Here is a 144,179-nt window from a genome sequence, read left to right on the forward strand (position 1 = left end):
TAGTCAATATTACGAGACTTATGTGAGTTATGACTTACTGAGTCAAAGTTATGAGTTACTAAAGTCAAAATTACAATTTAAATGTTAAAATTATGACTTTAAAACGTTGACAACATTATTTAATATTACAAGATAAAATGTCAAAATTATGACTTACTAAGTCCATTTTACAGCGATAAAACCACTAAATTATGACTTAAATTTTGAAATTGAAATTTACTGTCTAAAAATGAGTTCCTAAGTCAAAATTACAAGTTAAAAAGTCAAAAAGATGAATTAAATGTCAAAATTATGACTTAAAAAAAAATCAAAATTATGATGTAATTCCAAATAAATAACTCGTAAAATCGTCATTCTGATTTACTAAGTCAAAATTATTAGATAAAAAGTTGAATATAATTAAATGTTGAAATTATGACTTTAAAACATTGAAAATATTAGTCAATACTATGAGATAAAAAGTCGAAACTATAAGTCGTTTTTACAGAGATAAAAAGAAAATTATGACTTAATGTTGAAATTATGACATTAAAACGTTGAAAATATTATATTATGACTAAGTCAATTTTACAGAGATAAAAAGACTAAATTATGATTTAAATTTTGAAATTATGACTTACCATGTAAAAATGATAAGTTACTAAGTCAATATTACAAGATAAAAAGTCAAAATGATGAATTAAATGTCAAAATTATGACTTCAAAAAGTTATATTATGATGTAATTTGTAATTAAATTACTCGTAAACTTGACTTAACAAGTCAAAATTAAACAGTAAAGTAAAATTTCATGTTTTTGTATTTTTTATAAATCTATGCTGTTTACAATTGTTTGTTCTCAATTGGATTTTTTAGCAAAATATCTAAAGATTAAACGAAGACTCTTTTCAAAGCTTTCTGTGGACCCTCGGGGGAGCTCTGAAAATTATTCAAATATGAACACACTTTTTAAACTATAACTTTATTGTGAGCTATCGTCATTGGAAAAAGAAAAAAGGCAATTTATTCCATAGCAAAACAGAGCTTTCATAAGACAATGACATGCCATCTTTGTCACATTGAGTCTTGCTTTCTGAGAATGCAATCTGTGTGATCATCAATGTAAATAATTGGTCTTATGAAGTGTCACACACACACACACACACACACAGCACAGAAATGTGTTGGACAGCGCCTGTGGCAGGACTGTATGAATACACAACTCCACCTTGTGGCTGTTTGGCCCATAGACTGACATAGTCTTACATTTCAAAAACAACATTAAAAAGTCTTTAATTCACTGAAATATTGTCTTGTGCGTCTTAAATCATTTTAAACACCATTTTATTAGTGCCATTGACATTTTCTTGCCAAATCATTCCGAACTTATTGCTGCTGTTTTTATAAAATCCTACCTTTAAATAAATAGCCATCAGCACTTAAAGGGATAGTCTTGTGGGTCTTAAATCATTTTAAATGGGTCTTAATTTTACTTTGTTTATGTAAAGCTACTTAATCGATCCAACACACATACAAAAACCAACAACACATCTCAATAAAACAAAACTATTCCTAACTAATATCATGACAGCCTGTTGTACATACATGTAGTTTTTTTTAAGTTATGTTGGGGAAAAATGTATGTATACAACTAAGATCTGCATGTTTTAACATTATTTAAAATATGTGGCTAAGAAACAACTAATTAGATTTTTATTATGCTGGGCTATTTAAAAAAAAACCTTAGCGTTTCACTCTATGTCTGAAATTTAATTCTTCAGGCTCTTAAAAGTTCTTACATAAACCTGCCGAAACCCTGGACTGAGATCCTGCGTGGCACTTGTTGCTGCCAACGATACAGTTCACTGTTGCTTTAATTGATCTGGACATAAAATTACATTTCCTGTGTGACAGGTGGTGCCTTTGGTCGATTTTGTCTAGACTTTCTATCTTTATCTGGCAAACAAGTCATTTATTTGAGAGATAAATACACCAGGGGGCGCTAAACAGACTTTACTTATAAGAGGATTAAGAGAACTGCGAACTATGGAAGAGTAGATCGTTTTGCTTTTTCTTGCAAGATATACTTTTCAGCACAATAACATATGAACATGTATTATATCTTTAGTTTATATATTTTTTAATTTTGGAGGTTAAAAATAAATGTCTCAAAGATGAAAAGTGGTCTTTCAGCAAAAAAAAAATACAGCGATACCTTTTATACATCTTTCAGAGCTAAAAACAGAAACTTCACCATTTCAATAAGCTGAAAATTAGTAATGCTAACAAACATTTTTAAAACAATAATAAATTAATTACAGATTAAAATACTTTCTTATCTATCTATCTATCTATCTATCTATCTATCTATATATATATATACACATATATATATATACACACACATATACACACATATACACACATACACACACACACACACACACACATACACACACACGCACACACACACACACACACACACACACACACATATACATATATATATATATATATATATATACACACACATATATATATATATATATATATATATATATATATATATATATATATATATATATATATATATATATATATATTATATATATATATGTATATATATATATACAGATACATAAACTAAATTCTAAATTCTAACAAAGTTTAGCATCGTCACATATTATTTGATCAATTTTAATAAGTTAGAATAAATGCATCATTTCAGTTCAACATAACATATATCTGTTGTGTTGAATGATAGTGGATCATTACTGAAACATTCTCCTCTTTACTAGATGTTATAATATTTTTGGTAAATTTAATCTGACGTCAAATGGGACATCGTTTTAAGAGGTAATTATGGTAATTTTTCTATTTACATTTATCCTTCCTACAAAAATCATTAAAAATCATTATCATTAAATCATTAATCATTAAAATCATTAAAAATGACTGACACAGATGAAAGGCTCATATTGTTTATTCTGCTATCAACTATGATATTGTGTCAATATAAAGGCATAAAATGCAAAATGAAAATGTGTATAAATGTACATATTATATACACATTAATATCATAAAACTCAATTTAGAAAATCAAAACATTTTCCACAAGAAAGAACGCTTTAGTTACAGTTCCAGTTAAACATACTTTACCTTATAAACAGTTCTTACACTTTACAAAATACTGTATTAAAAAATAAAGTTAACAAATTCATATTTTATCAAAATAAAATAGGCATGAAAAATATATGACATTAATAATAAACATCCTTCATTATATCTTAATTAAAAACAATATATAATTGTTATATTTAATATTTTCTTATACAAACACACTCACACACAGACACACGCATATATATATATATATATATATATATATATATATATATATATATATATATATATATATATATATATATATATATATATATATATATATGTGTGTGTATATGTATATGTGTGTATATATATATCATATGCATATATATATATATATATATATATATATATATATATATATATATATATATATATATATATATATATATATATATATATATATATATATATATATATATATATATATATATATATATATATATATATATACATATGATATATATATATATATATACACACATATTTACATATATACACATATTTACATACATATATAAAATCACATATATAGTGAGTGTATACAGTGAACTGCCATCTTTAATACTATAAGATCAGTGCAATCATCTGTCAATGATGGGTGTTTACATAACATTGTTTTCAATCAAAAATGGAAAACATTTTTATGCATCTTGGCTGTTGTTTAACACTGACATTTATCTTGCAAATGTGTTTCAAAGTGCAAGTTTTCGTAAACGATACCATAAAGTTCTTTGTGAACACGATTATGTCGCCATCTACTGGCCTTTTTTTTAGCTGCATTCGCTGATCTGTGTAACAGGGATCATTTTGCTAACATTGTCATCGGTGTGCAAAACTTGTCAAAATACCAAAAGCAAAAACGTCCATTTTTACTACATTGTTGTTATTCCCCAAAACAATGAAAATGACTTCATGAACAATTATTTGTTCGTCTTCTCCCTCGATGGCTGAGGTTTCACTCGTCTCAGGTACTGCTTAGAAACTCTCACCGATTTTTTTGTGGGACTCCAACGTTTGCTCCCTGAGAACAACAAGCGGTGAAATTAAGATAAAGTTTTTTAGATGTTAGTAGGAATATTGATTATTTTAATGATATCTACAAGTGAGTGTACTCAAAAACAGACAAAATTCAAGTTTAGAAGATATAAAACTGGTATAAGAATCCAAATCTTGTGGTTTGTCAGTTCCGCCTAAATGGATCAACAAATTTTTTCATGTCACCTTATACTTCTGTTTCTCATCAAACTTCTGAGCAATCAAATGCTTTCTATTATCTGCCATGCCCCGCCCCCTTCGAGACGTTTCTTCTTTGATCTAAACCACTCTCACCAGCAGAGCTATGCGAAAAACCAAACGCTTGTGGGTGTTTTTTAAAAAGGAGGAGGAGCTACTATGTCCCACCCTCTCTTCATGTTTCAGTTGAGATTACGTCAAACATCGAATATAGATGCACATTTCAAAGCACTTCATGAGACTTTAAAACCCTGAAAATAATGCTGCTACCTTTACATCAGGGGTGTCCACACTCGGTCCTGGAGGGCCGGTGTCCTGGAGAGTTTAGCTCCAACCCTAATCAAACACACCTGAACCAGCTAATCAAGCTCTTACTAGATATACTAGAAACTACCTGGCAGGTGTGTTGAAGCAAGTTTGAAATAAACTCAGCAGGATACCGGCTCTCCAGGACCGAGTTTGGACACCCCTGCTTTACATGCTATTAAAACAAATCCAAAGTGAACAAAAGTAGCATTTTTACCACAAACATCGACGCAGCTTTGCTTGGAGATGAAGTTATTGTTGCTTCCTCCGCATCCGCTGTATAAGAACTCCTCGCATGTCTTTGTAGCTGAGTTGTAATAATACCTTGGTATGGATGCTGAACACCTTCCTTTATCCAAAGTATCAAGGCAAATCACAGGGATCGCTGAAATATTAAATGAAAACCACAAAAATCATTAGTTTTGATCATTTAAAGGAACTTCAAAAATGTTTTAGGTAAAGCCAGGGTCCATTAAAGGGATAGTTCACCCAAATATTTAATTCTGTTATTGAAAACGTATGTAAGTGCCAGTATTTCAAAACAAATGCTGGTAGCTGGCACCCATTGACCTCCATAGTAATTTTTGTTCTACTATGTAAGTCAATGTATGCCTTCAGCATTCTTCAAAATATCTTCTTTTGTGTTTAACTGAAGAAAGAAACTCAAAAAGGTTTAAAACCCTGTGAAGGAGAATAAATGAGACAATTTCATTTTTTTGGGTGAACTGTTTCTTTAAGTCAACAAACTGGAAAACATTTCAGCATGACGGCCGTAAAACAAGCTTATTGAAAAACAGATGAAAATAAAAATATCTTAATGTGTTCCAATGAAGACCATTAAGGTCACAACAGGCACACAGGTGCCGTAATGTGCTGCTCTATGTTCCGCTCATCCATTTTATTAATGCCATTGACATTTTCTCACCAAATCATTATCTACATTCTGAACTTTATTGCTGCCATTTCATCTTGAGTTTAAATAAATACATTTTATAACCTCTTCAGTCTGTACAAGCTTACAAAAATTAAAGGGATAGTTCACCTAAAAATGAAATTACAGTCATTATTTAAGCTCCCCATTTGTTCCAAACTTGTTTGAGTTTCTTTCTTTTGTTGAGCACAAAAAGAAGATATTTCGAAGAATGTTGGCGACTTTCAACAATAGTTCTATTACACTCTAAAACGTTATTTATTTAACCCAATGTTTGAGTTAAAGATATTTGGGGCTTTGTTGGTTTATTTTAACCTTTATTGGGTTATTTATTAATAACTCAACCAGTTGGGTTAAAATTTTTGAATATCAATGGTCAACTGATTTAACTGACACATAACAGCTGTATTAATATGATTGTGTAATCTTGTTTTTGCGTCATAAAGTTCATTTAAGCTCTAATGCAATAATATTGTTTTTTTTTTTTTATCAAATTACCTCTTCCTGCCATGACTTTTATAACCGTTTGACCAGCACTCTTAATTATTGATGATACAAACGCCTTCTCCACTTCATAGCCGATCTATATTAAGCAGATAAAACGCTTTCTCTACCTCCCGTGTTCATCTCTACGTTTTTTTGGAGGAAGTAATATTTATTAATGTTTATTATAATAATTATTATTTATTAATATTATTATGCATTAGGTTAAAATAACCCAAAGTTGGGGATTGGCGCTATAACAATTTATAGTTAGGTTATATAGGGTATTTTTAACCCAACTATTTTAACAGAGTATAGTTTGTATAGATGTAGTATAGTATAGATGTCCAAGGCTTCTAGTTTCCACAATCTAAAAGTTATTTGAATGCTGGGTCAAATATGCACAAAAAGTGTCATTTAAATCAAAAAATTGATAAAAGGTGTCTTTTAAATCTAAGTTAAAAATTTTGATTGGATTTTTCCATTTTTGACCCAACATTGGGTTACAACAACCCAGTATTTTTTTAGAGTGCAGCATTCTTCAAAACATCTTCTTTTGTGTTAAAAAGAAACGCATTAACGTTTGGAACCACTTGAGACAGAGCAAATAGTGAGTACATTTAAATTTTGGGGTTGAACTGTGTCTTTAAATGAGAAACATGCCTACTTTTCGGAGGTTTGCAATATTCTATGCATTCCTGTGGGTTTCGAAAATTGTTCTCATTCCCTTGGCAGCCACCATAAGTGAAGGGTTCACACTGCATGGAGGTCATATTGAAGAAATAACGGCTGAAGAGGCCACGGCAGGGCCCCTCTTTCTTTTGAAAACGACAGATCTGGGGGATTTCTGGAACAAAACACAAGTCAGAGTGAGCATTTCAGAAGATTACTCACGAGCTCAAGAGTGAACAAAATGACTATGACCATATTTTTGTAAACCGCAAACCTCGTAAAAATAAAGGTTTAATGGTGATACGACATTTACTGTTCTTTCAATTTAATTAAAAACTTTTCTAGATGTCATTTAAGCCAATAAAAAGGTTCTTTGAGGAAACCAATGGACCCAAAAAACGTGTCAATTTTTTTTATATATATAGTATATCTAGAGTCTGAGAGTTCAGAAAAATCTAAATATTGAGAATATCACCTCTGAAATTCAAATTAAATTCAAATTAAGAAAAAAATGATATATAATTAATGTATAAATTTTAAAAATCAAGTCCAAATTAAGTTCTTAGCAATGCACATCACTAATCAATAATTAAATTGACATATTTATTTACTTACTCCCAGGGCCATTTATATCGAAGTTGATATTTAGTATCACATAATTGGTGTTTCGTAAAAATCTAGTTTTTATGAGGTGAGTTGTTAGCCCAACGCTCAACCCACAATCTGAAGGACATACACACACACTAGGGACAATTTAGCTTTCCTAATTCATCTACAGCACATGTCTTTGGACTGTGGGGGAAACCGGAGCACCCAGTGGAAACCCACACCAACACGGGGGGAGCATGCAAACTCCACACAGAAATGCCAACTGAGCCAGCCAGGACTCGAACCAGCGACTTTCTTGCTATGAGGCGACAGTGCTACCCACTGCGCCACCATGCCACCCTGATATATCTATTTACTTACTTTATTTATATAGCACTATACAAGTCATTGATCATTGTGCTGTACACAAATTGTACAATTAGAATTGAAAAAGGAAGATAAAATAACAAACGAATGATATGAGAAAATAACATACAATACATAAACCATAGAACATACAGGGAAAAAATCATGCTCTGGTGTTATAGGCCTTAAATACGTAAAATATGGTAGGAAAGTTACAACATTCCTTCAAAGAACATGACCTTTAATTAATATTTTAATGATTTTTGTCATTATTTTTGTCAAAATAAAAAAAAAAATTCTATGTTTTTATATGTTTTGACTATTCCCACAAATATAGCACAAGACTGCTGCCTGTCCAGGGTCACAAATGTGTATTGTTTACTGTGCATTTTGGTGAACTGACAGCATGTGCACCTAAAAATGAACGTACTTGGTATCCTGAAGCAAGTTTTCTGACATTCCAAGAAAGACCTGAAGTTGTTTTGGTTTCCTCCACAGCCGCTGTAGCTGAACTCTTCACACTGCTGGCTGATTGTATTGTAGTAAAAGCGCTGAATGTCGTCATTACACGTCCCTTCTTCAATTTGCAACAGACAAACTTCTGTGAGGGAATAAAGAATTTCGTATAAAAATATTAAAAGCTGAATTCACGTATCAGCATTGAACAGAACGCTCGTGTCGCCCAGTTTCAAAACTTTTTTTTCCGCGGGAGCCATTAAAAGAGCTCGATATTATCTTTACCTTTAGGTTGTAACGTCAGTCCGACGCCGCTTTCCAGCACAGAAATGATAAGCAACAGACCTCCGAGTAAATCACTCGCCATTGTGGTGGATTTGGAGTCGTGAGATCGCGTGTAAGTCTGATATGTTAATGTTATGTTGCTCGCCTGATATGACTTGACTTCTCACAATCGTGGGCTTATAAATGGAGATTCTGTCAGGGGTGGAATTGAAAGGGCGGGCTGAACTTAGTCATTTCCATCACAATTACACGCAGAACTACAGCGAACTACGTCTATTCCCATTCCCAAAGGAGGAAATAAATAATGACTGCATATTTCACAACATTAGAGTTGTTTCAATGCCAGATTTATATTAGTCTTTTATATATTAATATTAAAATATACATTATTTTTATGTGAATACAATACAATATATAAAAGTACAATATTTTATAAAAATTGTATTATAAAATATTAGTATTATTATAGTTAATATCATTTTATTATTTTGGTGTGTGTGTATATGTATATATATATATATATATATGTATATATATATATATATATATATATATATATATATATATATATGTATGTGTGTATGTGTGTGTGTGTATGTATGTATATGTATGTATGTATGTCTGTATGTATGTATATATATATATATATATATATATATATATATATATATATATATATATATATATATATATATATATATATATATGTACCAACATAATAAAATAAAATTATATATTATTATGTATAAAATTTACTATAATAGCATAACATATAACCAACAAAATAAAAATGTAATTATCATAATCATTATTATCAATATTAACAACGACAAATAAAACAATATATACCATAAAAATACTACATTATATCTAACTAATAAGAAAAATAGAATAATAGAATAAATATAAATATAGCAAAATATAATTATTATTATATAAATATCTTATATAAATGTTAAAACCATAATAGTATAGAATAAAAAATTATTATTATTTTACAATAAAAATGATAAGATGATACATAATATTGTCTACTCACAACAATCTAGTTGGTGTACTGAAACTAAATTAATAACCAGTATATAAAAAACTAAGAGTAAATAATTTTTAGTTTAAAAATTGGTTTAAAATTTATTCATGTGAAAACAAACTACTAAAATTAAATAAAACCTTTTTTAAAATAAAAGAAACCTATTTTAAGTTGATGCACTTCTTTTTTTTTTACATTATTTAACAATATAATTAAATGTATTACAGAAATTAAATGAATAAATAATTACATAAATATTGTTATAATATAATATAATATAATTTAATATAATATAATATAATATAATATAATATAATATAATATAATATAATATAATTAATATTATATAAAATAATATTATATTATATTATATTAGATTAGATAATAAATATAATTAATTTAATATAATATAATATAATATTTTAATATATTGCATAATATAACATTTTGTGAGAGAATGCATGTCATATCTTGTATGATCATGTATTATCTAATGTGACAGGTTAAGGGTAACATGGATTATCATGTTCATTACAGTAGCCTGTAATACTTTCTATGTCCCCTTGACCTACATCGCAATCCATCGCTCATTAGCAGAAAACCTTACATACCAATTTGATTATCTTTAGCACATAATTAAATTGTATAAATATGCGTTTCCTTTGCAGAATGTCTGTTAATCCACAATAATAGATAATCTCAAATAAAAAAGAAGACCATGGAAAGATAAAATAAGAGTACTTGTTTTAATGAGATTAAGAGATTGCAATGTTTATGCAGATTACTTTATAAACCGGATTGAGAGAGATGTGCAGAATCTCTGTCCATTTTCCAGAGTGGAGGAGACCTCACCGTAAGCAGCAGTAAGTTTGCTCATCACCAATATATTGAATATCATATATAATTCATTCATTATACATAACATGTAAATAATATGATTGTTTGATTTCACGCAGAAAATGCCGGTCATAGATGTAGAAAATATGACGGACCTGGATAAGGCAAAAATGGAAGTAACCCAGCTCAAAACTGAGGTGAAGCTTGAAAGGGCGAAGGTAAGCGATTGTGTTGTTGGCAGAGTTGGATAAATTACTTAAAATAATTAATCTATTTCTAATTACATCATTCCAGTTGCATTTAAATTACTTTTCTAATTAGTTTGTGTAAAAAGTTACTCAGTAAGTAATTCAATTAATTCATGCAATACTAACAAATCCACCTAAATCTCACATACAATAGAAATTAAACTCTTAATTCTTTAAATTGGAGTCAAACCGGACCTTTTAGTTTTATTTAAAGAAACTTTAAACAATATGTAAATAAAAACACACATTATTTTACATTAATGACACCATGATTAATACATATCATATATCGACATACATTAATTGAAAAATTATACACTGGATTTATAATAATTAGACTTAATATGCATAATATCTGAATAATTAATATATATATATTTTTAAATTATATATCTTATAATTTAATAAGGAATTAATAACTGATAACTAAAAGGTTCTTTGGAGAATCAAAAGGCTGATAAACCAAATGTGAGCATGGACCCCCCCCCCCCCTCCTCAGAAAAAAGAGTTTTTATTAAAATATCTGGAATCTCAGAGGGAAAAAACGAAATACTGTAAAAAAATAAATGCTGAAAAATCAAATTAAATTCAAATTACGAGAAATAAAGATAAAATAATTAATATATACATTTTAAAAATCAAGTAAAGTCCAAATTAATACATACATTTAATAAGGTATTATTTATAATACCTTATTAAGTAAGGTATTATTCCTTATGTCATGAAGTAATTCTCAATATTTTTTTTCTTAAGCACATGCAATTGTCTTGATAAATGATAAATGTTCTTCTTTAGTTAAAAAAATTAATCTGCAAAATATATATAACTGTACTTCTCTGAATAGATTTGTACAGAATGGTAGAATTTAAGGCAAGTATATTATATGTAGCTGTAATCAAATTACCTTAAAACTAAATAGTAATCCCTTAAAATACTTTTTCAGTGGAAAAGTCATTTAATTACACTAATTAGTTATTTTGTTAATAAACTGAACAAATAATACAGTTATTTATATACACCCAACACTGATTATTCCTTGTAAAAAATGCTGGGTTCCACACAATACCTTCATGTTGTCTCAGCTCAAATCAATTAAGTTAATTTAATTGTTTTTACAAATTGAAGTGGATTGAACATAAAACAATTAAGTTGTCCCCAAAAAACCTTAGGAATCAAGTTGTTTCAACTCATTTTAAATAAGTAGTTTGAACAAGCAGCTTTTTTTAGTGTTGACATACTGTTGGAATGCTCTGTGTTTGGTTTGATTGCCACTTAAATGCAAATATATATATATATATATATATATATATATATATATATATATATATATATATATATATATATATATATATATATATATATATATATATATATATATATATATATAAATCTACATTACATTACATGACAATGACTTCTTTCGATCAGGTGTCTAAATGCTGTGAAGAGATCACAGAGTATATTCAAGGAGGAGCAGATGAAGACCCTCTGGTCAAAGGCATTCCAGAGGAGAAGAACCCGTTCAAGGAGAAAGGCGGATGTGTCATTTGCTAAAGTGGACAGAAAATCCCCTAACATTCGCAGTTTAGTGTTCACTGCTGCCCATGGACACCTGCTAAAACATAATCCTAGCTGGAATTCGTTGCCCGAAAAAGGACATTCTCAAACACGGATAGACGTTGGTTAACTCTAAATGGCTTTTTTCCCTCCATTGTTAATGAATATTCGGGATTTGGACCCACATATGTTGTGTATTCCCCTTTGAAGTGTTGTAATAAATCAGACTACCGTTGTGCACTGATTACCAGAGATTTACTTGATGGTTGATTTGGGTTTCTTTTATAGGCAGCCAGCCAAAGGGTGACATCTGTGTGATAAAATAGGGCGAATGTGAAATATCTGAGTAATTAGGATGATAAATCAAGGCTTAAATGGTGGAGTAATTTAGCTGTTCAATAAAATCACAGTTTTGTGGAAAAGGGCCATAAAACTGTGTCTGTGTGGAGTTTTTGTCACCTCAGTATCCTCCAGAGCCCAAAAGGTTCATGGTTAGAAGTGTTGTGATGCCATTTCAAATAAAAACATGTGAAAATAAGCAAAGTTTTTAGTTTAAAACAGAAGCAAAAAAATTATCTGCTTTGGTAAACACCTTTGAATTTTCATTGGTCGATGGTGATGATGCAATAGGTGGGGGTGTGGCTCTAAATCTCTGCCCTGTTTGACTACTGTGTAAAGCGCTATACACTATAAATAAATTATGTGATGTGACCGAATTGCAAAAATCCTCATCGTTACGATAAGATGCTTTCTTAACAGGAGTTTTCTCAACTCTCCGAGATAAGATTTGCTTGTTATTGAGAGGAAAATATTCTGCATATATTTAAATATTGATATAAATATCAATCTTGGTATAGTGTGAATGGTGTCAGGATATCTACAGGTCTCATGTATTTCAGAATTATTCTTTATTTTGTCTAGTATCATAGTAGCTACACATTTATTATTATAACAGTAGGAAAATCAGTTTTTTTCATTAAAGACATTAATATCATAATTTAAAATTATAATATTAATAAATAACTGTTATTAATTAAATAAATATATATGCAATTCTAAATAATAAAACACTTCTTAATGCTAAATATAAAAAACAATAATCACAAATTAATATCAAGGAAACAACAAATAATTGGATTAAAATGATCTAATAATTTTAAAATAATACAAAATATAATAAAGATTTAGAGCTTTTATTAAATTTTTATTAAGCTAAACAGAGGAACACATTGCTGTTAAAAAGATATTAAAATATTGTAGTAATTAAAACAATTATAACCTTATTCATTTATTAATTTTCCTTAGGTTTAGTCCCTTATTTATCAGGGCTCGCCACAGTGGAATGAACCACCAATTCATAATTAACATAATTAATACAAAAATAGGAGTAAGCTTTCAGATAAACAAGTTATCCAAATTTTGGTTTAAAATAAATAAATAATTGAATAAAAAGAAATAAATACAAATTAAATGCATATGAATGAACAAAGAACGACAGTGGGATCCATGGAAATGTTGGAAAATGTTGATATAAAAATAATCTAAAGATAATAAAGATAAAATGATTTATACATAATGATTAAGATTCAAATGAATTACTAAATTTTGATACAAACAAACAAAAAAATGAACAAATAAATAGACTGCACATCTATAATAATGTAATTACCTAACTTACCTAACAGAAGCTACACATTTTCCAAATAATTATCATTTTCACGCAGTTTATCCGCATATAAATGCATTTTACATTTTTGGATGGGGGTCCTGAAATGGGGGTGATCATTTTTAGGGGACTTTAAACGCCTGTGCTAGAAAACTGCACATTCGACTTTGCGTTCAGCGAGGGGTGTCTAATGCGCATGCGCAAGTCAACACTTTTGTGTACAGTTTGCAAGAATGGCTCTTCGCGCAAAGATCTTGAGGCTCAGTTTGACTGCGAATCGTAATTTATTCAAAACAAGTGTTGTCTGCAACAAACGGCAGCTTTCAGAAAAAGCCTCTTCCAATCCGAAAGCATCAGTTTCGGCCGAAAACACTGACCATATTCTCTACACAGAGGAACATTTTGCATTAAAGGCGTCTTTGAGAAAGGTAGATATGCCCGTGTGCTGTACATTAGTTAATTAACATGTAATTATCCGTCGACAATTACGATGGATAATAGCACGTTATCCGTGGTTGTTTGTTGAGTGAATATATCTCACACGAATGTGCAGGTCGTGTCTTTCAGCGAGTGAATGTGGGTAAGAGGTCATTTACTGTGTCTGCACAGCTAGTAGCTTCTAAGGCGGTTATATTGATGCATTTATTCAGATTTTATGGTCAATGTCGGTCAAATTTCAAGTATTTTATGCAGGTGTTTGATATAAAGACTCAAATCTACGAACTGTAAAGGTTTTCCGCTTTGTTTTGATGCTTTCAGGAAGCTCAGATTGTCACGTGACGCGTAAACCGGCCTGTCAGCTCTGGAATAACTTTACACTGTTTTCACATTTTTATCTGTTCGGAACTGAACACTTTGTATTTTATTAAAGATAAAGTTAATAGCTGAATATTTATTAACTAAAACCATGTTTTTCTGATGATCAACGTCTTATTAATTAGAAGTGAATGTAAAAATATAAACATTTTCAATGTGACTTGTAATTACTGCATATGACCATGTTATAACTGCATCACCCATTTTTTTATTTAGCAAACACTGTAAAACATTGAAATTTCAAAATACAAAACAAAAAATATATAGATATATAGAATATATCTGTTAAATATATGTCTTAGATTGGTCAGATTTTATAATCTGCGAATTAGCAGTGTAACCCTATTTATATTAATGGAATTTAATGTTATTGTTTTTTTACTTTTGCAAAACATGGACACTTATAAACGACCTAAATTAAAGAAACATGCATATTTATTAAAGAAAAGAAAAAAACAAGTATGTCAACATTACAAAAAGTTTTATTTTATTTGCAAAAAACATTCGCATTATATAAGTTAATAAAGTGGTTTGTTATAAATGCAAACATCATTATTAACAAAATTGAGTCCTAAAATTGTATTAGATATGGGGAAAAGACTAATTATATCTTACGCATAGTTTTTTGACATTAATTTAATTGAATAGATTATTCAGCATGTATTTGTATTTGACACCTAAAGGTTGTTCTTATATACCTAGCTAAAATCTTATATACCTAGCTAATACCTATACCAAGCTAATATATATATATATATAAAAAAATTATAATATATATATATATATATATATATATATATATATATATATATATATATATATAAGGTTACTATAGACACAAAGACACATTATTATCAATAACACTTATTAATATAATAATAGATGTATTATTGTAAAAAGTAATACATGTATTATATTAATAAGTGCTATTAATAATAATGTGTCTATTTTAGGTATACAAATAAATTGAGCATAAATTACATATTAAGATCTGCACAAGTGTTATGAGATGTTATTACCAGTCCTGTCTTCTCCTCCTCAATGTAATGTACCAATAGCTAATCTTTTGTGTTAGCCAGTTCAAGGTGTTTCTTTACAAAGTGACAAAGTTAATTTCCACTAAACATCTTTACAATCTCTACGGCATGTGATAAACGTTTCATCATGAAATATATTCGATTTAATAAGACTGGATGAGTGAAAGTCTGTATAATTATACTTCTCTATCTGCCGTCTAGACTAGGAAGGGTTGCAGGGCTTGGGAAGGAAGTTTCTTTCTCTAATTCCCGGCGGCTTGAAGAGAATCGGAATAGGCTGGTGTGAGAAAGGATATAAGTGGAAAACAGAAAAAGCAACGGATAATGAGAACAATGCCGTAGCGTAAAGCTCAGGGACAGAGTTTATTAAAAGAACTCACCAGAGACAGAGGAACATTAAAACACTTTATAAAAGTCCTTGACTTAGAAGTGTGTAAACTGATTGATACGCTGACAGTCAGTTTAGAAACGTTGATTAAAAAAAAGGTTTTGTAAGAAGTCTTTTCCGTTCACCAAGGCTGTTGATTTGATCAGTAATATTTAAAAGCAATAATGAACTGTAATATTGTGGAATAATTTTTAACAATACATATTTAAATAAATTTATTTTAAAATAAGTGTTTTGTATTAAAACTGAATAAAACTAAGTTTATTTTTATGATTTAAAGCCCATTTAACTCTCATTATTTCAGTCTTTCTTCAGTCACTGACAAACCATTGTAATTTTAAGGTGCAGTTGGTGATCTGACAAAATGCTAACTGTTAGCATAATAGCTTTGAAAACACTATTCAAAGCCTGAAACATGAACATGCACCTTATAGATGACAGTAGACAACCAGATCATGTCATTCACCAGTTAGAAAAATGTATAATACTTTATAATACTACAAATCCCAACGAAAAACTATATTATATCTAGCACGTTTTCAGTTGTGTAGCAAGCAAAACTTGTCATAATGTGCAATATTTCATGCATGCAAGGATCGCTGGTCTCACTCTCTCACAAGCTTTGTCCAATGCAACTACTGTATGCTTAGTGATTGGCCGGCGGGGTGCAGGAATTACACTTATTACTAAGCCATACTTCTATGCTATTTCAGACTGAATATTCAAAGTAGCATGAAAAAAATATAGGGAGCGCGTCACAGGGTGTCATTGTTTAAAAATGAATCAATGTGAATATAAAACCAACTTCAGCTCAGTAAAGCAGGCTAGGCGGAATAACGCTATTTACTGATGTTTTGTTGTTAAACTAAATAAAAATCTACATTATCGATGCTGTAAAAGGTACTTTATGAAACTGAAAACAGTCACATTAATCGTTCTCCGGAAGATTTCAGTGGCTGAAAAACAATTCAGTGCATATAACCCATTCGCAAAACAACAGTATCTACATCAGCTTTGCATTACTAAAACACTTTTAAAACATAACATTACCTGTCTAAAAGAAATACTTCAGCCATGGTGTCATCTTTCCTCCAGCTTGCAAAAGTAACTCTGGATTCAGGATTTTAAAAAGTTTTCATTCAGCTTTTTTTTTTACTGCTGTTACTCTCTTGTGTACATGTGAACAAACGTGGATGTGCAAATGGTGGATCCGTCTGCGTGAACAGGGGTGCGCAGATGTACAAATCTCTTGACAGTTTGGGCTACTTATCAGAATTTTGGGAATTAACGGCCTGACAAATTTTAATTAGATGAACTTTTTTAGTCTTCTGACTTACCCAGAATATCAAAATACATATAAATACATTTAGATCATTTACTTTAATCATTATTATTAGAATGTAAAGAGACTTTCAACTAGCAGAACAAAAAAATGTTTCTGAAGACAATCGCCTACTGCACCTTCATTTGAACATTCGAAACATTTGATAATTCTTAATGATAAGACAGTTGTGCTGTTTTACATTTTTCATATTTCAAAAACATACACTGTAAAAAATATCCGTAAATTAGCAGTTTTACGTATTCATGTTTTTATTTTTCCCCGTTTATTTATGCTTTTGAATTGCATTATGGGACCTTGATCTTTCTCCCAAAAACTTTTAATCTTAAAAAGTTGGAAAAAAGTGACTTTTACTAATATTTTTTATAGTTTACAGTGATATATTGTCAGGGTTTGTGTTTTAGATTATGCTACAAAACCTTGTAATAAACTGCCTGTACATTTCTGTTCTTTTACAGACTTATTTCTCTCTATATTATTTCTCATACATTTTATTATTTTACACTACTAAAATGTCAATAAAAGTCACTTTGTTAAACTGTAAGTTTAAATTTTCGCAATTTGTGAATCACAAAATATGAAAATTGTTAATTAACAGATATATTTTACAGTGTATAATAAACTTAATCATAATAAACTTGACATTTTAAAATAAATATTATTTAACATTTATTATTTAGTTATTACTATTTAATACAAATTAAATAGGCAAAAACTGACAATGAATAATAACATATAATATTACAAAAGTATTTATTTAAAATAAATGCTGTTGTTTTCATGAAGAGGAGTCCTGAAAGGTAAATTGTACAAAAAAATGCAACTAATAAGAACCATGATTAATGATTGGGAACAAATAATAATTGAACACAGTAGAGCATCAGAATGAGGTAAAGATCTTGAAATTCCAGCTTTATTAAAAGCAAGTAATATTTTAATATTTAATACGTATTGACATATTAGATTTAAATAACTTTTTTGTAATGATTAATCACAACATTACTATTTTAATTGTAATTTTAAGCCATGGTGGGGTAGAGCTGAATAGAGAAGTGTGAGTTCAGTTTGCCACTTTGTTTTTAAATTTTACTCAGTATTGCGGCTTTTTTCCCCCTGAAGGTCAGTTTATGACTCAAGGTGAAATTCTTCACATTATTATTCTTAAGTAACACTAACATTATGTCCAGATAAGTTTGGATTAATAATAGTATGATTAAAACATCTAAAATGTTCACAATCAAATTCCGGTTAGCACTTCCCGGAAGCATCACCCTGCCGTGTTATTCACATTAATTCAATAGTCATGTCTTCTGGGTGCATGAAGTGTTGACAAACACTATTGGTCCGATTTCTGAGCTCTGAGAATTGAGGAATGTTTCCAACCTTGATTCAGAATTAAAAACCTTGTACTGTAGGTTCTGACAGGGCGGACCACCCTTCCTTTCTGCCCGTATTATCCAGTCACAGTCTTCTGGGGGTTTTGAATCAAGCTATACACACTATGACACTTCCAGTAAATGTTCTCTGCCAGTTTTTAAGGTTTTTCTTCATGCTGAGATTGTTATAGCTCACTATTGACCTCTTGCTTCCTTTCGTTTTTTAAGCGCTGTTTGTTTTGCGTACAGATTTCGAGTCGGGACGTTTTGGTTGGCTCGAAAAGCTGCACGTCTGTGTGTTTTCAGGGGAAATGTGCTGCTCATCCCTCTGCAGTATTTTTCTAACTTTTCACAGCTCATACTGATACTGTTTCGCTCAATCTGAACCCATTAAACGTACAAGCATGACAGAGAGCAGTCATTTCCACAGATGGAGAGCTTTATTGCCTTAATTGAATTAAAATGATTGGCTCATCACGCTTGAATCAACTTAGTTTTATTGTCCACACAATGCATTATTGGGGGGAGAAAAGCATTTAGCTCTTTTTGTTTCTGCTTCATTTGTGTAAGTAGATTTTAATGAATTGCTTTGCTTTACATTGACTCCTAGGTTACAGCATCATAGTGTTCTTGTAATCAGACACTGAACGGTACAGACAATGAGTATTACAAGGTCTGATGACTTTTAATTGGCTGGCTTCTGCTATATCTGTTTTTAATTTAAAAGTTCAACCAAACATATAAACCTTTATGTTATGTGTAGCCTGGATGACTGGGAACATACACAGTTAATTTCCTGTAGAATCTACAGTAACTTACTGGCAGCAATTCGGCAGTAACTTACTGTAAATCAGTTACAGCAAAACTGTACTGTATTTACTTGTACAGCACCATTTATCTTGCTGTATACACTCACCGGCCACTTTATTAGGTACACTTTACTAGTACCGGATTGGACCTAGTTTTGCCTTCAGAGCTGCCTTAATCCATCGTGGCATAGATTCAACAAGGTACTGGAAATATTCCTCAGATATTTTGGTCCTCATTGATATGATAGCATCACACAGTTGCTGCAGATTTGTTGGCTGCACATCCATCATGTGAACCTCCCATTCCACCACATCCCAAAGGTGCTCTATTGGATTGGGATCTGGTGACTGTAGAGGTCATTTGAGTACAGTAAACTCATTGTCATGTTCAAGAAATCACTCTGAGATGATTCACACTTTATGACATGGCGTGTTATCCTGCTGGAAGTAGCCATCAGAAGATGGGTACACTGTGGTCATAAAGAAATGGACATGGTCAGCAACAGTACTCTGGTAGGCTGTGGCGTTGACACGATGCTCAATTGGTACTAATTGGTCAAAAGTGTGCCAAGAAAATATCCCTCACACCATTACACCACAACCACCAGCCTGAACCATTGATACAAGGCAGGATGGATCCATGCTTTCATGTTGTTTACGCCAAATTCTAACCCTACCATCCGAATGTCACAGCAGAAATTGAGACTCATCAGACCAGGCAACATTTTTCTAACCTTCTATTGTCCAATTTTGGTGAACCTGTGTGAATTGAAGCCTCAGTTTCCTGTTCTTAGCTGTCAGGAGTGGCACCCGGTGTGGTCTTCTGCTGCTGTAGCCCATCTGCCTCAAGGTTAGACGTGTTGTGAATTCAGAGATGCTCTTCTGCAGACCCCGGTTGTAACGAGTGGTTATTTGAGTTACTTTTGCCTTTTTATCAGATGGAACCAGTCTGGCCATTTTCCTCTGACCTCTGGCATCACAAGGCATTTGCGTCCACAGAACTGCCGCTCACTGGATATTTCCTCTTTTTCTGACCATTCTCTGTAAACCCTAGAGATGGTTGTGTGTAAAAATCCCAGTAGATCAGCAGCTTCTGAAATTCACAGACCAGCCTGTCTGACACCAACAACCATGCTACATTCAAAGTCACTTAAATCACCTTTCTTCCCCATTCTGATGCTCAGTTTGAACTGCAGTAAATTGTCTTGACCATGAGATGCTGCCATGTGATTGGCTGATTAGAAGTTTACCCTAATTTTTGGAAATTGTCTGTCTCTAATCTCTTTTATTCTACAGAAAACAGTGTCTTACAGGAAAAAACACGAGCTTCACATGTGTAATCATGTTAGAATTACACAAAGCATGTGGTTTTGGAATGTTTGTGTTAAAAAAAATTGTTTTAAATCAGAAAGCAAAGGTCTAGATACCATAAGAAGAAGAATTTTATTAGCTTAAATTATGAGTGCACTGATAAGCAAAGATAAGGATTTTTCTTTTCTTTTTTTGACATAATTGTGCTAAAAGAATCTAATATTATGATTATTGTTATTATAATTTCATAAAAATCCAAAATCAACTTGTTAAAGATTGATTTTTTTACCTTTATTAGATAGGACAGTATTTAGACAGGAAGCGAAGTTGGAGAGAGAGAGAGAGAGGGGTAAGGTAGGGAAATGTCCTCGAGCCAGGACTCGAACTCAGGACGCCCTGACATGCTACTGCACCATATGTCGACGTGCTAACCACTAAGCTATTGCGCCGACCAAAATCAACATGTTAACCGACAGAATCATTAATTATTTACGAATTATATACTACCATTCAAACGTTTGGGTTTAAGATTTTTAAAAGTTTTATGTACACCAAGGTCACATTTTTATTTGGGTTTCCTCCGGATGCTCTGGTTTCCCCCACAGTCTAAAGACATACATTGTAGGTGAATTGAATAAGCTAAATTGGCTGTAGTGAATGAGCGTGAATGTGAGAGTGTATGTGTTAGTCCCCAGTACTGGGGTGCGGCTGGCAGGGCATCCACTGCCTTAAACATATGGCAGAATAGTTGGCGGTTCATTCCGCTATGGCAACCCCTGATAAATCAGGGACTAAGCCAAAGGAAAATGAATGAATGTATAAAATTATAATTTGATTTATCATGCGGTCTCTCTTATTCAGTTTCTGGATAAAGACGTTGACTCATTCAGCTTACCAACTAAACTTGAAAATGATAATGGATGTTTAGTTTGTCTCTGTGCAGTCAGGAGTATATTTCAGGCCGTGTCTGTAGGGTTCAGATGTCGGCTACATTGCAGATTCTCATTATATTTCACAATGATGGGTTATTGCAGCATACAGGCGTCTTGAAGTGACTCAGAAGGAAGTCTAGCGGCTCGGTCCCACTTTCAAGGAAGCATCCTATTGTGATGGTGTTGTACTCTTTACGGCACTTGAAGTCTTTTAATAATTTTGGGCTTTTTGCCACTTTTATATATGTATATATATATATAGAGGGCGGGAAGTGATGAGTAATTACCCAGTGTTGGGTTGCAGCTGGAAGGGAATCGGCTGCGTAAAACATATGCTGGATAAGTTGGAGGTTTATTCCGCTGTGGCGACCCCTGATTAATAAAGGGACTAAGATGAAAAGAAATGTATGAATGAATGAAAGTGATGAGTAAATGACTCATTGAAAAAAATCATTCATTGGATTTACTAATTAGTTAAGTGGTTACAAATAATTTATATGGGCTGAATTTAAACAAACAAATTAAATGTAGTAATGTTCAACCTAATTTGTTTGTAATATAAATTGTTTGCAATCATTTACCTTAAAAAATTAAATGAACCAATAAATCAAATGAACCAATTTTTCAGGGTGGTTATGGATCAGAAAGTGGTGCAAACTGGATTCAAATGACACTGCTAATTGCTTGGGCACATGTCTTTCAGAAATTTAATGTGACTTCTTTGACAATTAGCTTGGTAAGACTTATGGATCATCAAATATTACAATTTGTTCTCTTTAATCATTTTTTTCTGTACAAAAAAAATATTTATATTACTAGGATTTACAAAACTGCCTGTAGAGCAGACGCTAAAAATATAATTTAGTATAACAATAGTTTATAGCGTACAAAAATGATGCCACTATGTTTGCTACTATCCTACTAGTTTTATTTCATTTTTTTTTCTTCAATTTATTTATTAGCATTTAAAATATGCAAATAAATTATTGTGATCACATTCTTTAATACATTTTAAAAATACAGTAACACTTTACAATAACGGTTAAGTTCATGTATTTACTAATATTAAATAATCTTATTAAGCATTTAATAATAGTTCAACATTAACTAAAGCATAATTAAAATTCAAAGTTGTGCTTGTTAACATTAGTTAATGAAAAATGATTTAACATTACCTAACATGAACTTAAATAACATTAACAAAGATGAATAAATCCCATAATAAATGTATTACTAATTGTTTGTTCATGTTACTAAATACATTAACTAATGGACCATTATTTTAAAGTGTTACTATAAATACAGTTTATGCTAAAAGGAATAATGGGTGACCATGTATCTCGATGGTTAGCACTGTCACCTCACAGCAAGAAGGTCGCTGGTTCGCGTCCCAGCTGGATCAGTTGGCATTTCTGTGTGGAGTTTGCCAAGACATGCACTATAGGTGAATTGAATAAACTAAATTGGCTGTAGTGTATGTGTGTGGATGTTTCCCAATACTGGGTTGCATCTGGAAGGGCATCCGCTCTGTAAAACGTATGCTGGAATAGTTGGCAGTTCATTTCACTGTGGCAAGCCCTGATAAATAAAGGGAATATAAATAAATAAAATAAATGTTATTTTCACAAAGGCTGTTTGAAACATTAGACACTTTGCTTTTACTTAATATGCTTTAACTTGATGTGGACATCAAAATGGGATATCCTGTACACATTTAAAACCATCCGATGTGTTTAATTTAACTTTATTACAGTAATCGAGCATTCTGACTATATTTTGAATGTTTTACAGATTATCGATCAAGAGATCAACCCTCATGTGGACAAATGGGAGGAGGAAGGACTGTTTCCTGCTCATAAGATCTTCAAAATCCTGGGCAGTGCAGGATTTCTGGGAGTCAACAAACCTGTGGGTAAGTGGATGTTCGCTACTTTAGATTTACCTTAATTTGTGACCCAATATAGGCTACATGTAGAATTAGAAACGTGCAATATTTAGATGCATATTTAAATATACTAATTCCTCTGAATGACATAGCAAATGCAACAAAAATAAAGCATGTCATTGATATTAACTCAAGTCAGCAAATTAAGTGATTATAGAGGCACCAATATGATAGTTTGATTTGACTGTAAAGTACATTTAAAACCATATACAGTACTGTAGATCCAACTATGGGAGGCTAAAGTTTGATTTAATCCTTTTCTGTACACTTGCATTATAGAACAGAACAGCTTCATAAGCATTATGAAAAGCATTGTAAGCATTTGTTTAACATGTCAAAGAATGGAAGAGAGGTGTTTGGTATGTAAACATACTTTAGATTTTCACTACTAAAATGTCCCAAATTCTTTAATAAAAATCTAAAAGTCTATAGGCTTTTATAACCAATTAAGCTGGAGAAAGTCCCTTGTTTTTTTTTTAAGTTTAGTTACAAGTATATTACATATTGGCAACAAAAAATGCAATTAAAGGGATAGTTCACCCCCCCAAAATTTTTTTATTCATCATTTACTCTTCCTCAAGTGGTTCCATACCTTTATGGATTTCTTTCTTCTGTTAAACACAAAAATACTGAGGAGCCTAAAAGCCTGTAACCATTGACTTTCATAGTAGAAAAAAACAGATACTATGGAAGTCAATGGTCACAGGTTCCCAACGTTTTTCAAAATATCTTCTTTTGTGTTTAACAGAAGAAAGAAATTAATAAAGGTTTTAAACAAGTAAAGAGTCCGTAAATGATGACAGAATTTTCATTTTTGGGTGAGTTGTCCTTTAAAGGAGTAGTTTCAGACTGAGGTCACCATTGACTTCCAGAATATTTTTTCCCTTAAAGTCAATATTAGAAAAAAAAAGAGAAAAAAAACTCAGGGGAGATCAAGAGGAGGTCTTACATGAAGTGAACTACTCCTTCATTCATTCCTTCAATCATTTTCCTTCGGCTTAGTCTTTGATTTATCAGAAATCGACACAGGGGAATGAACCGCCAACTATTCCGGCATATGTTTTACCAAGCGGATGCCCTTCCGGCCGCAACCCAGTGCTGGGAAACACCCATACACACACAAATTCATACACTACAGCCAATTTTGTTTACCCAATTCACCTATAGTGCATGTGTTTGGACTGTGGGGGAAACCGGAGCACCCAAAGGAAACCCACATGAACTTGGGGAGAACATGCAAACTCCACACAGCCAACTGGCCCAGTCAGGACTCGAACCAGTGACCTTCTTGCTGTGAGGCAACAGTGCTAACCACTGAGCTACTGTGCTGTCCAAATACTCCTTTAGTGCATGAAAAGTCTTACATTTAGGCCCTCTAAAATGTCATCTCTCTCAAAACTGCGATCCATCTGAAAGTTGCTGTATGCAGAGCTGTAGGTGCCGTTTAGGCAGTTTGAGGTGTCATATATTTCAGATTTTTTATATATTTCTAGAACAAGCAGTTTATGAAGCTTAAAATATGTTTTCATCTATCACAAGATCAAGAATAAGTTGATTCATCACAATGAATCCACCGTGAATACAGACTGCATAAGACTTTTGTTAAAGAAAAAGTGCTGTTTCACAGGAAAATGTGCGATTCAAGCACAAACAGGAACATTTTGACTAATTCAGTAATGACAGAATTGCAGTTGTAAGTATTGAGAGAAGCAGAGGAAAAGCTCAGTTGAGTTTTTATGTGAGCGCAGATGGATTCATGAGAAAGTGACAACATGGCTGCAAAGAGCAATTACAAAAACAGTGGAAAACACCCTGTAACACGAAATAGATTTCCACTAATATCAATATGTCAATGCACAACATGGTTCAAATGTTTGTGCATGAGAAGAAGAGTAGGAGAACCAAATACTGTTCATGTTTTTGCAAAAAACATGTGTAAAAGAAATCTTTGGATAATTAGCTGACTTGAATGCATCTTTGCTATTGACCAAAATACATCGAATGAGTCAGTTATGAATTTTTCTTTATGCCAAAATATCACTAGAATAAAGTAAAGATTTAGTTATATGAAGATATTTAGTAAATCCTACTATAAATAGTGTAGTGTAAATATATCAAAACTCAACGTTTGTAATAGTAATGTGCATTCCTGAACACTTTTAAAGGGGTGGACAAATTTAAAGGGGATTTTCTTCAATATTTAGATATTTATGAACCCTCAGATTCCAGATATTCAAATAGTTTTATCCCAGACAAATATTGTCCTATCAAAACAAACTATACATCAATGGAATGCTTATTTATTCGGCTTTCATGGATAAATCTAAGGTCTCGCTTTATATTAGGTGGCCTTAACTACTATGTAATTGCGCCAAAAAATAAATACAAATGTACTTACTGTGTTCATAAGTAATTGTAGAACACTTGTGGTGCTCTTGAGGTGGGATACATGTAGTGTTAGGGACAGGGTTGATGGTATGGGTAGTTTTAAGAGTGGGTTAAGGTGTAAGGGATGGTCAACAGTGTAAATACAAAAATTAATTACAGATGTAATTATGTGCCGCTATTTAATTTATCATAAGTACAAAAAACATGTATTTAAACAAAAAGAAAGTATATTGTAACTAGGGGTGTAACGGATCACGGTTTATCTGGGATTAGTACGAATCACAACCTATGGTTCGGAACACACGTGACACGCAGATTAATAATTTTTTATTACTTGTAGATTAATCCTGTAACGATCACAGAGAGATCGCCTCTTATGTCATTCAAATCACATGTATGAAAGCATTTAGACTTTCCTGTAAAATATAATGATGACGGAAGAAGTTGAGGTAGGTTATTCGGGATGTGATGGGTTTCTTAGAAGGTGTGGTAATTAATTTGTGAGTTATTAAGTGAGTTTTCTGTCACTATTGTTTAGCCTGCATTATTGCTTTCAGTGTAAGCTGCACGATTAATCATGAAAAGATCAGGATCTCAACACCCACACAACATAAATTATAAATGATGGTGATTTGCTAATGTTTATTAATCTTTTTGAAAAACACAAAAATAAGAAAGATTTTCAGTCTTTAGTGTTTTGAGTTAGTTATGAAGTTACAAACAGTCATATAACACAGAAGTTCTGGCATAAGAGTTTATAGCTTAGAAAAAAATCACTGATGTTTATGGTAAAGACTAAAATCACCGTCATATGCGTTTAGCGACGCTTAAAAATGAAAGTTGTAGGCAGCAATTACATTAGTTAACTAATAGGTGGCGACAACCAGCCATCAAAAATATGCCACCGAATAGTTCTTCAAAAATGATCATCTACCAATGAAACGAGAAGTTTTATGAGGGAATAATCATTTATTGAAAATGAGACTAAAAATAAATATGGGTTGGTCAAATTACAGTCAGATTTCTACATTTAGTGTTATCAGCAACAGTAATAGTAACAGTGAATTTTTGACAGTACTGTATATTTTACAATTTATTTTTATTCAATTGATTATTTCTTCATTTTATTTGTAATATTTTTAATATGTTTTTGTAATGAATGGAACGCAAATTACATTTGTCTCTTCCCCTTTTTGGCTGATCCGAAAATTGGTCCGATACATGACTGAAAAATCATAATGTGATCCGAACTATGAGATTTGTAATCCGTTACTCCACTAATTATAGCAAATGATTAATTTCAGTGCATGTACATATTAGTTAAGGACACCTAATATAAAGTGGGACCAAATCAAAATAAAAAAATTAAAAAACCTTTAGATTTGTGGTTCATTTATGTAACAGATTATCAAGACTTCCAAATCTAAGATCTTGAATATTTATCCAGTAGCTGGTTTAATGTATAAATGACATGCAGATAACACCCTGATCATGTTATGATTCATCTATTATAGTAAAAGTTTTAGTAATTAACTTCTAAGTATTATTGCTCGATGGCTGGAGGCTCTGGGGGAATCTTAAAGCGGGCTTTATAAATGTGCGGGTCAGAGGAGAGCAGTACTTGCATTAAGAACTGCTGACACTTGTGCATTAGGATTTACAGCATCTTCTTAGAGAGAAGATTATTACTCGGAGCGTAGCCTCACCTCATTTGATACACGCAGCACAGATACACCAGCAAATCTCTAAACAATAAGGCTCAATCTGTTCAGGTGAATTGCGACTCAACCGCTGAAGGCTTTCTCTATTTTTCTTTTTTCTCTCGCTCGCTCGCTCTCCAGATTCAGGAGGTTTTTTGCAAAGCTATTTTTATATTCAGAATCCGACATCATTAGTGACTACAAATTTTACATTTCACATTTAGAGAAAGCGGCACATTTTTAGGGTGAAAGGTAGTATATATAATTTTAGAGATATCAAGATGTAGGGTGACTGTTTCATAGGTTTATTATGGAAGTTGATTTCTGTACAGACATATCTATTGTATTCTTGGCAACAGAAAAGGTGCTGAATATTTTTTCATGGTTACTGCACATGAAAACATTGATGTAGATTAATAAACAACAAGTAGGGCTTGTTTTGCAGATCCACACATTAAAAGCTTCAAAACAAATAATAAAAATTGGTTAAAACTGGCAAAATATATAATTTTATGTGTTTTGGCCATTCATTCAAACTTGACAATGCAAAGGATTTTAGGTTTATTAATTTATTTAATGGTTTTTATTTTTTTGCCAATGATGCCATTATTTTCCTAAATATATCTTGAGAAAATGGTGACCTCATGCAGATATAATGTTGTTTTTAAAACAGAAAGAACAATGATTTTCATCATTTTAAGCAGTTTTTATCACATTCTGTTCTTTGCTGCCTGTTTTAGGGCCTGAAAATGTGTTTCCCCCAATGCAGAATGACAACTTTTCCAAACTTCTTCATATCACTTGGTTTTCTCATTAAACTTAAGCATGTTTAAAACAGAAAGAATGATGATTTTCCTGGTTTAAAGTAATCGCTTTCTGTTCTTTCCTCCTTTTGGCCTGAAAAAGCTGTTTTAGGGCCTGAAAAGTGGTTTCCCGCAACGCAGAATGACAACCTTTTCAAAAGTCTTCAGATCACTTGGTTTTCACTTTAAACTTGCTAAACATGTTTAAAACTGCATGTAATCTTTTTTTAAAAACAGAAATAATGATGTTTTTATGGTCTAAAGCAGTTATCACTTTCTGTTCTTTGCTACTTTTTGCCTGAAAATGCTGTTTTAGAGCTGTTTAGAGCTGTTTTCTTACAACGCAGACTGACAACTTTTCCAAACTTTTTTAGATAACTTGTTTTTCGCTTTAAACTTAAGCATGTTCAAAAAGTGTGTATAATATTTTTTTTTAAAACAGAAATAATGATGATTTTCATGGTTTAAAGCAGTTATCACTTTTTCTTCTCTGCTACTTTTTGGCCTGAAAAGTTGTTTCCCGCAACGCAGGATGACAACTTTTCCAGACTTCTTCATATCACTTGGTTTTCTCATTAAACTTAAGCATGTTTAAAACAGAAAGAATTATGATTTTCTTGGTTTAAAGTAATCGCTTTCTGTTCTTTGCTCCTTTTGGCCTGAAAAAGCTGTTTTAGGGCCTGAAAAGTGGTTTCCCGCTACGCAGAATGACAACCTTTTCAAAAGTCTTCAGATCACTTGGTTTTCACTTTAAACTTAAACATGTTTAAAAAGTGTGTATAATCTTTTATTAAAACAGAAAGAAAGATGATTTTCATGGCTTAAAACAGTTATCATCACTTTCTGTCCTTTGCTATTTTTAAAAAGCTGTTTTAGGGCCTGAAAAGCTGTTTCCCACAACCCTGAATGACTTCTTTTTCAAATTTCATCAGATCACTTGGTTTTCAGTAAACCTGACATCCAAAATAAGATTAAGAATTGTTGTTGTTTTTTTTTCCTTCCCAATGCAATTGCTGTTTATGAATCACCAGTTGACTGGATTGTACCAAAATCAGACTTATATTATGAGTCTAAAACCTTCTGCTATTGAACATTCAAAACCTTAGTTACTTAAAATATAGATACCCATATTTCATCAAATCTAGCCCCATGTCTCCCTGATATCATCATATGCCTTCAGCGCTGTTATGTGCATACACACACACACACCACATAATGTTAGGTTTGCATTTTTAGAGCTTTAGAAGAAAGAGCTTTTTTTTTGCATGATTGAAAGTATTTTGAGTCCTCATTTGAAAGTTTTGCTGGTTCCCATAACAACGGCTCTCTCATCGAATCTCAGCTTTCACAACGTGGCTGAAACAAATCCATCTTGCAGAACACTGGCGTAAATCCAGATCGTCTGTTTTTCCAACCCTGGCAACCTCTGATAAGGCACTAACACTCCATTCTTATCCGCAACGTCCAGTGTTCTGACATTTACTCCAGTCTCAAAATATGTGGGGGTGCATGGCCTCTTGTGTCTCTTGAAACACTGCTCATTTCACATCTATGCGGTGATTAAATGTACTGCGCAAGGTTACGGCATTAAACAGAAGAATCACAGTAAACAGAAGTGCAGCTTTAATCCTAGGTGTTATAATATGATATTAAACACCCTTTCTTTTTTGCTCCAACTGCATGTCCTAAACTCACATAAGCTTATTATATTGCTTTGCGATGTGAAAATATGTAATGGAGTTTATGTAACTGGAGTTCTTAATCATCTCACGTTGTCAAAGACTTGCACAATAAGAGCAAAATTTGACAATATCTTTTTCTGTTGTGACAGTCCGATTATTTGACTACTGAATTCTCATTGTGGACAAGTATGATGTCAGACTATGCAACGCTTTCTGATCAATCATTGGCTGACGTCTTTAAATAAACCAGTGACTGACTTAAAGGTCTACTGAGCAATTTTTTAGTGAAACGCTTAGTTATAAATGATCTTATTCTGCATTCCTAATCCAATACCTAAACCCAATCACAACCTAATAAGCAGCTTATTAGTATTTTTTTGAGCTAAAAGTCATAGTTAAGCCCCCAATTGTTAAGCAGCATGCCTGATTTTTTTTTTTAGCAAATCATTGAATTTATTTACTTATGGTACATGTGTGTACATATATATTCAATCAGTTTTTATTCCCATTTTCGTAATATTATAAAAAATGCAAATGTTTATTATGATTTAATTATTTTCAATCATTGGCTGACATCTTTAATGGCATTCATGATGTCATTGAGAAGGGGGAACACTTTTTTTTTTCTTTAAGACGCCAGTCGAATCACTTTTTCCGAATTTTTTTTGTCAATCTTACCCAATCGTAATGGTTTGTTTTGGGTCAACTTTGAATTTCCACAGTTTTGGAATGTCCTCCCAGATCCAGCCAATATAAAACACTTTTAGCCAATCAACAGTAAGGGGCGTGTCTACTAACATGATTTAAACACAGAGGAGTCAACAATGTATTCGGAGGCCACATTTTAAGGATACTTCTATTTGGCCCTGTTTACACCTGGAATGTACTTTATGCATGGCTATCTGATTGGTGAAAACGTTTCCATTTATATTAGTCCACATATATGCTAAGCGGATTTAAATCTGATCTTCAAATCCTTTGCTATATGCTAATTAACTAGGTTACATTGACTAAAGAATCAGATACACCTTGATTTAATTTTAGTTTTTATAAAAACGAAAGCTACGCATGTATTTCGGAATAGAAATGATATTCATATGTAGGTCACAGGAAGCTTAGTACTTTAAGCATTTTCTAGTAAAACATTATCACAATGCAGGGTCCACTGTTATAGGTTAAAATTATACACTGTCGCCTCACAGCAAGAAGGTCGCTGGTTCGAGTCCCGACTGGGCTGGGCCAGCTGGCATTTCTGTGTGAAGTTTGCATGTTTTCCCCCTGTTGGTGTGAGTTTCCTCCAGGTGCTCCGGTTTCCCCCACAGTCCAAAAACATGCGCTTTAGGTGAATTGGGTAAACTTAATTGGCCATAGCATACAGTATGAGTGCGTGTGTGAATGAGAGAGTGTATGGGTGTTTCCTAGTACTGTGTTGCAGCTGGAAGGGCATCCGCTGCATTAAGCAGTAGTTGGCAGTTCATTCTGCTGTGGCGACCCCTGATAAATAAAGGACTAAGCCAAAGGAAAATTAATGAATGAATGAATATACAAGCAAGACATCATTCGTCATTTGTGTATAACAAACTGTACCCAAAAAAAACTTGTGCCTTTGTAAACTAAATAAACGCTATATTTTTCTGTAAGTTTTCCTCTCCATTCGCACAGGTGTCTGATTTTAATTTGATGATAATTTAACATCGTATCACTTAACAGTTAATGGTCGGTCAAACATAAAATGAAACAATAATAATAATAAAATGAAACAAACATCCCAAAATGTCATCTGTGGCGTTGTCGTTGTGTAAATGATCGATTCTCACATCCAAACAACCATTGTCATTAATTAATCACCATAACAATCTACGTCAAATGGATTGTGCTAAAACTGGGTTGAAATCATATTGACCTTATTCTGCGATCGTTTTTTGTGATTGTTTTAGGGTGTTTTCACACCTGTCATATTTAGTTCGGCCCTCTTAATGCGGTTCATTTGGGCCGGTGTGAATGTAGCAATCGCACTCGAGTGTGCACCAAAAACGGCCCAAAAAAGCGTACTGATGCCTGCTTGAAGAGGTGGTCTCGGTACACTTTCAAAGAGAGAGAGGGAAAAACGTTACCTGATGGATCGTTGGTAACATTTCCAGAAGATGACCATCTTCCAGTTTAGCTAAATTAATTCACGCCTCCTCCTGAAGTGACTTGCCATGTGGCTTCTCCATGCAATGCTTCTCCAAAAATGGTAAAAAGCCTTGGAGAAACAACTGATGACCAACTGAACTTCTCTGACACATTTCTAGAACTGCTCGATCTTGCAGATTCGCACTGCTACACATCAGAAGGTCCCGACACTTCCTATCTGAACATACAGCTCAACTCATTGTTTCCAAGCTCTTGTTCTCTCCAAACTGGACTATTGCAACTCTCTGCTAGCCGGGCTACCAGCTAGTTCTATCAAACCTCTTCAGCTGCTTTAGAACGCTGCAGCACGAGTGGTCTTTGATGAACCCAAAAGAGCACATGTCACTCCGCTACTCACCCGTTTGCACTGGCTGCCAGTTGCTGCCCGCATCAAATTCAAAGCTCTGATGTTTGCTTACAAAGCGACCTCTGGCTTTGCTCCTTCTTATCTGCTCTCACTTCTGCAGATTTATGTGCCCTCCAGAAACTTGCGTTCTGTGAATGAACGTCGCCTCGTTGTTCCATCCCAAAGAGGGAAGAAATCACTTTCCCGAACATATTAAATCTGACCAATTGAAAAGCAGTTAAGGAAATGCGTTCAATAACATCTGGCCAATGAGTGATGTGGATTTTGTCACATGACAGCATTTTGGTTCTTTTCAACCGGTTCAGACCAAAGCAATCAGTGTGACGTGAAAAGGACCCAAAACAGCAGAAAATGCTACAATGTATTGTTTGTTGCCCTTGGTCTGGACCAAATGAACCACAGATGTGAAAGCACCCTTAGAACTTCAATTCAGTTTCCTATGGAGAAATGACTAGGAATAATGGCAGAAAACGGTCAAACTACTCGCTCTACAAACAAGTGTGTTCATGACTATACATAAACAGTAGAATAACTTCAGAAGAAAATGTCCGTTTGCAACAGCAAGCAGCATAACGAGCTGTTTTTAACGTCTAAAAATCAATGGATGTGAATGAGGCTGGAAGTCTCAAGCCAAAAGATTCCAATGGCTAGTATGTGAAGAATAAGGTAGCCTGCGCTAAGCTAGCTTGTGTACAAAATCAACAAAGCATCCATTCTGATTCGCTGAAAGCGAACAATTTATCTGTTTGGATAGTGAATTGTTGGGCTACGCTTGTTCCTGTGCAGCTGTATCTCTTTCCTCTGCTCTCTGGCTTCTCTTTTCCTTATTTTATTTCCACAGAGAATATTATGCACAAGCATTGGCAGACTACAGCGGCCTGTAATGTACTGCAGAAAATAAGCATTCACAACAGACATTAATGGACCTGCTTTTCAACATTATTGTTGCCTTTATTGCTTGCACAGGATAAAATCGTTTCCTTAATGTCGTAATATTTGTTTCCTGAAGGAAACCGCTAAATGAAACGAAACATGAAATGACATGAATAAATGCAAGACGAGGAAAGTAACGTGGGAAACTAATGATTTCATTGCGTCACATGCAATATCTTAAAAGCCGTTTGCTTTGCGCAAGCCGGTGTAGTAAGTTATAATGATGACTAGATAAAGCGCAGGGGTGTAAAAAAGGGCACGGCAAGTTTTAGATTACTGCATGGCAAAAGTATGTAGGCAAATCTTGCTGATATTCAGCAGTGAAATTAAGAAGTACGGCTTAGTGCCATCCAAGAACAAGGAGAGCTGATAGAAATGGTCTAAATTACACCTGAATTTGCTTTAAGCTCTCATTTCAAGTTCCTACATGCTCATTACCAAAAGACTAAAAACCTCAGGTAATCTGCATGGATGATGCAGCTATCTTGCATAGTAAATCAGTGGCTAATTCATACATTTGTTTGTAAATTTAAAAAACATATATCGGTAACTATAAAATATGACTTTAGCAATTAAATAAAGCGTTAAGTTGCCAATAACTTTGTAATGCAAATTGAAATGGTTTAAAATTATTTTAGTTTTTTTTAATTATTCAATGACTCTCACTGATGCGAGTGGCTGGAGTGGCTCAAGTCAAACTTTTTTGGTATACACAAATACCACTTCCCACTATTAACTACTAGCTTACTACCTGCCTATTTATATTGGATGTTTATTACTAGTTGTAAAGTATGATCTTATTCTGCATCCCTAATCCTACCCAATAACCTAAACCCTAACTACGAACTAACTAACTTTTAATAAGCAGCTATTAGTATTTTATTGAGCTAAAAGTCAAGGCCCACATGGAATTTGTGCATGCAGAAATCCACTGATTCTTTAGCAAATCATTGAATCTGTTCATTTAGTTATGTGTATATACTGTATATATATATATATACATATATGTGTGTGTGTAAATATTTCTATTCATTCAGTTTTTTCTATATATTTCAGTAATATTAGTAACTAATATGCAAATGTTTATATGATTTATTACAATACCATTTAGGTAATATTTTCTGTCTTTTAGTAGTTAAATTATATGAGATACTTGCTTTGTTTACTAAACAAGGGGATCTATTTGGATTTCCATTGTACACCATAAATAAATAAAATTTAAATGTATATGTTTAAGTTTAAGTTTTTAGTTACTATAATCCCAATCGGCAACCTTCCGCTCTCCCTCGTGAAGCAAATACGGAAGTAACTGATACTGCAATTCATCGAAAATACTGCTAGGCCTGGCTTCATAATAGAGCTGAATTCTATTGAGCCCAATGTTAAAATGGCCCACTTTACAGCAGGAAAAACAAGGTGTTTAAAGCCTGGTACAAAAAAACTATTTTGGCTCTGATACTGTAGCTAATATTACCCTTCATGACAACTGTGAGGGGGTGAATTTTTCGTTTATATTAGGTCTGCATAATTAAGGGCGTGGCCCCTTGAGTGACAGCTAGGTCTCGCTGGTCGCAGTCACTTCACCTCAGCTGATTCCGGCTGATTAGCCACTGAGCTCGGCATATACATTGTATTTCATAAATAGCCTTGCGTTTACTAACACAGACTATATTTGAAGTGTTTGGAAGTAATTTTCCTCCTGTAGAAAAGTATCATAAAAACAATGTTTAGTGGCTCAATATATTACAATAGTGTTTTTAAAAGACTAAACACCTTATTGATATAGTATACAACCAAGCACATGGTCAGAACACAAACAAGTCGAGGTAATAAAGAATTCAAAATCAAAGATTTTGCTCAAAATTCTGCACAAAAATATATGAAAAAAAATATCAGCTGATTCTGTTTGGCCCTGATCATAGTTAATTAATAAGTTAATAAATTGTTAAAGGGGACCTAATATGGACCTTTTTATGAGATGTAAAATAAGTCCCTAGAGTGTGTATGTGAAGTTTCCAGCCTGATCTCACGAGAAAGCGTACGTATTTTCCGTTTTGTCAGTTTAGTTACTAATTCGTACGAATTCATACGAGTTCAGTCGTACAAAATTGTACAATTTTAAAAAGGAGGCGTGGCACCTAACCCCACCACTAACCCCAACGGTCATTGGGGGATAAGCAAATCATACAAAATTGTACGAATTATATTGTACGAATTCATACAAATTAGCCACTAAATCAAAAAGTTACGAATTGCTGTGAGATTGTGTTGGAATTGTGTTCATCTTCTTTTCAGCTTCTTTTTAATTACTATTTGAAACTGCCACTTTTAGATTTTGACCCAAATTGTGCCGTTTGGGTGACTGTCACTTTAAATTATTAACATTAATGGCAGATTCAAAACAGAAGTAAGGTTATCTCTGTGTGAAACCGAACATGTCAAAAGACGTGGCTCTGAAGAATGTAATCTATGGAGACTAGCGTTCGTTCGTGCATCCTAAAACTCCACATTTATAATCCTCTTAGTCACTGACATCATCTTCAGCAGGTATGGTGAAAAGTTAAATGACGGACGGCTGCTTCTCACTCTCACAGGGCTGTTTATTCTATGGTGGGAGAGATCATCACTAATAGGCGGAGCTTTTCCTCTCTGATGACTTGTACAGAAGCAGAATGTTAATCAAAGTGTTTCTGGAGACTTAATTTATAAATTAAGAGAGAGAAGCTGGCTATATTCACACACTGTTGCCACACAACTGTGTTTAAACCTCTTATAAAAGTGATTTGTGCATGAAAAGCTCTTTAACACCATGAATTGAACCTTAAACTCTAAACCTTAAATTCACTGGGTATGACTAAACATTCATTGTACGAGCAGATCATACATAAACATACACATGACAAGATGGGTCTGAGATTGTGCTTTGATTGTTTTGGCTGTAGAGTATGGAGGTCTGGGGCTGGACTTCAGCTATAGTTTGGCGGTTGCTGAAGAACTGGGGAACATCAACTGTGGAGGGATTCCCATGGCCATCGGCGTCCAGAGCGACATGGCTACACCTGCACTGGCCAGGTAACGTCACCTGCTAGTAGAATTAATCTGTTTGTTGCTTTAAATGTATGGTTTACCCAAAAATCAGTTAAAGTAAGAATTATTAGCCCTCCTGAATTTTTAGCCCCCAGTATAGCCCCTGTATAGATTTCCTCCCAATTTCTGTTTAATAGAGAGAAGATATTTTTCAACACATGTCTAAACATAATAGTATTAATAACTCATTTCTAATAACTGATTTATTTTATCTTTGCCATGATGACAGAATAAAATATTTTACTAGATATTTTTCATAACACTAGTATTCAGCTTAAAGTGACATTTAAAGGCTTAACTAGGTTAATTAGGTTAACTAGGCAGGTTAGGGTAATTAGGCAAGTTATTGTATAATGATGGTTTGTTCTGTAGACAATTGAAAAGAAACATTGCTTAAAGAAGCTAATAATATTGATTTAAAATGTTTATTAAAAAATTAAAAACTGCTTTTATTCCAGCCGAAATAAAACAAATAAGACTCTCTAGAAGAAAAAATATTATCAGAAATACTATGTAAAATTCCTTGCTCTGTTAAACATCATTTGGGAAATATTTGAAAAAGAAATAAAGGAGGGCTAATAATTTTGACTAATTTTGCACTGTGTATATAAAACAATAATTATGTGTAGTCTGTGTGTCAGTAAGCCGCGACTACCAATATACAAAATGATGAATTCTGCGATTCACACATTGCACAAGCTAGTGGTTTGAAACTGTCCAGACATCGATGCTAATATAGGCATTGAGGCATTATTAAGGCAGTTGGTAAGCATAAAGCTGTTTGAGTAAATTTCTTTAGGCGACTATTAAACTCCTAAACATTTGAACTGATAAAACGACAAAATTCAACATGTGTGGCCAAGTATGAAGTATTCATTCATTCATTCATTTTCTTTATGGCTTAGGCCCCCTTATTCATCAGGGGTCGCCACAGCGGAATGAACCGCCAACTTATCCAGCATTTGTTTTACGCAGCGGATGCCCTTCCAGCTGCAACCCATCACGGAACACTCATTCACACACGTACACTACAGACAATTTTAGCTTACCCAATTCACCTATAGCACATGTCTACTCTGGGGGAAACTGGAGCACGGAGGAAACCCATGCAAACACGGGGAGAACATGCAAACTCCACACAGAAATTCCAACTGACCCAGCCGAGGCTCGAACCAGCAACATTCTAGCTGAGAGGCAATCATGCTACCCACTGCGCCCAAAATATTTATGTAGTTAAAAAGAGTTCTTTCTTATTTTCAGGACATGAAAAATCTCTTGAATTAGAGCTACTCAAGCCTTAACATACTTATGTAAAGTGATTTAGATCAGTTTGTTTGTATTTTTACTTTGTTATAAATATATGGCTGTATTTACCCTTAAAATTTCTCTAGTTGGTCTTCAAAAAGGCCTTTAAAAAGTCTGAAATCTTAATCTGGTTTTGTGTTCAACAGAAGAAATAAATTCATAAAAGTTCAGAATCATTTCAGTATGAATAAATGTTGAGAAAAATTAAATTTTGGGGGTGAACAATTCCTTTAATTCATTGTTTTTCCTTTTTAATTGTATTAGTTTGATTAAAATAATGTAAAATATAAGTTAACACTTTACAATTACATTTAAAAAAAACAAAGATTTTTAACACAAATTTATTATTTTATTTTTATAAATCAAATTCCATTTTATTCCTGTTAAAATTTAAACATGAAAGAATTCAAATAGTTTTAAATAGTTGATAATAATTGTGCCTATTTAGTGACTGTCGCTTTAAATTCAAATTTCAAAAGAGGGCGGGGCTACAAATGCCCGTGTGTCAGCATAGTGGCAGATTCAAAAACAAGACATACAAAGCTAATAAGGGAGAGATGGTCACTAATGGGCGGGGCTTTCTCCCTCTGATGACACGTAGAAAGACAGAATGTCAATCAAAGTGTTTCTGCAGACTGTTATCATCAAGTGTGATTATAAATAAAAAGAATTAATACATTTCTACCATTAGACCATGGCTGGTTATATTCACACACTTTTGCAACACAACTGTGTATAAACGCCTTATGAAAGTGATTTTTGCATAATAGGCTTTTAATAGAAAGCATAATAATATCTAAAGCCATTTATCAGCAGACTCCGTATATATCCGATACCCTCACCATATGCTTATGTGCTGTCATAACAATGTAAATCATGTGTTATGTCAACTGAAAACAGTAATTATGAGGACGGCCCCTGTTCTTCTTTAGTATCTGACTACAGCAGGTCTCAGACTGTCACGGAGCAGATATTATTATACAGCAGTTATATTACTGTACTGTGCTTACTCTCGGGAAACAGCCATTCTCCGTCGCATTTTCATTTTGGGCTGTTTGGATTTTGATTACTGTGCTTTGTGATTCTGCCCTATGGAAGCTTTTCTGAAATTGCATTTGCTGCTAGGAAATGTAAATCTCCGTAATGCATGCTGTCTTACAAGCTTTCAGTGACTAAGGCTGTGATTTGTGTGCTGTTGTAGGTTTGGATCCGCAGAGCTCAAGAAAGAGTTTCTGCAGCCCACCATAATGGGAGACGTGGTGGTCTGCCTCGGGGTGAGCGAAACCGGTGCTGGATCTGATGTAGCCAGTAAGTGTTTTATTAGAGGATTTGTATAAGATGCTCGTTTGGTCATTTTAAACAAGATGTAAACATAACACTATATGCAAATCAAAAATGACCTTTTTAAATGAAGGCCGGGGAGATTAAAAGATTTGTCTGGGGGAAAACCAGGACGGGTGTGTGTGTGCAGATCTATTTTTCATGAATTCAATTTTGTATGTGAAGTAAAAACCAGGGCTGGTCGCAAATTATTAATAAGGTTATTAAAGAAAGCTAAAGTTGTTTTGAGGTGGAATTAAAATCTAGTTGATGTACTAAAACTAAAATATTAACCAAGCTATAAAAAATTTAAACTACTAAAAAAAATATAAACAAAAATGTAACAATAAAGAATTTTATGTTTAAAATGAGTCAAAAATACACACTAATATATATATATATATATATATATATATATATATATATATATATATATATATATATATATATATATATATATATATTTAAATGTCAAAACAGCTATTTTAAGTTGAAGCACTACAACTATGAACTAGAGGTTAAATAAATAATAAAGCAATGGTATATAGAATTCATATTAATACTGGAAATTTTCTTTTTAAAGTAATTTGAAATATTAATGAATGAGAAAGGCCAGGGCTGGTCACAGATTATTGATGAGATTATTTTAAAAAATCTCAAATAGTTTTGAGGTAAAATAAAAACTATACAAAAAAGCAGTAAAATTAAGTTGACGTATAACTGAAATAAAAACATTTAACCATATAGAATAGCTACTGTATAAAGAATTAAAAACTGTTAAAACAAATCTAAAAACAAAAGTACTAAAGAAATAATGTATTTAAGTACTAAAAAAATAATGTATAAATAAACAATAAACGTCATAAAAATATGATGCAAATAAAAATGTAAATAAAAACAAATTACATTTAATAATACATATAATATAATTTAATATAATATAATTAATATAATATAATATAATAAATATAATATAATATAATATTATATAATTTAATATAATATAATATAGTTTAATATAATATAATATAGTTTAATATAATATAATATATTATTAATATAATATAATATAATATAATATAATATAATAAATATAATATAATATTATATAATTTAATATAATATAATATAGTTTAATATAATATAATATAGTTTTATATAATTTAATATAATTTAATATAATACAATATAATATAATATTATATAATTTAATATAATATAATATAGTTTAATATAATATAATATATTATTAATATAATATAATATAATATAATATAATAAATATAATATAATATTATATAATTTAATATAATATAATATAGTTTAATATAATATAATATAGTTTTATATAATTTAATATAATTTAATATAATACAATATAATATAATATTATATAATTTAATATAATATAATATAGTTTAATATAATATAATATATTATTAATATAATATAATATAATATAATATAATATAATATAATATAATATAATATAATTTAATATAATATAGTTTAATATAATATAATGTAATATAATATAGTTTAATATAATATAATATAATATAATATAATTTAATATAATATAATATAATATAATATAATATAATTTAATATAATATAATATAATATAATATAATATAATATAATTTAATATAATATAATATAATATAATATAATATAATATAATATAATATAATATAATTTAATATAATATAGTATAATATAATATAATATAATATCATTTAATATAATATAATATAATCTAATATAATATAATTTAATATAATATAATATAATATAATATAATATAATATAATATAATATAATATAATATAATATAATTTAATATAATATAATATAATATAATATAATATAATATAATATAGTATAATTTAATATAATATAATATAATTTAATATAATATAGTATAATATAATATAATATAATATAATTTAATATAATATAATATAATATAATATAATTTAATATAATATAATATAGTATAATTTAATATAATATAGTATAATTTAATATAATATGATATAATATAATTTAATATAATATAATATAATATAATATAATATAATATAATATAATATAATATAATATAATATAATATAATATAATATAATTTAATATAATATAATATAATATAATATAATATAATATAATATAATATAATATAATTTAATATAATATAATATAATATAATATAATATATTTAAATTGAAGTATTACAATTACAAACTGGAGGAATATATATTGAAATAAACTAAAAGTAATAAAAAATAACTAATACAAAAACAAATCCTGAAAATATATATTTTTTAAAAATAGTAATTTGAAATATTAATTATTACGATTATTACATAAACAATAAAATAACATTCCCAACATAGAAAAGAGTACTTTATTCAATAAAACAAATAATATTTGGTGTGGCGAGGGGGGGGGGGTTATCTTAATGGTATTTCATTAAGTTGATATAATTCATATTTTATTATTATTATTATTATTATTACCCACCTGAACCAACTTAAATGACCACATATGCCCTCTGTAGATGGGTAAATAATTATTTTCTCTATTTTTTAAAATTGCAATTGTTATTTATTCATGTTGTTATGTCTCTATTATTTTTTGTACTCTCTGTACTGAAAGTTCCTATCACCAAGACAAATTCCTTGTGTGTGCAATCACAATTGGCAATAAAGCTCTTTCTATTATCATATCAAATATTTTTGAAGTGATTTTGTGCTGCCCTTTAAAATTTTGCTGATGACTCTTGCTGGGCCCTGGACCCCAGACCGAGATCCACTAGTTTATGAATAAATCTCCATCTCCTCCAGGCATCAAGACTAAAGCTGTGCGCAAAGGAGATGAGTATGTGATTAACGGAGGGAAGATGTGGACCACAAACGGCACTCAAGCAGACTGGATGTGCCTGCTGGCCAACACCAGTGACGGCCCTCCACACAAGAACAAATCCCTGATCTGCCTGCCCATGAAATCACCCGGTAAAACACACAAATATTACAACAAAACATGTGTCTGCCAAAAAAAACCCAACAACGTGTTAATGTTTAGCACACATCCGCAGGCGTTCACATCGCTCGCAAGATCAATAAAATCGGCATGCACTCATCGGACACAGCAGAGGTGTTTTTCGATGACGTTCGAGTGCCCTGCTCAAACGTGATTGGTCAGGAGGGAATGGGCTTCACCTATCAGATGCTGCAGTTTCAGGAGGAGCGACTCTGGGGGGTCGCAAACAGTAAGTAAACTTTACCACTCCCACATGGGTTGTTGATGTGACGTTGCATTTTTAATGACACATGATAAAAATGAATATAATCAGTATTGTTGTCAATTAGACTGCAGTAAATGGTTAAATAATTATTGGTCTTTCATATACCATTCTGTTGTTACATTTTTTAGCCAAATCTCAAAACTGACCTATGCTGTGACTTTCTCAATCATAGTTTAATAAATTACAGCTCTTATGAATTAAAAAGAAAATCCTAAAATCATTAAAATAGGATGTCCTTAAAAAGTCCATAGTATTAAAATAAGGCCTTAATTGGTCTTTAAAATGTCTTAAAGCCTCGAACCAATTCCATTAAGAAGATTTTGTTTCCGTTTTGAAATCTAATCAGGGGTTGCCACAGCGGAATGAACCACCAACTTATTCAGCATTTGTTTTAGGCAGCGAATGCACTTCCAGCTGCAACCCATCTCTGGGAAACATCCACACACACTCATTGACGCTCATACACTACGGACAATTTAGCTTACCCAATTCACCTGTACCGCATGTCTTTGGACTGTGGGGGAAACCGGAGTACCAGGAGGAAACGCCACTGCGTCGCCTTGAAATGTACTTAAATCTCTTTATCTATCATCATGCAGAACAACACAGGCAGAACAAAAGTCAATTGATAGTTTTAAACAGAACCCAATAAAATACACAATTTTGTTTACATAATTAGCTTTCGCTGGGATTTTGCTGATTTTTGGAGTTTGCAGTACCAGTGTTGTCATAAAGACGCCACAGACACTCACAGCCACATAAAGGAACGTGACATTGGTGCTGAACTTATTCCACAGTGTGAATGTGGCACCATGTTATTAATACAGTCAGTTAAATGCCTTTAAATGTAATTTAAGCCTTAACTGTTTAAAGCAGGGATGCCCAAACTTTTTCGTATAAAGGGCCAAAAACCAAATATTGAGAGCCGTGGGCCGAATAGAAATATACTAAACTATTTTACATTAGTTGTAAAAATACCCAAGCATTACCCAAGTTGTCATGGGTAATTTCATTCATTCATTCATTCATTTTCTTTTCGGCTTACTCCCTTTATTAATCCGGGGTCGCCACAGCAGAATGAACCGCCAACTTATCCAGCACGTTTTACGCAGCGGATGCCCTTCCAGCTGCAACCCATCTCTGGGAAACATCCATACACACTGATACACTATGGACAATTTAGCCAACCCAATTCACCTGTACCGCATGTCTTTGTACTGTGGGGGAAACCGGAGCACCCGGAGGAAACCCACGCGAACGCAGGGAGAACATGCAAACTCCACACAGAAACGCCAACTGACCCAGCCGAGGCTCGAACCAGCGACCTTCTTGCTATGAGGCGACAGCACTATCTATTATGTTTAGAAATGTGTTGAGAAAATCCTCCCTCCATTAAACAGAAGTTGGGGAAAAAATAGACGGGGGGGCTAATAACTCTGACTTCAACTGTACATAAATTTTAACCCTAAATAGATTGTTGCGTGTTTTACAAGATGCCGTAATAAATTTCAACATGCATTGTTGTTTTTTTTACCACACATATGTAGACATCGCATGAAACATTGGGTCAAGAAAATTTACTCGAAAGTCTTGAAAAAAATCATGGAAAAGTCATGGAATTTTAGTAGTTAAATTTGTTTGATCCCTGCTTATATTTTCTCAAACATCAGATTTTAAACTACATAAATAAAACACTTCTTTCTTCAAAAATGGATTCTCACACTATTTGTCCACTACCCACATATCAAACATGACGTCAAACATTCTGATGATGTTTAGGATTGGCACAAACATGATGTCAGTAGTGCCTGTGCGTGCGTGTGTGTGTGCGTGTGTGTGTGCGTGTGTGTGCGTGTGTGTAATGAATCCAGATCACTCTCGTTCAAGACTGACGAGTGTTTAGCGATGAGTCAGCGCACAGGAGAACTTGTTTTCTTTGATTTTAAACATCAAGGAAGTAAAAAAATCTGACATTTGAGATCATCGGCAAATATGTCTGGCTACTTCCCGTCTAGCTGTTGTGCTCCTCCATCTATTTCATTTGTTATCAGAACTTTTTGCTGACATCAATCGAAATTTTTCTCTGATACAGTCATGCTTGTTTTGTGTTTTCCCCAAGTTCTGACAGTGATGGAGAAAGTTGTCCAGGAGACTATTCAGTACACCAGGCAGAGGAAGATCTTCAATCAGCCCATTTTACACCATCAGGTGGTTCACTTCAGGCTGGCGGAGCTGCAGACGGAGCTCGAGCTCCTGCGCTCTCTTCTGCATCGCGCCACTGGTCAGTTTTACACCTTCTCCCAAATTATTTCAGGATTCATAGGCCAGTTTCAATATGCAATTTCATGGGTTTGGGTCCGGCGGGTCTACAGGCTGACGACTTTGAAATTAATAATGGAAAGTAATAGTGTGAACGCTGGGTAGCAATTACTTTTTTCATCCCTTAGGTTGTGATGTTAAAAACTGGAGTTAAAAGCATACATTCACTGACCACTTTATTAGGTACACCGGTTCATCTGTTTGTTAACGAATCAGCCAATTTCACGGCAGATACACAGTGCACTTAATTTTGTGGATGTGGTCAAGACGATCTACTGAAGTTCGAACCGAGTATCGCAAAGGAGATTTAAAGGGATAGTTCACCCAGAAATTTTAATTCTTTCATTTATTCAGCCTTTATATTGTATTTTGAGCTAATAAATTGAACTAAGAGCCAAACGTTTGTGCTGGTCATTTATTTTACACCCATCAGTTCAAACCTGTTTGAGTTTGTTCTGAAAAGAAGATATATTGAAGAATGTTGGAAACTTTTAATGACTTATTTCTAAAGTAAACAATATTTAACAATAAAACTTCCAATGGTTTGGAGTAAGCGTGATTAAATGATGATTTTTGGCTGAACTATCCCTTTAAGTGACTTTGCACGTGGTGTGGTTGTTTTTGCAAGAAGGGCTGATCGGAGTATTTCAGAAACGACTAATTTACAGGGATTTTTACTCAAAAATGTTTCTAGTGTTTACAGAAAATAGTCTGAAAGAGACTAAATATACAGTCAAAAATGCCTTGTTGATGTCATGCATCAGAGGAGAATAGATAGACTGCTTCAGCTCATATAAGGCAGCAGTAACTCAAACTCGTTACTACCAAAGTCTGCATTACTGCATCTCTGAACACACAACAAGTCAAACCTTAAAGAAGAGCACAACAAAACAGACTCTTAGAACAATCTAAGATTAAAAAATGGCCATTCTGATGAGTCTCACTGTGACATTCAAATGGTACGGTGTAAGGCTATACAATAAATATCACAAATTTATTATTAATAAAAATGTATTTCATGCATTTGTAACCCACCGATCCTACTGCACCCAACCCGCTCTGAGCTGGGATCAAACCGCTGATTCTTTACATGGGAGTTGGTTGCTCAAACAAGGAGGTTAAAGACCACGGCCACTAGAATCTGTCACTAGAGCACCTTTAGAGGTCAGAGGAGTGAGGTTTACCTGCATAGCACTTGACGAGCTGGCCTCAATTACACATTGGTCATCTAAATTTGTCCAATCATCAGATAATTGAAATAAATTCAAGTGGCCCGCCATGACCCAGATTTTAAACCTGGAACTATGGATAATAGATTTAAACAATGGGTATATTTAGGAATCTCTTCATTTTGTACAATTATAAAAGATGGCAGAATGGAATGCTTCTAAACTTTAAAAGATAAGTTTGGTCTTCTAAACCAAGATCTATTTAGATATTTACAGTTGCGGGACTATTATACAAAAGAAATACAGGATGAGGATTGGAACAATCAGCCTGTTCAGATTTTAATTCAGACATACAAGAAAAGTATAACTAAAACAATTTCTAAATTATTTAGAGCAATAAGTAATTCTAGAGGACTCTCAAAAGAAGTTTAAAATGGGAAAAGTAAGCATTATTCTGAATCAAGACCAATGGGTTAAAATATGTGCCGTCCCACACACCTCAACAAGCTCAAGAATGTGGCGTGAGTTTTGTTGGAACAACTTGACTAGATTTTTTTATTACAGCAAAAATGAAATCATTACAATCGGGGACTACTCATCCTTGTTGGAGGAACTGTGGGGTAAAAGAGACACATCATGCGCATGTATTCTGGCAGTGCTCAAGAATGAACAGTTTCATCAATTATATTTTTGATCTTCATCATTCCTAGATCATTCGAAGTACTTTACCTAGAAGATATTCCTATTAAACTTGAAAAGGAGGATAGATATCTAAAATATATTTTTGGCAACCTGGAAATGGAATAAAGAAGACCCACCAACTAAAGATGAATGGTTCAAAATTATAGCAGAAGTTGAGGAAATGGAAAACAATGACACATGCACTTCGATTACAATTTGAGATCTTTGAAAAGAAATGGAGTAAATGGCTGGCTTTCTCCACAACAACAGTATAGTTATCTATAATTGAACATTTACATAATTCTAGAGGTTATGCATCATTGTGAGAATATGTTTGGCAACCTTTTATTATATTTTATTTATTTATTTATTTTGATGAGGTTAATTTAATATTTTTATATATGCATACAGATATACATGTGTGGAATGGATGTATTTCTGTATATATATGTATATTTATGTGTATATTTATATGTATATGCATATTATTATTTTTTTATTTGTTTGTTTGTTTGTTTGTTCCCTCTGGTTATATGTTCCTAAAAAAATCTATAAAAAACTAGTTAAAAAAATAATTCAAGCAGCCCGAATAGAAAATAGATCATTTACCAAATAAAAAGCAATACATGCATTGCTAAACAAAAACACATATTGATAGTCTTTCTGCATGAAAATGGCATACAACATATTTACCTGATTGGTGAAAGAGTTAAAGAATTAAAGAATTAAAATTGGCTATGTTTATCCTCCCATTAAGATAGATTCAGGTGGATTAATTTTTGGTGTCCCAACTGGAAAACATAATAGCCCCGTGACATTAGGCTAACAGTTGCGAGCCCTGATGCTGAACACTAACACTGTGTTTTCTGCATTTTGACCAGCTCTGTACATTAAGGGAAATGATGTGACAAAGTTGGCATCGATGGCTAAGCTGAAGGCGGGACGATTGGCGCGTGAGCTGGCTGACAGCTGCCTGCAGTACTGGGGTGGCATGGGATACACCAGTGACGTCCTAGTCAGCAGGTTCTACAGGTCAGTTCCTCACAGCTCAACTGAGCTGCACTGACATCTAGTGACAGTTCACAGCAACAGGTTTGGATTACATGTTTTTACACTGGACTCTATGGTGGACAGCGGGATTTCACCAAGTAGGACATGTTCCTGAATAAACAATCAAGTTGATCCTAGAACAACATTCGAATCGGCCAATCAAATTTAAGGGATGAGTTTAATTCAATTCAATTCACCTTTATTTCTATAGCGCTTTATCAATGTAGATTGTGTCAAAGCAGCTTCACATAGAAGAGTATAGTGAATTGAAACAGTGTCAGTCCAGTTTTCAGTGTTTAAGTTCAGTTTAGCTCAGTTCAGTGTGGTTTAATAATCACTGCTGAGAGTCCAAACACTGAAGAGCAAATCCATCGATGTGCAGCTCTACAGATCCCGAACCATGCAAGCCAGTGGCGAAAACGGCGAGGAAAAAACGTCACCAATTAACGAAAGTGAAGAGTTATAAAAACCTCGAGAGAAACCAAGCTCAGTTAGGCACGACCATTTCTTATGCAGAGCTGCAGCCACAGTTTACTGTTCAAGCTTATGGTTAGGGTTATGTGCTTTCACATCACACTGTAAAAAATATATATTTTTAGTTTGAATCAAATGAAAAGGTTGACTAAAAATATATAATTAAACTTTATATAACTTAAAAAACGTAGTTGAGACCTGATTAACTTAAACTTAGATTAACTTAAAATAATAAGTAACAAATAAAAATATTTGTTGACATTAATTTATTAGTCACACGATTTCTACAGTGCATTATTATCCAATTACTAGGGCCTTTTGATTTTGGGAATTATTGACCGAGAGGATTAGGTTTAGGGTTTGGTGTTCCAGGATCAACATGAAAGTGATTACAAATAACAGAATGCCCGACGAATCATATGATGTTTTGTACAGGGTTCCCACACTTTTTGAAAGTACCTGAATTTCATACATATGGATTTAAAGGGCACCTATGATGAAAATCCTCTTTTGAGACCTGTACGAACAGAACTGTGTGTAGGTATAGTGTGTCCACAGAGAGGTGATATAAAGACAATAAGTCTCTTTATTTAATTTCCTGATGTTAAAATAGGATCCATATCCCTCCCATTTTGAGGCCAACCCAACTTGACGTAGGAGTGTGGTTTTCCCACCCACCCGATTGATCGACAGCCGCGTATTAACGGGTCTCTGTAGTAACACATATAATCAAATCAACAAGACAGGACATACGCAAAGCAACCAGGAATAAATGATGTGTTGAGCTCGCTGTGATCATCAATCATCATTAAATGTGATCATGAATGGGTTTTACAAGTTTCAAACGTTTTTAAAACAGTGCATGTTTGTAACAAAGACAGTAAAATCGCTGTAATTCATCACCACAGTCAATTATAAAAGAGGACGATTCAATCCCGGTTTGTGGACGTTAAAACAGGTTTATTTTGTACATTAACATAACAGATGTCCATACAGCAGTGAATATTAATGTGTATCCTGTCACATTTGTGTGCAAAAACAGTGCAAAGCTAACATGTATGTGTGTGTGTGTGTGTGTGTGTGTGTGTGTGTGTGTGTGTGTGCTCGCATGCGAGAGAACTTTATAACGACATTGTGTGCGACTCATCGCTTCAGAAAGGCTTAAATTAACTTCACAACAAATATATCAAACAACCGTTGGGAAAGTTCTTACAGTAGTGAGGGAGATCTGCTTGATTCATGAGCGGGGAGAACCAGCTGATTAGCATTAATGTAGTATAAGTACGATTATATGTAGCATTTTAAAATCGGTGCACTTTAAGGCCTGGAAAGTACTTAAAAACAAACATAGGTCCTTGAAAGTGCTTGAATTAAATTTGAAACAAAAATAGTTTGCTGTTATTTCAACAATTGTGGTGTTCTGCTGTCAAAAACAGAATTAAAAAAAGAGAAATTCTTCATTTATAAATAGTACATTTAAATCCTGTGCAAGAACATGAACAAATAATGCAAATTTTATCAAAATTTCAGAAAGCGCATTTGAATATTACTAGTATTAAATTCATCAAATTTTATCAAAGTTCTATGAACATGAATGTTCAAAAAAAATGTAGTTAAATTCCAATTTTTTATTGTAAATGACACGTTTATGTTCATTTTGTGTGAAAGTGAGCAAAATGAGTAAGTGTAAGTGAAATGTTAAGTACAGTAAGGACTTTATTGGTGCTACAGAGTGGGAACGCTGTTGTTTCCCATTTCTTTCAGTGTGTAATTAATCAGTCTCTGCAAGTATACAAGTTATAGTTCACAAATTCTATCTAATGGAAAACTTCCCTAAAACTGATGTCATTATCCGCTATTGTGTTTACAACTGATTTAGCAGCCTTAAAGGCTCAAACCATCTAGTATTATAACAATTACATTTAAACATGCTTGAAGTGTTTGGCCAATCAAAATGAACAGGTTCAGTAAGCCAATCAGTGCATTGTGAGCTTTTCAGCAGGAGATTTATAGAAACCAAAACTTGTTTATAGGATTTCAGACTAACTTGAAATGAAGGCTCTGTAATAATGTGCATGATGTAAAAATGGTGCATTTTCTAAACATGAAAGCTCCTATTTTAATACTTCTAGTACATAAAATGACCTTTTCATTTGGCATCATATGACCTCTTTATAAGTGTAAATTAATGGTGATCCAAAGCCTCATCAGTCAAGTCACAAGTATATCTGCTCTTTCTGTTTAAACAGGGACTCCAGGTTAATGTCCATTGGTGCGGGAGCTGATGAAGTGATGCTGTCAATCATATGCAAGTACATGGACACTCTACCCAGGAAGTGATGTCACTGAAATGAATTCAGTTCAACGGAAACAAAGTGCTCTTAAAAGGAGAATCCAACACCAATTGTAATGATATCTAGCTGTACTGTATGAATTAGATATATCAGTTAAAAAAAATTAATATAGATGAATTGCAGTAAACAAATTGGTGCCTTAATAAAGACTTGGATGATGAAAACCTTATAAAAGGTACATGTAACATATGTAAATTGTGATTATAGTTGTACACCGTGTTTAATATGCATAAAAAAATAAAGATTTCCTAATTCTATGAAAATTGTTGGATTTTTTGAGAACAAAAAATAAAGATTTCTCAAACGTTTGACAACATAAAGGAAATGTTTATGTAATAATTCTCCAAAACACTACATTTATTTACAAATCACTTTCTTAAACTGAATTAAACCATGCATCATGTTAACCACAGAGGAGGAGAAATTTGGCTAAAATGTCTGAAGCATGTAGAATTCTGGGATTAATCCTCAATTGGTTATTTTACAGAAGTGAATTGCACATTATCTCACATATCTCAGTATGGTTTCACAGTCTCAGATCAGCCCTTTAAAGACTATATTATACTGTACTGTATAACACTACCAAACACACTTCACATCACAAAGCCAAAACAAGGGTTTATGGCAACTCTTTCACATTATGTTGCGAGGAGTAAAAAATAAAGATTGATTAGGTTTGTGTGATCAAGTTTCACTTCTGGCCTTTTATCATAACCTGAAAAAAACGAACCGCTTAAACATATTCAGAGAAAGTGAGAATTTGAGTAAAACTTGAATACTTGTTTTATTTTATAAAGGTCTGATAACATTTATTTCAAATTTTTATATAATAATCCTATCATTTAGTAAAAACAATAATACTAATTTTGTCATTTGTTTTTATTCCACTAAACATTGCTTTGTTAACTCTGCTGAAGCTAAAACATTGATGTTTTGAAGTGTCACGAAACACCAACACATTTTGAGATGTTGACAGTGATATGTGCGTCCCACATTGCTATAAACACTTTTAGGATACGTATATTTAGCTAACAAGTGAAAATTGGTTGTTTTTGCGTTATTTCGAGCAAATCCGATCAAGTTTTGAAGCTACGTCACGGCCATGAGAGCACTGTGTAAATTCCAGCATGGAGATTAGCTGTCTGTAGCGGCCGGTACAAAGTGACGTCATTGAGTTTTCAGCACATCTGTTCATTAATTCATGAGAAAGACTTGGTTTGAAGCAATAAGCGCGCTATATTGTGAATAGATGCAACTTCATTAATATGTATGATATAGCTTTGAAGACTCCATTTACCTGTTACAGTGTTCAGAGAGACGCCACGTTGTGTTGCCAACCATAATTCAAACAAGTAGTAGAAGAATTGTTCAGAGACATGGGTCTTTAGTGTTACGTTTATAAATGTGCCGCAATGAACGTTTTGTTTCCATTTCCCCGCGATGAGAGCACAGCTCACGTGTGGGCCCTCATGTGTGGATTACAGTGGTCTGCTAACATGCGACAAAAATATGTTTGTAAGGAACATTTTTTACCCCTTTTTTGAATCTGGAAATGGTGAAATTCAGATTTGCCGCTCGTCTCCTTTTAAAAAAAAACGCGTTTCCAGTTGGTGCTGATTGTCCTGTCTCTACAGGTTTGGTAAGTGTGTGATCAATGTTCTTCGTTTATGTTTATTCAGATGGCAAAGTTAGTATTGTCAGCAGTACTCTTAGTTTTTGACATACCTTAGTAAAAATGATTTAGTTACTAAGTTTAAGACTGATTTATACTTCTGTGTGAAGCGCACGCGTATGGTGCAGCACAGCCGACGCAACGACGCGTATTGCAAGCTCTGTGATTGGTCAACTTGCTAGCGATGACAAGTGTGGGCGGTGCTGAGAGCCGCAAGCCTGCTGGAACCAATGTTTACAAGTGTGGAGTCCCGTGAAAGAGCTCCAGATGGAAACTGTTGTTTTGAGTTTATCTTATGATGAAAGTTGTTGCTCGTCCGCCAGTTCCCGCCTCAGAATCAGCGAGCTTTAGCTACTTGTACATTAAAGGTAGTGTTCAGTAAAAACAAAACACCTGCAAAGAAACTCGACACAGAGGAACATAAAAACCTACTGCCAGCTAGCGTTTCAGAAGTGTTATTACAGAGCAACACAAACAGCACAGATGTATAAATGCACAACGACGCACAAGACATGAGCCATGGGTCACGCCAATCACTCAACGCAGAAGTATAAACCAGGCTTTACAGTAATATCACTACAATTTTATGGACTGAAAATCTTCCACTTCCAAACATTCCAGTTCATGATTTTCTTTTCATCTGTCGAACACAAACGAAGATCTTTTGAACAAAACCTGCAACTGTTGACTTGCATAGTATTTGTTTTCCCTGCTATGAAAGTCAATGGTTACAGGTTTCCGGTTTTGTTTGAAATATTTTCGTTTTTGTTCGACAGATGTAAAGAAAATCATAAAGTTGTGTGTTTGAATAATATAACATTTTTTTTTCTTATTCTGTAAACTATTAAGGTCATTTCTTCTGAATTTGAAAATAAAAAAAATATCCTACAATGACAGTTGAGGACTTATTAAAGGGACCATGAACCCCTCCCCGTCTCAGAAATGCAGCAGATCTAAGAGCTGTGTGGAAGTGGATTTTCAGTCCATAAAATTGTAGTGAAATTACTGTAAAGCCTGGTTTATACTTCTGCGTCGAGTGATTGGCGCATGTCGTCTTGCATTTATACTTCTGCGATGTGTGTTGCTCTGCAATAACACTTTGAAACGCTAGCTGGCAGTAGGTTATGTCTTTTTTTGTGAAAAAAAATTATATAAATTATATAAAAATAGACTGGTAAATCCAGATGAATTGAGAATTTCCATTTTTTCCATAGCTGAATACTCTAATAAAAGGACTGCTGCACTGCTTTAAAAGCATTCATCAGAATTTATAAATTATAGCACACTTATAGCAATTAAGGTCTCTTAAAGGAATCACACAATTATGAACGTTTAATTATTACTGGATGAAATATCCATGTTTTTTCCAGTATAAGTAGCATTCATCCACTGAAGAGACAGTAATTTTGGGACAGTTGTGTTTTTTTTTCTCTCATATTCCACACTGTGACTTAATGGTTCAATATCTAATCCGCTGGCCAGAAAGCACATTTGCTTTCTTTAATTCATCCTGTGTGAGGATTTTGCTCATCTAGCCCAAATGAGCATGGCACGTAATAAAGTCCTGGATCTCAGGAGTTGTGCGGTCACCTGAGTTTGATGACCCAGTACAGGACGAGGAACACAAACAGAGCAAACAGCAGCATGTAGCAGTACACCTTGGTCTGGCTTCCCCTGGAGAGGAGCTTCAGTCGGCCCATGGTGGCTCCCAGCAGACCTCCAGTCGAGTCAAAGTCTGAGTCCTTGAGGAGAAACACGAGCCAGATGTTAAAGCTATTCACAATAATACTATCTTAGCCCTCCTGAATTCCTGTATTTTTTTCGCCCCCAATTTCTGTTAAATGGAAAGATTTTCTCAACACATTTCTAAACATAATAGTTTTAATAACTCATTTCTAATAACTGATTTATTTTATCTTTGCCAAGGTTACATGCTAACTGACTGACTGACAGGGCTGCATGATGCATGAGGCCAATAAACATGAGCGCACAAGAAAATCTGTGCTTAAGCAGTGTATATTTGAGGGCGTGCAAGAAGTTTTGTGAATAAACAGAGGAAATCGGCACGCAAGCAAAGAGATTTACATGCTCGTAATATATGAATGCGATCTCGACATTTGTCATTGAAATAACACCATAGCTAGTTCGAAGATCTGTGTAAAAGGCCTGCCGCCAAAGCTGGAAAAATCCTAGAGGAAACATTAAGAGGGCGAATAATTCTGACTTCAACAGTGTATATAGTGTAAATTAGTCCATTTGGTATGCCTGAATATCAAAGAATAACAGTGTTGTTTTAACCACAGCATGTTTAGAACTTGGAGCTTTAGAATGTACTAATTTAAATGCATGAATGTTCATTCTTAAATCCCTATGTCAATATTTTGGTTTCTTTACAACAGAAAAGTATTCAGATTAAGGCCCAATTCCTTAGTTTAGCCATAATACAGCCATAAGTTTAGCCATAATACATTGAAATATTTTCATTTGGATGCTGTTAAGAAAAACTCTCGAAAAAAAAACTCTAGAAAAATGGTCTTAAACTCAATTGCTGAAGGGCCACAGCTCTGCACAGTTTAGCTCCAACTCACACCTGCTTAATAGTCTCTAGTAGTCCTAAACACCTTGATTATTTGGATCAGCTGTGTTTGATTAGGGTTGGAGCAAAACTGCAGAGCTGCGGTCCTCCAGGAATTGAGTTTGAGACTTAAGGTGCGGTCACACTTGACTTTTCTTCCCATAGACTTCCATTCATATGCACACGAATACGTCAGACCGGAAACGCGGGGTCATGCGTCAAGTTTCGCAGGTTGCTGCGGTGCAAAGTTCAAGCTTGGTGAACTCTAACCTGCTAAATCGCATCACTTGACTGCATAAGACCAATCGAGGATCAAAACAGCACCTCTCTGGGCAGAAATTTAAAACATGGAGCAATCTCTGGCTTTTTTTAATGTCTAATCATCTTGTTTAATCCCGCCCCTTTTCGCAGCGCCGCACGACAGAATTTCGCACACACAAAGCCCAGTGTGACCGTAGCTTTATGCTCAATGAAACTTGTGCAATTCTGAGTGTGCTTTACACAGGTGACTGAGCTTGACAAACCACCAGTAGAAACACTGTTCTCTTTAAACGCCCTTACAAGGACTCAATAAGGAAAATGCATACATTTGTGATAGGAATCTTCTAAAAATATATTAACATCGCAATTTATGGCAGAAAAACTAAATATTATAATGTACTTTTTTCCAATATCGTACAGCCTTATTTAGATGATGCATGAATAAAAGCTTTGTGTTTTTTTTTACTTTGAAATTCAAACAATAAATGCTTTTTTATACATTGTTCGAGGCAGATTTAATATTCAATTCCTTTATAACAGATTTATTTAAACTTGAATTGTAATCCCAATTGGTCTTATGTTTGCATTTAGAATCTCTTTTTGAATTATTTTAGCATTGATTCAAATATCTAAAATCAAATTGCCCCTGAATTTAATTAAAGTCTGTTGGTAAATGCACAATTTAATATAGAAATGCCTATGTAGAACCTATATAGCTTTTTATCCTTTAGTATCAATTGTAATTTTAACTCGATTTATTTAAATAGCGAGAATTTTAGTAAAAACAATGAATTTTTCACCTGTTGAACAGAAACCACCACACTTCAAAATAAAAGTCATTTTAGTGTAGCATTAAACAATGAACAACTTCACACATACCATTTCTCCCAACATCTTATTGTGGATCTTGACTTCATTTCCAATGTCAATAGACAGCTGCAATAGGCATAATAAAAGCATAGTTATGCAGAGTAGTTAATCAAAATAGAGCATCGGATTTGTTGAAGGCCACTCACATGTTTAAGTGCGTGTACTTTATCTCTCAATCCTTCCTGTAGGTGTTCATTCTCCTCCTCATACACACTGTATCCACTCGCAACGTAATTGCCTTGAGGGCCACCTTCACCTATACAAGAAACACTCAGGTCAGGTCAAATCCAATAGAGTTTTATAAAAGTATTTTAATTAATAAATCTTAATACAGTAAACTGAAATGCTGCCTTATAGAAATAGTTTACCCTTGAATTAAATCTCTCATCATTTACTCTGCCTTTAAATGTTTCAAACCTTTATAACAGTTGTTTCTTCTGTCGAACACCAAAGATGATATTTTAAATCGAAACCTGAAACTAGGGTTGTCGCGATACTGGAATTCGATACCAATCGCTACTGAAATTTTTAAAGCATCCATTTCCCGTGAACATTTGAGCGCTGTGGAGCACGTTCTTAAACACCTAATGATTGGCCATTGTGTTCATGTGCTCAACAGAAATGACTGTGATTGGCTGTGAAGGTCATCATTTCACCGAACTCACCACTGTTTACTGAGAGTAAGCAAAGATACAGGGACCCTGGAGCATTTTAAACCTGCGATTCATCAGCGGATCACTCATATGTCAGCTTATAGACAAACTAGCTGATTGACGTGACTTTGAAATGTGACTGTTTAAGAACACGCTCAACTGCGCTCAAATGCAAGCGGTGAACTATCCGTTTAAGAGTAATTGACAAGTATGAATTGATTTGATTGGTCAAATGTTCTCTAAAGTGGGAAGTGAATTTGAAAAACCTGACCAAATGGTCATAAATTGTAAATGTGACTTCAAATAAGGTTGAAATATTCATCAGAAACTACTTAAGATCGAAAAGTAAGAACTATGGATAAACAATATTATATCGAATCGCGATCAAATTTCTGTCAATAACAATTATAAGCTCTGGACTTTTTTACTCTATATTGATCTAGGAGCCAATCACATAGCAGAAATGTGCAACAATGGGAACCTAAAAGGGTATTGACATTAGAGATGTATCGAATTTTTAGCCACTGAAAATTCATCAGCTGAAAATGTTATGCCATTTAATAGACCCTCTCATTTTTGTGGTGTGAAGTGAACTTGGAAAAACCTGACCAAATGGCCATAAATCGTGTTTGTGGCTTCAAACAAGATTGAAATATTCATCAGAAACTACTGAAAATCAAAAAGTAAGAACTATGGATAAAATCTTGATTGTCTACATATGACAAAATGCTAAATAATTTACGTTATTTAATGAAAAGGTGGTATAGTTGCTTGGTGCCTCATTTTATCAAGTTACCCCATTAAAATTTGTTTTATTTGCTGTTTCTATTATTCTTTACTGTTTGAATGAGGGCTGGGCCGATAAACACTATTACATCGAATCGCAATCAAATTTCTGTCAATAACAATGATAATCTCTGGACTTTTTTTTTACTCTATATTGATCTAGGAGCCAATCACACAGCAGAAATGTGCAACAATGGGAATCTTAAAAGGGTATTGATATAAAGATGCACCGAATTATCAGCCACCAAAAATTTATCAGCTGAAAATGTTATGCCATTAAATGGACCCTCTCATTTTTGTGGTGTGAAATGAATTTGAAAAACTTGACCAAATGGCCATAAATTGTGATTGTGGTTTCAAATAGGATTGAAATATAAATCAGAAACCACTTATGATCGAAAAGTAAGAACTATGGATAAAATCTTGATTGTTTACCTATGACAAAAAGCTGAAATTTGCTAAATAATTAATGTTATTAAATGAAAAGGTAGTTTACTTGCTTGGTGCCTCATTTTATCAAGTTACCCCTTAAAATGAGTTTTATTTACTGTTTTAATCATTCTTTCCTGTTCGAATTAGGGCTGGGCCGATAAACAAAATTATATCGAATCGCAATAAAAAAATTTCAATAACAGGAGCTTTAATAAGCTTTGGACTTTTTTTTACTCTATATTGATCTAGGAGCCAATCACACAGCAGAAATGTGCAACAATGGGAATCTTAAAGGGTATTGATATTAGAGATGTACCGAATTTTCAGCCACCGAAAATTTATCAGCTGAAAATGTTATGCCATTTAATGGACCCTCTCATTTTTGTGGCTTCAGTCATTTTTGAGGAATTCATTTAAAGCTGGAAGCATTAACAACTTATATCAAAATATATATGATGTTAACATTCAATATGGAAAATAATGATGGAGATTGCATTTTGGCCATATCACCCAGCACTAGTTCGAATACTATGGAAGGTTTTTGAATTTCAGCATCGATGTGTAATATTTATGCTGTTACAGAACCTCATGTTCATACATAAAGAAACACTAATCAAACACTTTTATGTATGATATAAATATCTATGTAATCATGATTATTAAACAACATTACTGAGGTAAAGCTGATTTTAGTAGCCAATGACTTTCAAAAGTACAACATTGTTCAGTCAAATAAATAGTGTCAATGATGTATTACAGTCATATTTACATGTGGTTTCAGTCCGAATATTCAAAGTACCATGGTAAACAATATAGGGAGCTGTCACTGAACAAATGAGCGAATATAAAAACAACTTTACCTCAATAACGATGGTGAACTAGAGAAATAAGAGTTGCTAGTTACTGTCAGAACCGTTTTATCTCATACAATTATTATTTGTCTATATAACGCTAACGTTAATTCTCTAGACCTGGACATAATGTGTTAGTGATGATTTAGTCATTCAGAGTTTGTTTACTATCGTAAACTGTGACTAATAACGTTATCTAATTGAGTTGATATTTTAGCTTAGCATAAGCTTCAAACATTAGGATACAGAAAAACAATAGCTTACCCAAACCAGCACGCCTCATAGTCAGCCAAGAAGTCTTTGAGATGTGAAAACGACCACAGCTGTCTGAAAATAATGTGATAAATATTCGCTAATGTTGTTATTTGGAGAATCTGTACTTTCCCCTTCCAACTTCACAAGCGCCACGACACCTCATACGGAAGCCGCAGAGGATTAAACGATACGCGCTTAAATTAAAAAGGGCTTCTGGGTACTGAAGTTTTTACAGCGAGTATTGCGTTTTTCTTGTCTTTATTTGCCATAATTCTGACATTTTCTTCTCCAAAGTGTGACTTAATTTCTAAAAAGTCTAATATAAGTTGACACGACTTGCTGGGTGAATTTAATTGAAAAATTGCAAACAGCTGTGCTGTAGACTTTCTCACAATTCAGACTTTCAAAAATTTGTGACACTATTATTATTTATTTTATTGGAAATGTATAGGCTTTCTCTCAATTCTGAATTTATCAGCCAGTTCTGATGTTCTTTTAAAGACTGTTTTTCTTTTTTTAATTAATAGTACAAAGTCATATGGGAGTGACACAGTGGCTCAATGCCTCACAGCAAGAAGGTAGTTGGTTTGAGTCCGGGCTGGGCCAGTTGGCATTTTTGTGGGGAGTTTGCATGTTCTCCCCATGTTGGCGTGGGTTTCCTCTGGGTGCTCCGGTTTCCCCCACAGTCCAAAGAATTCTGAATTCTAAGACATTCACATCCAAAGCACTATAGGTGACTAAATTGGCCGTAAAGTATGAATATGTGTGTGTGTGTGTGTGTGTGTGCGTGCGTGCGTGCGTGCGTGCGTGTGTGTGCATGGATGTTTCCCAGTACTGGGTTGCAGCTGGAAGGGCATCCACTGCGTAAAACAGATGAATAAAGGGACTAAGCCTTAAAGCATGTGATGAAGAAGCCTTAAATGAATAAATGAAGCCTTATACTGCACTGTAAACCCTAATGCTGTAACTAATTAATTGAACTGAGTTGTATTAACTTAAATCATTAAAATTCGTTAATCTTAATTAACCTAGATGAGTATGTAGAACTTTTCTTATTTTTGAGTTTGTAAAAATTAAATCTTTCAAGTAAGGTGAACGATTTAGCTGTGTTTAATTTATACAAAATGTCTCTTTAAAGTTTCATTAACTCAAAATCTTTCAGCCCAGTGATTTTGCGTGTGACGTCATCCAGGTTCACGTACGTTCTCGTGCTTCATTCGTTTTTTCAAGATGGCGGATCGGCCTCGCTTCACGCTACAGTAAGTAAACTATTTACAAATCCAAGAAATATTAAATGTATGTTTTAATCAATATAATCACAGTAACAGTTCAATGTAATGTAGAGTTTGTCTGAATGCGTTTACATGTCGTGCATTTCAAAAAACGTGTTTAGCCCCACTTGTTGCTAACTAACGTTAACATTACTGTTTAAAAAAAAAATTGAATCAGTGCAACGTTAGCGTTAGTTGTAATGTGTTAACTATGAATTTTAACAGTGTTATAAGGACAAAAACAGTTGAAATCGGCAGATTCAATTTTTAACATATTTTTAAAACTTGGCGCGAGCATGCGTTTAGGTTGTCATGGTGACGCGCGCTCACACAACCGCACGTCATGGCGCTGCGCTGAACTCTGTCCAGACTGTGAATGTGGTATTATCTTCGCGATCTGTAGGCACTACGGAAACGAAAGGCGCATAATCATAACTCAAATAATCTCCGCCTAAATACTGAACGGTATTTTCTGATGACGGGCAAAAACTACCTCAAAACGTAGCTGTCTGTCACACACAGCTTGTTGCATGCTGATCCATACACGAGAGCCTAACGGAGAACATTTAAGCTGTGCTCCTCACCTGAGCAGGTACAGAGCAGAGCTTCATCTCACACTAGCACATTGAGGTAAAGTTGGTTTTATATTCATACATTCGTCCAGTAACAACTTGTGACTCTCTCCATATGTCGTTTACCATGGTACTACCATGTGTGTTCGGTCTGAAATCATATACAAGTATGACGTGAAAACAACATTAACGTTACACTTAATGCACAATTTTTTTGACTGAACAATGTTGTACTTTGAAAGTCATTGGCTGCTAATATGATTTTACGGTTTAGAATATGCAAAAACTACTTTTCTGAAATTATATTATATTATTAAGGAGAAAGTCTGAATGTGTAAATATAAAACTAACTTTACCTCAATCACCAGTACTGATCAACACTGATTATTTCCCTGCGATCGAGAAGACATCTCTGCATATCAATGATTACCTGATCAATGCGATCAGTTAAATGATTTTAAATGTCATTTAAGTCAAACATATGTTAAAGGTATGGTAAACGTTTTTTTTCCAATCTATTTTTTTAAAATATTTACTCTGGAGAGAATATATATAGCCTAAAAACAAAGTATGCCTATCTATAACACAGTAATACAAAGTAATTAAAATTAATAAATAAAATAATAACAAAACAAATATTCTAATCATCCAGACGTGGTAAATAAGAAATAGTTTTTCTGATGTGCAAATTTTGCAGCTTAAAATATATTTATATCTTAAATATATATTTTTTTAGGCTATATATTTTTACATCATTAGACAATAAGGTAAGTTTTGTTATTTCTAGCTTTTAAAAACAGGCCTTAAATTTATTTGTCGTTCTATTCAGTTTTCAAAATTTCAATACTGTTTAAGTCAAATCCGTGTTCATCGAATCAAAGCAACTAACATGATGATCAGCTCTATTGCTAACCGTTTTGGGGGTTGACGTTAGACATCATGCAATTGTACTACTTCCACTCTCAGCTGAATGACACTGTGACTTTGTGTACATACAGAATTGAAGGTCGGTTGTTGCTGACTACAGAAAGATTCTTATATGGAGGCATGTAAAAGGTGGGTAAAATATTCATTTTGTACTACTATGCCTGGCATATCCAGTTAAAATAAATATTACAGTGTATTTGCAATGATACTTTTGCAGCAAGGAAAGTGAAACTTCAGCTAGACCTTGAGTTCAGTTTACAATATGAAGATCCTGATATCAACATCTGATCTGATCAACACCTGATTTTCATCTGAGGTAAAAAAATAAATAAGTAAATGAAACATAATAATAATATTAATATATTTTTTCTAGCATTATATATTTTGTAGTGTGGGTTTGTTTTATGAAATTTTCTCTTGTTTTTTTTAGCTGCAGAGGACCAACATGTTACAAATGAGAATTTTCCCCACAAATTCTTTGGACAACCGCACCACCACCTATTTCATTTGATGACAATTTTAAGGCAAACAGCATCCAAAACTGACAAGACAGCAGATACCCTGGCTAATCTTTTGAAGGTTTATGATGAGCAGGTATGTTTAGGGTCATGTATTAAAGTATTAATTAAAATATGAATATATATTTTATTTAGATTTTTTTTTTTCTTAATTTTTGTCTTTGCAGGAACTGCATGATGTCAGTTCATGATGGACTACTGTTATCAGAGGTCTTTTGGTCTTGCTGCGTGAGCGTGACTGGGGATTCTTTAGGACCACCCTGGTAAGACTTCATTCATTCTTTTCACAATTAGGCATGTTCTATTGAAAAAATGAAAGTTGAGGAGCAACTTTTACTTAACATATTTGTAATCATGACTTGTTGATGAATCATGTAAAATTGGCTCAGTCATATTGATATTGTCCTAACATTAATATCCTTGAATTATATTTTAGATTAATAATCCTGAAGCGCTGACTGAAGATGCTTTATTGGCCCTGCAGTCACTGAGGGTCTCTGCTGTCCTGAAGAATGAATTGGACACCACCCACAGCACACTTCCAGACCTTTTTTGTCTTGTTTGAATTAATGTATGCTCTTCACTCAGTATATAGTAAAGGACTTTGAACTTGTACAAAAAGTTTCGCTTGGCATGGATGATAGAAAATAGAAAGTCGATTAGCATAGAATCCTTAAAGAATGAGTTGATGTAGAGCCTTTTTTGTACTCAATAAAGACTGTCACTGGGGTAGTAACTTCAAAACATGTGTGAACCTTTAATTGGTAATGGTGCATTTTATTATATATATATATATATACATATATATATATATATATATATATATATATATATATATATATATATATATATATATATATATAGGGATAGATTGTCCAAAACGTAAAATTCTGTCATTTACTTACTCTTCACTTGTTCCAAACCTGTTTGAATTTCTTGCTTCTGTTGAACACAAAAGTTATTTTGAGGCATTGACTTTCTAATAGGAAAACAAATACTGTGGAAATCAGTGGTTCCAGGTTTCAGCTTTTTTGTCAAAAATAACCTTTTAAGTGTTTAACAGAAGAAAGAAACTCAAACAGGTTTGGTTTGGAATAAGTTAGAGTAAATGACAGAATCATAGTTCAACCAAGACTGAATATTTATATTTATATATATATATATATATATATATATATATATATATATATATATATATATATATATATATATATATATATATATATATATATATATATATATATATATAAAACATTTGATAGTTACTGTGCCAATGACTTTTTTTCTTCTAAACAAGAGTCACTTCACAGAATATGCACTTATTCTTTATTAACGAATGCTTTAAGACTAAGTTTTGTAGTTCTTATTAATCTTATTATTTAATTTTGTCAAACTTATAGTGTTTTTTTTTTTCTTGAAGCTCTTGTTTGATATATTTGCATTTTGGGAAATTCTTATTAATTTCAGAATAGTGTTTATTTTAAATCTCCTAATGTCTAACTGTTTTTATTGTTTCATGACATTTGTAATTGCACAGGAGGCACATTTGTACTGTTTGACATTTTTTCTTTAAAAATAAATGTCTAAAATGGTATTGTCTGTGTGTTTAAAATTACAGATGTATTTTGATAGATTTATGGGGTTTAAAGATTAAAATTATGGCTAATTTCATTTGTGAAACTGAGATGGAGAAGTTAATTTAATAAAAATGCTATCAAAATGTATGAGCTGGGTGACTTGAGTATTTAAAGTTGAAGGAAATTAAAACAATTAGATTAATTACTATTAAAATGTATGAGCTAGGTGACTTGAGGATTTAAAGTTTGGAGAAATTAAAACAATTAAGTTAATTGCTATTAAAATGTATGAGCTGAGTAACTTGGGTATTTTAAGTTAGGAGAAGTGTCTTGCATGAGTACAACAAACTCAAAACTTGATGTTTCTGTTTACTTAAAATAGAAAATTTCATAACTTAAAAAATTTGACGTAACTGATTACCTCAAATTTTTTGAGTTTTGTCAACTTATTCGGGATTACAGTGTGTATGTTATTCTGAGTTTATATTTCACAATCCTGACCTTAATTCTTCTCACAATTCTGTTTTTACACAATTCCAACAGGTTAACTAACAATAAAGTCTGTTAAAAAAAATTCTTGCTGCCCTAAATTTTTCTAGTCATCTTAACTTACATCAAACTGACTGAAAAAGGTTTAACTTTGCATAACTTAAAAAAATGTAGTTGAAACCTGATTAACTTCTTAAGACAAGTCAAATAAGCAACATAAAATATTTGTTCTCTTGTCCTAAAATTTTTAGTGTGACATAAACAGTCACAATCACCGTTTTTATTTGCTATATTGTGTGGCGAAAACAAGTTTCCACTTAGTCATTAATTGATAACGTGGATTTGCTTCATTTTTCAGCATCAAAGTTCAAATTTATTTCAGCATTTTAAGGTGCTGTAAATCATAATTTTCTCTTAGCATTTGTACTAAACAAATGTAGTGCCAAGTTGTAGCCTACTGAGCCATGTTTTAAATTAAAAATAAATAAAAAATTGGCCTTTTTCAGAGACAATAAAACTTATAAATATTGGTCAAAGCAACTGAATGCAGATTTCATTTGGCAATTGAAGAAATAATTTTTTTGATTCCATTTTTTAATGAGTCCATTTTTAATATACACTATTTTATGTTACTTACTTACTCCCAGGGTCATTTTTTATCGAAGTTGATATTTAGCCGCTCCATATTGGAGTTTCATAACATGTAGTTTTTTTATGATGTGTGTTGTCAACCCAACGCTCAACCCCAACTCAGAGGGCCAGGACATACACACATACACTACAGACTATTTAGCTTACCAAATTCACCTATAGCACATGTCTTTGGACTATGGGGAAAACCGGAGAAAACCCACGCCAACACGGAGAGAACATGCAAACTCCACACAGAAATTCCAACTGACCCAACCGGGGCTCAAACCAGCGAGCTTCTTGCTGAGAGCCGACAGCGCTTCCCACTGCGCCACCCATTTTATGTGTTAGATAACTTTTTTTTAGGTTAACGCCATCAGTGTGTGTCTGTCCAGTGTTTTCATGTGCATCAACCTGCAATTTCACAGAGCACTCAACAAAACAAGCTTCAGACAAAAACCCCTCAAAGAGCAATCTCCGTCTTTCTGATGATCGGCCGCTAATGCACATCCATAGTGCAGAGTTCAGAGTTCATGTGTTGCGCAGCTCCTCGTCTGGTCCATTGTCCAGCAAAATACACTTCTGATTCTGACATCTGTGCACATAACATAAATAACACACACATTGCTTGAAAAGGAACAAGTTACAAATTTAAGTGGATTGAACATAAAACAATGAAGTGACAACTTCAAATGATATGAGTGATCTGTTAGGTTTGTATTCAGTGAGCATATATTTAATGTATTGAGGTTCTCGGCTATTTAGTGAATTATAAACAAGTAATAGTGCTTTTAAATCTATTCTGAATGTAACTGGGAGCCAGTGTAAAGACCTGAGGACAGGTTTGATCTGCTCTGATTTTTTGGTTCTGCTCAGAATCCTGGCAAGAGGGGTCTTGATGCAGACCTGGTGAAGTTCAATCTGTGCTGCATCCAATACTTTTTAATGGGCTCAACTAACCCCACCCCTAACCCTACCCCTTACAGTGACGTCACTCACTCCATTGAGTGCATTGTGTCTGAAATTGAATCGCTGAGTGATGTAATCTCAGCTTGCATCATAAAGGCTGCATCCAGATACTATTGATCCTGGCCGCAGCGTTCTGGATGAGCTGCAACTGTCTGACTATCTTTTTGGGAAGGCCAAAGAGGAGTCCATTACAGTAATCCACCCTGCTGGTCATAAAAGCTTGAACAAGTTTCTCAAAGTCCTCACTGGAAACAAAGCATCTAATTCTTGCAATGTTTTTGAGATGATAGTATGCTGATTTAGTTACTGATTTGACTACTAACACTCAGATCTGACTCCAGAATCACACCAAGATTCTTGATCTTATTTTTTGTTGTCTGACCCCTAGAGCCAAGGTATGCATTCACCTTGAGTGAATGTGCATTTTCATTTCAACACCTATGTATTATACACTGCTGACACTTTATTTTCACAAAAGTTATTCGTTCATCTAAACATTAATGCATCTATTTTACTATCATTTTACATGCTTTCTATGCATATAAAATCCCTTGTTGAACATACATTAAAGCATGCATCAAAATATGTTGGCTAGAAATCCCCCAAATCCACTTCATTTCCTTTTATTTTCTTTTTACAGCCATCCTGGCCATCCTGAATAAAAAAATAATAATAATACATAACACTTTGAAAAGCTCATAATTCTGATATGTCTCTGTGGAAAAGTGTGACAGACAGAAGTGAAGCCGAACACATGCACTGAGCCGCGGATCTGTTTAAGTCCTGACAGTCATCCTGACATGTTTCCAGATGTATCGGTGACTCGCTGCTAAACACAACGTCTTATTAGCATTCCCCATCACAATCTTTAATCCATTATTTCACAATGCTTAAGTCAGGTAAACACTCGCAGAACAATGCTCGTCTCTTCTTGGGCCTTTCGTGTCACACAGCTAAAACTCTATTATGTGAGGATTATCCTTTTATCCACAGGACATATTGCTTGCCTTATACTGACACAAAACGTGACAGTTGTGGAACTGTAAACTATTTTATGCCGCATATTTTATTAGTGACCCTAGCGGACAACAAAGACGCAATTAAATATGCTTGTGTATGAGAGAAATAGCCTTTGTTTTATCCGTGCACAGATCATTTTGCTTCATAATTTGAGTCCCTTATTCATCAGGGGTCGCCAGAGCAGAATGATCCACCAGTATTTATGTGTTTTTAACCTAAATCATAGCAGTGCCCATTTATAAAGGATGTATGGGCTGTAAACATACATGTTGAGATTATATTGGTGCCGCACATCTATCCTTTTGAAATTTAGAAAATGCTTTAAGTATGCAATCAAAACTAACTATATTGACTTTGTTAGCTCCCATTGCTATTTTTGTGGTGAATAATTGATCTGACATGGTGGCTCAGTGGTTAGCACAGTCACCTCACAGCAAGAAGGTCGCTGTTTCGAGTCCCGGCTGGGTCAGTAGGCATTTCTGTGTGGAGTCTGTATGTTCTCCCTGTGTTTGCGTGGGTTTCCTCCAGGTTCTCCGGTTTCCTCCACAGTCCAAAGACATGCGGTAAAGGTGAATTTAATAAACTAAATTGGCTTTAGTGTATAATTGTGAATGAGTGTGTATGAATGTTTCCCAGTACTGGGTTGCAGCTGGAAGGGCATCCGCTGTGTGAAACATATGCTGGATAAGTCGGCAGTTCATTTCGCTGTGGCAAACCCTGATGAATAAAGGGACTAAGCAGAAGGAAAAGGAATGAATGGATGAATTCATCTGTGCATGTCATTAAGAAAAAATAGTTTGTCCTTGTAACCTTTAATTAAAATCTATAAATGCACTTCCTGTTTGTTTTCGGTTAAATTCTCACATTATATCTGTCTGAGATATTGGGCGTGGCTAACATACTTAACCACGCCCCTGCAATGCTCACATCATCGCGCAAAAAGCATGAACGTGCTTTTTCCTGGCAATCTGGCAATTCACCGGTAATGTTAGAACTTCTCTTTCCGGAAAAATTGTCGGAACGAAATTACCGGTATTTTCAAAAGGGGCCTGTTCACACATACAGACCTTTAATATCTGTGTTTGTGAAAGGGGCTATTGAAACACAGCAAATTAATTGTTTTATTTTTTTATATTTCTAGGAACTAAGTCACAATACGAAAAGAAAAAAAAAAAGAAAAAAAAAGAAAAAAAATGGTCACAGCTTCTGGTTCATGCAGACTTTAAATTGTGTTTAATAGTCAAGTTTTAACACTACGTTACACATGATGCTGTGCAAAAATTCCACCAATCACAGAGATCAAAGTGTGTCAGAAGAGATCGTTAGCTCCGCCTACTCCAATAAAACAATACCAATTAAATTACAAATTAAATTACAAATTAATTATTTATATATATATATATATATATATATATATATATATATATATATATATATATATATATATATATATATATATATATATATATATATATATATATTTATATTTCTAGGAACTGTGTCACAATATGAAAAAAAGGGTGCAGCTTCCAGTTCATGTGGACTATAAAAATGCTAACTGTTAGCCTAACATTGAAGTGGCCATTTACTTCAAAATCTACAATCTTCCTTTTCAAACAATGTTTTATTAGTCTATTTATTTCAGTGACTATTATTTCAAACTGATGATGTTTTGTTGGCAAATCTGGATAAAATAATAAGTGTAAGAAACTTTCATGTCCAAATATTCTGTTGTTGAACATAGTTATACTAGATGCTTCGAAAATACACATTAGTTTCCAACGGCATTTGAACATATTAATCGAGTCTTTTGTCTTTGTATCTGGCTTGATTCATTAATTTTAGAGCATTAGGGAAAGATCCATTGATTATCTCAGATGGGTGCTAAAAAGGCTCTTTTAACCGCAGGGTCTCTGAAGCTGTCAGATAAGAGCACAGTATTAATCGCCACACTAATGGACTGTGGCTGATTGGATGCTCACGTTCCAGTGGTCTGATGTGACAGTATGATCTGACAGTAATGCTGCTGTCCTGAATTAATAATAGCTAATAGACACAATGCACCTGTTGGTTATTTAACAACTTGTCTGAAAGGTCCGTTTTCTTGCGCTCTGCATGTGAATAAAGTTTACATATGAAACAAATTGCCATGGGAGAACAAAGCAAGACTTGCATTGTTGTTTAATTTGATGACATTTGATGATTTACCTAAAATCAGGATTTAAAAAATGGGTACCAATTCTCATTGTTAACTAGTGATACCTGCCTATTATGAAGATATTGGCGCTTTATTAGTACTTATAAAGTCTATATTCTGCATGATACTATTCTACATATCTAATCATACCAAGTACCTAAACCTAACAACAACCTAAACTATTAACAGTGGTGTAAAGAAACAAATTACAAATACTCAAATTACTGTAATTGAGTAGATTTTCTCAGGAAATGTAAATCACTAAGTAGTTTTCAAAATGTGTACTTTTACTTTCCCTTGAGTACATTTTTAATGCTCTTTCGGTACTTGGTAATCGGTTCCTGTCCACCATCAAATCACACATAGAGGGTAAATCGCCTCATAATGAACTACCTCAAGACATGAGGGATTTATAATTGCAGCAAACAATTTGGAAGCATTAAAAGTGTCCAACAGGATGTCAAAAATCTTTACACACAATGACCCAGAGACTGTTTAGAATCTAAACAGTCTCTGAGTCATTGTGTGTAAAGATTGTGTATAAAAACTTTAGGTGCATATCACCGATGAGAAGATGACGGATGTTTACTGTATGATGACCAAAATGGCCTTAAACACCCAGCAGGCACAGGACGTCAACATGATGTCAGATTGACGTTGTACTCCAACGTCGTGGGACGTTGCATTATGTTTGTAAATGAAAATCGGGTTGACGTCAAAACTTAAGTCAGGCCGATGTCAATGTTTAACATCCAACCTAAAATCAACCAAATGTGAAATCTAATGATGTTACAGCTTGACGTTGTGTGGACGTTTTACGACTAGGACATCTATCAGAGGTTGGATTTTGGTTGTCATACCTGAAGAATAAATATCAGTATTTGACATCAATATGACGTTGGATTAAGATGTTAAAAATCAACCAAATATCAGCATCATTTGACGTTGTTATTGGATATCAAAATAACGTTGTCCTTAGACGCTACCTAGACATTGAATTTTGGTCATCTGACGTCACAACCTAAATCTAACCTAATATTAGCGTCTTATGACGTTGTGTGCCTGCTGAACAATAATTAAAAGCACTACAGAATGATACGTTTACACACATCCACAAATTACATGTAAATGGATCCACTTTTTACAGCGTAATACTCATTACTCACTACTCTTACTTTAGTACCTCTGAAAGGGCTACTTTTTCCCTCATACTTTGAGTAATATATACAACAGATACTTTTACTCTACTTGCTTTACATTTTAAGGAAAGTACTGTAATAGTACATTTACTTGAGTATGATTTTTCAGTACTCTTTCCACCACTGATGATTATCCATTCATTTGTTTCTTTTCGGCTTAGTCCCTTTATTAATCCGGGGTCACCACAGCAGAATGAATCACCAACTTTTCCAGAACATGTTTTACACAGCCGATGCCCTTCCAGCTGCATCTCTGGGAAACATCCATTCACACTCATACACTACGGACAATTTAGCCTACCCAATTCACCTGTACCGCATGTCTATGGACTGTGGGGGAAACTGGAGCACCCGGAGGAAACCCACGTGAACGCAGAGAGAACATGCAAACTCCACACAGAAACGCCAACTGACCCAGCGACCTTCTTGCTGTGAGGCAACAGCACTACCTACTGCGCCACTGCGTTTCCCTACTGATCATTAATAAGCAGCAAATTAAGTTTATTGATGTAAAATAAATAGTAAATGGCTTGTTAAAAGTGAGAATTGTACCTTAAAATAAAGGTCTTGAAATAAATAAACATTAATTGAAACGTAAAATGTATTTTATCTCAGCAAGTTGCCATTTTACATGTTGATTTTACTTGCTGAATTAATAAAATAAGTTAATCTAAATAAACTGAAAATAAAACTTACTCAAAATTACTGTATATAGACATTTTTTTTTAACAAATGTACCAAAATTGTAAACTATAAGACTTTTTGCTTTGCGTTATACTAACTAGGACTTGTTTTACAAGTAATTACATATTATTACATATATTTTTTTTGCCTAGATTACTTCTGCTATCCTCATGGACAGTAAGTGGCTCCCAAATGATTAAATGTAAATGTAAATTAACAACAATACAAAAACAACTGACAGTATAGGTTTGTATTTAATAAGCGGTAATTTAACATTTCTCTGAATAATCAGGATTATTAAAAAGCAATTATATTCTGCATTGTGTGGAAAATACAAAAAAATATTGATTTGTAAGCTTTTTTAATTTGTGGATCCACTGACAGGGACCTGGAACAGGATAGAAAAGGGCTAATTGATCATTTACAACATATTAAAATAAATCCAATTTGGAAGAATGATTATATAAATAGCTTTAAATGTAAAATAAAAAAGTATAATTTGAAGGTCACCTGGAACAGCAAACTAATTATGTGCTCCATTGATGTCCAGAAATTTCCATTACTGTGCAATTCGGCAGCTTTCATTTGAACTAATCTCATATTGTGTTACAGTCAACACTGACCAAAGATATCACTAATGGTTTTCTGCATATAGATAAGCAAGGTTGACATTTTAAAGCCTATATTTATCTTCTCTTCAAAATTGTGAACTATTCATTAGAGACAGCGAAAAAGCTGAGGTAAAACAGTTATTACTGCACCATTACTGATTGTGTAACTATAGTTCTTATGAATACTTAGAAATTCTCTCATGTATATAACTCAGAAAGTGGGACGCCAGAGGAAGAAAGTGCTCTGTCACTCAGATTTCAGGTTATGGGATGTCATTTCAGCCTGACATCACTTTCAACTGCAGATAAGGAAAGAAATCTCTTGACTTCATGCTCTAATATTCACATCTGCTGCTATTTTAATTACGAATGAATCTGGGCCATGGGATATTCAGAGTTCTTGGTTCTATTATAACTTTCAGATAGTTCTGAAAAGTGCACTCATTTTTCTTTCTAACAAAGGAGGAAAGACATATTTATGGTCAGCATGAATGTTGTGGTCAGCATGAATATGGTCAGCATTTTGATGCACTTACACTTGATGCATCTCAACTCTACTGTTTCCACCAAAATTGTTCGTCAGGAACCCCACAGCTTCAAACAGCAAACGTCAGTTTCAGTGGTGCCAGAAGCAAAAATCTTGCCCTGTGGACAATGTGAAACATGTTTTGTTCTCTGATGAATTCACCTTTACTGTCTTTACCTCATCCAGGAGAGTTATGGTGTGGAGAAGCCCCAAAGAAGCATATCACCCAGACTGTTGCATGCCCAGAAAGAAACACGTGGGTTGATCAGTAATGGTCAGTAATCAGTGATGAATCAGTGATACCATGGCATTCCTTAGCCCCAATACTTGGGCTAGATAGGCACGTCTCTGCCAAAGACTACGAAACCATTCTGAAGGACCATGTGCACCCAGTGGTTTAAACATTGTATCCTGAAGGCGGTGCTGTGTATCAGGATGATAATGCACTAATACACACAGTAAAACTGGTGACAGAATGGTTTGATGAAGATGAAAGTAAAGTTGAACATCTCCCATGGCCTACATAGTCACCAGATCCAAATATTATTAAGTCACTTTGGGGTGTTTTGGAAGAGCCAGGGAACGTTTTCCTCCACCAGCAACACGAAGTGACTTGGCCACTATTCTGCAAAAAGAATGGCTCAAAATCCCTCTGGTGACTGTATAGGACTTGTATCTGTCAATCCTAAGATGAATTGATGCTGTATTGGTCGCAAAAGGGTGCCCTACATCATACCAATGAATTATTGTGGTCTAAAACCAGGCGTTTTAGGTTTCATTGTCCAACCTCTGTATATCGAGAGAGATCAAATTGTTCAAAAACTATGATAAAAATATTGAAAGGGACTAAGTCGAAAAGAAAATGAATGAATGAAGCTCATCAAGTTTAATTTCAAAATGTCATCAAAGTATTGGCAATTCTGCAAATTGGCAGTTTTGTCAAATGTGTTTGAATTATTTATAAGGATACTGTTGCAAAAAATCAGCTGAGACAATTTTTGTAGGAGATCAAATTTCTCAAAATCTCAAAATGATTTGTCTTGAATGAAGAAATTAAGTGTAAGAAAATTTTCAGGGGAATTCGAAAGTTATAACATTTACATTTAGTTATTTAGCTGATGCTTTTGTCCAAAACAATTTACAATTGAGGAGGCATACAGTGATTCAACAAGAAAAGGCAATACACACACGTAGTGCTAATTATACAAATGATCTGTTAGCACTCAGAGACTTAAATGCCAGAGTAAGGAAGGGGGAGTGTTATAGAAAGAAGAGTGTTTCTATGAGTGGTTTGTCAAGCCCACTCACTTAGTAAAACTGGTGGTGGCGCTACAGAGTTGGTTAAAGAGACCCCAAAATTGGTCATATTGCTGTTCATTACCATCACTGTAAGTGCACCAATTTTCATAATTTTCCCATGTATAATTCATAGGATGGCCATTGATTCCAATTCAGAAACAAAATGTTTTTTAAAAATGCTTGTAATTGATTTGAGCTCCTGATGTTGAGAATAAACAGTCAGTGTATAATCCTTATATTTAATCTGAATATTTCAGTGTATTTTGAAATGCTGAATTAATGAAAACTGGAAACTGTTACTTGCGAAACATCCCACACCAACAAGAACACAAGTCCATTAAATAATTAAACTCTCAGCTAATTATCTATAGAATAACACTGTAGTCAAACAATCCACATACAAACACACTTTCATAACTTTGTTCCTTTCATTTGTTCAGCTGTGTTACACTTCAGTCATTCTAATCCCTGCATGTTTAAACACTGTGTGATTTTGCTTCCATTAATAAACACAATTTAAAATGTCCCTGGACACATTTTGTGCACAGGCTCACAATAGTAAAACACTTTGGGAGCTACGATAGATAAGTATCAGCAAAATATATCAGCTTTTGCCCTAAAGGTGTTTATCATCAACTCATCAAACATGCCTTCCTATCTGTTTCTAAAAATCTTTCCCACTTATATTTTTGACTTGCGCATGAGATTATGATCTAAGGGTGATTGTAGTACAGTAGATGAACCCTGTCCTCCAGATAACACCGAAAAGGAGACATCACTATCAACTTCTTGATGTTTTTAGAAAACAAATATAAGCTCAAAGATGACATTGGCTGTTTGTTCAGCACTCTTTTTTTTAAATGAGCTGAAACAACAGATTTTTTGAGGTATTTGAGGGGGACAACTTAATTGTTTTATGCTCAATCAACTTAAATTTGTAAAAACTAATAAGTTAACCTAATTCCTTCATGTTGTCCCAACACAAATCGATTGTGTGAACCCAGCATGTTTAGCAAAGTACATTTAAACAATAACACTTGCTGTTCGTTCAAACAAAATTCTTGATTTTTTGGGACAACTTAATTGTTTTATGTTCAATCCACATAAATTTGTAAAAACTAACTTAATTACTTCATGTTGTCCAAACACAAATCGATTGTGTGGAACCCAGCATTTTTTTTACAGTGTAGCAAGTGAAAATAAAAAATTCAAGCAGTGATAAAGACACAACAGGCTCATTCTGAAAACGTACAGCTATATACATTTCTGGAGAGCACCAAATACATTCCAGGAGCTACGTTTTTTTTGCAGTTTTTGCTTTCGCAAATCCACCAGAGGCCGCTGTGTGCGCTTTTTGGAATCTCAAATTTCTCTCGCAAGTGCCATTCACGACTGCTGTTCTGGTGTAAATCAACCAGAGGCTGCTGTCAACTGACGGATCGACTGAGCCACCATCCTATTCCCTAAACCCAACCAATACTGTTTAAAAGGCACCGATTTGACCCGCCCACCCACTTTCCTAAACCCAACCAACAGTTTTAATAAGCAATCCTGAAAAAGAAAAGTTCTTGCCTGAATTTTACCACGTTTTCAGATTTTACCATATTCTCACCCTGTTATTTACTTGTTTATTTTATTCTTTGGCACTGGACTCGAACCCCTTGGTCGTTGTCACCTCGACAACTCCTCTCTGTGTCTCAAATCCACTGACATACATGGCGAGCTAACTGGACAAACTGGTAACAGTGTGAAAGCCATCCACATGAGGGTAAGCGGTCAGCTGATAAGTGCGGAAAGGAGCAGCGTCATATCGCCCTGTAGCGTTCGTTTTAAAGACGAAATGCGGCCATACGTTCCTTTGCCTACATAATTCACGATCTACAGAAATGTATACAAGGCTACATTTTCAGAATGAACCTTTGTTGATAATCTTCTTGGCCATAATTTACAAACTCTGAATAATTTTTATTAAATTCTTCATTTATTCATTTTCTTTTCAGCTTAGTCCCTTTATTAATCTGGGGTCGCCACAGTGGAATGAACCGCCAACTTATCCAGCACATGTTTCACGCAGCGGATGTCCTTCCAGCCATAACCCATCCCTGGGACATCCCTTCACACTCACTCACTCTCATACACTACATACAACTTAGCTTTTCACCTTTTCACCAGACATGCGGTATGTCTTTGGACTGTGAGAGAAACCGGAGCACTCAGAGGAAGCCCACACGAACGCAGGGAGAACATGCAAACTCCACACAGAAACGCCAACTGACCCAGCCGAGGCTCGAACCAGCAACCTTCTTGCTATGAGGCAACAGCACTACCTACTGCGCCACTGCGTCACCATTAAATTCTCCTTCATGTGTAATTGTTTTCTTGCATAGAATAACAGCAACTAAAACTGTTTTCAGATGTAAGAGTAAATTACTGCAATCTCCTTATGTCTTTGCCAAAAATAAGCAAAGATGGGTGAAGATTTGAAAGAGCAGTTTTTAATTAATAGTGGATAGATTGTCCTCAATGGTGATTAATCTGATTGAGGTAAACGTGACATGAACTAATTAGATTTTCAGGACGGTTCTGAACTGCTTCATGTCACGCCAGCACAGCGTAGCATGAATGATAAGGTGAAGCTAATTATTCATCGAATTAGAACGCATAACAAGTGAACTCATTAATAACATCATCCCTGAAGATGAACAGAAGACCACTCAAATGGCAGACATCAGAAACAATCAACCAAAGGGGCTCTTATCAACACAGCAAATACAGAATAGCTTGAAGTCCAAATTAAATAGCTGAACTGGCATTTTAAAGCTTGTAATGAAAACAAGACCCTGACTTCATGTAGACTGTTTCTGCAACATAGGCTCATTCAGAAAACATAGCCCTATATATATATATATATATATATATATATATATATATATATATATATATATATATATATATATATATATATATATATATATATATATACACATTTCTGGATATTGCAAATTATGTAGCCAGGGGCTTTCCCACTATTACCAGTTTGTCCCATTAGCTCGCCATGTACGTTGGCAGACTTGAAGAACCGATGAAGAACGGTTCCAGAAAGCAGGTAAGACAAAAACAGAAGCCAAAAAATAAAATAAACAAGTAAATTACAGGGTGAGAATGTGGTAAAATCTGAAAACATGGTAAAAATCAGGCGAGGGCTTTTCTTTTTCTGGATTGATTTTAAAACTGTCGGTTGAGTTTAGAGAAGTGGGTGGGCGGGTCAATCTTTGCTTTTGAAAACATTATTGCTTGGGTTTAGGGAAGGAGGATGGTGGGTCAGTCGATCGGTCAGTCAGTCATTCAGTCAGTCAATCAGTCAGTCAACAGCGGCCTCTGGTAAATTTACGTTAGAACAGCAGACGCGAATGGCACTCGCCAGAGAAATTTGAGCTCTGAAAAAGTGTACACAAAAAAAGGAGCTCCTGGGACGTATTTGGAGCTCTCCAGAAATGTATATAGTGGTACGTTTTCAAAAATCCAAACAGTTATAGAAAATACCAAGCAGGCACACAGCATCATATGATAATGGTCTTTAGTTATATTTTGGTTGCAATGTCAGGTGACCAAAATTTAACGTCAGTTTGCTGTCTAAGGCCGACGTCATCTGATGTTGATATTTGGTTGGTTTTAACTAAAGTCCAACATCTTTTTAACATCATGATATGACATCTATACAATTTAACATCAGTAGACGTATATCATGCTGTGGAATTACCTAACTAAAATTCAACATCACTTTAATGTCAAAATGTGATGTCCATACAATGTCAAAATCTAACATCATTAGTCGTTGATCTTTGGTTGATTTTATGTTGTGTCGTGAACGAACTAATATTCATCTTGACATTGAAATCTGACCTCAAACTGATGCTGAGTTCTGATGTCAACCCGATTTTTGTATACAACCAAAATTCAAAGTTAGTCTTGGTGTCTAATGTCAATTGTACATCGGTGTGACGTCCGGTGCCTGCTGGGTAGCCTACCATGATTCATTGTGACAAAATTGGTAAAATTGCTGGATAAGTTGTCTCCACCATCGTCTGTTAGCACGAATAGAACAAATTAACTGCAGCTGAGGAGTTGAAATTTTCTGGTACCAGAAATTACTAAGTCAGGCTCATTCTAAAAACGTACCGCAATATACATTTCTGGAGAGCGGCAAATATGTCCCAGGAGCTACGTTTTTTTTTTTTTTTTGTTTTTTTTTGTTTTGAATCCACCAGAGGCCGTTGTGTACGCTTCTCAGATTTTTCTCGCGAGTGCCATTTGCACCTGCTATTCTTGCGTAAATCCAGCAGAGGCCACTGTCAACTGGCCAATTTTTAAAACACTTTTAGGTTTTACCACACCCTGTTATTTACTTGTTTATTTTATTTTTTGGCTTTTGTTTTTGTCTTACCTGCTTTCTGGAACCATTCTTTGCCAGACTCTAATCCCATCATCATGGTCAACTCCTCTCTGCGTGTCAAGTCAGTCAACGTACATGGTGAGCTACTGGACAAACTGGTAACAGTGGGAAAGCCGTCCATATGGAGGTAAATGGTCAGCTGGTGAGCGCGAAAAGGAACGCCATCATATAGTGTTTTTTTTAAAGACGAAATGCAGCCATACGTACTTCTGGCTACATAATTCACGATCTCCAGAAACATATATAGGGCTACGTTTCCAGAATGAGCCTATGTTGGAAATTAGATATAGTACCATTGCGAACATAAACTGTTGATGCATGAAATTCCCTAGATCGTTGGGTAGTATGGTGGTGAAGCATGGTGATGACGTCATCACACCAATCCATCTATGTATACTATAACATGTAAAATGGGAACCTTCTAAAAGCAACCATGTAAACACAATCATATTATTGTCTTAATCAGATTAAAGAGATAGTTCACACTAAAATAAAATTTACTCACTATTTACTCTCCAAACCCTTATAAGTTTCTTTCTGTTAAACACTAAAAAAATATATTTTGAAGAAAGCTTAAAACCTGTAACCATTGACTTCCCTAAAACAAATACTATGGACATCAATGGCTAGCCTACAGGTTTTCAGCTTTCTTTAAAATATTTTCTTTTGTGTTTAACAGAAGAAAGAAACTCAAACAGGTTTGGAACAAGTAAAGGTTGAGTAAATAATGTCAGAATTCTCAGTTTTGGGTGAACTATCCCTTCAACTAAAGTTTCCCAAACTAATTTTGAGAGGAGCATGTAATATGATTGATCACGGCTGGTCTCTCATCTGCAATCAATTAAGCCAATTGGATTATTTCAAACTCACTATAAATATCCAGTCTAGCATTACACACTTATCTTTGTTTTTGAAGAATACCCCCACCCAACCTTTTTCCTCCTGAGCTCTCAAGAACTACCTGATCTCGGACCCCCCCCCCCCCCCCCCCCCCCACACACACTCATTGACCAGGTGGGAGCCCTGGCCTTAAGTATCTCCGAGCTCAAGATTCTCTTCAGGGACAGCATGCCAAACCTGCTATTATTATCAAGCAATATCTAAGTGTGAACTCTTGAAAGTAATTAATTGATGTCAATAAAAACTTACAATTGGCTAACTTCTGTTTGTCTTGGTCCAAAATCCTCTGAGCAAATTTTGGTAGTAACTTGACAAATTTTAAAGGCTTCTTTGATTGGTGTAATAACGAATGTGATTGCAAACTCAAGAGAAATCAAATTTCTTAACTAATCCAATCCATATGAAAAGTTTATTTTGAACTAGTGGTGGCGCTACAGAGTTGGTCCTAGAGACCTAGAAGTTGGACAGATTACTATTCAGTACCATCACTGTAAGTGCACCAATTTTCATCCTTTTTTTATCTTGTACAGTTCCTATGTAGGTTGACCAAATGTTATAAAAGGATGTGGTGTTTATAACAAATTCCATGACATTCTGCCTTGCAATAAAATCAATGCAATTATGTTTCAATTCAGTCTCAGTGTTTCCACTTTGTTCCTTTAAACCTTAAAGGTCTTTTTCATTTCATTCTACTAACTAACAGAAGATCTGCTGTGATTCAAACATCATTGTTTGCCGAACAAAGAAAATTGCTTTTGCAAATCCCGTCTGTATGAAGTGGCCTGTCCGGTCAAACATTTCTCACAAGAACAAGCTCTTTATCATTCCTAAGACAACACAGTGATGCTGTAAGTGCTTGCTTTATTAAAACAAAAGCACAGATAGGCAAACTCCTCGATCACTGGATGAATTTCCCCAGAGGCCCTGTTTGCTGAAAACACTTCCACAGGGGATTCAACCATCTGCTCAGCACAACAGAACCTGCTTGAAGCTTTCAGAAGACTTCTGTTATGATGAAACTGCAACAAATGATGCCTCTCATTTTTTTTATAACTGGAACGAGTGTTTCTTAAATATATGGGAGGGGATGAGTATAACCTCCAGATTCCTGTGCATCATTCATGTTATGAAAGAGCTGAATGCCTCATTAAGAGAGGGAGGAGAAAGAGAAAGGGCAAAAATGATAATTAAATCTCTTAATGAGTTTTCACAGCGCCTTCAAAGTTGTTTGTAGCTCTCAAAACCTTCTTAACATTCAAGATGTTTCTTTATGTCCTTGTTATTATTCAGTACAAACTCATTGCAAACAATATGAAAACACACTGCTTTACTGAATATACTTATATGGCATATATTAACACAAATGAATGGCATCTTAGAGGGCACCTTCAATAAACCATGTTGAAATGTATTGATAATAATCATTATTTGCTCAAAATAAAACAGAACACATTATTCAGCATATGTTTTACACAGCGGATGCCCTTCCAGCTGCAACCCAGTACTGGGAAACATCCATACACACTCATTCACGCCACACTCATACACTACGGCCAATTTAATTTGTTCAATTCACCTATAGCACATGTCTTTGGATTGTGGGGGAAACTGGAGCACCCGGAGGAAAGCCACACCACCACAGGGAGAAAAATGCAAACTCCACACAGAAATGCCAACTGACCCAGCAGGGACTCAAACCAGCAACCTTCTTGCTGTGAGGCGACGGTGGTAACCACTGAGCCACCGTGTTGCCATAATAACCTTTTATTTTCTTAAAACCTTGTTTGATGCTATTTTCTGTTTTGTTATTGTCACAATTTATATCGTTATTTCTTGTTATGACTTGGCAATACATATTAAATAAAATATAATATAGCATATGGGACATTCTACCAGAAATGTACATTTTCACATATAAAAATGTGACAAGGCTTGACCTTTAAGCTTGTCATCCTCAAAAAAATCATACTAGAACATCCATAAAATCATACAATTCAATAACAGAACGCATGCTTGATCACCGTCAGCTTCTTCTCCGTCAAATGTCACTTCCTCTGAATCATATAGCCTTAAAGGTGCACTGCACGCATTTTATGTTAAATTTAATGCAAATGTGACAGGACTGACAGAAACATGGGGACAATTGTAAAATAGTATTTATTTGTAGAATGTATTTATATTTTCATGTTTTTTAATCAGTTGATGTTCTAAATAAGAGTTTTTAGCATGGCAAAACTATTAAAGTTGTGGGTTCAGTTGGGTTGAGCACAAGGACAATGACAGGGTTTGTACATTTGTGTTTTTACACAGTGTTTTTAAAAAAGCAAAACATCTGAGAACCAAATAAATGACTTATCCCAACTCCATTTTAGAAATGTTTGGGATGAATTTTTTTTTTTTTATTTACTGTATTTACTTCAGGGAGAGATAATGTACGTTTCTGGTAGAATGTCCCATATATCAGCTTTACGTTTTCATTGGATTAGAGGATGTGTTACAAAAATCCTTCATGCGACAGCCATGTAAAGTTTTGTATATGAAATAGGAGCAACAGTGCCATCTAACCGACTGCAAATAAATTACAGCTTATATTTTTTCTACGCCTTTGGCTTGGTTCACAGCTAATAATAAAAGCTAATAAAGCATAATGCAACATGATGCTTTTGAAACCCCTAATATTGTACATACATTGTCCATTTAATCAAAGACAAACATTTGGACAAAAAGAGTTACTGAATGTCTGTCTTTTCAATGTGTAGCACAGCCTGTTATGAGGGAACGATTCAAACTATTTGCCATGTTTTCATTGTCATTCAAGACAAATATCAGGCCGTGTCAGGGAAAATGAAATGGTGATTAAAGCACAGCATGTTTGAAAGAAGCTTTCTACTCCTCATCTCTTTTCATGTTTCACGAAATCTCTGTGTTGTCGGGGGAAATGGCGTTCTCTGGCCGTCAAATAATACAAAAGAAAAATTACTGTATTTTTTTGACCTGTGGCGTTCAACTGAAGCGTGGCAGACACGACGGAGATCAAACATTTATCAAACAACACTCTCAGCATTCAATCTCTGTGTGACGCAGGACACACACGCACACACACACACACACACACACACACACACACACACACACACACACGCACACACACGTCAGTATCGGTGGTTTACAGTAAAAAAAAAGCTTATAACGCCTTAACCCTCTCTTAGAAAACCTGTGGCAAAATTTGAATGTCAAAAGACGGTATTAAGTATGATTTTAAAGCGATAGGAATACAAGGAAATCAGCCATACACTCCCTGACAAAAGTCCTTGTCGCCTATCCAAGTTTTAGAAAGAACAAATAATGACTTAGTTGATCATTTGGTATCAGAAGTGGCTAATATGAAAGGCAAATACCTCTAGATTAGGTAAATTTTACCTAAATAAAATATGATTATGGCTTGATTAATAATTATTTAATTAGGACAGTAAGGTCTGACTTTGCTTAGACAAAAGTCTTGTCATAACAGAAATAATGTTGAGTATAGAATATAAAGTCATGCTGCAGTGGAAAAAGAATGAATATTGTGTATGACTCCCATGAGCTTGGAGGACTGCATCCATACATCTCTGCAATGACTCAAATAACTTATTAATAAAGTCATCGAATCGCAAAGAAAGCGTTCTTGCAGGACTCCCAGATTCATCAGGATTCTTTGGATTCACCTTCAATGCCCCCTTCATCTTACCCCAGACATGATCAATAAGGTTCATTTCTGGTGACTAGGCTGGCCAATCCTGAAGCACCTTGACCTTCTTTGCTTTCAGGAACTTTAATGTGGAGGCTGAAGTATGAGAAGGAGCGCTATCCTGCTGAAGAATTAGCTTTTTTTCTGCACTTTTCCAAATGATCAACTAGAAGTCAAGTTATTATTTGTTGCTCTTACAACTGGGATCGACAGGTAGTGTATGTCCTCGTAAACTATTAAAGTATAACCAAGTCATGTCATTATACAAAAAAACATCCTTGCAAACCACCAAAAACAGTAAACACACACACACACACACACACACACAGTATGGGGTTACAATACTACTACTTGTCTGGATAATTAAAAGTACAGTACATAATTATGCTGGATAATTAAGCTAATTAAACATAAGAATTGTCAATTGTACAATATTACTGGTAAACAATTACATTTTTAAACTTTTCCAACATGATGCAACACAAGGCAATGTTTGAGTAACAGTAAACTAGTTTATGGGGCTAGTTATCTCTTATATGGATTTCTGTTCTCTGTGCGCTGTCAAAAATGGTTCAGCTGGATGTTTTTATATCAGCACTTCAACACGTGGTTACCTCATCAATGTAGGGTCAGTGAAATTCATTCATTGATTTTCCTTTGGCTTAGTCTCTTTATTCATCAGGGGTTGCCACAGCGGAATGAACCGCCAACTTATCCAGCAAGTCAATACTCAGAACGTTTAATTTGCATAAATTTTACGTGTGACATAATGCTCTATTGATCGAGCAATATGTTAGGGATATTATATATATTATAGGGCTGTTAAATTGTTTAAATGTAAATAACTTACATATTGTTCTTTGTAAAGTTTAACTTTAAACTAATTGCGAGAGGAGCACGTGCTCATGATTGACCCAGCTGGCCCACATTAGCTAATCATGATCCTCCAATCAAAGGATCCCAAGTCACTATATATCCTCATTTCCTCTCTACAACTATCTTCGTCTGGAAGAAACCCCCCACCTCCCCTTCATCCAGAATGGGCAGCACAGTGGCCCAGTGACTAGCACTGTTGCCTCACAGCAAGAATACCAATGGTGTTGGATCCTCGCTGGGCCATCTGGTATTTCTGTGCGGAGTTTGCATGTTCTCCGTGTCTACGTGGGTTTTCCCCGATTTCCTCCCACCGTCCACAAATGCTCTATATTATAGATAAAATAAGCCTAAATCTTTTTTCTAATGCCTTACTCTGAGGAAGTTCACCTTGGCCTCAGCAGCGGAGGAGTTTGAGATCGATCTGAGCTCAATTTACCCTCGCCCTGCGAAAGGGGGGAGACCTGGGCCCGAGGATCCCTTGAGCTCAGGGCTCTGTCCCGAGACAGCACACCAAACAAGTTATGTATATATCATGAGCATAGTGTGAACTCTTGCAGTTGTAATAGTTTACATTTCTAAAATTTCTGTCTCTTAATCTTTCCCACACTGTAAAACAATATGTTGATCACTTAAAGTTGAGCCAACATAACTTTACAAGTCGTTTTAACTTACAGTACATCAATTAAGCTGACTTGAAACATCAAGTTAAAATTTGTTTAACTTAAAAAAATTATTTAACAACCTGATTAACTTTTAAATTAAGTTAAAGTAACGTAAAACATATCTTGTCATGACTTTCACACAATTGATGTGTGTTGAGACAACATGAAGGAATTAAGTTAACTGAATTATCATAAAACAATTAAGTTGACCAAAAAAAACCTCAAGAATTGTGTTGTTGGAGCTCATTTTATATAAGTAGTTTGAACAAATGTCATTTTTTGACACAAGCTTGTTAGTATTAGCATATTGTTTTTCTTTAATTCATTTCCTAGATAATAAAATGTAAATTTGAGGAAAAAAAGTATAATAAAAGGCAGCATGGTGGCCCAGTGGGTAGCACAATCGCCTCACAGCAAGAAGTTCACTGGTTCAAGCCCCAGCTGGGTCATTTGGCATTTCTGTGTGGAGTTTGCATGTTCTCCCCGTGTTCGCATGGATTTCCTCCGGGTGCTCCTGTTTCCCCCACAGTCCTAAGACATATGGTACAGGGGAATTGAATAAGCTAAATTGGCCGTAGTGTATGTTAATGTGTGCAAGAGTGTGTGGGTGTTTCCCAGCACTGGGTTGCGGCTGGAAGGGTACTGCTGCGTAAAACATGCTGGATAAGTTGGTGGATTATTCTGCTGTGAAAGAAAATGAACGAATAAGTATTATAAAAATAAGGACACAGTTTGTGTCTAATATAATTAACTGCTTGACCAAACATTTGTGTGTTTTTCCCCTGCTGTCTGCTGTGAGAAGCTCTGAGATAACAGAAATCAATCAGCTTAGTGAAATGTACCCTAATGTGGTCCAGATCTGCCTAAATGTGAGAAATTATAGAACAAATCACAATGACATAAGCTTGCTTCTGCTACAGGACCCTAACAGGTCATTTATCTGAGTTATTTCATGAGTTAAAATCAAATGAATGAGCCCACAGGAGTTTGATAAGAACATAGTTGTTCATAATTCAAAATGACTCGATCATTATGGGATATTAAAGCGGTGCGTCATCGTTTAACGCAATCATTACATAAAAGTAATGGAATTGTCTAAAATGGCAATCTCTGAGGTACTGTTTAAAATGAGATAAGCCACAGAAATGTCAAACACATCTCATACAGAATAACCTCGTTAAGTGTTGCTGTTTAGATGTTGCAATCTCTGAACCAGCATATTTCATATAAAAAAACAAAGGTTAATGACCTTTCAGCAAGATATAGATCATTCATACACAATTATTTCTCTCTTTGTATTAAATAAACTTATTCAGCATCTGTCAGAAAGTCTCAAACTCCTGCTATTGGCTATTGCTATTGGTTCTGCTAGTGACACACTGTTGTTCATATGAAAGATAAAATAGGAGTGAATTATGTTTGTCTCTGGTTTGTGTGTAGTTCATCCGATAGGCCTACAGGTAAATTATTCACGCACAAAGGTACAGCTACAGTAAATTCAGATTCAGCAGTGTATAAAACTGGTTTGGTCACTGAAATATAAAACCAAGTCAGCCAAGAAACGTAATATAAAACAGTCATCCAATTGTCTAATCCTGTTTAATCTGTGTGCGCCACCTGGTGGGCATACATTCGGCAACGGCTGTAATTTATCATGTGTATTATCATGTGTATTAGTGTGTGGCCTTTTTTCTAGCAAAATTATTTTATCTATCATACATACATTTAATGAATTATAGTAGACAGTTGGTAAAATGTACTTAAGTGTATACATAATTTCTATAATGAAAGGTCTTGACAAGTATATTTAGAGCAATAACCACTTGGTGACTTATTAAAATATTCAACGATCACAATTGCAGCCCCCAAAATACTAATTAATTAGCATTTTAGATATTTATACTTTTCCACTTTACACATTTGTTAGCAAGAAGTTTTAATAATGTAAAAATATGTATGACATACCATATACAGTACAAGTTAAATAATTCGTTGATTAATTTTTACATAGACTAACTATGTTGCCACAGCCATATCGCCCTGCAGCCCAAGACCAGTTACTCACTGAAGCTAAGCAGGGCTGAGCCTGGTCAGTACCTGGATGGGAGACCACATAGTTAACTAGGTTGCTGTTGGAAGTGATGTTTGTGAGGCCAGCAGGGGGCGCTCATCCTGTGGTCTGTGTGAGTCCTAATGCCCCAGTATAGCGAAGGGGACAGTATACTGTAAATGAGCACCATCTTTCAGATCGTTAAACCAAGATCTTGACTTTCTGTGGTCATTAAAAATCCAATGGCACTCCCATGGAGTCGGGGTGCACTGAAAAAAGTGTTGCATGCAAAACTGTTGCAAACAATTTATTTGTGTTGAATTTAAACAAACAAATTAAATTTAATAATGTTCAACTTAATTTGTTTGTTTAAATTCAGCCCAAATAAATTGTTTACAACCACTTAACGTAAATAAATTTGAGTAAATCCATTTTTTTTCAGTGTGTAACCCCGGTGTCCTGGCCAAATCCCCCTCATTGGCCCTTACTGATCATGGCCTCCCAACTCCCAATCATCACCATCCACCGAAATGGCTCTTTCGCTGTCTCTCCACTCCACCAATAACTGCGTGGTGATCGCACTGGCACTGCTGTCCTGTGGCCTTAACTTGCTTAATTAACCTAATTAACCTAGTTAAGCCTTTAAATGTTATATTATTTAATGTCATCATGGCAAATATAAAATAATCGGTTATTAGAAATGAGTTATTAAAACTATTATGTTTAGAAATGTGTTCAAAAAATCTTTCCATTAAACTGAAATTGGGGAAAAAAATAAACAGGGAGCTAATAATTCTGACTTCAACTGTGTGTGTGTGTGTATAAACACATGTATGTATGTATGTATGTATGTATGTATGTATATGTATATCTATCTATCTATCTATATATATATATATATATATATATATATATATATATATATATATATATATATATATATATATATATATATATATATATATACACACACACACATACACACACATTACATAACTATATCTGTTATGCTGAATGATAATCTTATGATGCAACATTTTTTCACCCCTATTTTGTCAATTTATTTTAACAAAAGTTAAATTAGACATTTTAATTGCAAATAAGTTTTCTTTTTTTTAAAGATCTATTTTTGGCCTTTATTATAGGACAGCATTGAGACAGAAAGCAAAGTTAGTGAGAGAGGGGTGGGGATAGGGTAAGGAAATGTCCTCGAGACATCCTACTAGCACCACAGGTTGGCGTGCTAACCACTAGGCCATTGCGCCGACACATATACGTTTTGTATATATGTAAAATCATTTTGTAAATCAATGTGATGATGATGTGAAATTTGGATATAATAAAGTTCTAGACACATTACTTTTGCTGAATGCTGAAAATAGTCAGCATTCAATTTAAATCCCTAAAACCCATATTTTGTGTCAAAATGATTTAGCATAAATATTTTAGACCTGATTAACACCCCATAAAACTTAACTATAGCCAGAATGCCTTAAAGAAGAACACCCAGCTCTTCATGAAAAAAGGGCTCCATAGCTGTCCCCATTCAAAAGGCTTTCATTTGAACCACTTAGGTACTAATACATACCTTTGAGGTACTAATTTGCACCTTTTAGGGGTAAGTGCAGGTCAAAAATATACCTTTTTAAAAGACACCGCCCCAGTGATAGCTTTTCTACTTCTTTTAAAACTGAGAGTGTAGTTTGGCATTACAATAGATGCCTCCAAGATCACAAAAATTGTACGTTTTTATTTCAGCAATAAGGTGGCATGGTGGCTCAGTAGTTAGCACTGTCACCTCAGAGCAAGAAGGTCGCTGGTTCGAGCCCCATCGAGTTTGGGTCAGGTGGCGTTTCTATATGGAGTTTGCATGTTCTCGTCGTGTTTCTTTCGGGTGCTCCGGGTGCCCCACAGTCTAAATACATGCGCTATAGGTGAATTGAATAAACTAAACTGGCCGTATGAGTGTGTATGGATGTTTCCCAGTACTGAGTTGCAGCTGGAAGTCGCTGTGTAAAACATGCTGGAGAAGTTGTCGGTTCATTCTGCTGTGGCGACCCCTGATGAATAAAGGGACTAAGCCGAAGGAAGATGAATGAATTTCAGCAATAAATGTGTGCTAGATTCTCAAAATCTCTTGAGTTCAGTTCACCCGAAGAGGGCGCTGTTCTCTCATTCATTGAATTTGAGATCCAACAAGATTAAAGCTCCAGAGACAAAAGTGTTGTTTTCTGACAAAATCTGCTTAATTAAATGGCGCTAAAGCCTAGTAAACTCTTATTATTATGCTGTGATTTAATCTTGAATGCAAAGTAAAGGTTTTTATTTATTTAAAACTGTTGTATTTATTTAAAACTGTTTCCTAAATCAACTCCCATATTTCTTAATGACTGCTATAAAACTTTTTAAAAATGCACACATTTATTTAGAGAGACCAAAAAGCCACTTTCCTATAGTTTGTTTTTCTTCCAGAGTTCAGACTGTTAACTTGACTGACTCATTTTTCTGTTTTCGAGCTGGTCTGGTGAAGTCGTTTGGGATCGCTTGAGAACAGGGGGAGGTGCTGCTGAAATACCTCAGGTTTCTCAGTTTTGTTCCAGGACTAATGGATGAACACTTTTGCTTCCACATGCATTTAATGGCTGAGTTCATTCACCAATATGGCGGTGATCATGTTTAAAACTCTCAGGCCTGGTTTCACAAACAGAGTTTAGGTTAGCCAGGATTAAGGCATATCAAATAGGTCATTAGTCATTTTTAGAAATTTGCCTTAAAACATTACTGGTGTCAATCATGAGACAAAACAAAGACACGTATATTTTAATATCAACCAGTTTCTTTCAGCTTAAACAGCTCAGATATTTTAGTCTCTGACTAGGTTTAATCCTTATCTGTTAAACCAGGTGATGTACTTAAAGGGATAGACAAATCTATTTGAGTTCTCTTTTCTGTTAAGCACAGAAGATGTTTTAAAAAATTCTAAAAACCTGTAACCATTGGCTTCCATAGATTTATTTTTCCTACTATGCAAGTTAATAGGCAAAGGTTGAAGTTTTTTTACATATCTTCTTTTGAGTTACTAAATAAATAATGATAATAATATCGTAAAAACCCATAAAGGATTGGAACTTGAGAGTGAATAAATGTCTTTTTGGGTCAACAATCCATTTAACATCACCTAAAACAATCTTTTAAAATGGAGTTAGTTTTAATTGGAATAAATTTACCAGCAAAGTGTCTTTACAAGAACAGAAATGAGCTTGTTTTAAGTATAGTCGCTGAAGAAACTGAAGATTTAAAGTTAAATCATTCACCTTCAGGTCAATGTAGGTGACATTTTTTTTTAGCTGAAACTGTTTTAGGTGATTTCTAAAATGCAAGTCAATGTCTACTTGCATTACACAAAAACAAAACAAAATAAATACCCATTACTCCTGACCATACATTGAGGTCTAATGAAGTGAAGAATCTGAACATTACTTACATCAGGGGTCACCAAGCCTGTTCCTGGAGAGCAAATTTCCTGCAGATTTCAGTTGCAACCCTGACCCAACACACCTGTCTGTAATTATCAAGTGCTGCTTCAGGTGCTAATTAATTGGTTCAGATGCGTTTCATCAGGGTTGGATCTGAATTCTGCAGGAAAGTAGCTCTCCAGGAACAGGGTTGGAGAGTTTGGAGTGCAAACTTCTTACTGCAGGACATACAGTACTCACACTTGAACTTACACACTTTGTTTTCTTCGGACGTGTGTCTTGCATTGTTCATAAACATTACTTGTGCTTATCCTAGATGTTGCAGATTATATATGTATAAAACAGTCAGATCTTATGTGCCTTAGCACACACATCATTATTCAATCTTGCAATCCAAATGAAGGTGCTCAAAATTGTTTGCAAGTTAATAATAGCGGCTTTCGCACCAGAGGAACTTTTTCAGTTCCTAGAACTATTGTTTTAAGTGCCAGCTTATTATCATGTTCACTTGACTTTTAGGGGAAATAAATGACCTCCTTGAGCAGGGTCTAATCGAGCACAGTAGGAACTACAGTGACAAGTGTATGCTGATTGGGCGAAAGCATGCCATATGAAACATAAACACAGCATTTTAAAACGTTAAAAGACGTACACATTTAAAAAGCGAGTGCTAGCAGCTACCTATTAACGTTGTGTTCTTTGCTCTTCCTTTGTGTACGACAAGTTGTCAAAGGTGATTTAACTCTGCTTTTTGCACAACATAGGTTCCATCTCCATTATCACTAATCATACAGAACATGAAACATAAACTGGTTCATGGCAACCTCCATCTTTCAGTTGTTGATTTTTTAAAATCAATTTAGCCAGCTTCATAGCTTGTTTTGACATGAATGCAAGCAGCCAGGAAAATGGCCCAGTCGGAAATTAGTTCTCAGGGAACCTGGTGGCTAGTTCATTTAACTGTGTCTCTATAATAACCTGCTGCAAAAGCCATAAATGTTCTAAAAAATGTTCAATTTCACTTCATGCGACCTCAATGCGGTGGATCAGGAGCCATGGGTATTCATTTTGTTTTGCCTGTATATGTTTTTTTTTCTTCGGTAACCATTGACTTACATGATGCAAATCATCAAGGATCAGATGAATGACCAGGTTTTAGCTAAAAAAAAATAATAAATCTTCTACTTAAGAAAAAAGTCACCTAGGAAGGTCCAGTGGTGAATAAATTACCAGAATTTTCTACATTTTGGCTGAATTATCCCTTTAAAGAGGCCAAATGTGGTGAAATACAACACTGTAAAAAATGCTGGATTCCACAACATCATATTACGTTTGGACAACATGAAGGAATGAAGATAGCTCATTAGTTTTTACCAATTTAAATTGATTGAGCATAAAACAATTAAGTTGTCCCAAAAAAACCTCAAGAATTGTGTTGTTTCAGTTCAATATAAATAAGTAGTTTGAACAAAACAAGCGTAATTTTTTGACTGAATGACAAAACTAATACAAACTCTACATCAAAACGCAGGCTGACCTTTCAATCTGTGTAAAGATCAGAGGACGTATTTTACCATCCCTATAATCATCAACCACCTCTGATCTAATATGAGGGATTTTCCACACTCCTAAACACACCGCAAAATCATTTTCACACCTTGTTTTAAAGTAAACATCATTAAAATAATTTACATTTACAATTTAAGTCAGAATTATTAGCCCTCCTCAATTATTCCCCCTCTGTATATTTTTCCCCCAATTCCTGTTTACCGGAGAGATTTTATTCCACACACATTTCTAAACATAATAGTATTAATAACTGATTTCTAATAACTGATTTATTTTATCTCCGCCATGATGACAGTACATAATATTTGATTAGATATTTTTCAAGGCACTTCTATACAGCTTAAAGTGACATTTAAAGGCTTAACTAGGTTAAGAAGGCAAGTTAGGGTAATTAGGCAAGTCATTGTATAACAGTGGTTTGTTCTGTAGACTATTTGAAAAAAATGTTGTTTAAGGGGGCTAATAATTTTGACCTTAAAATGTTTTTTTTTTTTTAATAAAACTGCTTTTATTGTATCTAAAATAAAACAAATAAGACTTTCTCCAGAAGAAAAAATATTATAGGAAATACTGTGAAAAATTCCTTGCTTTGTTCAACATCATTCAGGAAATATTTAAAAAAGAACAAAAAAATCACAGGAGGGCTGATAATCCTGACTTCAGCTGTACTATACTGTATAACCAAGTATAACAACCAGGCTTCTTGGTGGTTTGAAGATGGCATTGGGGTTGTACATGCCCAGGAAGTGCCTGAATTACACTGCCTCCTTCTGGCCCCGAAACAACCACATCTTAAAACCGAAATGCACAGATCTGAACATCAGCAGGTCAGAGAGCATGTTAGAGAAAAAGCGATGAGTCGATACGCCAGCAAGAGAGAGCGAAATAGGCGTGAGACACAGGGAGGGGAATGAGGATGAAGGAGACGACGTGGCAGTGTGTATTCCTGTGCTGCTTCTGGAGACAGACTGATTACAGAAGGTTCATCTGAGGTAGCAGAGACGTCCATGCAAAAAGTAAAATAATGCACTGGCAAAAGTATTGACAAAAAAAAAGATATGCATAAAATGTGGAATTGGTGAAATGAAATACATGACTTTATTACTTTAGAAATGGTTGAAAACAGAACAGCTGTGAAATATTTACTGGAATTGTGTGCTCTGTAAAATTGTGTATGTAATAAAAATAATTACAGTTGAAGTCAGAATTATTAGCCTCCTTTTGAATAATTTTTTTCTTTTCAGAGCAAGGAAATTTTCACAGTATGTCTAATAATATTTTTTCTTCTGGAGAAAGTCTTATTTGCTTTATTTCGGCTAGAATAAAAGCAGTTTTTATTTTTTTTTTAAACCATTTTAAGGTCAAAATTATTAGCCCCCTTAAGCTATATTTATTTTCGATAGTCTACAGAACAAACCATCGTTATACAATAACTTGCCTAATTACTCTAACCTGTCTAGTTAACCTAATTAACCTAGTTAAGCCTTTAAATGTCACTTTAAGCTGTATAGAAGTGTCTTGAAAAATATCTAGTCAAATATTATTTGCTGTCATCATGGCAAAGATAAAATAAATCAGTTATCAGAAATGAGTTGTTAAAACTATTATGTTTAGAAATGTGTTTAAAAAATCTTCTCTCTGTTTAACAGTAATTGGGGAAAAAATAAATAGGGGGGCTAATAATTCTTATAATTCCAATAATTAATAATTCTGACTTCAACTGTATATAACAATTTCTTTGAAAGCACTGGATTTATTAGTATGGGTTTAAGTGATATGTTATGTTTTATTCTATGAAAGTAAATTTCTTTCGATTAAACAAAAAAACATTGTCTTTTAGAATTTTCTGAAAATGACAGCTGGTCAGAATAATACGTTTTCAGTTTGTAACTGAAAATCAGGGTTATTCGACCAACATTGATTTCTTTATGAAATCATGGCATTGTGTTGTCTAAAATGAATGTAAACATGTCTGAAAAACATTTTTGTTATATTTATATATATTTTTTAAATACTATAAATGTCGAAACATGAATACATTTAGAAGAATGTCATTGAAAGTTTACATAATAAAACAAAAATGTTGGTTTTATTCTAACATTTAAATTGTAAATCTTTTTACTACGATCATTTACACAACAACAACATTTTAGTCATTATTACATCTGTTTCACTGAAAAAAAAGTGATTAATTGGATTTATGATTTTTTTTTGAGTAGTTAGTTGAAAACAGATGATATGGGCTGAATTTAAACAAACAAATTAAAGTAAGTAATGTTCAACTTAATTTATTTGTTTAAATTCAACCAATATAAATTGTTTGCAACCACATACCTTAAAATGTATTTTAGTAAATCCAATGAATGATTTTTGTCAGTGTTGTTGTTAGGTAATCATACTCTAAAATGATCATTTTTACTGTACTTTAATGTACTATACACATAAGAACAAAATGATCCAAACAGCATGCTGTGAACTTCTGATTACCTGTATAATGAGGACTTTTACAACAAAGTGTTTGATTTCAATCTAAATGTCAAATCCCAAATCTTCAATTTGATGTTTTGACCCCGATTATGTCTTCAAATTTTGAGTTTGAAGTTGACAACACCTTTGCTTGAGTACTCTATAATGTCCAGAAAGACTGCAGGTAGCACAGCATTCTGTTTCTGGGTTTATGACTCCACAGATGGAGCTTCTTGTCATGCAGTCACTCAACACATAGCTCTAAAGAGCAGGTACGTCTGGCCACAGGTAGGTAATTTGATGGGCGTTTTAGAGCCGAATGCAGGCTGACCTACAGATCAGCCATAAAATAGATATGCCTTTAGGTTAATATATATATATATATATATATATATATATATATATATATATACAGTTGAAGTCAGAATTATTAGCCCCCGGTTGTATTTTTTTTCTTTTTTAAATATTACACAAATGATGTTCAACAGAGCAAGAAAATTTTCACAGTATGTCTGATAATATTTTTTCTTCTGGAGAAAGTCTTATTGGTTTTATTTCAGCTAGAATAAAAGCAGTTTCTAATTTTTTAAAAGCCATTTTAAGGTCAACATTATTAGCCCCTTTAAGTATTTTTTTTTCCCGATAGTCTACAGAACAAACTATTAATATACTGTACAATAACTTGCCTAATTACCCTAACCTGCCTAGTAAACCTAATCAACCTAGTTAAGCCTTTAAATGTCACGTTAAGCTGTATAGAAGTGTCTTGAAAAACATCTAGTAAAATATTATTTACTGTCATCATGGAAGAGATAAAATAAATCAGTTATTAGAGATGAGTTATTAAAACTATTATGTTAATAGTGAAATGTGTTGAAAAAACTCTCCATTAAACAGAAATTGGGTAAAAGATAAACAGGGGGGCTAATAATTTAGCGGGGCTAATAATTCTGACTTCAACTGTATATTATATATATTTATTTATTTTCATATATTATATATATATCTTTAATCAACTTTAATTTTAGTTTTAGTATTTAGTAATGTTCAAAAACGACTTTCAGTAAATGGTTGTTATTTTCAGTATCATCTACTTTTTAAATTTATAACTACCCAAAATATAATGGTCCAATAAATATTTCCCAGCTGTTCTGTTTTCTATCATTCAACACTTCATGCACATCTTTTATATTTTTACCAGTGCACTATTTCTTTTTTTGCATGGACATCTTTGCTACCTCAGATGAGCCTTCAGTAATATATGTGTATGTATATATATATATATATATATATATATTATATATATATATATATATATATATATATATATATATATATATATATATATATATATATATATATATATATACATATATATATTTGTATCTTTATTTTTAAATATTTCTCAATTCAACATTTCAATTGCCATAACATATAATAAACTAGAATGTATGTACTTTTAACTGTAACTTTAATTGTTTTAATGAAATAAATGCAGTCTTTTTAATAATGATATTATTAAGTCTTATCAAGTCTTAATTATTTCAAACTTTTAAACAATAGTTTATTTATATTGAATAAAATTTCTTTAAAAAATCATGCTTTGTACCTTTTATAATTGCAGTACTCAGTTCAAATTCATGATTTCCATTAATATTTCTTTAATATTAATAAATATAAACATTATTATTTAAATGTCCCATTACAACTGCTAATCTTAAACAAATCAGCCACACATACATACAGTTATATGGAGGATGTTTCGCATTGATGGAGGGGCTTCCATTTTTTGCTTGGCTGGCGGAAAAGCATGAAGTGTGAAAGTTCAGAAATGGGCGAAGCTTAGACGCCACTCAAAGGTGGGGTTTCTCAAAACTATATTTCCTTCAACCAGTAAACTCCTCCCCCTTCATTAAATCTGGACCACGCCCCCTCTAAAATGAGGGTCCCGTAAGAAAGCCCCTCAGTGACATACACTGAGCGCAGGCCGTGATGAAAAAGGAGGAGAAGTAGGAGGAGGGCTGAGAGGAATGACGTGCCGCCGATATCATGCATTTCGCTTCAGGCCACAGGATTCAGGAACGCATTCCTGCTTCTGCTGTGTTTTCCAGAGCTGACAGGCAGACTGAGACTCTGCAGGAGTGAAGAGGCATTCAGTGTCTGTGGAAAATGAATCACAGAGAGAGAGAGAGAGAGAGAGAGAAAGAGACATAGAGAGACATAGAGAGAGACAGAGAGAGAGAGAGACGTGAAACACATCTGGCTGAAAAAGGAGAGTGAGGAAGGAAAACTTTTACAGACGTAAATGAAACTTTCCATTTTAAGTAGAAGTAGCCTGAAAATGGTTCATGAAAACAATGGCAGCTTGTTTTTAACATTAAATCTAAACAAAAAAAGGGACATTTTGACTAAATGTCCTTTTTTTTCTCACAAGGCTACCAGATCTTACATTTCTGCCTTTAGTTTTAATTTCTGCCTCAGATTTATTATCTGAGTTAACATCCCATAATTCTAAATTCAAAATTGTAAGAAAGCCTATAACGGAATAAATGCACATAATTAAGTTGCAGAACTACAAGGTGTAAAAGCAGAACAAAAGTTTTGTAAATAAAATAGTAGCAAAAAGGATTGTAAAAAAGTGGCAAATGTAAAATAGAATTGAGAAAAATAAGGAAATAAAGAATTACAAGAAGGCCTGTAATGTCACAAATGCAAGAAATTAAGTAGCATTTTACAAAGAAAATCGCAAGAATTGTGAGATGCAGAAAAATGTTTGCACAATTGCGAGAAATAAAGTCACAACTCTATGAAAAAATAGAATTATAATATACTGGGTAAAAAAAATCGGAATTTCAAAATTGCAAAAAAAATAAATAAATAAAATTCATTTTTAAAAAGTATATTTTCTAAAGTAAAACCATATATTAAAAGTATATTTGTATAAAGTATCAACTGTAAAAAAAAATAAAGTTGCAGTTTTGAGAAAAAAATTAACAAAAATCTACAGTTTAAATGCAAGAAAATAAGTTGCAATTCTAAGAAAGAAAAAGTCAGGACTTCAAGACTTCATAAACTTGTGAGAAGTTCTATAAAAATAATTCTAAAGAAAGAAATTCCGAATTGTGAAAAGTTCATTCAAAATGGCAAGGAAGTCAACAAATGCAATAAATAAAGTCAATACTGAGAAAAAAAGTGGCAGATGTAAACTTCTCAAAAGTTGCAGGAAATTTTCAGAGTTGAAACAAAGCCAATAACGTTGCAAATGTGAGAAACAGTCATAATTCTAAGAAAAAGTCTGAATTGTGAGATGTAAACATTAATAACACAGGCTCATTAGGAGGAAATTTTTAGAATCGAGAAGTATGTGTATTTACTAGCCCAATCTCACGAGGAAACGTAACTATTTAATGTTTTGTCAGTTTAGTAGATAATTTGCACAAATTAGTACGAGTTCAGTTGTACAAAAATGTACAATTTTAAAAAGGAGGCATGGCACCCATCTCTATCCCTAAGATGAGCAAATGGTACTAAATTAAATTCATTTTAATTAGCCACTACATTAAAAAGTTATGACTTGTCATGAGACCCTGTTGGTATATACAAATTAACATATTTGAGATGGTCAAAAATGTACACAAAAACCACAAGATGGGTACATATTTGTTGGTTCTCAAAAATGTAGCTCTGGGCACATATTTCCAATGAAGTTGCTTGCAAGAAATAGTCAAAATTACAAAATAAAAGCGTATAAAATCACAAATGCGAGAAATGTTTATCCATTCAAATTGACAGAAAAAAATCTGAATTATGAGATAAAAAAATCAAAATTAATTTTTTTATTTATTTATGCCATGATGTAAACAACCTAATGAGAAAATAAGCCCTTTGTAATCATTAGTCCGAAGCATTTATAGATCTTTTTTAGCAAAAGCCTGCCAACTTTTATCATTCATCTCACTAAACTCTACAACTGAGTAGAGATCCCTTCCATTACAGTGAGACTCATAGGGAAAATGTAGCCTAAAGTACATTTTTAGAATCGAGAAATGTTTATTTACGTAGTAACGTATTTGAGATTGTCAAAAATATACACAGCGCCCTCTCGTGGATTAGTGAAAACAAAAAACCAAAAGAAAATGTAGTCCAGGGTACATATTTGTCAGTTCTCAAAAATGTAGCCCTGGGCACATATTTCCAATAAAAGTTGCTCGCAAGAAATAGTCAAAATTCCAAAATAAAGTCTATAAATTCATAATTGCAAGAAATGTTTATCCATTCAAATTGTAAGAAAAAATCTGAATTATGAGATAAAAAGTCACAATGACTTTTATTTATGCCATTATTCAAACAACTTAATCACAAAGTAAGGCCTTTTGTAATCATTAGTTCGGTAGCATTATAGATCTTATTCAGCAAAAGCCTGCCAACTTTTATCGTTCATCTCATCTAGACTCTACAATTGTGTAGAGATCCCTTCCATTACAGTAAGAAGCAGTCTGGCATCTTACAGTCTAAACATTCAGATGGAGTTACAGACACAGGTCCCTTTAATCTCATGTTTTTTCAAGCCTGCAGACGACTCTGTAAAATACTAACTGTCCTCTGCAATAACAGATAGAAAAGCGCTGCAAACTTCAGCTGCCGGTGCTTAAATCTCTTTGGCTCGCCACACGTGTCATTACCGTGTTTTTTTTCTTCTTCCTCCTACTGGAGGTGTGTGTCACTCAGTGCAGGAAGGTCAAGAAAACTGGTGTCTGCAGCCACGTCATCCACTGCAGACAGAGAAAGAGGATTCTTATAGACGTGTAAAGCAGAAACTTCAGTCAATGTGTTTTTTGAAATGTAGACTGTAAAAACCACACTTTAGATGAACACATTCAGTTGAAGTCAGAATTATTAGATTTACAGAATTACATTTCTAAACATAATAGTTTTAATAACTAATTTCTAATAACTGATTTATTTTATCTTTGCCATGATGACAGCACATATATTTTACTAGATATATTTCAAGACACTTCTAAAACAGCTTAAATGACATTTAAAGCTTACTAGGTTAATTAGGTTTACTAGGCAACATTTTGTATAACGATGGTTTGTTCTGTAGACTTTTGAAAAAATACATAGCTTAAAGGGGCTAATAATTTGACCTTAAAATGGATTTAAAAAAAACAAAATTTTTAAAAACTGCTTTTATTCTAGCTAAAATAAACAAATAAGACTTTTACTAGAAGAAAAAATATTATCAGACATACTGTGACAATTTCCTTGCTCTGTTAAACATCATTTGGGAAATATTAAAAAAAAGAAAAAAATTCAAAGGGGGCTAATAATTCTGACTTCTATATATATTATATATATATATATATATATATATATATATATATATATATATATATTATAATTATATTAATATATATATATTTATATATATTAAAGCCTCTAAAATGTAAAAAAAGTTACATTTAATAAATACTATTTTAAAAAAAATATGAAATTATAAATAAAATATTACATTATATAATCATAATACAGTTAATAACACATAATGCCTTTAAAATAAAAACAAGTGAATGATAATTAATAAAGCCGACATCTAAATTAGAATAGTAATCAAATTTAAAACTTAAAAATGAAAATACAATTAACACAGACTTTATTTTGACTTCATTAAAAAAATTAATGAAAGGAAATTATGAATGATTTCATTACTTAAACATTATACAGCTAATAACAGCATATTGTCTTTAAATAAAAACAAGTAAATAAACCGACATCTAATTTAGAACATTAATCAAATGATAAATAAAAATACATTTCATTATTTCAACATAATACGACACTATAATACCCCTAAAAACCTTTAAAATAATAATTAAAAGACAATTAATACAATTAAACACAACACAGTACTCTACATACCAGTCAGATATCACAGTTTAAAAGTATCCCCACCGTTTTTATTTATTTTTATATTTGTACTAATTTCCTTCCTCTATGTAGGTCTTAAAAATGCATTATATCGCATGCAACTTGTACATTCTGATAATTAAATGGCCAATCTGACTTGAAGCAAATGCTCACACTGCAGTTCTATAGCTTTAACTAATTGACCAAAAACATTGCGTCACTCCTAACATTTCCGCCAGACAGGAACATGACTGAGATAGGAATGTGAAGAAGTGTTCAAGCTTTTGGGGATCAACATGGCAAGAAAAAGCACCCTCACTTCCTCCAGCCCAACACTTACTGTACAAACACACACACGCTAATCTCACATGAAGATCAGACGAGAAAGAAAAACACAGCGTTCGAGTTGTGAACTTGCGAAGAGGAGATGTGGGTCTCACGAGTGTGTTTATTTAACTGCTCCTGGGAAAAGCAGAGAAGAGAGCTTTGATTCCTGCTCAGTACGGCTTATCCTGCTTGGTAGGAACTAAACTAAACGTCCAACACAAACCACTTGCAGACACCAGCTGAGATTCAGACATTTCTCTGTCCTTTGACCTTCATCATGTTCCTTTTCAATGAGTTTTTTCAACCTGGAAAAAATACATTTTGAAATAGAGACCTGGATGTTCATACCTGTCAACATTGCGACGTGAAAATAAGGTATATATCCATCATAATAGGATTCCCCCGACCGCCCACGCCCCCCACCCTCGTAAAAAATCCCCAAATTACTAATATGTTCATTTGGAGCTGTAATCATTGTAATTAAACAGTTAAATGGTCAGGAACATGTTTTATTATTTTTATTTACAAAAGAAAAAATTAAATAGTATACATTAGCAGCAAATACATTAGCAAACAGTTCAGCTTATTAAAATTAAAAGCTATTAAATCTCATTGGCAGTTTCTTCACTGTATAACTTACACATTCTGATTAAAGAGCAACGAATGAATCTCTTATTTATTTAAATGTTTTCTTTTCATTACATTAAATAACAGGTGTCACTTTAAAGGGCACCTATGGTAAAAAAATCTACTTTTCAAGCTGTTTGGACAGACATATGTGCATGTATGGTGTATAGACCCGTCATATTTGGGTGATATAAGCACACCTAGTGCTTTTTTTTTCAATTTGACAACATAAAAACGGTGGACCAACTGGAACGGTTTTCAAACCGACCGCAACTTGACGTAGGAGAGCGGTCCCCCTGCCCACCAATATTGATTGACAGGCGCGTCATCATATCCTCAGTTTGTTGATTCACGTCCGCCATTTTCAGTGTGAGTCGAAGCGATATCATAAAGGAAACACCCTAGCTCTATTTTTAGATGCAAGGCTCATTGGGCTCAACACAAGATCAATATTCTCCACATTATCACTCTAATCGGAATTATTGGTTGTATCTTTAGGTAGGTTTGTAAACATGTGTACTTCTCATTGGAGTCTACCTTATACCTTCAGCTGTTTGCATTTCTCTCGCGATCCCAGAAGCTCCCTGTGATCTTAACTAGCATGCATTTTAGAATTCTAAAACATAGGTTTCTATCAGGGTACACTCAAGTCGAACGGCCGGGTCCCGCGGACCGCTGCAGAAACCTATGTTTAGAATTCAAAAATGCGTTGCGCGACGATTCGGGACACTTCATGTTTCTTGCCGCGCTACAGAGAGTGTCTGGTGTGCCGTGTCTCGGCTTCGAGCGGCGCGTCCGGTGCCTCAGTCAAAGTTAATTCAGTGTGCGTGGTTATTAGTCTCGGTTGGTACAAGCTCGGACTTGAAACTAGCACACAGTTGGCTGTAAAACTGTACAAAGACACAAATGATTATTGTACTCTCTGCTTGGTCTGTGTCAGAGTCGTACATGTACGACTGAATGCTGTACCTCTCACTCTAGCTCGTTCTCGCAGTCTGCCTGTCAGACTCTGTTGCAAACGCAGAGCGGTGAGCTCATGGCCCCGCCCCCTTGTTACTGTTGGCGGGAAGCTGAAACTAATTTACATGTGAAGCAACACCCCCTAAATCAGCGAACTGTGGAAACGCCCCCAACATGACACTTTTTAACACATTATAATAAAAAAATCTGAATTGTGTTTAAACTGAACCTAACTGGCACACTTAGAAGAACCATAATATCTATATTAATCATAAAAGAGGTAACTATGTGCCCTTTAAAATGCACACACTGAACGTTATATGAAAGCTTTCGATTGCTTCCTCCTAACTTTTTATGCTCATTTAGGACGAAAATTAGTGTGTGTTTGGAAAAAAAACAACCAAGATCGACATCTTTAGATATTATTAATAATTATGTGTATGTCTGTTCAAACACGCACCCAAAACCCAGACTTTCGATCCGCTTCAAATCACGTGTACAGAATCCGTTTGGGAAACAGCGTCTATTTATCACTATGGAGCGCGTCAGCTGACAGTCATGCACCGCTATATGACTGTTTTCAGGATTACATATGAAAGGAGACGGCACCGGTAATGAAAAGGAAAGGGAATCCCGTGGTTTTTATATTTATTTCAAAGTATTTTTATGTCCGAACAAAGTGAAAGCACAGAACAGACTCGCATTTAAGAGTACGGGCGGCCCCTGGTGGTTCAACGGTATGGGTTGAGTATAGGGAGACTCGGCTCTTTAATGTTTATTTGCCACCCTTCAGAGAAAGACTGAAAATATGGGAGAAATACGGGAAAAGACTTTTGCGGGATGATAGCAGGATAGAACTGTAAAATTCGCGAGAATCCCAGAAAAAACGGGAGGGTTGACAGGTATGGATGTTTCTTAAAAATGAAGTTTTTAGTTAGGGAACAAAACCTTGAAAATGCATCGAGACCCTCCGAACACACATGAATTTGTTAAAAATAACACACTGCAAATAACTGCTGTAAAATGTACACTATTACTGGCAATTTTGGTTGCCAGTATGTTGTAAATTTACAAGCGCTCTAAATGAATAATTGTAATTGTTAATTTACAGTGCACTTGTAAAATTGCCAGTAATGCTGTAAATTTCACAGAATTTTACAGTGTGGTTACACTTACAAAAAGGTTTCATTAGTGTTCATTCAATGTTAGTTAAAGTATTTACTAACATGAACTAATAATGAACAATACATGTACTTTATTAATTATAGTTCAATTTACTCATGCATTATTCAAATCCAAATTTTGCTTGTTAACATTAGTCAATGCGCTGTTCATTTATTAACTGTAAACGACTTTTGCTATTTGTTCAAACTAGCTAATTAAAACGTGTTGAAACAATTACAACATTAGTCAATGCGCTGTTCATTTATTAACTGTAAATGACTTTTGCTATTTTTTCAAACTAGCTAATTAAAACGTGTTGAAACTACACAATTCTCGAGTTTTTTTGGGACAACTTAATTGTTTGATTGTATTTTTAAACAATTGTAATTTAATTGTAATTTAATGTTCAATCTACTTAATTTTGTAAAAACGTTTAAGTTAACTTAATCCATCTGTGTCGGGATAACATGATGGAACTGTGAGAAACCCAGCATTATTTACAGTGTAGCAAAGATGAATAATACTGTAATAAATGTTGTGTTCATTGTTTATTCATGTTAGTATATCCATTAACTAATATTAAGTAATGAAATCTTAATGTAAAATAAGTTTTAACATAATAATAATAATTTTAAAATAATTACAATCATGATAATAATATAGGTGACACAGTGGTGCAGTAGGTAGTGCTGTCGCCTCACAGCAAGAAGGTCGCTGGTTCGAGTCTCGGCTGGGTCAGTTGGCGTTTCTGTGGGGAGTTTGCATGTTCTCCCTGCGTTCGTGTGGGTTTCCTCCGGGTGCTCCGGTTTCCCCCACAGTCCAAAAACATGTGGTACAGGTGAATTGGGAAGGATAATTCCGCTGTAGCGACCCCATATTAATAAAGGGGCTAAGATGAAAAGAAAATGAATGAATGAATGAATATTAATATAAAATAATCAATGTTTCTGCTGTTTTAAATTTTTCATCAATTTTTACATTTGGTGTTCGGGTCATATTAAAGTGAAGTATGTATAACACCATTACATGTCCGAAATATGTGTAAAATTAATTATGAAGTTGATTAAATGTCAAAAAATTGTTAAATGTTGATATATATATATATATATATATATATATATATATATATATATATATATATATATATATATATATATTAGGTGTCACGGTGGTGCAGTGGGTAGCATGATCGCCTCACAGCAAGAAGGTCGCTGGTTTGAGGCATTTCTGTGTGGAGTTTGCATGTTCTCCCCATGGATTTCCTCCAGGTGCTTCGGTTTCCCCCACAAGTCCAAAGACATATAGGTGAATTTAATAAGCTAAACTGGCTGTAGTGTATGTGTGTATCGGTGTTTCCTAAGTGTTGGGTTGTGGCTGGAAGGGCATCCGCTGTGTAAAGCATATGCTGGATAAGTTAGCGTTCATGTGGTGATCCCTGATTAATAAAGGGACTAGCCGAAAAGAAATGAATGAATGTGATATATAAGCTGTTATTCCTCACATCTCATACTGTTACAGATAAATTGTGTAGATTAGAATGTCCAGCTACAATCTAAAAATGCTGGGTTCCTCACAATTTAAGTAGATTGAACATAAAAATTAAGTTGTCCTAAAAAAAACTCAAGAATTATGTTGATACTGCTCATTTTAAATAAGTAGTTTGAACAAGCAGCAAAAATATATATTAAAAAAAGAAAAGATCGCTTTTTGGTTTCTTTGGAATTGTGATTCAGAGTTGCGTTTGTGTAATGATGTCCTATTCTGTAATCTACCAGTGATATTTCTTCCAAACTTATGTTCTTCCAATTATGTTTGCATGAAATAACAAAAAAAATACCATGTTAATATTTAAACAGCACAATAACAGATGTTAAAGTTTCATTTTACTCTCACTGAGAAACAGTGACTAGTCTAAAGTGTGTGAACTAGGTGTGTGTGAATCGTGGAGCAGCTGAATTCCTCCAGTGTTTAGATCTGTCAGCTGTTAATCACCCCCGAAAAAAACACACAGCCCCACCAACACACGAACATACAGCGCATTAAAGAAGCTTTCAGCTGAGGAGTCTGATCACAATACATTTTCTGTAGACTTCAGAGTTAGATTTTAATATATAGTTGTAATATATATGTTGATGTTCCCCTGCAGACAATCTGTTGACTATACAAGTAACTTTGCAACTACATGTTAACTTGCAATCATAAGAATACAATAAGTTGAGTTGTCCTTGCAAAATCAATGTCGGTAGAATGTAAACAAAAAATGGGGGCTCGTCCGGGTTATAAACTAGAAAGTCTACTAATGGCTCGTTTCCACTGACTGGTACGGTACGGTACGGTTCGGTTTGGTACGGGTCACCTTTATCAGGCTTGCGTTTCCACTAACAAGGGTACCCTTTTGGTGGGCGTGGTGTATGACAAAGTTTCAGTCGACGTCATTCTAGCTCGAGGAAATGTCTACAATAAAGCTGTATGGGTCGTTCACATATCATATGAAAGCACTTCTCACAAAACAGATGCTTCATACACATATAAATACTTGTGTAGAAATGTTTATCACTAACTTTTCAATGAACATGAGTTGATTATAACTGCAGATCAAAGACAGTGCGAAACAGCCTACTGTAACGTCTGTAATTATATTAAATAACTAATAAATGAACATATAAACACATACAGCCCCTTACAGTCTACCCCTTCATCCAGAATGGGCAGCACAGTGGCCCAGTGACTAGCACTGTTGCCTCACAGCAAGAATACCAATGGTGGGATCCTCGCTGGGCCATCTGGTATTTCTGTGCGGAGTTTGCATGTTCTCCGTGTCTACGTGGGTTTTCCCCGATTTCCTCCCACCGTCCACAAATGCTCTATATTATAGATAAAATAAGCCTAAATCTTTTTTCTAATGCCTTACTCTGAGGAAGTTCACCTGGCCTCAGCAGCGGAGGAGTTTGAGATCGATCTGAGCTCAATTTACCCTCGCCCTGCGAAAGGGGGGAGACCTGGGCCCGAGGATCCCTTGAGCTCAGGGCTCTGTCCCGAGACAGCACACAAACAAGTTATGTATATATCATGAGCATAGTGTGAACTCTTGCAGTTGTAATAGTTTACATTTCTAAAATTTCTGTCTCTTAATCTTTCCCACACTGTAAAACAATATGTTGATCACTTAAAGTTGAGCCAACATAACTTTACAAGTCGTTTAACTTACAGTACATCAATTAAGCTGACTTGAAACATCAAGTTAAAATTTGTTTAACTTAAAAAAATTATTTAACAACCTGATTAACTTTTAAATTAAGTTAAAGTAACGTAAAACATATCTTGTCATGACTTTCACACAATTGATGTGTGTTGAGACAACATGAAGGAATTAAGTTAACTGAATTATCATAAAACAATTAAGTTGACCAAAAAAAACCTCAAGAATTGTGTTGTTGGAGCTCATTTTATATAAGTAGTTTGAACAAATGTCATTTTTTGACACAAGCTTGTTAGTATTAGCATATTGTTTTTCTTTAATTCATTTCCTAGATAATAAAATGTAAATTTGAGGAAAAAAGTATAAAAAGGCAGCATGGTGGCCCAGTGGGTAGCACAATCGCCTCACAGCAAGAAGTTCACTGGTTCAAGCCCCAGCTGGGTCATTTGGCATTTCTGTGTGGAGTTTGCATGTTCTCCCCGTGTTCGCATGGATTTCCTCCGGGTGCTCCTGTTTCCCCCACAGTCCTAAGACATATGGTACAGGGGAATTGAATAAGCTAAATTGGCCGTAGTGTATGATGTGTGCAAGAGTGTGTGGGTGTTTCCCAGCACTGGGTTGCGGCTGGAAGGGTACTGCTGCGTAAAACATGCTGGATAAGTTGGTGGATTATTCTGCTGTGAAAGAAAATGAACGAATAAGTATTATAAAAATAAGGACACAGTTTGTGTCTAATATAATTAACTGCTTGACCAAACATTTGTTGTTTTTCCCCTGCTGTCTGCTGTGAGAAGCTCTGAGATAACAGAAATCAATCAGCTTAGTGAAATGTACCCTAATGTGGTCCAGATCTGCCTAAATGTGAGAAATTATAGAACAAATCACAATGACATAAGCTTGCTTCTGCTACAGGACCCTAACAGGTCATTTATCTGAGTTATTTCATGAGTTAAAATCAAATGAATGAGCCCACAGGAGTTTGATAAGAACATAGTTGTTCATAATTCAAAATGACTCGATCATTATGGGATATTAAAGCGGTGCGTCATCGTTTAACGCAATCATTACATAAAAGTAATGGAATTGTCTAAAATGGCAATCTCTGAGGTACTGTTTAAAATGAGATAAGCCACAGAAATGTCAAACACATCTCATACAGAATAACCTCGTTAAGTGTTGCTGTTTAGATGTTGCAATCTCTGAACCAGCATATTTCATATAAAAAAACAAAGGTTAATGACCTTTCAGCAAGATATAGATCATTCATACACAATTATTTCTCTCTTTGTATTAAATAAACTTATTCAGCATCTGTCAGAAAGTCTCAAACTCCTGCTATTGGCTATTGCTATTGGTTCTGCTAGTGACACACTGTTGTTCATATGAAAGATAAAATAGGAGTGAATTATGTTTGTCTCTGGTTTGTGTGTAGTTCATCCGATAGGCCTACAGGTAAATTATTCACGCACAAAGGTACAGCTACAGTAAATTCAGATTCAGCAGTGTATAAAACTGGTTTGGTCACTGAAATATAAAACCAAGTCAGCCAAGAAACGTAATATAAAACAGTCATCCAATTGTCTAATCCTGTTTAATCTGTGTGCGCCACCTGGTGGGCATACATTCGGCAACGGCTGTAATTTATCATGTGTATTATCATGTGTATTAGTGTGTGGCCTTTTTTCTAGCAAAAATTTTATCTATCATACATACATTTAATGAATTATAGTAGACAGTTGGTAAAATGTACTTAAGTGTATACATAATTTCTATAATGAAAGGTCTTGACAAGTATATTTAGAGCAATAACCACTTGGTGACTTATTAAAATATTCAACGATCACAATTGCAGCCCCCAAAATACTAATTAATTAGCATTTTAGATATTTATACTTTTCCACTTTACACATTTGTTAGCAAGAAGTTTTAATAATGTAAAAATATGTATGACATACCATATACAGTACAAGTTAAATAATTCGTTGATTAATTTTTACATAGACTAACTATGTTGCCACAGCCATATCGCCCTGCAGCCCAAGACCAGTTACTCACTGAAGCTAAGCAGGGCTGAGCCTGGTCAGTACCTGGATGGGAGACCACATAGTTAACTAGGTTGCTGTTGGAAGTGATGTTTGTGAGGCCAGCAGGGGGCGCTCATCCTGTGGTCTGTGTGAGTCCTAATGCCCCAGTATAGCGAAGGGGACAGTATACTGTAAATGAGCACCATCTTTCAGATCGTTAAACCAAGATCTTGACTTTCTGTGGTCATTAAAAATCCAATGGCACTCCCATGGAGTCGGGGTGCACTGAAAAAAGTGTTGCATGCAAAACTGTTGCAAACAATTTATTTGTGTTGAATTTAAACAAACAAATTAAATTTAATAATGTTCAACTTAATTTGTTTGTTTAAATTCAGCCCAAATAAATTGTTTACAACCACTTAACGTAAATAAATTTGAGTAAATCCATTTTTTTTCAGTGTGTAACCCCGGTGTCCTGGCCAAATCCCCCTCATTGGCCCTTACTGATCATGGCCTCCCAACTCCCAATCATCACCATCCACCGAAATGGCTCTTTCGCTGTCTCTCCACTCCACCAATAACTGCGTGGTGATCGCACTGGCACTGCTGTCCTGTGGCCTTAACTTGCTTAATTAACCTAATTAACCTAGTTAAGCCTTTAAATGTATATTATTTAATGTCATCATGGCAAATATAAAATAATCGGTTATTAGAAATGAGTTATAAACTATTATGTTTAGAAATGTGTTCAAAAAATCTTTCCATTAAACTGAAATTGGGGAAAAAAATAAACAGGGAGCTAATAATTCTGACTTCAACTGTGTGTGTGTGTGTATAAACACATGTATGTATGTATGTATGTATGTATGTATGTATATGTATACTATCTATCTATCTATATATATATATATATATATATATATATATATATATATAATATATATATATATATATATATATATATATATATATATACACACACACACATACACACACATTACATAACTATATCTGTTATGCTGAATGATAATCTTATGATGCAACATTTTTTCACCCCTATTTTGTCAATTTATTTTAACAAAAGTTAAATTAGACATTTTAATTGCAAATAAGTTTTCTTTTTTTAAAGATCTATTTTTGGCCTTTATTATAGGACAGCATTGAGACAGAAAGCAAAGTTAGTGAGAGGGGTGGGGATAGGGTAAGGAAATGTCCTCGAGACATCTACTAGCACCACAGGTTGGCGTGCTAACCACTAGGCCATTGCGCCGACACATATACGTTTTGTATATATGTAAAATCATTTTGTAAATCAATGTGATGATGATGTGAAATTTGGATATAATAAAGTTCTAGACACATTACTTTTGCTGAATGCTGAAATAGTCAGCATTCAATTTAAATCCCTAAAACCCATATTTTGTGTCAAAATGATTTAGCATAAATATTTTAGACCTGATTAACACCCCATAAAACTTAACTATAGCCAGAATGCCTTAAAGAAGAACACCCAGCTCTTCATGAAAAAAGGGCTCCATAGCTGTCCCCATTCAAAAGGCTTTCATTTGAACCACTTAGGTACTAATACATACCTTTGAGGTACTAATTTGCACCTTTAGGGGTAAGTGCAGGTCAAAAATATACCTTTTTAAAAGACACCGCCCCAGTGATAGCTTTTCTACTTCTTTTAAAACTGAGAGTGTAGTTTGGCATTACAATAGATGCCTCCAAGATCACAAAAATTGTACGTTTTTATTTCAGCAATAAGGTGGCATGGTGGCTCAGTAGTAGTTAGCACTGTCACCTCAGAGCAAGAAGGTCGCTGGTTCGAGCCCCATCGAGTTTGGGTCAGGTGGCGTTTCTATATGGAGTTTGCATGTTCTCGTCGTGTTTCTTTCGGGTGCTCCGGGTGCCCCACAGTCTAAATACATGCGCTATAGGTGAATTGAATAAACTAAACTGGCCGTATGAGTGTGTATGGATGTTTCCCAGTACTGAGTTGCAGCTGGAAGTCGCTGTGTAAAACATGCTGGAGAAGTTGTCGGTTCATTCTGCTGTGGCGACCCCTGATGAATAAAGGGACTAAGCCGAAGGAAGATGAATGAATTTCAGCAATAAATGTGTGCTAGATTCTCAAAATCTCTTGAGTTCAGTTCACCCGAAGAGGGCGCTGTTCTCTCATTCATTGAATTTGAGATCCAACAAGATTAAAGCTCCAGAGACAAAGTGTTGTTTTCTGACAAAATCTGCTTAATTAAATGGCGCTAAAGCCTAGTAAACTCTTATTATTATGCTGTGATTTAATCTTGAATGCAAAGTAAAGGTTTTTATTATTTAAAACTGTTGTATTTATTTAAAACTGTTTCCTAAATCAACTCCCATATTTCTTAATGACTGCTATAAAACTTTTTAAAAATGCACACATTTATTTAGAGAGACCAAAAAGCCACTTTCCTATAGTTTGTTTTTCTTCCAGAGTTCAGACTGTTAACTTGACTGACTCATTTTTCTGTTTTCGAGCTGGTCTGGTGAAGTCGTTTGGGATCGCTTGAGAACAGGGGGAGGTGCTGCTGAAATACCTCAGGTTTCTCAGTTTTGTTCCAGGACTAATGGATGAACACTTTTGCTTCCACATGCATTTAATGGCTGAGTTCATTCACCAATATGGCGGTGATCATGTTTAAAACTCTCAGGCCTGGTTTCACAAACAGAGTTTAGGTTAGCCAGGATTAAGGCATATCAAATAGGTCATTAGTCATTTTTAGAAATTTGCCTTAAAACATTACTGGTGTCAATCATGAGACAAAACAAAGACACGTATATTTTAATATCAACCAGTTTCTTTCAGCTTAAACAGCTCAGATATTTAGTCTCTGACTAGGTTTAATCCTTATCTGTTAAACCAGGTGATGTACTTAAAGGGATAGACAAATCTATTTGAGTTCTCTTTTCTGTTAAGCACAGAAGATGTTTTAAAAAATTCTAAAAACCTGTAACCATTGGCTTCCATAGATTTATTTTTCCTACTATGCAAGTTAATAGGCAAAGGTTTGAAGTTTTTTTTACATATCTTCTTTTGAGTTACTAAATAAATAATGATAATAATATCGTAAAAACCCATAAAGGATTGGAACTTGAGAGTGAATAAATGTCTTTTTGGGTCAACAATCCATTTAACATCACCTAAAACAATCTTTTAAAATGGAGTTAGTTTTAATTGGAATAAATTTACCAGCAAAGTGTCTTTACAAGAACAGAAATGAGCTTGTTTTAAGTATAGTCGCTGAAGAAACTGAAGATTTAAAGTTAAATCATTCACCTTCAGGTCAATGTAGGTGACATTTTTTTTTAGCTGAAACTGTTTTAGGTGATTTCTAAAATGCAAGTCAATGTCTACTTGCATTACACAAAAACAAAACAAAAAAAAATACCCATTACTCCTGACCATACATTGAGGTCTAATGAAGTGAAGAATCTGAACATTACTTACATCAGGGGTCACCAAGCCTGTTCCTGGAGAGCAAATTTCCTGCAGATTTCAGTTGCAACCCTGACCCAACACACCTGTCTGTAATTATCAAGTGCTGCTTCAGGTGCTAATTAATTGGTTCAGATGCGTTTCATCAGGGTTGGATCTGAATTCTGCAGGAAAGTAGCTCTCCAGGAACAGGGTTGGAGAGTTTGGAGTGCAAACTTCTTACTGCAGGACATACAGTACTCACACTTGAACTTACACACTTTGTTTTCTTCGGACGTGTGTCTTGCATTGTTCATAAACATTACTTGTGCTTATCCTAGATGTTGCAGATTATATATGTATAAAACAGTCAGATCTTATGTGCCTTAGCACACACATCATTATTCAATCTTGCAATCCAAATGAAGGTGCTCAAAATTGTTTGCAAGTTAATAATAGCGGCTTTCGCACCAGAGGAACTTTTTCAGTTCCTAGAACTATTGTTTTAAGTGCCAGCTTATTATCATGTTCACTTGACTTTTAGGGGAAATAAATGACCTCCTTGAGCAGGGTCTAATCGAGCACAGTAGGAACTACAGTGACAAGTGTATGCTGATTGGGCGAAAGCATGCCATATGAAACATAAACACAGCATTTTAAAACGTTAAAAGACGTACACATTTAAAAAGCGAGTGCTAGCAGCTACCTATTAACGTTGTGTTCTTTGCTCTTCCTTTGTGTACGACAGTTGTCAAAGGTGATTTAACTCTGCTTTTGCACAACATAGGTTCCATCTCCATTATCACTAATCATACAGAACATGAAACATAACTGGTTCATGGCAACCTCCATCTTCAGTTGTTGATTTTTAAAATCAATTTAGCCAGCTTCATAGCTTGTTTTGACATGAATGCAAGCAGCCAGGAAAATGGCCCAGTCGGAATTAGTTCTCAGGGAACCTGGTGGCTAGTTCATTTAACTGTGTCTCTATAATAACCTGCTGCAAAAGCCATAAATGTTCTAAAAAATGTTCAATTTCACTTCATGCGACCTCAATGCGGTGGATCAGGAGCCATGGGTATTCATTTTGTTTTGCCTGTATATGTTTTTTTTTTCTTCGGTAACCATTGACTTACATGATGCAAATCATCAAGGATCAGATGAATGACCAGGTTTAGCTAAAAAAAAATAATAAATCTTCTACTTAAGAAAAAAGTCACCTAGGAAGGTCCAGTGGTGAATAAATTACCAGAATTTTCTACATTTTGGCTGAATTATCCCTTTAAAGAGGCCAAATGTGTGAAATACAACACTGTAAAAAAATGCTGGATTCCACAACATCATAGTACGTTTGGACAACATGAAGGAATGAAGATAGCTCATTAGTTTTTACCATTTAAATTGATTGAGCATAAAACAATTAAGTTGTCCCAAAAAAAAAACCTCAAGAATTGTGTTGTTTCAGTTCAATATAAATAGTAGTTTGAACAAAACAAGCGTAATTTTTTGACTGAATGACAAAACTAATACAAACTCTACATCAAAACGCAGGCTGACCTTTCAATCTGTGTAAAGATCAGAGGACGTATTTTACCATCCCTATAATCATCAACCACCTCTGATCTAATATGAGGGATTTTCCACACTCCTAAACACACCGCAAAATCATTTTCACACCTTGTTTAAAGTAAACATCATTAAAATAATTTACATTTACAATTTAAGTCAGAATTATTAGCCCTCCTCAATTATTCCCCCTCTGTATATTTTTCCCCCATTCCTGTTTACCGGAGAGATTTTATTCCACACACATTTCTAAACATAATAGTATTAATAACTGATTTCTAATAACTGATTTATTTTATCTCCGCCATGATGACAGTACATAATATTTGATTAGATATTTTTCAAGGCACTTCTATACAGCTTAAAGTGACATTTAAAGGCTTAACTAGGTTAAGAAGGCAAGTTAGGGTAATTAGGCAAGTCATTGTATAACAGTGGTTTGTTCTGTAGACTATTTGAAAAAAAATGTTGTTTAAGGGGGCTAATAATTTTGACCTTAAAATGTTTTTTTTTTTTTAATAAAACTGCTTTTATTGTATCTAAAATAAAACAAATAAGACTTTCTCCAGAAGAAAAAATATTATAGGAAATACTGTGAAAAATTCCTTGCTTTGTTCAACATCATTCAGGAAATATTTAAAAAAGAACAAAAAATCACAGGAGGGCTGATAATCCTGACTTCAAGCTGTACTATACTGTATAACCAAGTATAACAACCAGGCTTCTTGGTGGTTTGAAGATGGCATTGGGGTTGTACATGCCCAGGAAGTGCCTGAATTACACTGCCTCCTTCTGGCCCCGAAACAACCACATCTTAAAACCGAAATGCACAGATCTGAACATCAGCAGGTCAGAGAGCATGTTAGAGAAAAAGCGATGAGTCGATACGCCAGCAAGAGAGAGCGAAATAGGCGTGGACACAGGGAGGGAATGAGGATGAAGGAGACGACGTGGCAGTGTGTATTCCTGTGCTGCTTCTGGAGACAGACTGATTACAGAAGGTTCATCTGAGGTAGCAGAGACGTCCATGCAAAAAGTAAAATAATGCACTGGCAAAAGTATTGACAAAAAAAAAAGATATGCATAAAATGTGGAATTGGTGAAATGAAATACATGACTTTATTACTTTAGAAATGGTTGAAAACAGAACAGCTGTGAAATATTTACTGGAATTGTGTGCTCTGTAAAATTGTGTATGTAATAAAATAATTACAGTTGAAGTCAGAATTATTAGCCTCCTTTTGATAATTTTTTTCTTTCAGAGCAAGGAAATTTTCACAGTATGTCTAATATATTTTTTCTTCTGGAGAAAGTCTTATTTGCTTTATTTCGGCTAGAATAAAGCAGTTTTTATTTTTTTTTAAAACCATTTTAAGGTCAAAATTATAGCCCCCTTAAGCTATATTTATTTTCGATAGTCTACAGAACAAACCATCGTTATACAATAACTTGCCTAATTACTCTAACCTGTCTAGTTAAACTAATTAACCTAGTTAAGCCTTTAATGTCACTTTAAAGCTGTATAGAAGTGTCTTGAAAAATATCTAGTCAAATATTATTTGCTGTCATCATGGCAAAGATAAAATAAATCAGTTATCAGAAATGAGTTGTTAAAACTATTATGTTTAGAAATGTGTTTAAAAAATCTTCTCTCTGTTTAACAGTAATTGGGGAAAAAATAAATAGGGGGGCTATAATTCTTATAATTCCAATAATTAATATTCTGACTTCAACTGTATATAACAATTTCTTTGAAAGCACTGGATTTATTAGTATGGGTTTAAGTGATATGTTATGTTTTATTCTATGAAAGTAAATTTCTTTCGATTAAACAAAAAAAACATTGTCTTTTAGAATTTTCTGAAAATGACAGCTGGTCAGAATAATACGTTTTCAGTTTGTAACTGAAAATCAGGGTTATTCGACCAACATTGATTTCTTTATGAAATCATGGCATTGTGTTGTCTAAAATGAATGTAAACATGTCTGAAAAACATTTTTGTTATATTTATATATATTTTTTAAATACTATAAATGTCGAAAACATGAATACATTTAGAAGAATGTCATTGAAAGTTTACATAATAAAACAAAAATGTTGGTTTTATTCTAACATTTAAATTGTAAATCTTTTTACTACGATCATTTACACAACAACAACATTTTAGTCATTATTACATCTGTTTCACTGAAAAAAAAGTGATTAATTGGATTTATGATTTTTTTTTGAGTAGTTAGTTGAAAACAGATGATATGGGCTGAATTTAAACAAACAAATTAAAGTAAGTAATGTTCAACTTAATTTATTTGTTTAAATTCAACCAATATAAAATTGTTTGCAAACCACATACCTTAAATGTATTTTAAGTAAAATCCAATGAATGATTTTTGTCAGTGTTGTTGTTAGGTAATCATACTCTAAAATGATCATTTTTACTGTACTTTAATGTACTATACACATAAGAACAAAATGATCCAAACAGCATGCTGTGAACTTCTGATTACCTGTATAATGAGGACTTTTACAACAAAGTGTTTGATTTCAATCTAAATGTCAAATCCCAAATCTTCAATTTGATGTTTTGACCCCGATATGTCATTCAAATTTTGAGTTTGAAGTTGACAACACCTTTGCTTGAGTACTCTATAATGTCCAGAAAGACTGCAGGTAGCACAGCATTCTGTTTTCTGGGTTTATGACTCCACAGATGGAGCTTCTTGTCATGCAGTCACTCAACACATAGCTCTAAAGAGCAGGTACGTCTGGCCACAGGTAGGTAATTTGATGGGCGTTTTAGAGCCGAATGCAGGCTGACCTACAGATCAGCCATAAAATAGATATGCCTTTAGGTTAATATATATATATATATATATATATATATATATATATATATATATATACAGTTGAAGTCAGAATTATTAGCCCCCGGTTGTATTTTTTTTCTTTTTTAAATATTACACAAATGATGTTCAACAGAGCAAGAAAATTTTCACAGTATGTCTGATAATATTTTTTCTTCTGGAGAAAGTCTTATTGGTTTTATTCAGCTAGAATAAAAGCAGTTTTCTAATTTTTAAAAGCCATTTAAGGTCAACATTATTAGCCCCTTTAAGTATTTTTTTTTTCCCGATAGTCTACAGAACAAACTATTAATATACTGTACAATAACTTGCCTAATTACCCTAACCTGCCTAGTAAACCTAATCAACCTAGTTAAGCCTTTAAATGTCACGTTAAGCTGTATAGAAGTGTCTTGAAAAACATCTAGTAAAATATTATTTACTGTCATCATGACAAAGAGAAAATAAATCAGCTATTAGAGATGAGTTATTAAAACTATTATGATAAGAAATGTGTTGAATAAAAACTCTCCATTAAACAGATATTGGGGGAAAAAACATGGGGGTTAATAATTCAGTGGGGGTAATAATTCTGACTTCAACTGTATATTATATATATTTATTATTTTCATATATTATATATATATCTTTAATCAACTTTAATTTTAGTTTTAGTATTTAGTAATGTCAAAAACGACTTTCAGTAATGGTTGTTATTTCAGTATCATCTACTTTTAAATTTATAACTACCCAAAATATAATGGTCCAATAAATATTTCCCAGCTGTTCTGTTTTCTATCATTCAACACTTCATGCACATCTTTTATAGTTTTACCAGTGCACTATTTCTTTTTTGCATGGACATCTTTGCTACCATCAGATGAGCCTTCAGTAATATATGTGTATGTATATATATATATATATATATATATATATATATATATATATATATATATATATATATATATATATATATATTATATATATATATATATATATATATACATATATATATTTGTATCTTTATTTTTAAATATTCTCATTCAACATTTCAATTGCCATAACATATAATAAACTAGAATGTATGTACTTTTAACTGTAACTTTAATTGTTTTAATGAAATAAATGCAGTCTTTTTAATAATGATATTATTAAGTCTTATCAAGTCTTAATTATTTCAAACTTTTAAACAATAGTTTATTTATATTGAATAAAATTTCTTTAAAAAATCATGCTTTGTACCTTTTATAATTGCAGTCTCAGTTCAAATTCATGATTTCCATTAAATATTTCTTTAATATTAATAAATATAAACATTATTATTTAAATGTCCCATTACAACTGCTATCTTAAACAAATCAGCCACACATACATACAGTTATAATGGAGGATGTTTTCGCATTGATGGAGGGGCTTCCATTTTTTGCTTGGCTGGCGGAAAAGCATGAAGTGTGAAAGTTCAGAAATGGGCGAAGCTTAGACGCCACTCAAAGGTGGGGTTTCTCAAAACTATATTTCCTTCAACCAGTAAACTCCTCCCCCTTCATTAAATCTGGACCACGCCCCCTCTAAAATGAGGGTCCCGTAAGAAAGCCCCTCAGTGACATACACTGAGCGCAGGCCGTGATGAAAAAGGAGGAGAAGTAGGAGGAGGGCTGAGAGGAATGACGTGCCGCCGATATCATGCATTTCGCTTCAGGCCACAGGATTCAGGAACGCATTCCTGCTTCTGCTGTGTTTTCCAGAGCTGACAGGCAGACTGAGACTCTGCAGGAGTGAAGAGGCATTCAGTGTCTGTGGAAAATGAATCACAGAGAGAGAGAGAGAGAGAGAGAAAGAGACATAGAGAGACATAGAGAGAGGACAGAGAGAGAGAGAGACGTGAAACACATCTGGCTGAAAAAGGAGAGTGAGGAAGGAAAACTTTTACAGACGTAAATGAAACTTTCCATTTTAAGTAGAAGTAGCCTGAAAATGGTTCATGAAAACAATGGCAGCTTGTTTTTAACATTAAATCTAAACAAAAAAAGGGACATTTTGACTAAATTTCCTTTTTTTTTCTCACAAGGCTACCAGATCTTACATTTCTGCCTTTAGTTTTAATTTCTGCCTCAGATTTATTATCTGAGTTAACATCCCATAATTCTAAATTCAAAATTGTAAGAAAGCCTATAACGGAATAAATGCACATAATTAAGTTGCAGAACTACAAGGTGTAAAAGCAGAACAAAAGTTTTGTAAATAAAATAGTAGCAAAAAGGATTGTAAAAAAGTGGCAAATGTAAAATAGAATTGAGAAAAATAAGGAAATAAAGAATTACAAGAAGGCCTGTAATGTCACAAATGCAAGAAATTAAGTAGCATTTTACAAAGAAAATCGCAAGAATTGTGAGATGCAGAAAAAATGTTGCACAATTGCGAGAAATAAAGTCACAACTCTATGAAAAAATAGAATTATAATATACTGGGTAAAAAAAATCGGAATTTCAAATTGCAAAAAAAAATAAATAAATAAAATTCATTTTAAAAGTATATTTTTCTAAAGTAAAACCATATATTAAAAGTATATTTGTATAAAGTATCACTGTAAAAAAAAATAAAGTTGCAGTTTGAGAAAAAAATTAACAAAAATCTACAGTTTAAATGCAAGAAAATAAGTTGCAATTCTAAGAAAGAAAAAGTCAGGACTTCAAGACTTCATAAACTTGTGAGAAGTTCTATAAAAATAATTCTAAAGAAAGAAATTCCGAATTGTGAAAAGTTCATTCAAAATGGCAAGGAAGTCAACAAATGCAATAAATAAAGTCAATACTGAGAAAAAAAGTGGCAGATGTAAACTTCTCAAAAGTTGCAGGAAATTTTCAGAGTTGAAACAAAGCCAATAACGTTGCAAATGTGAGAAACAGTCATAATTCTAAGAAAAAAGTCTGAATTGTGAGATGTAAACATAATAACACAGGCTCATTAGGAGGAAATTTTTAGAATCGAGAAGTATGTGTATTTACTAGCCCAATCTCACGAGGAAACGTAACTATTTAATGTTTTGTCAGTTTAGTAGATAATTTGCACAAATTAGTACGAGTTCAGTTGTACAAAAATGTACAATTTTAAAAAGGAGGCATGGCACCCATCTCTATCCCTAAGATGAGCAAATGGTACTAAATTAAATTCATTTTAATTAGCCACTACATTAAAAAGTTATGACTTGTCATGAGACCCTGTTGGTATATACAAATTAACATATTTGAGATGGTCAAAAATGTACACAAAAACCACAAGATGGGTACATATTTGTTGGTTCTCAAAAATGTAGCTCTGGGCACATATTTCCAATGAAGTTGCTTGCAAGAAATAGTCAAAATTACAAAATAAAAGCGTATAAAAATCACAAATGCGAGAAATGTTTATCCATTCAAATTGGACAGAAAAAAATCTGAATTATGAGATAAAAAAAATCAAAATTAATTTTTTTATTTATTTATGCCATGATGTAAACAACCTAATGAGAAATAAGCCCTTTGTAATCATTAGTTCCGAAGCATTTATAGATCTTTTTTTAGCAAAAGCCTGCCAACTTTTATCATTCATCTCATCTAAACTCTACAACTGAGTAGAGATCCCTTCCATTACAGTGAGACTCATAGGGAAAATGTAGCCTAAAGTACATTTTTAGAATCGAGAAATGTTTATTTACGTATTAACGTATTTGAGATTGTCAAAAATATACACAGCGCCCTCTCGTGGATTAGTGAAAACAAAAACCAAAAGAAAATGTAGTCCAGGGTACATATTTGTCAGTTCTCAAAAATGTAGCCCTGGGCACATATTTCCAATAAAGTTGCTCGCAAGAAATAGTCAAAATTCCAAAATAAAGTCTATAAATTCATAATTGCAAGAAATGTTTATCCATTCAAATTGTAAGAAAAAATCTGAATTATGAGATAAAAAGTCACAATGACTTTTTTATTTATGCCATTATTCAAACAACTTAATCACAAAGTAAGGCCTTTGTAATCATTAGTTCGGTAGCATTTATAGATCTTATTCAGCAAAAGCCTGCCAACTTTTATCGTTCATCTCATCTAGACTCTACAATTGTGTAGAGATCCCTTCCATTACAGTAAGAAGCAGTCTGGCATCTTACAGTCTAAACATTCAGATGGAGTTACAGACACAGGTCCCTTTAATCTCATGTTTTTCAAGCCTGCAGACGACTCTGTAAAATACTAACTGTCCTCTGCAATAACAGATAGAAAAAGCGCTGCAAACTTCAGCTGCCGGTGCTTAAATCTCTTTGGCTCGCCACACGTGTCATTACCGTGTTTTTTTCTTCTTCCTCCTACTGGAGGTGTGTGTCACTCAGTGCAGGAAGGTCAAGAAAACTGGTGTCTGCAGCCACGTCATCCACTGCAGACAGAGAAAGAGGATTCTTATAGACGTGTAAAGCAGAAACTTCAGTCAATGTGTTTTTGAAATGTAGACTGTAAAAACCACACTTTAGATAACACATTAGTTGAAGTCAGAATTATTAGATTTACAGAATTACATTTCTAAACATAATAGTTTTAATAACTAATTTCTAATAACTGATTTATTTTATCTTTGCCATGATGACAGCACATAATATTTTACTAGATATATTTCAAGACACTTCTAAACAGCTTAAAATGACATTTAAAGGCTTAACTAGGTTAATTAGGTTTACTAGGCAACATTTTGTATAACGATGGTTTGTTCTGTAGACTTTTGAAAAAATACATAGCTTAAAGGGGCTAATAATTTTGACCTTAAAATGGATTTAAAAAAAAACAAATTTTTAAAAACTGCTTTTATTCTAGCTAAAATAAAACAAATAAGACTTTTACTAGAAGAAAAAATATTATCAGACATACTGTGAAAATTTCCTTGCTCTGTTAAACATCATTTGGGAAATATTTAAAAAAGAAAAAAATTCAAAGGGGGCTAATAATTCTGACTTCTATATATATATATATATATATATATATATATATATATTATATATAATATATATATATAATTATATTAATATATATATATTATATATATTAAAGCCTCTAAATGTAAAAAAGTTACATTTAATAAATACTATTTAAAAAATATGAAATTATAATAAATATTACATTATATAATCATAATACAGTTAATAACAACATAATGCCTTAAATAAAAACAAGTGAATGATAATTAATAAACCGACATCTAAATTAGGAAAGTAATCAAATTTTAAACTAAAAATGAAATACAATTAAACACAGACTTTATTTTGACTTCATTAAAAAATTAATGAAAGGAAATTAATGAATGATTCATTACTTAAACATTATACAGCTAATAACAGCATATTGTCTTTAAATAAAAACAAGTAAATAAACCGACATCTAATTTAGAACATTAATCAAATGATAAATAAAAATACATTTCATTATTTCAACATAATACGACACTATAATACCCCTAAAACCTTTAAAATAATAATTAAAGACATAATACAATTAAACAACAACACAGTACTCTACATACCAGTCAGAGATCACAGTTTAAAAGTATCCCACCGTTTTTATTTTATTTTATATTGTACTAATTTCCTTCCTCTATGTAGGTCTTAAAAATGCATTATAATCGCATGCAACTTGTACATTCTGATAATTAAATGGCCAATCTGACTTGAAGCAAATGCTCACACTGCAGTTCTATAGCTTTAACTATTGACCAAAAACATTGCGTCACTCCTAACATTTCCGCCAGACAGGAACATGACTGAGATAGGAATGTGAAGAAGTGTTCAAGCTTTTGGGGATCAACATGGCAAGAAAAAGCACCCCTCACTTCCTCCAGCCCCACACTTACTGTACAAACACACACACGCTAATCTCACATGAAGATCAGACGAGAAAGAAAAACCAGCGTTCGAGTTGTGAACTTGCGAAGAGGAGATGTGGGTCTCACGAGTGTGTTTATTTAACTGCTCCTGGAAAAGCAGAGAAGAGAGCTTGATTCCTGCTCAGTACGGCTTATCCTGCTTGGTAGGAACTAAACTAAACGTCCAACACAAACCACTTGCAGACACCAGCTGAGATTCAGACATTTCTCTGTCCTTTGACCTTCATCATGTTCCTTTTCAATGAGTTTTTTTCAACCTGGAAAAAATACATTTTGAAATAGAGACCTGGATGTTCATACCTGTCAACATTGCGACGTGAAAATAAGGTATATATCCATCATAATAAGGGATTCCCCCGACCGCCCCACGCCCCCCACCCTCGTAAAAAATCCCCAAATTACTAAATATGTTCATTTGGAGCTGTATCATTGTAATTAAACAGTTAAATGGTCAGGAACATGTTTTATTATTTTTATTTACAAAAGAAAAATTAAATAGTATACATTAGCAGCAAATACATTAGCAAACAGTTCAGCTTATTAAAATTAAAAGCTATTAAATCTCATTGGCAGTTTCTTCACTGTATAACTTACACATTCTGATTAAAGAGCAACGAATGAATCTCTTATTTATTTAAATGTTTTCTTTTCATTACATTAAATAACAGGTGTCACTTTAAAGGGCACCTATGGTAAAAAAATCTACTTTTCAAGCTGTTTGGACAGACATATGTGCATGTATGGTGTATAGACCGTCATATTTGGGTGATATAAGCACACCTAGTGCTTTTTTTTCAATTTGACAACATAAAAACGGTGGACCAACTGGAACGGTTTTCAAACCGACCGCAACTTGACGTAGGAGAGCGGTCCCCCTGCCCACCAATATTGATTGACAGGCGCGTCATCATATCCTCAGTTTGTTGATTCACGTCCGCCATTTTCAGTGTGAGTCGAAGCGATATCACTAAAGGAACACCCTAGCTCTATTTTTAGATGCAAGGCTCATTGGGCTCAACACAAGATCAATATTCTCCACATTATCACTCTAATCGGAATTATTGGTTGTATCTTTAGGTAGGTTTGTAAACATGTGTACTTCTCATTGAGTCTACCTTATACTTCAGCTGTTTGCATTTCTCGCGATCCCAGAAGCTCCCTGTGATCTTAACTAGCATGCATTTTAGAATTCTAAACATAGGTTTCTATCAGGGTACACTCAAGTCGACGGCCGGGTCCCGCGGACCGCTGCAGAAACCTATGTTTAGAATTCAAAAATGCGTTGCGCGACGATTCGGGACACTTCATGTTTCTGCCGCGCTACAGAGAGTGTCTGGTGTGCCGTGTCTCGGCTTCGAGCGGCGCGTCCGGTGCCTCAGTCAAAGTTAATTCAGTGTGCGTGGTTATTAGTCTCGGTGTACAAGCTCGGCACTTGAAACTAGCACACAGTTGGCTGTAAAACTGTACAAAGACACAAATGATTTTGTACTCTCTGCTTGGTCTGTGTCAGAGTCGTACATGTACGACTGAATGCTGTACCTCTCACTCTAGCTCGTTCTCGCAGTCTGCCTGTCAGACTCTGTTGCAAACGCAGAGCGGGTGAGCTCATGGCCCCGCCCCCTTGTTACGTTGGCGGGAAGCTGAAACTAATTTACATGTGAAGCAACACACCCCTAAATCAGCGAACTGTGGACACGCCCCCAACATGACACTTTTTAACACATTATAATAAAAAAATCTGAATTGTGTTTTAAACTGAACCTAAACTGGCACACTTAGAAGAACCATAATATTAATATTAAATCATAAAAAAGAGGTAAACTATGTGCCCTTTAAAATGCACACATCTAACGTTATAATGAAAGCTTTCGATTGCTTTCCTAACTTTTTATGCTCATTTAGGACGAAATTAGTTGTGTTTGGAAAAAAAAACAACCAAGATCGACATCTTTAGATATTATTAATAATTATGTGTATATGTCTGTTCAAACACGCACCCAAAACCCAGACTTTCGATCCGCTTCAAATCACGTGTACAGAATCCGTTTGGGAAACAGCGTCTATTTATCACTATGGAGCGCGTCAGCTGACAGTCATGCACCGCTATATGACTGTTTTCAGGATTACATATGAAAGGGAGACGGCACCGGTAATGAAAAGGAAAGGGAATCCCGTGGTTTTTATATTTATTTCAAAGTGTTTTTATGCCTAAACAAAGCGAAAGCACAGAACAAACTCACATTTAAGAGCAAGGGGCGGCCCCTGGTGGTTCGGCGGTATGGGTTGCGTATAGGGAGACTCGGCTCTTTAATGTTTATTTGCCACCCTTAAAAAAATGACTGAAAATACGGGAGAAATACGGGAAAAGACTTTTGCGGGATGATAGCAGGATAGAACTGTAAAATTCGCGAGAATCCCAGAAAAAACGGGAGGGTTGACAGGTATGGATGTTTCTTAAAAATGAAGTTTTTAGTTAGGGAACAAAACCTTGAAAATGCATCGAGACCCTCCGAACACACATGAATTTGTTAAAAATAACACACTGCAAATAACTGCTGTAAAATGTACACTATTACTGGCAATTTTGGTTGCCAGTAATGTTGTAAAATTTACAAGCGCTCTAAATGAATAATTGTAATTGTTAATTTACAGTGCACTTGTAAAATTGCCAGTAATGCTGTAAATTTCACAGAATTTTACAGTGTGGTTACACTTACAAAAAGGTTTCATTAGTGTTCATTCAATGTTAGTTAAAGTATTTACTAACATGAACTAATAATGAACAATACATGTACTTTATTAATTATAGTTCAATATTTACTCATGCATTATTCAAATCCAAATTTTGCTTGTTAACATTAGTCAATGCGCTGTTCATTTATTAACTGTAAACGACTTTTGCTATTTGTTCAAACTAGCTAATTAAAACGTGTTGAAACAATTACAACATTAGTCAATGCGCTGTTCATTTATTAACTGTAAATGACTTTTGCTATTTTTTCAAACTAGCTAATTAAAACGTGTTGAAACTACACAATTCTCGAGTTTTTTTGGGACAAACTTATTGTTTGATTGTATTTTTAAACAATGGTAATTTAATTGTAATTTAATGTTCAATCTACTTAATTTTGTAAAAACGTTTAAGTTAACTTAATCCATCTGTGTCGGGATAACATGATGGAACTGTGAGAAACCCAGCATTATTTACAGTGTAGCAAAGATGAATAATACTGTAATAAATGTTGTGTTCATTGTTTATTCATGTTAGTATATCCATTAACTAATATTAAGTAATGAAATCTTAATGTAAAATAAGTTTTAACATAATAATAATAATTTTAAAATAATTACAATCATGATAATAATATAGGTGACACAGTGGTGCAGTAGGTAGTGCTGTCGCCTCACAGCAAGAAGGTCGCTGGTTCGAGTCTCGGCTGGGTCAGTTGGCGTTTCTGTGGGGAGTTTGCATGTTCTCCCTGCGTTCGTGTGGGTTTCCTCCGGGTGCTCCGGTTTCCCCCACAGTCCAAAAACATGTGGTACAGGTGAATTGGGAAGGATAATTCCGCTGTAGCGACCCCATATTAATAAAGGGGCTAAGATGAAAAGAAAATGAATGAATGAATGAATATTAATATAAAATAATCAAATGTTTCTGCTGTTTTAAATTTTTCATCAATTTTTACATTTGGTGTTCGGGTCATATTAAAGTGAAGTATGTATAAAACACCATTACATGTCCGAAATATGTGTTGTAAAATTAATTATGAAGTTGATTAAATGTCAAAAAAATTGTTAAATTGTTGAATATATATATATATATATATATATATATATATATATATATATATATATATTATATATATATATATATATATATATTAGGTGTCACGGTGGTGCAGTGGGTAGCATGATCGCCTCACAGCAAGAAGGTCGCTGGTTTGAGGCATTTCTGTGTGGAGTTTGCATGTTCTCCCCATGGATTTCCTCCAGGTGCTTCGGTTTCCCCCACAAGTCCAAAGACATATAGGTGAATTTAATAAGCTAAACTGGCTGTAGTGTATGTGTGTATCGGTGTTTCCTAAGTGTTGGGTTGTGGCTGGAAGGGCATCCGCTGTGTAAAGCATATGCTGGATAAGTTAGCGTTCATGTGGTGATCCCTGATTAATAAAGGGACTAAGCCGAAAAGAAAATGAATGAATGTTGATATATTAAGCTGTTATTCCTCACATCTCATACTGTTACAGATAAATTGTGTAGATTAGAATGTCCAGCTACAATCTAAAAATGCTGGGTTCCTCACAATTTAAGTAGATTGAACATAAAAAATTAAGTTGTCCTAAAAAAAACTCAAGAATTATGTTGATACTGCTCATTTTAAATAAGTAGTTTGAACAAGCAGCAAAAATATATATTAAAAAAAAGAAAAGATCGCTTTTTGGTTTCTTTGGAATTGTGATTCAGAGTTGCGTTTGTGTAATGATGTCCTATTCTGTAATCTACCAGTGATATTTCTTCCAAACTTATGTTCTTCCAATTATGTTTGCATGAAATAACAAAAAAAATACCATGTTAATATTTAAACAGCACAATAACAGATGTTAAAGTTTCATTTTACTCTCACTGAGAAACAGTGACTAGTCTAAAGTGTGTGAACTAGGTGTGTGTTGAATCGTGGAGCAGCTGAATTCCTCCAGTGTTTAGATCTGTCAGCTGTTAATCACCCCCGAAAAAAACACACAGCCCCACCAACACACGAACATACAGCGCATTAAAGAAGCTTTCAGCTGAGGAGTCTGATCACAATACATTTTCTGTAGACTTCAGAGTTAGATTTTAATATATAGTTGTAATATATATTTGATGTTCCCCTGCAGACAATCTGTGACTATACAAGTAACTTTGCAACTACATGTTAACTTGCAATCATAAGAATACAATAAGTTGAGTTGTCCTTGCAAAATCAATGTCGGTAGAATGTAAACAAAAAATGGGGGCTCGTCCGGGTTATAAACTAGAAAGTCTACTAATGGCTCGTTTCCACTGACTGGTACGGTACGGTACGGTTCGGTTTGGTACGGGTCACCTTTATCAGGCTTGCGTTTCCACTAACAAGGGTACCCTTTTGGTGGGCGTGGTGTATGACAAAGTTTCAGTCGACGTCATTCTAGCTCGAGGAAATGTCTACAATAAAGCTGTATGGGTCGTTCACATATCATATGAAAAGCACTTCTCACAAAACAGATGCTTCATACACATATAAATACTTGTGTAGAAATGTTTATCACTAACTTTTCAATGAACATGAGTTGATTATAACTGCAGATCAAAGACAGTGCGAAACAGCCTACTGTAACGTCTGTAATTATATTAAATAACTAAATAAATGAACATATATAAACACATACAGCCCCTTACAGTCTCCAATATGTTCCCAACTACAGAAGAACTACATAAAGTAGACATTTCGCCCGTATTTAATGTGCTCCTTTTTTTCCGGCTTCTCCTTTGTTTTTTCCGCGCTTCACTCTCGCGTTTGTCAGTGTCTGACAGGATCGGGTTTCAAAAGCACGTCAATAATCAAGTGCAGGTTATTATCATCAGCTCAAGAAGTTTGTTATTTCAGATATAATGTTAGACGCGCGGCGAGCGCTAGCAAAAAAAGCGAAACCGCTCGCGCCTCAGACTGGCTCTTAAAAAACTACGGGGCACAGGGTAAATCTGCTCTTCTTCTTGGATTTGTGGCTGTTCATCAAGATGACGACAAGGTTTGTTTGAGCCCAGATCGACCATGGCTCGTTATTATATGTATTTATAATTCCGCTAAAATCTCTCGCTGTGTTTTTCAAACATGGCGGGTTTTTGTTTCATTCTGGCTTGTTGCGTAAGCGAATGACGTATCTCTGTAAACCAATAGCGTTCAGCTGCGCGTGTGGCTCCGCCTTTTGGTACCCTTTCTCGTGTTTGGTACCCTTTCGAAAGGGTGCCGAAAAAGTGGTACGGTACGGTTCGGTTCGGTACGCTTTTTGACAGTGGAAACGGCCATATAAGCGTACCAAACCAAACCGAACCGTACCGTACCACTCAGTGGAAACGGGCCATAAAAATAACGACTGCTAGATAGTATGTAGTTGCAAAGTTATGTATAGACAAGGAAATGTATAAAGTGGACCACCAAAAAGAAAGTGTTGGCAGATTTCTAATTTACAGTGTTCCAAGAGTAGTTGACATGTACAGTTAAAGGCAAAATTATTAGCCCTCCTGTGAAATTGTAATTATGTTTTGAATAAGCTTCCCAAGTGAGGTTTAACAGAGAGAAAAAAATGTTAACCATTTGTGCAGTGATGACAGTACATAATATTTTACAAGTTACGCAATAAGATACTAGTATTCAGCTTTAAGTGGATTTTAAAGACTTAACTAGGTTAAATAGGCAAGTTAGGGTAATTAGGCAAGTCATTGTACAACAGAGGTTTGTTTTGGAGCCAATAAAAAAATAATAATTTATTAAAGGAACAAATAATATTGACCTTAAAAATAATATAAAATAAAAAGGAAACACTACTTTTATTGCAGCTGAACTAAAAGAGATCAAGACTTTTATCCAAAAGAAAAAATATTACAGTAAATACCTGAAGGAAATAATGTACACTTACAGTATTGCTCAACACAATCTCACGGCAATTCGTAACTTTTTGATTTAGTGGCTAATTCGTACGAATTCGTACGATCTAATTCGTACAATTTAGTACGATTTGCTCATCCGCCAATGACGGTTGGGTTTAGGGGTGGGGTTAGGTGCCACGCCTCCTTTTTAAAATCGTACAATTTCGTACGACTGAACTCGTACGAATTTGTACGAATTAGCCCCTAAGCTGTCAAAACGTAAAATACTACGTTTTCTCATGAGATCAGGCTGTATTGCTCTGTTAAAAAACACTTGGGAAATATTTGAAAAATAATACAAATTCCAAAGAAGGGCTGATTTGTAAATTTTGACCACAGCTGTAATTGCAAAGTTACTTATAGTCAACATATATCTAAATAGCACCATGAATAGATTAATTATATATAATATTTATTATATAATATAATTTCATAATAATTAAGTGATAATAATAAGCTGATAATGGCATGATTATGTTTATGATATCAGGATAGATTTCATTCATTCATTCATTTTCTTTTCAGCATAGTCCCTTTATTAATCAGAGGTTGCCACAGCGGAATGAACCACCAACTTATCCAACATTTGTTTTATGCAGCGGATGCCCTTCCAGCCACAACCCATCACTGGAAAACATCCATACACTCTTGCATTCACACACATACACTTCAGCCAATTTAGCTTATTCAATTCACCTATAGTGAATGTCTTTGGACTGTGGAGGAAACCGGAGCACCCGGAGGAAACCCACACGAACTCGGAGAGAACATGCAAACTCCACACAGAAATGCCAACTAACCCAGCCGGGGCTCGAACCAGTGACCTTCTTGCTGTGAGGTGATTGTGCCACCCACTGCGCCACCGTGATGCACAAGAGACAAATATTGACCTTAAAAATAATATTTGAAAAAAGTAAAAACTGCTTTAATTGCAGACAAATTAAAAGAGATAAGATTTTTTAAAAGAAAAATAATACTGATAATATAGTAAATAGTGAAGGAAATACTGTACACATTTTCTCTGTTAAAAACACTTGGTCACCTATTTACTTATAAATAACTCACTTGGTATAAATAACTCACTTGGTTATATATAGTCAATATGATATCTAATTGGGACCATAAATAGATTCATTAGATATCATACTCATTATATAATATTAATTAATAATAATTAAGTCTTATTAATAGGTTTATAATGGCATAATTATGTTTATGATATCAGGATTTAATAAAAAATCTATTTTAATTAATCAAGCTAAGGCTTAAATTTTGCATAATAAAAGGTAAAATTTTGGTTTTGCAGTCTTTAACAACATGCTGAGATGCTCGCAAGGTCAAAAAACACTTTCATTGTCTCATAATATGCATTTATTATTACCTAATTATCCTAGCAACTCCAATATGAATCGTTCAGCGATTCATTTGTTCCCCAACCCCTCCTTAGCGCGAAGCTAATCTGCGCTGATTGGTCTGATGACCCAGTCTGTTGTGATTGATCGACTGGGTTCAGCGTGAGACAGAGAGAAATGCCCATCACGACTACAGTATGAAGTAGCAGAAAGTATGAGAGCCCATCAGGATTGCAATAAAGCAATGCAGTTAAACACCAGCATATTGCTCTACTCTTAACCCTAACCCTAAGTAATAACAACGACACATATTCAATATTAATTCACACGGTGGAAAAAGTTGAACTATTTTGAAAATTGACCACGTGTGAGGAACAGCTGATGGTGGCCATAGCAACAAACAGCAGAGGATCACTAGCTCAGAAACGCGTTTAAATCAGTAAAGGAAGAAGCACGCGTCATGTTATTAACGTGGTTTTGGACGCGATATGTGAACAACCCCATACAGATTTAACCTGAAGATACAGTACAAGCACTGATCTATAATCGATACGTGATTGTGTTATACAACTTATAACACACACTTAAACACATTTTGTGCAAACTACACAAAACAAGGCAACAAATTTAATTACACTTATATGTTATGATCCGGAGGAAGAAGAAACTGGTCCAGTTGAACTGTAAAAGTTCCTGACAAAGTCCCATACATAATAGTCTCTGCTGCTCCTTCAATAGCAAGCAGCTGACGAATCCCGTGTTGCATCGTAGGTTATTGTATCAATCATCAGAAAAATGACAGGAACACACACAGCACACAGTTGGCTATACAATGGTATTGTTTTAAAACATTAACTTTAGCCCTTTATTCCCCAAAGCTGAATCTTCATCTGTCAGTGATCGTCATCTTCGCGTCACGATCAGTCCCGTGATCCCCCATGCCTCCGCTAGTGTGTGGAAGGAAAGTGTGTGCACATTTTACCGGAACTGGAACTTCATATTTGATGATGTACTGTATCGACGTTGATGCGATCAATCAAAGATCCTAACCCAACTTGATTCACTTATTCGACTCTGAGTCGACTATTTCGCGGAAGAATCAATAGTTTTAAACACTGTGCACTTTCAGATTTAAACCTCGGCTGGATGTTTTCATTCACTTAGTGCTGTGTTAAACACTGTATAGAAGCTCATTTTCAAAAACCCATAATAGGGGCTCTTTAAAGGTGTAAATATAAAGAACATTCCAGTGGTATAAAAATGTTCTTCCCACAAAGAAAAATGATTCTTTAAAACTATTTAGTGAATCAAACCTGGTTCCTCAGTGTCACTGTTGTGAAACCTAGTTTTCAATTCTTTCTGGCATCCTTATTTTTTAGACTGCGGTCTGTAATAATACACTAAAGTATAAACAGCAGAGCGTCAGATCTCAAAATAATATCAAAGCATCTTTAATTTCAGGTCTTGCATCTTCTAGCATGTCTGAAGAATTCAAAAGGCTCAAATGAACATTTAATGCATAATATTTAAATGCTTCCCTGTCAAATATGCATAACGCTCTGGCTAAATGTAGGTGGGATGATGGCATTTGTTGAGCAAATACACTGAAGTCTCGCAGGATTGGCAGTTGTTCCCTATAAAGAGCACCAGACAGACCCTAATTTAAGCACACTCAACACATGGCAATGTGGAGACATTCACCTAAAACTCAATACAAAACATTGATATTCTACTAAATACAGTCATATGCTACTGCACCATAATTTTAGTCCTCACAATGCAAAAAAATCATTGTTTTAACAGCATAACCTACTAATGCAATAGAATATTTATTATTATTTTGCCTTTTAAATATTCATTCATTCATTCATTTTCTTTTTCTAAGCTGATAATGGCATAATTATGTTTATGATATCAGGATAGATTTCATTCATTCATTCTCCTTCAGCTTAGTCCCTTTATTAATCTGGGGTTGCCACAGCGGAATGAACCGCCAACTTATCCAGCACATGTTTTACGCAGCGGATGCCCTTCCAGCCACAACCCACCTCTGGGAAACATCCATACACACTCAGACACTACTGTGGGGGAAACCGGAGCAGCAGGAACGCAAGGAGAACATGCAAACTCCACACAGAAACGCCAACTGACCCAGCCGAGGCTCAAACCAGCGACCTTCTTGCTGTGAGACGACAGCACTACCCGTCAACCGTCAACATTTATGAAACCTATATGTCTTTTAGTTCAAGACAACATTAAACAACATAAATATTTCTTAGAAAGTTGTTAATTATTTAGATTTTATTTGTTTAAACATTTCCTTTGAGATAAAAAGATAACATTTAGATACATGTTTATCCGCAAAATCCAGTCCTAAAAGAGTTTGAGATACAAGGGAAAATAATAAACATAACCAAAGTTTTTGACAATAATATAACTTAATAGACATAAATACAAAATATGCAATATTTGTCTTAATTTTTGGACAACAAAAACATCAACAACAACAACAACAAACTCTACTACTAATAATAATAATAGGTTTTTATATATAATGATAATACAAATGCATAATAATAATAATAATGTATATTAATAACAATAATAATAATAAATATTAAAAATTATACTGAAAACCGGACTGAAGCCGTTTCAATTTACTAGAAATTCTATGTTAAGCTGCTTTGACACACTCTACCTTGTAAAAGTGCTAGAGAAATAAAGATGAATAAAAAAAAATTGAATAATTAAAAATCATCTTAAATCATTTTGTTTCATTATTTAGAAACTATTATCTAAAAACTAATAATTAATGTATCTCTTTTGGTCAGAATGAACCTGAAAGTATTATAAGAGATAAATTAAAAGGAAATGAATAAAACAGTTGTCATAGACACTAACTTTACCCTAAATGAAAATTCGTGTAAACATACTCTAATAATTTTATTTTTTACAGCCTCAAAAAATAAACAATGCAGTACACTTATGGGTGAAACTATCCATATATGAGAGTTGGTAATGAATTAAAACGGTATAATGGTTTAAACGTTTCCTCATACTAATTGCTTGTGGGTTTGTAGATGTTACAGATTGCACTTGCAAAAGATGATATATGATATATGGATGATATATTGACGATTAATCAAGGCCTCAGTAGTCATTATATATATGATTTGCAAGTTAATATATTTATGGATAGAATACAATGCATTTTTCCACATCTAATCAGTTTTAAAGCAGCGTATCTGAAAGTTACTGTGGAAGTGTGATGGTTAAGCTTGGGGAAAAAAAAAGTAAATAAGCGCGAGTGTAATTTGAGTCTGTGCAGACTGCAGCTGCACCAGTCCTGACCTGCCCCGTGTCTTCCAGCCCTTCACACACACACACACACACACACACACACACACACACACACACACACACACACACACACATGTAAAGAAAAGTACAGCTCATGACCTGAGGGTTCCCATTCTTGACTCGTACTAAACTTTCCTCTTTACCTCCCAGGAAACACAGCACTTCAATTACTTTCACACTGAGGCCTGTTTGCACCGAACTATCGTCAATAAAATGAGAAACAGACAGCGTGTGTTAATCAAGCGGACACTTTATAACTGTGAACATAATGCACTAATAATGAGACTATAAATAAAAGTCAATATTCATCACCTATAAAAGATAATTATTCTGAATAAGATGCAATGTATACAGCATTTATTGCACAAGACGGCATATTTTATTTATATAAAAGTACTTAACTATATGGTTTCAGACGACCACATTTAAAGCTTTATAAAGTTCATACAACTTTACATAAAAATAAATATATGTCTAGTGCACTGCATGAAGTTTTATTCATAAAAGTATAAAAAAATGTGGTTTGTGTACTTATATACTGTACATATATATTTATCTACATATGTGTACTGCACTTTCAAGATGTTTATGGTGTTTTTACATATTTTTGGAGCCTAATATAGATCACATTTTTTATAATTGTATTTAAAGAAAGTATTACATGCTTTAAAATGTAATTGTTGTTCTTTTTATAGAGAATATTCAATGCCATCTCATGGCAATTCCTAACTTTTTGCTCTCATTTGTACTATTTAGTATGATTTGCTCATCCCCCAATGACGCTTGGGTTTGGGGGTGGGGTTTGTTGCCACGCCTCCTTTTAAAATTGTACATTTTTGTAAGACTGAACTCAAATACAAATTTGTACGAATTAGCCACTAAACTGACAAAGCGTAAAATAGTTACGTTTCCTCATGAGATCAGGCTGGAATATTCACAGATGCAGTTCTACTTGTTTACAGATATTCTATTTTGCATCATTATTTAATAAAAGTACTGAACAAAATATTTTTAGTAATTCTGACTTACTAGAATATACAACTAGTGACCAAACTAAATTCAATTATATATTTAAACTATTAAAAACTTATTGATGACACATTGGTTAAGAAAGAAAGAAAGAAAGAAAGAAAGAAAGAAGAAAGAAAGAAAGAAAGAAAGAAAGAAAGAAAGAAAGAAAGAAAGAAAGAAAGAAAGAAAGAAAAGAAAGAAAGAAAGAAAGAAAGAGAAAGAAAGAAAAGAAGGAAGGAAGGAGGAAGGAAGGAAGGAAGGAAGGAAGGAAGGAAGGAAGGAAAATAAGAAGGAAAGAAGGAAGGAAAAATGGAAGGAAGAAAGGAAGAAAAGAAGGATGAGGGAAGGATGGAAAGAAGGAAAGAAGGAATGAAGAAAAGAAGTAATGGTGGAGAAAAAAGGAATGAGAAAGGAAAGAACGGAAGGAAGGAAGGAAGAAAGGAAGGACTGAATGAGAGAGGAAGGAGGGAAGGAAATAAGAAGGGAAGGAAGGAAGGAAGGAAGGAAGGAAGAATTAAAGAAGAAAGGAATGAGGAAGGGAGGAAGGAAGCAAGCAGGGAGGCAGGAAGGAAGGAAGTAAATAAGCAAGGAAGGATTAAGGAAGGAACGAAGGAAGCAGAAGGGAAAGAATGAAGTAAGGAAAGAATGAAGGAAAGAAAGAAATGAAGAAAGAAAGAAGGAATGAATGAATGAGGAAGAAAAACAGAAGGAAGGATAAAAGGAAGGAAAAAAGAAGGAAGGATAAAAGGAAGGAAGAAAATAGGATGGACATAAATAAGGAAGGAAAGAAGGATGAAGGAAGGAAGGAAGGAAGGAAGAAAGGAAGGAATTAAGGAGGGAGAAGGAATGAGGAAGGAAAGAAGAAAGGAAGGAAGGATAAAAGGAAGGAATGAAAAAGGAACGAACGAAGGAAGCAAGTAGGAAAGAAGGAATGAGGAACGACAGAAGGATGAAGGAAGAAAGGAATGTAGAAGGGAGGAAGGAAGCAAGCAAGCAGGAAGGAAGGAAGGAAGGAAGGAAGGAAGGAAGGAATGATGAAGAAAGAAAATAAGGAAGGAAAGAAAGAAGGATGAAGGAAGAAAGGAATGAATGAGGGAGGGAGGACTGAAGTAAGGAAGCAGAAAGGAAGGAAGGAAGGAAGGAAGGAAGGAAGGAAGGAAGGAAGGAAGGAAGGAAGGAAGGAAGGGATGAGAAGGAGGGATGAAGGAAGCAAGCAAGTATGAAGAAAGGAAGGGAGGAAGTGAAGAAACGAATGATAATAAAGAAAGAAAGAAAGAAGAAAGAAAGAAAGAAAGAAAGAAAGAAAGAAAGAAAGAAGAAAAGAAAGAAGAAAAGAAAGAAGAAAAGAAAGAAAGAAAGAAGAAAGAAAAAAAAAGGAGGGGGGAAGGGATGAAGGTATAAAATCAAGCAAGGAAGAAGGGGGGGAAGGAAGGAAAGAAGGAAGAAATGAAGGACAAGAAAAAAGGTTTAAAAGATTATTTTTCAAGCAATTTATTTTATGGCTTTACTGTGATCTTTAAATAGAGTCCTTCATATGTAATAACATTTTTCTCTTTCTAAATATGGCTGGTATATTTTGTTAGTGTACAATCCTTTTCCTGTCTCGGACCACATATACAACACATACACAAATACTTTCAATGTGTTTATTCAGTCGAAGGAGAATGTGAGTCTATGATTGTTGTTTTGCTTTCATGTCTCCAAACGGAGCATGTTAAAAAGCGTCCACGTACATTCAGAAGTTCAAATATTCTTTATATGCAGATGTGAAGAGTTCAGTGAGTTAAAAGAGAAAAGCTCCTCCTCTGCAGTATAACTATAGCAAAGAAATCATTTGGGCAAAAGCAGCAGAGACTGAAGGACACAACCCATGAACTTGTGAAGAGAGAGAGAGAGAGAGAGAGAGAGAGAGAGAGAGAGAGAGAGAGAGAGAGAGAGAGAGAAAGAGAGAGAGAGAGAGAGAGAGAGAGAAAGAAAGAGAGAGAGAGGCAAGCCCATGCGCATCCATTCTGACATTTAACTCAAATATTCAACATGGAAGACTCTAGCATAGTTATAAAGATTAATCACATCCAAAATAAAAGTTTGATTTAGAAATCTGTGTGTGTATTATATTTCTATAATATTTGCATCATGTATACAGTATATATTTCTATCTGTCTATCTGTCTATCTATCTATCTATCTATCTATCTATCTATCTATCTATCTATCTATCTATCTATCTATCTATCTATCTATCTATCTATCTATCTATCTATCTATCTATCTATCTATCTATCTATCTATATTTATATACAGTTGAATTCAGAATTATTAGCCCCTTGAATTAGCCCCCAATTTCTGTTAAACAGAGAGATTTTTTCAACACATTTCTAAACATAATAGTTTTAATAACTCATTTCTAATAACTGATTTATTTTATCTTTGTCATGATGACAGTAAATAATATTTGACTAGATATTTTCAAGACACTTCTATACAGCTTAAAGTGACATTTAAAGGCTTAACTAGGTTAATTAGGTTAACTAGGCAGGTTAGGGTAATTAGGCAAGTTATTGTGTAATGATGGTTTGTTCTGTAGACTATCGAAAAAAAATATATAGCTTAAAGGGGCTATTAATATTGACCATAAAATAAAAAAAAACTAAAAACTGCTTTTATTCTAGCCGAAATAAAACCAATAAGACTTTCTCCAGAAGAAAAAATATTATCAGACATACTGTGAAAATTTCCTTGCTCTGTTGAACATAATTTGGGAAAACTTTAAAAAAGAAAAAAAAATTTAAAGGGGGGCTAATAATTCTGACTTCAACTGTATACAGTGTTCCCCAACCTTTTTGTCACCGCGGACCTTTCAACGCTTGACAATTTTAACACGGCCTGGGGGCTGGGTAAACGTAGATTGCTGGGCAGTCATGATATTCTGATCTCCTGATTGCAACAGAGAAATACTGGGAAATGGCTTTAGACTGATCAGCCTTATAATCTTTAAATGTGTGAGCAAAATCACCTGTTTTGTCATCACTTTAGACATTACGCTTGAGAATCATTCAAATACTAGCGCTAAAAAAGTTTCTGAAACTGCATATTTGCTCTTTAGCATTTGAGACTTTTTTAATGTTGAGGGGTTTGCCTTGTGTTTTAATTGTGATGTAGGACTTATTTTAATTAGTATTGATTGTGTTTAGCACTTTGGGCAATGTTGTGTTGTAAAACAATGTGCTGCAGAAAGTAGTTCCTAATTTTAAAGGATTTTTAGACTCTCCATGTTTCATTTCGTTTTTATTTACACGATTATGCCGCCGAACTCGTCAAAGTCGTAGCAGTGCAACATGGCTGTATATTGTCACTGGTGAGACACTAAGGCACTCAGCCTGTGGCTTTAAGCCGATGCATGCCTCCCACCATTGCCGATATACAGCCATATTGCCATATATATATATATATGCAAATAAATAAACACAGCCCACACAAATTTTTATTTTGGATGTATTTAACCGTGATTAAGTTTTGCCCAGTACTTTTTTTTTACACTTTACATACATATAGAAAAAGTATAGAGGTAAATATACATACAAGGATGCAAGCAGACAAACTAGTCAAAAAAACTAAGCCAAGATATAAAAACAGAAAAGCTAGGAAGTATTTGACATAAAAGCAACTAATAAAATAGCTTTATAAAATAATTCATAACTAAACATGCCAAACTTTTGATTTGACTTTTTTGCTGACTGATTTTAGTTTTCACTAAATTTTCACTAAAAAAATTCACCCACATGTTGGAAGGTCTGAGAATAAACTAACAGCAATCTTTCATTATTAGGATGAACTATCCCTTTAAAAAAAATATGGGTTAAGCATTTTAGGAACAAAAAGTATGGAAAGTATTCGTTTCGATTTTCTTTTGAGACCTGGCAAGTTCACAATAAATTCCGATGCTAGACTCCTTGATGGATCAAACTGAAAAAGATATTCATACCTACAGTATTATATTACAGTAAAATAAGAAAGGCATTCAAAAAACACTATAATGTGAACAGAAAAAGTGATTAACTTTTTATTAACTTTATTTCTGGATGTACATGATGCATAGCCAGTTTTAGCATATATTTAATGTACTTCAAATGCATTTTAATCCAGGTTCACAGTCAACAACCTATCAAAATCTGGATTACACTTTATTATTATTATTATGATTATAACTTTGTATTTAGTAATACCTTCATAAGTAACTAAGCATTAAATGATAAACAACTAAGTTTATACTGTTAACTTTAGACTGCTTAGGATTAGGGTTAGTAAAATAAACTGACATACAGTACTTCCAAAGTTTTTTCTGGTCAATATAAAGTTTGTTCAGTGAAATAAAATGTTATCAAATGCTATCAAATAAAATGACATATAGTTGCAAAGTCATCTCAATAAAGTGTTACTAGAATATGTGCGTGCTGCTTTATGTGACATATCTAACATAATTTTGTAACATAATTTTTTTCCTTTAAAAACTGTAAAAGCCTGTTGCTTGCTTGTTTCTGTCTGTCTTAGTGTAAAAAAGAGCAAACAACAGAGGGAGGGAGAGGCAAAAAAGAACCCAGAGAAAAGACAGGAGATTTCTACCAGATGTAGAGGTTTTTGCGCTGGAGAAAGGCCAGTAAAAACGGACTCATGCTTAAGCTATTTCATGGGCAGCTCAATCATCGGGGGAGGGGCTAACAGTCACAAAAATAAAATATATCTATAATTAAATAAAACTTTCATCCTACTTTCAACACTTTCTAAAGTGCAAAGAGATGCTGGCATCTTTCAGATCCTCAAGTTACTTCTTTCCTATTATTATGAATTATATACTACCTGTATATCCGAACAGTGTGACGCTAAAAATGGCAAAATTAACGAGAGAGATATTTAGTGGCGACTGCTTCTCTTTCCATTTAAGAGGGTCGAGAAATGTTAAGCACAAGGAACTGCATCTCACATTAACCGTGACTCTGATTTTCCACTGCTGGAGCTCTCGCAGAAGAAAGGGGGAGGGACGAGACAAAGGAAGCTGGAAAAAATAAATTCGTCTGCAGTTCCATGAGCTGGAATTTCTGGCATCATCTACCAGACCTCTGAATGTAACCGAATGGAGAAACAAAACTCTAAAATAGTAGTTGATCTTCATTTTAAAGGTTTAAAACAACATTACTGCACTCATTATACACCCTAAATTATTAATAAAAAGCTTCTCTCTTTTTTTGACAGCTTATCTTATTTAAAATAAAAAATGTTTAAGACTTTTCAGGTAACAATGAATATATATATATATATATATATATATATATATATATATATATATATATATATATATATATATACATATATACTGAAAAAAAATTATTCATTGGATTTACTACATAAATTTACAGTAAGTGGTTGCAAACAATTTATATGGGCTGAATTTCAGCAAACAAATTAAATTTGTTTAAATTCAGCCCATATAAATTGTTTACAACTAGTTACTTTAAAGAAAATTAAGTAAATCCAATGATTAATTTTTTGTGTACACTCACCAGCCTCTTTATTAGGTAGACCTGTCCAAATGCTCGTTAACGCAAATTTCTAATCAGCAGAAACTCAACTCATTTAGGCATGTAGACATGGTCTAGACCAGGGGTGCCCAAACTCAGTCCTGGAGGGCCGTTGTCATGCATAGTTTAGCTCTTCCTTCAACACACCTGTCTGGAAGATTCTAGTATACATAGAAAGAGCTTGATTAGCTGGTTTAGGTGGGGTTCGACCTAAAATATGCAGGACATCGGCCATCCAGGATCGAGATTGAGCACCGCTGGTCTAAACAATCTGCTGCAGCTCAAACTGAGCATCAGAATGGGGAAGAAAGGTGATTTAAGTGACTTTGAATGTGATCTACTGGGATTTTCACACACAACCATCTCTAGGGTTTACAGAGTGATATATCCAGTGAGCGGCAGTTCTGTGGGCGCAAATGCCTTGTTGATGCCAAAGGTCAAAGGAGAATGGCCAGACTGGTTTAAGCTGATAGAAAGGCAACAGTAACTCAAATAACCACTCGAAACAACTGAGGTCTGCAGAAGAGCATCTCTGAACACACAACATGTCCAACCTTGAGGCAGATGGGCTACAGCAGCAGAAGACCACACCGGGTGCCACTCCTGTCAGCTAAGAACAGGAAACAGGCTGTAATTTGCACAGGCTCACTAAAATTGGACAAAAGAAGATTGGGAATATGTTGCCTTGTCTGATGAGTCTCGATTTCTGCTGCAACATTTGGATGGCAGGGTCAGAATTTGGCTTCAACAAAATGACAGCATGGATCCATCCTGCCTTGTATGGTGTAATGGTGTGGGGGATATTTTCTTGTCACACTTTGGTTCCATTAGTACCAACTGAGCATCGTTTCAATGCCACAACCTACCTGAGTATTGTTACTGACCATGTCCATCTCTTTATGATCACAGTCTACCCATCTTCTGATGGCTACTTCCAGCAGGATAACGCACCATGTCATAAACCGTGAATCATCTCTGACTCATTTCTTGAACATGACAAAAAGTTCACTGTACTCAAATGGCCTCCACAGTCACCAGATCTCAATCCAATAGAGCACCTTTGGGATGTGGTGGACGCATCATAGATGTGAAGCCGACCAATCTGCAGCAACTGCGTGATGCTCTTATGTCAATATGGACCAAAATCTCTGAAGAATTTTTTCCATTACCTTGTTGAATCTATTCCACAAACGATTAAGACAATTCTAAAGGCAAAAGGGGGTCCAAACCGGGACTAGTAAGGTGTACCTAATAAAGTGGCCGGTGAGTGTGTATTCATACCTCCAAAATGTCAGTATATGTAAGATATCATATATTATATACCCTATAGAAATAATTTTCACCTTACAATTATCTTGAATTCTTTAGCTACTATAATTGCATCTTGTCATTTCTTACTAAAAAATGTTGGTCTTTGTTGACTGATGACATCACAAACATCTCAATGATGTCATGCATCAGGACAAACAGACCTCCCAGAGACACTCCTCCATACCTTTCAGCCACCGCTGTGGTAAATGCTGTGCCTCTTTAAAATGTGTGCGCCCTCCATACGCTTCCTCGTGGGTTGTAATGTCTTCCAGGTGTCTTTAAAGTTTTTTATGGCCCTGAGATATGGCTTCCTTCACCCTAGGACTTAGTTTACAACAAACTAACCAACTAAGCTAATAGTTGTTAAACATTCACAACAGTTTGGGGAACTATTGGGGATAGGGCTGGGCGATATTACAAATGATATGCTGTAAGTCTTCTCATATCCTGATAACAATATATATGTATCATAATATAGTACGATTACAATAAATTCAATCAATGAACAGTTTATATATGAAGAGTTCAGATGCAGGATTGTCCCAACACAAATTAGGTTAATTTAACAAATTTAAGTGGATTGAATATAAAAAATTTAATTAAATCCCCAAAAACATCTCAAGAATTGTGTTATTTCAGCTCATTTTAAATAGTTTAAATAGTTCATATAGTTTAAATAGTTAAAGAGGCAGCGAAAGCATTTTTTTGAGCGTGCGCCATCTGAACTTATCTTCTAATATGAACATTTTTCCCAGCCTCCTGTGTTCATGTTTAGTTATTTCACATTAAAGGCAATGACAAGAACATCTCCATTGAAATTAACGAACATACACACAACAGCCTAAGTAAAACGCTCATTTTGTAAAAACATTTAAGACGGTTTTTGCATCTGAACTCTTCATATTAACCCCATACAGTATAAAAGACGATTTCTTATACATTTAAAAGTACACTCAAAAATTTACTCACTCATATGTGATCGAAGTTCAGTGCAAATGTTTGATTTAAAAAGTAGAAATATGAAACAAGATTTTCCCAGTGATGGGTTGCAGCTGGTAGGGCATCCGCTGTGTAAAAAATATGCTGGATAAGTTGGCGGTTCATTCCGCTGTGGTGAAGCCAAATAAATAAAGGGACGAAGCTGAACAGAAAATTAATAAATGAATGAAATAATAATAATAATGTACAAGAAACACTTTTCTAAAAAAACACAAAAATTTAAAATATTGCGAGATAAAACAGAAAATGTAGACATGATGCTGTTATACGTGTTTCAGTCTGCATATTTGTAATGAAGCATAATATTGAGCTCAGTTAAATAAAGAAACAGTATTACCGTAAACATTGTATTTTTGTGACAAAATAAATGATGGAGTATAATAAGAAATTATAAACTTTTATTTTTGTCTATACTATATACAGTTGAAGTCAAAATTATTATCCTTTCTGTGAATTTTTCAAATATTTACCAAAAAGGGACTAAGCCAAAAGAAAATTGAATGAATGAACGAAGTTTTTCCCAAATGATGATTAACAGAGCAAAGAATTTTTCACAGTATTTCCTATAATATTTTCTCTTCTAGAAAAAGTCTTATTTGTTTTATTTTGGTTGGAATAAAAGCAGTTTAAACAGTTGAACATGTACAGTTGAAGTCAGAATGATTAGCCACCCTGTTTATTTTTCCCCCCAATTTATAACAGAGAGAAGATTTCTTCAAAACATTTCTAAACATAATAGTTTTAATAACTCATTTCTAATAACTGATTTATTTTATCTTTGTCATGATGACATTACATAATATTTGACTAAATATTTTTCAAGACACTTCTATACAGTTTTAAGTGACATTTAAAGGCTTAACTAGGTTAATTAGGTTAACTAGGCAGGTTAGGGTAATTAGACAAGTTATTGTATAATGATGGTTTGTTCTGTAGACTATTGAAAAAAAATTTGCTTAAAGGGGCTTATTCTAGCCAAAATAAAACAAATAAGACTTTCGCCAGAAGAAAAAATATTATCACTGTGAAAATTTACTTGCTCTGTTAAACATCATTTGGGAAATATTTAAAAAAGAAAAAAATTCAAAGGGGGGCTAATAATTCTGACTTCAACTGTATATGAAGAAATAGGTATGTATTTGCCCCCCATTATTGATTTTGAGGCACTTTTTCAATAAACAAATCAATAGCCATGGGTCCTGATGACACACTGAGGTCTTGTAAAAACGAGCTATCAAATGTAGTCTTAATACGCGAGACCATCAAACATTCGTCATTAAAGTGACAGGACTACAATCGGACTACAGTCGCACATGACCTGAGAGCTGTTTGACCAGGCTGTGGATTAAAGCTAATACTGTAAATAATGTTTAATTTCTTACACGGTCCAAGTCACAAGACCTCAGTGTCATCAGGAGCCATAACAATTGATTTGGACTCGTTTGTATGTGTTTGTTTTTAATCTAAAAAACCTATCGCCATTCACTGCCATTATATGAATCACCAACACTCAAAAATGACTTTTGCTGCTTGTCTAAACAACTTATTTAAAATGAGTTGAAACAAAACAATTGTTTTGTTGTTTGTTTGTTTTTGTTTTTTGTTTGTTTTTTTTGGGGGGGGGGGGGATAACTTAAATTTGTAAAAACAATCTAGTTAACTTAATCGATATGTGTTTGGACAACATGAAGGAATTGTGTGGAACCCAGCATTTTTTAAAATGAAGGACCATCAATTGAAGAAAGAAGAAAGAAAGAAAGAAAGAAAGAAAGAAAGAAAGAAAGGAAGCAAGGAAGGAAGAAAGAAGGAAAGAAGGAAAGAAAGAAAGAAAAAAAAAGAAAGAAAGAAAGAAAGAAAGAAAGAAAGAAAAAGGAAGGAAGAAAGAAAGAAAGGAAGGAAGGAAGGAAGGAAGGGAAGGAAGGAAGGAAGGAAGAAAGAAAGAAAGAAAGAAAGAAAGAAAGAAAGAAAGAAAGAAAGAAAGAAAGAAAGAAAGAAAGAAAGAAAGAAAGAAAGGAAGGAAGGAGGAAGAAGG

General features: G+C 34.0%; 4 protein-coding genes and 2 long non-coding RNA genes across 7 annotated transcripts in view; 3 read left to right on the forward strand and 3 right to left on the reverse strand.

Annotated features, from left to right (window-relative positions):
• Positions 1-3,686: 3,686 nt before the first annotated feature.
• On the reverse strand, positions 3,687-8,651 carry tfpi2 (tissue factor pathway inhibitor 2). Its single transcript, XM_056479109.1, has 5 exons — positions 8,467-8,651; positions 8,156-8,326; positions 6,767-6,946; positions 4,903-5,070; positions 3,687-4,167 (listed from the first exon to the last, which is right to left on the reverse strand). The coding sequence occupies exons 1-5, from the start codon at positions 8,546-8,548 to the stop codon at positions 4,067-4,069; spliced, it is 702 nt and encodes a 233-aa protein (XP_056335084.1). The 5' UTR covers positions 8,549-8,651; the 3' UTR covers positions 3,687-4,066.
• A 1,804-nt stretch (positions 8,652-10,455) lies between these two features.
• On the forward strand, positions 10,456-12,333 carry gngt1 (guanine nucleotide binding protein (G protein), gamma transducing activity polypeptide 1). Its single transcript, XM_056479111.1, has 2 exons — positions 10,456-10,551; positions 12,010-12,333. The coding sequence occupies exons 1-2, from the start codon at positions 10,456-10,458 to the stop codon at positions 12,133-12,135; spliced, it is 222 nt and encodes a 73-aa protein (XP_056335086.1). The 3' UTR covers positions 12,136-12,333.
• Positions 12,334-13,992: 1,659 nt separating this feature from the next.
• Positions 13,993-51,137, forward strand: zgc:85777 (uncharacterized protein LOC405871 homolog). Its single transcript, XM_056479108.1, has 9 exons — positions 13,993-14,232; positions 23,607-23,727; positions 36,751-36,880; positions 39,402-39,508; positions 42,367-42,534; positions 42,618-42,791; positions 44,947-45,108; positions 47,878-48,028; positions 50,770-51,137. Exons 1-9 carry the CDS (start codon positions 14,038-14,040, stop codon positions 50,858-50,860), a joined length of 1,299 nt encoding a protein of 432 aa, XP_056335083.1. The 5' UTR covers positions 13,993-14,037; the 3' UTR covers positions 50,861-51,137.
• Positions 51,138-51,180: 43 nt separating this feature from the next.
• Positions 51,181-59,392, reverse strand: bet1 (Bet1 golgi vesicular membrane trafficking protein). Its single transcript, XM_056479110.1, has 4 exons — positions 59,239-59,392; positions 56,399-56,508; positions 56,262-56,318; positions 51,181-54,288 (listed from the first exon to the last, which is right to left on the reverse strand). The coding sequence occupies exons 1-4, from the start codon at positions 59,255-59,257 to the stop codon at positions 54,133-54,135; spliced, it is 342 nt and encodes a 113-aa protein (XP_056335085.1). The 5' UTR covers positions 59,258-59,392; the 3' UTR covers positions 51,181-54,132.
• A 1,387-nt stretch (positions 59,393-60,779) lies between these two features.
• LOC130246992 (uncharacterized) lies at positions 60,780-63,284 on the forward strand. 2 transcript variants are annotated; one of them, XR_008839481.1, is made up of 6 exons: positions 60,780-61,092; positions 62,071-62,128; positions 62,217-62,315; positions 62,430-62,593; positions 62,685-62,780; positions 62,954-63,284. It is a non-coding gene; the product is annotated as an uncharacterized LOC130246992 (long non-coding RNA). The 2 variants fall into 2 exon arrangements; XR_008839480.1 differs by lacking the exon at positions 60,780-61,092 and having other exon boundaries at positions 61,917-62,128.
• A 56,982-nt stretch (positions 63,285-120,266) lies between these two features.
• The window catches only part of LOC130246549 (uncharacterized), a 49,888-nt gene continuing 25,975 nt past the window's right edge, over positions 120,267-144,179 (reverse strand). The window contains exon 3 of the long non-coding RNA XR_008839453.1: positions 120,267-120,382. This is a non-coding gene — a long non-coding RNA (uncharacterized LOC130246549). The remainder of the gene's footprint in view (positions 120,383-144,179) is intronic.

The sequence above is a fragment of the Danio aesculapii genome, chromosome 19 (assembly GCF_903798145.1).
Source record: "Danio aesculapii chromosome 19, fDanAes4.1, whole genome shotgun sequence".
Taxonomy (NCBI): Eukaryota; Metazoa; Chordata; class Actinopteri; order Cypriniformes; family Danionidae; genus Danio; species Danio aesculapii.

Bases quoted from the DNA above. Each gene is read 5' to 3' on its own strand.
- tfpi2 (XM_056479109.1), bottom strand. From the start codon at position 8,548: ATGGCGAGTGATTTACTCGGAGGTCTGTTGCTTATCATTTCTGTGCTG. The intron at 8,327-8,466 runs GTAAAGATAATA...ATTCCCTCACAG, and splicing joins ACTGACGTTACAACCTAAAG to AAGTTTGTCTGTTGCAAATT. The intron at 5,071-6,766 runs GTAGGCATGTTT...TTAATATTTCAG, and splicing joins ATATTGCAAACCTCCGAAAA to CGATCCCTGTGATTTGCCTT.
- gngt1 (XM_056479111.1), top strand. From the start codon at position 10,456: ATGCCGGTCATAGATGTAGAAAATATGACGGACCTGGATAAGGCAAAA. The intron at 10,552-12,009 runs GTAAGCGATTGT...TCTTTCGATCAG, and splicing joins TGAAGCTTGAAAGGGCGAAG to GTGTCTAAATGCTGTGAAGA.
- zgc:85777 (XM_056479108.1), top strand. From the start codon at position 14,038: ATGGCTCTTCGCGCAAAGATCTTGAGGCTCAGTTTGACTGCGAATCGT. The intron at 23,728-36,750 runs GTAAGTGGATGT...TTTTGGCTGTAG, and splicing joins GGGAGTCAACAAACCTGTGG to AGTATGGAGGTCTGGGGCTG. The intron at 48,029-50,769 runs GTCAGTTCCTCA...CTGTTTAAACAG, and splicing joins CTAGTCAGCAGGTTCTACAG to GGACTCCAGGTTAATGTCCA.
- bet1 (XM_056479110.1), bottom strand. The intron at 56,319-56,398 runs GTGAGTGGCCTT...TGCCTATTGCAG, and splicing joins AAGTACACGCACTTAAACAT to CTGTCTATTGACATTGGAAA. The intron at 54,289-56,261 runs GTATGTGTGAAG...TTTCTCCTCAAG, and splicing joins ATAAGATGTTGGGAGAAATG to GACTCAGACTTTGACTCGAC.